Source organism: Gopherus evgoodei, chromosome 22, assembly GCF_007399415.2.
Source record: "Gopherus evgoodei ecotype Sinaloan lineage chromosome 22, rGopEvg1_v1.p, whole genome shotgun sequence".
Classification (NCBI taxonomy): Eukaryota; Metazoa; Chordata; order Testudines; family Testudinidae; genus Gopherus; species Gopherus evgoodei.
In genome coordinates, this window is record NC_044343.1 from 1 (window position 1) to 144179 (window position 144179).

The 144179-nt window shown below is 42.5% G+C and overlaps 5 protein-coding genes and 1 long non-coding RNA gene across 22 annotated transcripts in view; 4 read left to right on the forward strand and 2 right to left on the reverse strand.

The window, feature by feature from the left end:
• Positions 1-6: 6 nt before the first annotated feature.
• Positions 7-64844, reverse strand: LOC115638495. Of its 14 annotated transcripts, none has more exons than XR_003997461.1 (12): positions 64595-64844; positions 61691-61842; positions 60646-60693; positions 12964-13094; positions 11814-12663; positions 10140-10987; positions 5481-5622; positions 4309-5183; positions 3652-3943; positions 3140-3282; positions 890-2840; positions 7-413 (listed from the first exon to the last, which is right to left on the reverse strand). It is a non-coding gene; the product is annotated as an uncharacterized LOC115638495 (long non-coding RNA). The 14 variants fall into 14 exon arrangements; XR_003997460.1 differs by having other exon boundaries at positions 890-1720; positions 2471-2840; positions 3140-3943; positions 64595-64843; XR_003997462.1 differs by having other exon boundaries at positions 3140-3943; positions 4309-4444; positions 4821-5183; positions 64595-64842.
• Positions 26571-61684, forward strand: TPM4 (tropomyosin 4). Of its 3 annotated transcripts, XR_003997450.1 has the most exons (10): positions 26571-28062; positions 37685-37810; positions 42822-42955; positions 46543-46660; positions 47658-47728; positions 48527-48602; positions 50634-50696; positions 50788-50857; positions 60777-61093; positions 61386-61684. XR_003997450.1 is itself a non-coding variant. In XM_030540082.1 (9 exons), exons 1-9 carry the CDS (start codon positions 27949-27951, stop codon positions 60806-60808), a joined length of 804 nt encoding a protein of 267 aa, XP_030395942.1. In that variant the 5' UTR covers positions 26571-27948; the 3' UTR covers positions 60809-61684. The 3 variants fall into 3 exon arrangements, 2 of the variants coding, with proteins under 2 accessions (XP_030395942.1, XP_030395941.1); XM_030540082.1 differs by having other exon boundaries at positions 60777-61684; XM_030540081.1 differs by lacking the exons at positions 60777-61093; positions 61386-61684 and adding an exon at positions 54515-56987.
• A 95-nt stretch (positions 64845-64939) lies between the features above and the next one.
• RAB8A (RAB8A, member RAS oncogene family) lies at positions 64940-86927 on the forward strand. Of its 2 annotated transcripts, none has more exons than XM_030540089.1 (8): positions 64940-65109; positions 66395-66468; positions 69648-69708; positions 76395-76472; positions 78133-78222; positions 80485-80550; positions 81282-81332; positions 82602-84545. In XM_030540089.1, exons 1-8 carry the CDS (start codon positions 65077-65079, stop codon positions 82692-82694), a joined length of 546 nt encoding a protein of 181 aa, XP_030395949.1. In that variant the 5' UTR covers positions 64940-65076; the 3' UTR covers positions 82695-84545. The 2 variants fall into 2 exon arrangements, with proteins under 2 accessions (XP_030395949.1, XP_030395948.1); XM_030540088.1 differs by having other exon boundaries at positions 64941-65109; positions 66408-66468; positions 82602-86927.
• Positions 86928-100137: 13210 nt separating this feature from the next.
• On the reverse strand, positions 100138-107025 carry CIB3 (calcium and integrin binding family member 3). Its single transcript, XM_030540090.1, has 4 exons — positions 106869-107025; positions 104950-105097; positions 101361-101556; positions 100138-100603 (listed from the first exon to the last, which is right to left on the reverse strand). The coding sequence occupies exons 1-4, from the start codon at positions 106881-106883 to the stop codon at positions 100582-100584; spliced, it is 381 nt and encodes a 126-aa protein (XP_030395950.1). The 5' UTR covers positions 106884-107025; the 3' UTR covers positions 100138-100581.
• An 8461-nt stretch (positions 107026-115486) lies between these two features.
• Positions 115487-118764, forward strand: FAM32A (family with sequence similarity 32 member A). The gene is made up of 4 exons (XM_030540092.1): positions 115487-115616; positions 115702-115843; positions 116085-116138; positions 118303-118764. Exons 1-4 carry the CDS (start codon positions 115540-115542, stop codon positions 118369-118371), a joined length of 342 nt encoding a protein of 113 aa, XP_030395952.1. The 5' UTR covers positions 115487-115539; the 3' UTR covers positions 118372-118764.
• Positions 118765-118866: 102 nt separating this feature from the next.
• AP1M1 (adaptor related protein complex 1 subunit mu 1) overlaps positions 118867-144179 on the forward strand; it is a 26364-nt gene continuing 1051 nt past the window's right edge. Inside the window, 19 exon segments of the mRNA XM_030540094.1 lie at positions 118867-120161; positions 121235-121391; positions 124200-124267; positions 127482-127612; positions 128773-128845; positions 128847-128882; positions 128885-128923; positions 134700-134826; positions 136313-136350; positions 136352-136398; positions 136400-136454; positions 137880-137942; positions 139674-139710; positions 139713-139780; positions 139782-139824; positions 139827-139840; positions 140258-140383; positions 141665-141740; positions 142609-144179. The exon segment at positions 142609-144179 is cut by the window's right edge and continues 1051 nt beyond it. Coding sequence (XP_030395954.1) covers positions 119592-120161; positions 121235-121391; positions 124200-124267; positions 127482-127612; positions 128773-128845; positions 128847-128882; positions 128885-128923; positions 134700-134826; positions 136313-136350; positions 136352-136398; positions 136400-136454; positions 137880-137942; positions 139674-139710; positions 139713-139780; positions 139782-139824; positions 139827-139840; positions 140258-140383; positions 141665-141740; positions 142609-142631 — 1791 coding nt within the window. The 5' untranslated portion in view covers positions 118867-119591 and the 3' untranslated portion in view covers positions 142632-144179.

Consider the following 144179-nt stretch of genomic DNA (forward strand, 5'->3'; position numbering starts at 1 on the left):
GGGCGCCCCTACCAGGAGCGAGGTGGTCCGTGAGCAGAGGAACCACCAAACCAGACACTTATCTCACTGACAGTGACGGCTGTTCCACTCTCTGATGCCGCGCAAAAGCCGTCCATCTACAATCCTCATGGTCTCAGCACTCTTGCTCCCCTTCCATCGCACGAGGACAGTGGACTCTGATGCGTGACTTCTTTTCCTTTGCAACTAAACCCACCACAAGGGGAAAAAGAAATACCCTACCCTCTCAGGAGGCAATGTCTTGTAGGCTTTTCTTTTCACCTCCCCGACACGGTAGGCCTCCGCCCTCAACCATCTTTCCAGTACATCTTTAGGACTAAAAGTAGAAAACGCCTCTTGCAATGACACCTTAAATACTCACTCTGCATAGCAGACTCTGGTCAGAAATACCAAACCTGCAGAAAAATATGCAGAAATTGGTCATGTTTTTGGCCTAACTGGCTTGCAAGTTGCTTGTTGGCTAGTTTTTGGCTTGTAGGTTGTTGTTTGCTGTAGTTTCTGACTGCTTTTTTTTTTTTGTTCGGCTCCCAGCAATTGGGGGCAAGCAGGGGCAAAGAGAGGAGAGAGTCAGGGGTGTACAGGGGGCCCACCACAGTCTCTGATGACTTGCAATGGGAGATTTAGTCACACAGAGTGTTGGGGTTCCAAGGGATTGGCTTGCTTTGGAATTGTTTTGAAATGGGATTAGCTTGATTTTTGTCTTATTATGAAAGTTGAGGTGCTTATTTACCTAGTGAAAGTTGGCAACTGAGACTCTGGTCCCTTCCCCAGCTTTAATCCCACACAGCACCACATTCAATGAGGATGTTCAGAACCTCAGCACAAAACTGGAGCGAGAACAGATGAGGAATTCCAAGCACTGACCACTTACTCACAGCCAGTTATGTGGAAGGCAGAAAGCTGAGGACTGTTCATCTCTGTTTACAAGGATGTCCAGGCTGCTCAGGTTCATTTCTTCCAGTTTCTCCTCTGGCTGCAGCTCCTGGACGATCCCTCTGCAAAGACATGTAACCCAAGCAGGAGCCATCACTGCCCCAAGTTCTATTGGTGTCTGAGATGCCGCCCTCCCTCTCCCATCCACTGTACATTAGCCCCACTTGATGAACAGAGTCAGAGTCAACTCCCACAGTCACCCCATACCACTACCAATGGAGGATCTAATACCCATCATGCTTCTCTTCCTCCTCCCAATGCTCCAGTGGGATACAGACTCTCCAGACCAAGCCAGAAAGCATGAACCATTGCCCAAGTTCTATGCAAGGAGACAGTACAAGGAGAGGCAGACACACACAGAGCATGTTGGCCAACATATGAGAGCAGAGATACACACACAGGAAGGAGGTAAACTCAGCACATGTAGTCACCTTCCTGGCTCTCCACAAAGGGTTACTGCATTTCAGGAAGACTCCATAGCACCTGACAACCCCTTGACAGGGCACAAAGGATTCCCCTAAACTTATTGTGTCCCCATGAGATGCAGAGGCCTTTCCTCAGGGGCCTTCCCCATATTTACAAATTCTCTCCACTGAGATGAGTGTTTGCAGCCCTCCCTCAATACTGAACTTCAGAAAATTTCCATTTGCTCTTACTCTGCAGATTACTGTCCGGCTTCCATCCCTAGGGATGGGCTCAGGGTGGCCACTACTTTTTTGGTCAGATGAGAGACTGGCCAACCTGTGGCAGAGACCAATCTCAGTAGGAACTGAAAAGAGAAAGAGAGAACACTTGTAAGCTAGGCCAGCACTGGGGCATGGAAGAAAAATGGACACACACACATCACTGGCTGCTGCTCATTGGGGCTCCCTTCTCTATTCCTCTCCAGCCCACCCAGGGCCTAAAATGCTCATCACTCCTAAGAAGCTACAGCACTCCAGGAAAGGGACAATCCCAGACCACTACCAGCCACAGGCAGAGCTGGACCTTCCCCAGGACCCATTCCAGGGATAGGAGAAGCATCTCTCTGCTCTCCACGAGTCATCTCACTCTGCAGATACTGGATAGAGAAATATCATTTCACAAAAACATTACAAGATCGCTCCTCGGCTCCACTGCAAAGCAAAACAGCTAGATTGGGTACGTTTGCTTCCTCCAGATGCTCCTACTCTGTTTGGGGCTGCTCTGCTGGCCTGGAGCAGCCCTCTGCAAGAACAGCTAACCACCTATGGAAGAGCCATCACAGACAAAAACAGTCTAGGTTCACAACATCTTCCAGTACCTGCCTCCACTCTCGCACCCACTATCCTGCATGATTTTCATCCTCTCCTACTTGTTCATAGCTTTTGAGACCTAGCCTGTAGGGATGCACCCATAGCGCAGCTGCCTGTGTCCTATGAAGGGAGAAGGCACAAGGAAAGCAAGGACAGAGACAGAGAGAGAAAGAGAGAGCGTTGGCCAACACACTAGAGAAGAGACAGACAGCAAGAGAAACATGGGAGGAAAGCAAGAAACTCACCAGCTGGAGCCATCTCTCCCTGGATCCAACCTTCTGCTGCGGAGGACACACTGCTTGTGAATAGAGAAATGACCAGCCCCGAGAATGGGGACCTTGTCTCCCTTGTAACTACTGCTGTTCAGGAACCTTTTTTTTTTTTTTAAACACAAACCCAGGCCCAGCTAACGGGGCGTCCCTATCTGGAGCCAGGTGGGCCTTGAGAAGAACCCTCAGCAAAACAAACACTTATCTCAGAGACAGTGGCATCTGTTCCACTCCCAGATGGATGGCTTTTTCATGCCATCAAATAATTCTCAAGGTCCCATCACTCTTCATCACTGTCCATTGCATGAGAGCAGTAGATTGACGTGTGTCTTCTTTTTCCTTGGTACTAAACCCAGCAGAAGGGGGGAAAAAAACAAGTTACCACCTCCTTCTGCAAGGTCACATAGTCTTTTCATTTCACAGCTCCCGTATCTCATGGTTCTGCCCTCAACCCATCTCCTATTGGTACTTTACACCTGCAACTAGAAGGGACCCATTGTAACTGCACCCAAAATAGTCAATTTGCTCAGGAGACTCTTACCCCTTCCCCAGCCTTAATATCACATTGCCCAGTACCCAGCGAGGAAGCACAGGGCCTGTAAAGAGAACTACAGCAAGAACAGATAAGGTATTGAAAGCACTGACCTCTGACTCACAGCCAGTTATTCAGAATTCAGAAAGCTGAGGATTGTTCATGTCTACTTAGAAGGATGTCCAAGCTGCTCAGATCCATTTCTGCCAGTCTCTCCTCTGGCTGGGGCTCCTGGACAATTCCTCTGCAGGAACAGCTGCAAAAGCCAAGCATGAGCCATCATGACACAAAGCTCTACTGGTGTGTGAAATCTTGCCCTCAATCCTGCCTCCCTCTTCCATCCCATCTACATTGGCGCCACTCGAACAGAGAACGAGTTAACACCAACAGTCACTGCTCCACTTTAGCACCCACTGCCTGACATGGTTTTCGTCCCCTTCTACTCCTCCAGGGCTCCCAAGACCTAACCTGTGGGGATGCACACCTAGAACTCCTGCTTGTGTCCTAAGAAGGGAGATGGCAGAAGGAAAGGTAAGGATAGAGATAGGGTGTGTGTTGGCCAACTTACTAAAGAACAGAGAGAGACAGAGTGAAAAACATGGGTGGAAGGCAAGCAACTCATCACCTGCAGTCATCCTCCTGGATCCAACCTTCTGCTGCAGAGGACACACTGCTACTGGCCAGAGAACTGAGCAGTCCCTGAAAATGGGGACCTTGTCTCCCTCATAACTACAGCTACTCAAAAACAGAGCAATCATCAAAGCAGACACTTATCTCATTGAGAGTGGTGGTTGTTCCACTCCCAGTTGAACGGCTTTTTCATGGCAGCAATAATTTCCTGCAGTCCCATCGCTCTCGCTCGATTTCCATTGCATGACGGCAGTAGACTCTCATGCAAGATTTCTTTTCCTCTGGTACTAAATCCAGCCAAAGGGGAAAAAAACAAACAAGTTACCATCTCAGTGGGCAATGTTGGGGAGGCTCTTCTTTCTGCCTCTCCCACACAGTGGTGCTCTGCCCTGAACCCCCCTCCCATCACACCTTTAGGACTACAAGTAGAAAGCACCTCTTGCAACAACACCTGAAATAGTCACTCTGCACAGCAGACTTTGGTCAGACATGACAAACCTGCAAAGAAACTGCAGAAATTGGGCTTATTTTTGGCTTAATTGCTTTCTGAGTTTCCTATTGCACAGTTTTTGGCTTGCAGATTGTTAGGCTTCTAGCCTGTAAGAAAACTACAGCGAGCACAGATGTGGAATTCAAAGCATTGATCGCTTACCCACAGCAAGTTAAGTGGGATTCAGAAAGGAGAGGACTGTTCATGTCTGCTTAGAAGGATGCTCAGGCTGATCAGATCCACTTCTGCCAACTTCTCCTCAGCCTGGGGCTCCTGGACACTTCCTCTGCAAGTGCACCTGCAAAACCCATGCATGAGCCATCAGTACAACAAGTTCTATTCGTGCATGAAATCTTGCCCTCATTCCTCCCTTCCTCTCCCATGCCATCCACCTGAGCCCAACTCAATGAACAGAGATGAGTAAACAGTCACTGTTCCACTTCAGCACCCACTGCCCCTCATGATTTTTCTCTGCTCTTCCTTCTCCATGGCTCCCAAGACCTAGCCTGTGGGGATGCACATTGAGCACCCTGTCCGTGTCCTATGAAGGGAGATGGCACAAGGAAAGGTGAGAGAGACAGACAGACAGATAGAGAGAGGGTGTGTGTTGGCCAACATGCTAGAGAACAGAAAGACACAGAGAGAAAAACACGGGTGGAAGGCAAGCAACTCACCACCTGCAGTCATCCTCCTGGATCCAACCTTCTGCTGCAGAGGACTCGCCGCTCATGGCCAGAGAACTGAGCAGCCCCTGAAAATGAGGGCTTCACAACTACAACTAGTTGTCCTTCACAACTACAACTAGTCAAGAACATTTTCTTACAAACCCAGCCCCAGCTAATGTGGCGTCTCTACCAGGAGCAGGGAGGGCCGGGAGCAGAGCAATCACCAAAACAGACACTTATCTCATTGAAAGTGGCAGCTGTTCCGCTCCCAGTTGGACAGCTTTTGCGTGGCATTGACAATACTCGCAGTCTCATTGCTTTCCGTCGCATGAGGGCAGTAGATTCTGGCGCATGACTTATTTTCCCTTGGTACTAAACCCAGCACAAGGGAGGAAAACACATCAGTTACCACCTTACTCAACGACGTCTTCTAGGCTCTTCCCTTCACCTCTCGCGCATGGCAGGGCTCAGCCCTCAACCCTCTTCTCGTTACACCTTTGGTATTAAACCAAAATCACCCCTTGCAACAGCACCCAACATAGTCACTCTGCACAGCAGACTCTGGCCCCTCCCCAGCCTTAATACCACAAAGTCCTGTACCCAAAGACAAAGCACATGGCCTGTGAACAATACTACAGCAAGTACAGATGAGGATTTCAAAGCACTGACCTCTTACTCACAGCCAGTTAAGCTGGGGCAGGAAGCTGAGGACTGTTCAGGTTTCCTTAAAACAATGTCCAAGCTGCTCAGGTCCACGTCTGCCTCTTCCTCTTCCAGCTAGGGCTCTTGGACAATCCCTCTGCACGAGTAGCTGCAAAAGCCAAGCATGAGCTGTGACTACACACAGCTCTATTGGTGCTTGAAATCTTGGCCTCATCCTTGTCTCTCTCTCCCATCCCATCTACATCAGCCCCACTCGATGAACAGTGACTGAGTAAACAGTGACAGTCTCCACTCTATGCTAGCGCCCACTGCCCGGAACGATTTTTGTGCCCTCCTACTTGTATGTATCTGCCAAGACCTAGTCTGTGGGGAAGCACACCTAGCACTCCTGCCCGTGTACCATGAAGGAAGACAGCACAAAGAGAGGCAAGGACAGAGACAGGGAGAGAAAGAGTGCTGGCCAACACACTAGAGAAGCAAGACAGAGAGGGAGGGAGAGAGAGACACACACACAAGAGAAAGGCAAGAAATTTACCAGCTGGAGTAATCCCCCTGGATCCAACTATCTGCTGTGGAGGACACACTGCTTGTGGACAGAGAACTGACCAGCCCCTGAAAATGGGGACCTTGTCTACCTCATAAACGCATCTAGTCAAGAATCTTTTCCTACAAAGCGAGCGTCACCTAACGAATAGTCCCAGCCTGTAGGCAGGTGGGCCATTACCAGAGTCCTCACCAAACCAGACACTTATCTGACTGATAGCTATGGCTGCTCCACTCCCAGCTCGACGGCATCTGCATAGCGTGGCATCAATAATGCTCATTTTCTCATGGCTTTTGCATGCTTTCCATCTCACAACGGGGGTGGGCTCTTACCCTTGACTTCTTTCCCCCTTCCCAAAGCACAACACAAGAGGGAAAACCAAAAGTCATCATTGGATTCTCAATGTTTTCTTTCATCTTCGTCTCTCATCTCCCATTACACCGTTTTAGATACATTTAAAAAGCACACAATGCACACTCAACCTGTGGAATTCCTGCCCAGAGAATGCTGTGAAAGCCAAGACTATAACAGGATTAAAAAAATAACTAGGTAAATTCATGGAGGACGGGCCCATAAATGGCTATTGCTCAGCATGGGCACTGAGCAGAGCCCTCACCTAACGTGACACTTATCTCACTGATGGTGACAGTTGCTCTGCTCCCAGCTGGATGGCTCTTGCCTGGCATCAACAATGCTCGGAGTATCCCTGCTCTCCCTCCCTCTCCATCGCATGAGGGAGTGGACTCTGACCTTCCACTTCTTTTCCCTTGGTAGTGAACCCAGCACAAAGGGGGAAAACAAACAAGTTAGCATCTCAGTCAGCAACATCGCATTCTCCATCTACCGCACCCCAGACCCCCGCCCTTCATGCTTCTTCTGCTACACCTTCAGGAGCACAACTAGAAAGAAGCCTCTTGGACCTACAGCCAAAATAGTCACTCTGTACAGAAGACTTGTGCCTTTCCCTCATCTGAATCCCACAGAGCCACGTACCCAATGAAGTTCACAGCCTCTGACCAAAACTAGAGCGAGAACAGATGAGCAATTCCAAGCACTGACCGCTTACTCACAGCCAGTTATGCAGAAGGCAGAAAGCTGAAGACTGTTAATCTCTGCTTAGGAGGATGTCTAGGTGGCCCAGGTCCACTTCTGCCAGCTTTTCCTTCAGCTACTGCTCCTGAACAATTCCTCTGCAAATGCAACAAGTAACCCAAGCAAAAGCCATCACTACACAAAGCTCTGTTGGTGTTTGAAATCTTGCCCTTATCCCTGCCTTCCTCTCCCATCCCATCTACATCGGTGCCATTCGATGAATAGAGACGAAGTTAATACCAACAGTCACTGCTCCACTCTCGCACCCACTGCCCCGCGTGATTTTTGTCCTCTCCTGCTTCTTCCTAGCTCCCAAGACACAGCCTGTGGGGATGCAAACGTAGCATGCCTACCTGTGTCCTATGAAGGGAGACGGCACGAGGAGAGGAGAGGAGAGACACAGAGAGTAGGCCAACACACTAGAGTACAGAGAAAGAGAAAAACCATGGGAGTAAGGCAAGAAACTCATCAGCTGGAGAAATCCCCCTGGATCCAACGTTCTGCTGCAGAGGACACACACTCCTAGCCACAGAAATAACCAGCTCCTGAAAATCTTGTCTCCCTAGTCAGGACTCTTTTCCAATAAACCGAGCCCCAGCTAACATTAATTCCCAGCCTGGAGGCACATAGGCAGTTACCAGAGTCCTCCCCAAACCAGACACTTATCTCACTTATGGCAACAGTTGCTCCACTCCCAGCTCGATGTCATCTGCATAGCCTAGCATCAACAACGTTCACTGTCTCATGGCTCTTGCGCCTTTCCATCTGTCAAGGTTTTTTCCCCCACATTGAACTTTAGGGTACAAATGTGGGGACCTGCATGGACACTTCTAAGCTTAATTACTAGCTTAGATCTGGTAACTCAGCCACCATCCAGAAATTTCAGTGTCTGGATCACTTCTTGTCCCCCCTAAAACCTTCCCCTCCCTGGGCAGCCTTGAGAGGCTTCACCAATTCCCTGGTGAACACAGATCCAAACCCCTTGGCTCTTAAAACAAGGAGAAATTAACCATCCCCCCTTGTGACGTTATTGATATAAACTGGGACCATATAGAACATGGGTTGCAACCAAGGTCCTGTAGTGGCACCAAATCCTAGGTAAAGGGAGTCATATAAGGTGTCTAAGACCAGGTTACGGATTACTGGTTATGATTATGCCGTCTGTATGTCTGTAGCATTTTGGTTGTTGAAGTTATGAATATTGGCTGTATGCTGTCTGTATTTCAAACTTGTGTTGTGTTACTGGGAAAGATCCCAGACAAGTTGGTGTCAGCTCTGTTTAGCCTGCTTGATGGCCCATTAAGGACCATCACCTACACAATTGTCCCATCGAGAGAAGGCAGTTACGCCCTGTGACTCAGCAGGGTGTGCAGAAACTGGCCCACGTGACTGCAAACTCCATTTTGCTGTAACTTTCCACAGTAAGAACCAAGAAGTGTTCCTACACCTGGAAAAGCCTATATAAGGCGGAGGCCTCATCTCCATTTGGTCTTCAATCCTGCTTCTTACCTCTGGAGGGACTTTGCTACAAACTGAAGCATCCATACTGATAATGGCTTCTGCATTCCAGAGGACATGCTTCTGCTTGATAATTGTTCACTCACAGCCAGTCATTCAGCCAGTCATGGAGAAGAGAGAATGTAAGAATGGCCACACTGGGTCAGACCAAAGGTCCATCCAGCCCAGTATTGTATCTACTGACAGTGACCAATGCCAGGTGCCCCAGAGGGAATTAACCTAACAGGTAATGATCAAGTGATCTATCTCCTGCCATCCATCTCCATCCTCTAACAAACAAAGGCTAGGGACACCATTCCATACTTATCCTGGCTAATGGACTTAACCTCCATGAATTTATCCAGTTCTCTTTGAAACCCTGCTATAGTCCTAGCCTTCACAACCTCCTCAGGCAAGAAGTTCCCCAGGTTGACTGTGCAGTGTGAAGAACTTCCTTGTATTTATTTTAAACCAGTTGCCCATTAAATTTCATTTAGTGGCCCCTAGTTCTCGTATTATGGGAACAAATAAATACATTTTTCCTAATTCACTTTCTCCACACCACTTGTCATTTTATATACCTTTATCATATCCCCCCTTAATCTCCTCTGTTCCAAGATGAAAAGTCCTAGCCTCTTTAATCTCTCCTCATATGGGCAATGTTCCAAACCCTTAATCATTTTAGTTGTCCATCTCTGAACCTTTCTAGTGCCAGTATATCTTTTTTTAGATGAGGAGACCACATCTGTACGCAGTAGTCAAGATGTGGGCGTTCCAGGGATTTATATAAGGGCAATAAGATATTCACTGCCTTATTCTCTATCCCCTTTTTAATGATTCCTAACATCCTGTTTGCTTTTTTGACCGCCTCTGCACACTGCGTGGACGTCTTCAGAAAACTCTCCATGTTGACTCCAATATGTCTTTCCTGATTAGCTGTAGCTAAATTAGCCCCATCATATTGTAAGTATAGTTGGGGATATTTTTTCCAATATGAATTACTTTACATTTATCCCCATTAAATTTCATTTGCCATTTTGTTGACCAATCACTTAGTTAAACCCAAAGAAGACTGTGAAGAACTTCAAAAACCTCTCACAAACTATCTTGACCACTTTAGTATCATCTGCAAATGTTGCCACCTCACCTTTCTCCAGATTATTTATGAATAAATTGAATAGGAGTGGTCCTAGGATTGACCTTTGGGGAACACAACTAGTTACTCCATTCCATTCTGAAAATTTACCATTTATTCCTACCTTTTGTTCCCTGTCTTTTATCTAGTTCTTAATCCATGAAAAGATCTTCCCTCTTTTCCAATGACTATTTTATTTACATAAGGTCCTTCACCAAAGGCTCTTATCAAAGGCTTTCTGGAAATCTAAGTACACTATGTCCCAAAATAGTCACTTTATTCAGGAGACTCTTGTCCCTTCCCCAGCCTTAATCCCAGAGCCTCGTACCAAGTGAGGAAGCACACGGCCTGTGAAGAAAACTACACCGAGTACAGGTGAGGAATTGAAAGCACTCACCTCTTACTCACAGCCAGTTATGCAGAAGGAAGAAATCTAAGGACTATTCATGTCTCTTTAGAAGGATGTCCAGGCTGCTAAGGTCCAGTTCTGCATATTCTCATCCGGCGAGGGCTCCTGGATGATTGTTCTGCAAACTAATAAAGGCAAGCAAGTACCGTCACTACACAGAGATCTATCGGAGCGTTTAATCTTGCCCTCATTCCCACCTCCCTCTCTCATTCCATCTACATCAGCCCCACAAGGGCAGAGATTCAATCAATACCCACAGTCACCCCTGCACTGTAGTGCCCACTGCCCAGTAATATTTCGGTCCCCTATTTCTTCACAGCTCACAAGACCTGGCCTGTGGGGATGCATACCTACCACACCTGCCCATGTCCTACGAAGGGAGACAGCACAAGGCGAGGCAAGGACAGAGAGAGAGAGAGTGTTGGCCAACACTTTACAGGAGAGATAGATAAAATGGTGGGATGGAATCAAGAAACTCACCAACTGGAGTCATCCTCCTGGATCTACTATGCTGAGGAGGACACACCAGTCCTGGCTAAAGACATGAGCAGCCCCTGAAAATGCAAACCTTGTCTCCCTCAAAACCACAGCTAGTCAGGAACCTTTTCTTACAAACCCAGCCCCCGCTGACGGTGTGTCTCTACCTGGAGTCAGATGGAGCATGAGCAGAACCCTCAACAAAACAGAAACTTATCTCAGTGTCGGTGGCATCGGCTTGGCTCCCAGATGGATGGCTCTTGCCTGGCATGAACAATGCTCACAGGCTCGCTGCTCTCACTCACTTTCCATCGCATGAGGGCAATAGAATCTGACGTGTGACTTCATTTCTCTTGGCACTAAACGCAGCAGAGGGGAGAAGAACAAAGTAAATTAGCATCTCTGTCAGCAATGTTGAGTAGTCTTTTCATTTCACAGCTCCTGTGTCCCATAGCTCTGCCCTCAACTATTTCACACCTGCAACTAGAAGGGACCCATGGTAACTGCACCCAAAATAGTCACTTTGCTCAGTAGACTCTTGTCCCTTCCTCAGCCTTAATCCCAAAGAGCCTCGTACCCAACTGTGACCAAGTGGGAATGTTCGCAATGTTTCCTCTGAATACTGTGTGAGTGCCTCAATTTCCCCATGCCTTTCTTTAACATCTAGGTGCAGGGCATCAGGGTGTATGATTTTTGCAGAGCCTTAGAGGGCCCCTGTGATACTGTCTGCATAGACAATTGCCGGGACTCTCTCCTGGCAACTAATGGCTTCGGCCACTCCTCTGCAAAGGTGCCAACTGAAGGTGTCAGAGAACAAAGAGATCAGGTGATCTCCTGGCCCGGGAAAGAGACAAAGGCCAGAGAGGAGGGGCTGGATAATTGCAGATTGGAGCTGACTAGGAAAATGGAGGGGAGCCCAGACGGAGCTCTGGTCTCCCTGTGGCCCCCCAAGATGGACCTAACTGAGGGGGTCCTTTGATCTGTACTTGCAAGACCTGTCTTGGACTGTGTTCCTGTCATCTAAATAAGTCGTCTGCTTTACTGGCTGGCTGACAGTCATCGTGAATGGCAGGAAGCCGGGGGTGCAGGGCCTTGTCTCCTCCAAACTCCGTGACACCAACAAGGAAGTACATGGCCTGTGAAGAAAACTACAGCGAGTACAGATAAGGAATTGAAAGCACTGACCTCTTACTCACAGCCAGTAAAGCAGGAGGCAGAAAGCTGAGGACTGTTCATGTCTGCTTAGAAGGATGTTCAGGCTGAGCAGGTCCACCTCTGCCAGCTTCTCCTCCGGCGAGGGCTTCTGGACAATTCCTCTGCAAGAGCACCTGCAAAAGCCATGCATGAGCCATCACTACAGACATCTCTATTGGTGCTTGAAATCTTGCCCTCATCCCCGCCTCCCTCTTCCCTCCCATCTACATCAGCCCCACTCGATGAACAGAGACCGAGTTAACACCGACAGTCACCGCTCCGCTTTCGTGCCCATTAATCTGCATTATTTTCATCCCTTTCTACTTTTTCATGGCTCCTGATACATAGGCCGTGGGTATGCGCTCCGAGCACGCCTGCCTGTGTGCTACAAAGGAAGACAGCACAAGGAGAGGCAAGGACAGACAGACAGAGAGGGAGAATGTTGGCCAACACAGTAGAGAAGAAAGAGAGAAACATGGGAGGATGGCAAGCAACTTTCCACCTGCAGTCATTCTCACGGATCTAACCTTCCGCTGCAGAGGACACACTGCTACCGGCCAGAGAACTGACCAGCCCCTGAAAATGGGGACCTTGTCTCCCTCATAACCACATCTACTCAGGAACCTTTTCTTACAAACCCAGCCCCAGCTAACAAGGTGTCCCTACCTGGAGGAGCAGAACTCTCAGCAAAAGAGATACTTATCTCAGTGATAGTAGCGGCTGTTCTGCTCCCAGATGGACGGCTGCTGCCTGGCACCAACAACGCTCGCAGTCTCGTCACTCTCACTCATTTTCCATCACGAGGGCTATAGACTCACACGTGATGTCTTTTTCCTTGGTACTAAAACCAGGAGATAAAACAAGTAAGTTACCAGCTCAGTCGGCAACATCTCGTAGGCTCTTCTTTTTGCCTCTCCTGCACAGCGGGGCTCCGCCCTCAACCCTCTTCCCATTACACCTTTAGGACGAAAAGTAGAAAGCACACCTCGCAACTACACCCGACAGAGTTGCTCTGCACAGCAGACTCTGGCCCCTCCCCAGCCTTAATCCCACAGAGCCCCGTACCCAACGAGGAACCACATGGTCTGTGAAGAAAACTACAGTGAGTACAGAAGAGGAATTGAAAGCACTGACCACTTACTCACAGCCATTTAAGCGGGAGGCAGAAAGCTGAGGACTATTCATGTCTCCTTATAAGGATGTCGAGGCTGCTCAGGTCCATTTCTGCCATATTTTTCCCCGGCGAGGGTTCCTGGATGATTCCTCTGCAAACTAATAAAGCCAAGCAAGAACTATCACTACACAGAGCTCTATTGCTGCATTTAATCTTGCCCTCATCCCTGCCTCCCTCTCCAGTCCCATCTACATCCGCCAGACTCAATGAGCAGAGACTGAGTCAACACTGACAGTCACTGCTCCACTCCACTATCCGCTACCTTGCAGAATTTTTGTCCCGTCCTACTTCTTCATGGCTCCCGAGACCTAACCTGTGGGGATCACACCTAGCACGCCTGCCCGTGTCCTAGGAAGGGAGACAGCACTCCATGGGGCTGATCAATGGACATGTTCAGTAGGCAATTTGGGGTCCGTGCATCAAGTGGCTTAGTCGTATGATATCTGGGGGTGGAGACTGCACTGTGAGGTAGACGGGTGTAATGTTCCCAAGGTGTACTGAGGGAATGTGGGATTCAGAAGCCTTGGAAAGTAAGGGCAGGTTGGAGAGGGGTTGAAAGGCCCCAGTGTGGCTGGGAAGGGGAACAGGAATTAGAGAGGGAAACCTGGCTGGCTGTGGGTAGTGTGGGGAAGTGCAGTGCTGGGAAAGTGGGGCCCAGCAATGGAGAAATAGGTTGGAGCCAATTGGGGTTGGGGTGTAGGGAAGGGGTACCATGGAGGATGTTGGGGTGCCCTGAGATGGGGAACAGATGGGGTAGATTGGAGGGCCACATGCAGGGGGCAGATTGGGGTGGGGTAAGCGGAGTGCTGGCAAGTCTGGGGACGCCGGAGCAGGTTGGAGGATGTTGAATGGGTCCCAGTGGGGGTCAGGCTGGAATGCCCTGAAGGAGATGCTGGGTGCATTACCTCGAGTGGCCACCTGGCGTCACTAAGTATTTTCCTCCCGGAGCAAGATTAAAACCGGGTGGCCAATCCAGCCAGTGCACAACCGGGCCGCCCAGGGGGGGGGCAAGAGGGCCAATTTGCCCCAGGCCCCGCAGGGGCCCCCACGAGAGTTTTTCGGGGCTCCTGAAGAGGGGTCCTTCACTCGCTCGGGGGCCCCAGAGCTTCTTCTGCTCCCGGTCTTCGCTGGTGGGGGAGTCCTTCCGCTCCGGGGCGAAAGGACCCCCCGCCATAGCATTACCGCCCAAGCGGGACCTGCCGCCGAAGTGCAACCCGCTCTTCGGCGGTAATTCAGCAGCGGGGGGCCCTTCCGTTCCGGGACCCGCCGCCGAAGTGCCCCGAAGACCCGCGGCGAGGGCCCCCCGCCGCCGAATTACCGCCGAAGAGCGGGCTGCACTTCGGCGGCAGGTCCTGCGTCGGCGGTAATTCGCCGGCGGGGGGGGCACCACCGTGGGTCTTCGGGGCACTTCGGCGGCGGGTCCCGGAACGGAAGAGCTCCCCGTCGCCGAACAGGGCCGGCTCTAGACATTTCGCCGGGCGGGGGGCCCCCTGCCGCTTGCCGGTCCCGCGGCTCCGGTGGACCTCCCGCAGGCGTGCCTGCGGATGCTCCACCGGAGCCGCCTGCCGCCGATGGCCCCACGCCCCCGGAATCCTCTGGGCGGCCCTGGTGCACAAATCATTTCCCCTCATCAAGGGACAGTGACAACGAGGGGCCAGTCAGGGTTAATGCACAAAGTATTTCCCTCATGGAGCAGCAGTGTCAGTAAGTGGCCTCTTGGCAGAATGCACAGAGCATTTATCTCATGGAGCAAGAGAGACACTGGGTGGGCACTCTAACTACTGCACAAAGCATTTCCTTCATGGAGCAACTGTGCATTTCCCTGGGTGACCACCCAGTGTCACTGTTGCTCCATGCAGGAAATGCTGTGTGCATTACCCTGTGTGGCCACACGGTGTCAGTAGTTATTTCCCTCATGGAGCAACAGAGACACTAGGTCAGGGGTCGGCCACCACGTGCCAAAGACGTCACGGGAGCTGATCTTTAATGGCACGCGGCTGCCTGCCGGGACTCCAGGGTGGCATTAAAAATCCTGCCAGCACAGCAAGCGCAGGGTCCGCACTCCCGGGCTGCAGCACCGGGCCGAGCGCAGCAAGCCGCCAGCCCCTCCCTCTCCTGGATCCCTGCCGCCGCGCGCAGAGCTGTGGGGCCAGGGCTGTGCGCTCCCGCCGGGCAGCGTTTGGCTCTGCGGGGAGGGAAAGACGCTCCCCGCTGTCCGGAGCCCGGCCGCCGCGCGCAGCGTTCTGAGGGGCGGGGCTGTGCGCTCCCGCGGGGCAGCATAGGCTGGCTCTGCTTGGAGGCTCATGCTAAGGGGTCTAGGGGTGGGGGCAGTCAGGGGACAGGGAGCAGGGTAGGGGGTGGGATCCCGGGGGGTGGCTAGGGGTTGGGGTCTCTTGAAGGCAGCAGAGAGCAGGGGGGTGGATGGGGCATGGAAAATCGGGGGTCTGTCGGGGTGGGTGCTGGATAGGGGACAGGGAGCAAGGAGGGTCTTGTGGGGGCCGTTAGGGTGCAGGTGATCTCTAGAGGGGGTGGTCAGGGGACAAGGAGCTGGGGGGGTTGGATGAGTCAGGAGTTTTGGGGGGGCAGTCAGGAGGCAGGGGTGTAGAGAGGGGTTGCAGCAGGCAGGGGGAGGGTTGTATGGGTCAGGATTTCTGGGGGTCTTGTTGGGGTGGGGGGTGGATAAGGGTTGAGGCAGTCAGGAGACAGGTAGGGGGTAGGCTCCTAGGGGGGCAGTCAGGGGACAAGAACAGGGAGGCTTAGATAGGGGATAGGGTCCTGGGGGGCAGTTAGGGGCAGGGGTCCCAGGAGGGGGTAGTCAGGGGACAAGGAGCAGGGGCATTCTGAGGGGGGCAGTCACCCAGGCCCCAGCTCTGGGCTCTGTACCTCCCTCATACACACCCAGCCCTCTGTTGATTCCTTCACCCAACCACGACCCCAGCCCTGACTCTGTCACCCCCACACATACCCAGTCCCCCCTGCCCTGATACCTGCACCCCCCTCAATGCCCCCAGTTCTCTGCCCTGACTCTTGCACCCCCCCACATCCCATGCATCCGGCACATCCGCACCCCCACCCTGAGCACCAAACAGGAGCTCCTGCACCCCCCCCACATTCCCGCCTGCACCCCTCACATGCCCCCAGTCCTCTGCCCTGACTCTTGCACCCCCCCACATCCCTTGCACCCGGCACATCCGCACCCCCACCCTGAGCACCAAACAGAAGCTCCTGCACCCCCCCTCCACATTCCCACCTGCACCCCTCACTCCAAATGGGAGCTGCCCAGGTAAGTGCCCCCACGCCCAGACCTCCTGCCCCAACCCTGAGCCCCTTCCCTCATGCTAGCTCCTGGCCAGACCTTACACCCCCAGCCCTGTGCTCAGTCCACTCCCACCCTCAGCTCAGTGCAGAGAGAGAAAGAGAATGGGCCAGAACCAGGGAGAAAGTAGGTACCCGCTGTATGTGGGCAGGGCCAGGACCCCAGTCCGGCAGCCGGGATCCCGGCTAGCAAGAGCCGGCGGATGGAACCCCTCAGCAGCAGTGGGCTGAGCGGCTCAGCCCACTGCTGGGCTGAGGTCCTGGTCGCCGGCCTAGTGGAACAGAACCCCTGACCCAACCCTAAATCCTAACCCAAACACTAAACCCCTAACCTAACCGTAAACCCTCACCCCAGCTGCAACCCTCACCCTGACCCTAACCCCAAGGGCCCTACTCTTAGGAACCCTAACTCTAGGGCGAGGAGCCCAACCCATAGGAACCCTAACCCTAGCTCCAAGTGCCCTACTCTTAGTAACTCTAGCTCCAAGTGCCTTGCTCTCAGGAACCCTAATCCTAGGGCAGGAAGCCCCACGCATAAGAAACATAACCCTAGCTCTAAGTGCCTTATCCTTAGGAACCCTAACCATAGGGCGGAAAGGCTCACCAATAAGGAACCCTAATCCTAGTTCAAAGTGCCTACCCATAGGAACCCTAACCCTACCTCCAAGGGCCTAAACCATAGGAACCGTAACCATAGGGTGGGGCGCCCTACCCATAGGAACCCTAACCCTATCTCTAAGAGCCCTACCCTTAGGAACCCTAACCCTAGGGTGGGAAGCCCTACCCATAGGAGCCCTAACCCTAGATCCAAGTGCCCTACCCATAGGAACCCTAACCCTAGGGTGGGGCGCCATATCCATAGGACCCATAACCCTAGCTCCAAGTTCCCTACCGTTAGGAACCCTAACTGTAGGGTGGGGCGCCTTACGCACACGAACGCTAACCATAGCTCCAGGTGACCTACTCTTAGGAGCACTAACCCTAGGGTGGGGCGCCCAACCCACAGGAATCCTAACCCTAGCTCCAAGTGCCCTACCCATGGGAACCCTAACCTTAGGGTGAGGTGCCCTACCCATAGGAACCCTAACCCTAGGGCAGGAAGCCCTATCCATAGGAACCCTAACCCATAGAAACCCTAACCCTAGCTCCAAATTCCCTACCCATCGGAACCCTAACCCCCGACCCTAACACCCAACCCTAACCCCCACTCCTGACCCTGACCTTAACCCTCACCCTCTAACCCTCACCCCCTAACCCTAAACCCTAACCTACCCTAACCCTGACCGTAACCCCCACCCTCACCCCAAGCCTCACCCTCACACCACCTCAACCCTCACCCTTAACACCAACACCAACCCCTCACCCTGACCCCTCACCCTAAACCCTACCCCTAATCCCTCACCCTGACCCTAAGGCCCTAACCATAACCCAATCCCTCACCCTGACCCCCAACCCTAACCCCAAACCTCTAACCCTCACCCTAACCTACCCTGCCCTCACCCTCACCTCTAAACCTTAAACCCCTAAACCCTCACCCTCATCCTAAACCCCACCCCCACCCTAACCCTAAACCCTGACCCTCACCTCTCACCCTAACCCTAAACCCAACCCTAACCCCAAACCTACCCTAACCCCAACCCTAAACTCTGACCCGGACGCAAAACCCTAACCCCGACCCTTAACCGACCCTAAACCCTGACCCTCACCCTGACCCCGACCCCAAACTCTAACCCCAATCCTCACCCTCAACCTAACCCTTCCCCTCACCCCAGCCCCAGCCCTAACCCTCACCAACCCCTAACCCCTACCCTCACCCTACCCCAGACCTGAACCTAACCCTCACCCTACCCCTCACCCTCGCCCCTAACCCTAACCCCCCAACCCTCACCCTAACCCAACCCTACCCGACAGTAACCCTAACCCTACCCCTGACCATAACCCTAGCCCTCGCCCTCACCCCTAACCCAACCCTGACCCTAACCCTAAACCCCAACCCCATCCCAAACCCTAACAACCCTAAACCCTGACCCTCACCCCCAACCCTAACCATACCCCTAACCTCTACCCTCACCCCTAAACCCTCACCCTCATCCTAAACTCCACCCCCACCCTAACCCTAAACCCTGACCCTCACCTCTCACCCTAACCCTAAACCCAACCCTAACCCCTCACCCTGACCCCTCACCCTAAACCCTACCCCTAATCCCTCACCCTGACCCTAAGGCCCTAACCATAACCCAAACCCTCACCCTAACCCCAAACCTCTAACCCTCACCCCAACCATAACCCCAACCCTAACCCCTCACCCTAAACCCAACCCCTAACTCTGACCCTAACCCAAACCAACACCCTTGCCCTAACCCTAACCCCAACCCCTAACCTACCCCTACCTCTGACCGTAACCCCCACCTCACCCCAACCCTCACCCCCATGCCACCCCCCACCCTAATCCTAACCCAACCCTCACCCCCAACCCCCATCCTCACCCTGACCCTAAACCCTAAACTCTCGCCCTCAGCCCTAACCTCTAAACCCTAACCCTCCGCCTAACCATAATCCTACCCCTAAACCCACCCCTACCCCCAACCCGAACCCTAACACTGGCCCCTAACCCCTAGCCCTGACCCTGACCATGTAACCCTGACGCTCACCCTAACCCTGACCCTAAACCCTCACCCCTAACCCCAACCCTACCCTAACCCGACCCTGACCTTAACCCCTACCCTTCCCCTCACCCTAAACCCTCCCCCTCCTGCTAATCCCAACTGCAATCCCAACCCCAACCCTAGCTCCAAATGCCCTACCCATAGGAACCCTAACACTAGGGTGGGAAGCCCTTCCCACAGGAACCCTAATCCTAGTTCCAAGTGCCCTATCCTTAAGAACCCTAACCCTAGGGCAGGAAGTCCTACCCTTAGGAACCCTACACTAGCTCCAAGTGCCCTATCCATAGGAACCCTAACCCTAGGGCGGGAAGCCCTACCCATAGGAACCCTAACCCTAGCTCCAAGTGCCCTACATGTAGGAATCCTAACTCTAGCTACAATTGCCCTACCCTTAGGATCCCTAATCCTAGGGCGGGAAGCCCTACCCGTAGGAACCCTAACCCTCGCTCCAAGTGCCATACCCGTAGGAACCCTAACCCTAGCTCCAAGTACCGTACCCATAGGAACCCTAACCCTTGCTCCATGTGCCCTACCCTTAGGATCCCTAACCCTAGGGCAGGAAGCCCTACCCATAGGAATTCTAACCCTAGGGCAGGGTGTCCTACACATAGGAACCCTAATCCTAGCTCCAAGTGCCCCACCCTTAGGAACCCTAACCCTAGGGCCGGAAGCCCTACCCATAGGAACCCTAACCCTAGGGCGGGAAGCTCTACTCATAGGAACCCTAACCCTAGCTCCAAATGCCCTACCCTTAGGAACCCTAACCCTAGGGCGGGATGCCCTACCCTTAGGAACCCTAGCCCTTGCTCTAGCCCTAACCCAACCCTACCTCTAATCCTGACCCCCTAACTCTACCTACCCTGACCATAACCTACTCTACCCCTAACCCCAACCCATCCCTAACCCCTACCCCAAAACCCACCCCAATCCTAAATCCTGCCCCTAACCCAACCCTACCCCCTAACCCTAGTCCTAACCCTACCTAACCTAACCCCAACCCCTAACACTAAACCCAACCCTAACCCTACCTACCCTCCCCCTAACCCTACCCTAAACTCACCCCCTCACCCTAACCCCACACCTAACCCCTAACCCACCCTCACCTGGACCCTGACGCCTAACCCCACCCCTCAACCCTACCCCCTAACCCTACTCCTAATCCCCACCCCCTAACCATAACCACCTACCCCACCACGCCCCTAAATGCTACCCCCTAACCGTCACCACCTACTCCTCCCCTAAACTCTAACCCCTAACCCCCAACCAACTCCTAACCCCTATCCTCACCTAACCCAACCCCTAAACCCTCCAATAACCCTCACCCCAACCCTTACCCCTAATCCCTAGCCTCCCCCTCCCCTTATCCTAACCCTCACCCCAACCCTTAACCCTTGATACCGAACCCTAACCCTAATCCCTAACCTACCCTCTCCCCCTCCCCTAACCCACCCCCAACCCTAACCCTCGCCCTAACTCCTACCCTCACCCCCCAACCCCTAACGCTCTCCTTAACCTTAACCCTTCCCCTAACCCTTCCCCTGAATCCTCACCCTCCCCACTAACCCCTTACCCTAACCATAAACCCTAAACCCTCACTTCTAACGCCAACCCCCTAACCCTTACCCTAAAACCTGACCCTAACCCAACCCAACCCTAAACCCTCACCCTACCCTAACCCTCTAACCCTCACCCCAACCCTACCCCTAACCCACACCCTGACCCTAACCTTCACCCCCACCCTAAGCCCACCCCTACCCTGACCCTAACCCTAACCCCTAACCCTAATGCAATCTCTTCATTATGAAAGTTTAACTTACACATATAGAATTATTTACAAAAATACTGCATTCAAAAATAAAACAATGTAAAATTTTAGAGCTTGCAAGTCTGCTCAGTCCTACTTCTTGTTCAGCCACTCGCTCAAACAAGGTAGTTTACATTTTCAGGAGATAAGGCTGCCTGCTTCTTGTTTACAATTGTCATGGTATAAACCCCCACTCTGAACCTTAGCGTCCAAAAGATGGGGTACCAGCATGAATTCTTCTAAGCTCAATTACCAGCTTAGTATTTGTAGCGCTGCCACCAACCAGGAATTCCAGTGCCTGGTACACTCTGGTCCCCCCAAAACCTTGCCCAGGGACCCCCAAGACCCAGTCCCTCTGGATCTTAACACAAGGAAAGTAAACCCTTTCCCTCACTGTTGCCTCTCCCAGGCTTCCCCTCCCTGGGTTACCCGGAAGATCACTGTGATTCAAACTCCTTGAATCTTAAAACAGAGAGGAAAATCCACCTTCCCCCCTCCTTCCCTCTCCCCCTCCCAGACTGTCCCTGAGAGAGAAAGTAATTCTAACACAGAGAAATTAACCTCTCTCTCCCCCTTCCCTCCTTTCTCCCCACCAATTCCCTGGTGGATCCAGACCCAGTCCCCTGGGGTCTCACCAGAATGAAAAAAAACAATCAGGTTCTTAAACAAGAAAAGCTTTTAATTAAAGAAAGAAAAAACAGTAAAAATTATCTTTGTAAAATTTAAGATGGAATATGTTACAGGGTCTTTCAGCTATAGACACTGGGAATACCCTCCCAGCCTAAGTATACAAGTACAAATTAAAATCCTTTCAGCAAAATACAAATTTGAACTCCTTCCAGCCAAATACACATTTGCACATAAAGAAAACAAACATAAGCTTAACTCGCTTTATCTATCTAGTACTTACTATTCTGGACACATAAAAGACTGTATCAGAGATTGGAAAGAAACCTGGTTGCACGTCTAGTCACTCTCAGAACCCAGAGAGAACCACCACCAAAAACTAACAGCACACACAAAAACTTCCCTTCCTCAAGATTTGAAAGTATCCTGTCTCCTGATTGGTCCTCTGGTCAGATGATAGCCAGGCTCATTGAACTTGTTAATCCTTTACAGGCAAAAGAGACATGAAGTATTCCTGTTTTATTAACCCTTAACTATCTGTTTATGACAACGTCACCTGAAAGTGAGAACACGCGTTCCCATGGCACTGTTGTAGCCAGGTTTGCAAAATATTTATATGCCAGATGCGCATGCTAAAACTACCATTCCAGGGGACGTGTGTCCATGCTGATGACGTGTTCTGCTCGAAAACCATCCAAAGCGGTGCAGACTGACGCATGTTCGTTTTCATCATCATGAGTCAGATGCCACCAGCAGAAGGTTGATTTTCTTTTTCGATGGTTCGGGTTCTGTAGTTTCTGCATTGGAGTGTTGCTCTTCTAAGACATCTGAAAGCATGCTTCCTACTTTGTTCCTCTCAGATTTTGAAAGGCACTTCAGATTCTTAAATCTTGGGTTGAGTGCTGCTGCTATCTTTACAAATCTCACATTAGTACCTTCTTTGTGTTTTGTCAAATCTGCGTTCTTAAAATGAACAACATATGCAGGGTCATCATCCGAAACTGCCCTAACATGAAATATATGGCAGAATGCGGGTAAAACAGAGCAGGCAATCTACAATTTTCCCCCAAGGAGTTCGGTCACAAATTTAATTAATGCATTATTTTTTTAATGGGTGTCATCAAAATGAAAGCATGTCCTCTGGAATGGTGGCCAAAGCATGAATATTTAGCATATCTGGCACGTAAATAGCTTGCAATGCTGGCTACTAAAGTGACATACAAATGTCTGTTCTCACTTTCTGGTGACACTGTAAAGAAGAAGAGGGCAGCATTATCTTCTGTAAATGTAAACAAAACTTGTTTGCCTGAGTGATTGGCTGAACAAGAAGCAGGATGAGTGGACTTAGTTTTGTTTTTGAGTGCAATTACGTAACAAAAAAATCTACATTTATAAATTGCACTTTCAGGACAAAGATTGCACTACAGTACTTGTATGAGGTGAATTGAAAAATACTATTTCTTCTCTTTATCATTTTTATAATGAAAATATTTGTAATCAAAATATACACGGATTTCAACTGCAACACGGAATACAAGATATATATGAAAATGCAGAAAACTTCCAAAATATTTAATAAATTTCAGTTGGTAGTTGGCAATTAAAACTGCGATTAATCACAATTAATGTTTTTAATTGTGATTAATTTTTGAGTTAACCGCATGAGTTAACTGTGATTAATCAACTGCCCTAAGAAATACATAATCTATGAACAATTTCAGACTGGGTCAGAGTATTTCACTAGCTTCAAAAATACTTCAGACTCAAAATAATTTTGCATAATTTATTATCATAACTTTGCTCATATATATTTTTCATGTTTATCTTGTCCATAGCATTAAGAGATGAAAATATAAAAAATAATTTAAACATTGAGAGATTCTACAGAGCAATAAACACACTTCCACAATCCATACTGTTCTTGTTGTACTCTCCAATTCAATACAAGTTAGTTAAGAGTTTCCATGTGGTAGCTTCCAGCTCCTATGGTTATATTTTAGGTTCGCTGCTTTGGGATCCAGTTTTATCTGACATAATTCCCTTGATGTTAGTACTGCATTGGGCCAGTTTTTACTGTACAAGGCTTTGGATCAGGATATTGCCTTTTCCTGTGGGATAGATCCAATTTCCAATCTGTGAGAAGTGCTGACTCTGCTTCCCATGTTGCTTCTCTATGTCTGTTTCATGTCATCCAATTAGTCACCATCTCTTAAAATTATTAGAGCTGTATAATAGCAGGACAGCATCTGGTACGGGGGCAGAATGTAATCAAATGTGCATAGAATGGAGAATTTTCTTTTAATTTTAACAAAAAATTATAATTTAGTCACTGCAGAGATGTCAAAAATGTACAACAATCATTATTTGCAACAAGTTATGCAACCAGTTCTACATTTAGTGATAACAAGAAGTGAAAGGTCTCAGGAACTCTTCAAGAACTATTTTGGAGTTTGATAGTAATAGCAGCTCATTTTTCTATCAGATTTATCTAAATGCTCCCCCAATTAATATATTTACACCTCACTAGGACATACTGCTTACTTTGTTTTACCCCTTACTGTACCTTAGTTACTGTGTAGTGAATGAGGTAGATCTTATTAATATAGTTGTAATATATGGGCTAAAGGGTTTAAAAAAACCAGCTTCCGTGCAACATTAAACAACGTTAAAAAGCTCCAGGATTTGCTATATAGAGACCTCAGACTCCTTAATACCATGACAAATATACTATAAAACTCAGAACAAAACTTAGAAATGTATTATTTGAAACACACAAAAGGAAAGAAGCAAAATGAGATAAAGAACAAATAAAAACCTATCAAAGTCTTTTCTAGAGACATGAATATTGGTTAACATCTCTTATTCAGTCAAATGGCCCTTGGTGTTCTATTATTCAATTCTGAATTTAGAATGATAGTCACTTTCCTGCATTAGACAAAACAGACACAGGAGAGAGAAGAACTAGGATAATAAAGATGGGGAAAATACAGCTTAGGGTACAGGGTGGCTGGTCAGTCATGGGACATATGCTTTGGTCTTGCAGGTCAGCCATGAAAGCTATTGCTCTGGACGCTGGCTCTTCTCCCCAGACAGGGACATTATCTAGTTGGTATGGTGAGGTCTCTCTCCTTCATTTGTCCTTCTCAGGGTGAGCAGAGCTGGATGGAACATCTCATCTCATTGTACTGGTGCTATGCAATACAGCTGATTTCAGGATCCAGTGAAAAGCTGAGAGTGAGAGGACAGAAGGAAGATGGGAGGAGGCAGAAAGGAATGCACAAGGGAAGGGAAGACAAAGGAGGACCTCAGATGTATCAGATTGGGGGCTTCCCTGGTGCAGCGATAATGATCAATGACCCCACTATAGTACCATGGTCTGGTATCATGATAACAATCCTTCCACTACAGCTGCGGTGATGGCAAAAAGCACTCCACTGTGTTTTCACCAAGTCTCTTTTTAAGGACCGCAAAAGGGAGCAATAAACTAAGCAGCCCACCCTCCCATTATTTTGTCCGCCAATTAGGCCTAATTCCTAACAAATCAATTTTTGGTTATCTGATTTCTGACTTTCTGCTCCTCTTGTTCACCATTCATAATACATAGTCTTTGACTGATATCAGTAAACCCTTTTTATTTAGGGTGACCAGATAGCAACTGTGAAAAAATGGGGCAGGGCAATAGGCGCCTATATAAGAAAAACTCCCCCAAAACAAGACACCTGGTCACTCTATTTTTATTTATATCTTTGTCTTTGTCTCCTTTGCTCCACATCTTTTCTAAAACAGTTTTATATAACTGATCATTTTAACAATTTGTGAACCTTTATCCACTTTTCAGCAGTTAAGCTTACAATTCAGATAAATGTATTTTATTATTATGCAAATGTATGTTATTACAATATGTCTCACTCACTGCTTTCATCCTAGTATGTGCTTTACTCAGGTAAATCTGTCACACAGTCCTTACCCACAGCTTACCATACCCTGCAGCACTGGTGGATCACTGTTTAACATATTACTATTATTTTAAAATGTTATGTATATACAGTGTGTGATTTTCTAAGCTCATGACTCAGTCAAACTAGAATCCATTTTTCTCCAGAGCACTGAAGTGTCTATTCAGTGAGGATTATTTCTCTACCAAATTACAATTTAATTCTGTTTAACAAAACTAGAATTCCTTTAGTGAACATCTAAATTAAAAGAAAATAAAATCTAATTTTTTTTAGTACATGAGCTCACTGTAGTGGGGACAAACTTGTGTGACTTAAATGGTTGAACAAGGATTCCCAAACTGTCTCACAAAGGGTTTACTTGTGATCTGCAGCATGTTGGCTGGTCACATAGCACTGGCTCCTTGGTTCTGACTGCCACGTAACATTAAAGACCCATTAAATACTTTAATAATATTTTTTTTGAATAGCAGGGGCCATATTCAATATTTTCATCAATTACTTGGATAATTAAGAGGAGAGTATGCTGATAAAATTTGCAAATAAACCCAGGCTGGAAGGGGTTGCAAGCACTTTGGTGGACAGGCTTCAAATTCAAAACAACCTTGACGAATAAGAGAATTGTGCTGAATTCAACAAGATGAAATTTAATAAAAACAAGTGCAAAATACTTCACTTAGGAAAAATCAAATGTACAGCTACAAAATGAGGAATAACTGGTTAGGCAGCAGTACCTCTGAAAAAGCTCTGGGGGTCATAATGGATCTCAAATTAAATATGAATCAATGTGATGTAGTGGCTAAAAAGGCTAATATTCCAGGTTATATTAGTGTGAATGTTGTATGTAAGGCACAGGAGGTAATTGTCCCGATCTACTTAGCCTGGGAAACCTCAGCTGGAGCACTGTTTTCAATTCTAGGTACTGCACTTTAAGAAATATGTGTACAAATTGGAAAGAGTCCAGAGGAGAGCATTAAAAATGATAAAAGGTTAAACTAGGTATTTTTAGTTTTGAGAAGAGACGACTGAGGTGGGACCTGATAACAGCCCTTAACATATTTGAAGAGTTATCAAGTGGATGGTGATCTGCTGCGCTCTATGTCCACTAAAAGTGGGACAAGTAGTAATGGGCTTAATCTGCAGGAAGAGAGATTTAGGTTAAATATTAGGGAAAACTTTCTAACTATGAGGGTAGTTAAGCTCTGGAACAAGATTCCAAAGGAGGTTGTGGAATCCCCTTCAGTGGAGGTTTTTATGAACAAGTTGGACAAACACCTGCCAGGAACGTTCTGGTTTACTTGGGACAACCTCAGTGCAAACTGGGGGTTCGACTTGATGGCCTCTCAATGTCCGTTCCAGCCTTTCATTTCTGTGATAGTCCAGATGGTCATGAAAACAAAGAGCATGAGATAATTTATTTAGACGTAGTCCCTGCCTGTGGGAGAGTTTAAGAACCCCTCCTGTATGACAAAAATGGACCCAAACATGCTTTTATCTCCTGAACATTAGATGTTGCCATTGGGCCAAAAGCATCTCTGTAAAACACACTTTATTAATATACCTAAAATGTAAAAACTAAAACAAACTTTCCCTCAAACATATTAAAAGATAATAGTTTATGAATGGAATCAGATTAATTGACAAAATACTTGTGACATTTCAACTTTATAGCATTATCTCCCAAATGAATTAGAAAATATATATTATTCCCCCAAACATTTAGGGGGAGAATTTTCAAAGACCAAAATGGCAGGTAGGTGCAAAATGAAAGCCTCTGAACATCCTACCCATCTTGGGTACCAAATCTGCCTTCTGTTACATATATGAAACGTCTATTGAAAGATTATTTATAGGAATTGTACCAGGCTAACTGAAAGCAAAATTTGAGACTCTAAGGGTTTATGATTTTTATACCTATAATTTTGTTATGCATTTCACAACATATCAAACATAGGATGTCTGTTTCCCATAAGATACATGTTTTTACTAGTTTCTCTTGTATGTGCAGTCATTGTCTCAAGTTTTCTGCGCATGAACATTTCAGTTTCTAAATCTATAAGGATCCTTCCACTTCCTCCAGATGTTATTCTGCTTGCTTGCTATGTATGGGAAGCCAGACCATTTTCCATAACCCTGTGGACTGTTTAAGTGTTCTACAAACGAGAGCTGCTAATGAGCTTTGTTTCAAGCATATGTGTTCATATGTCAACACTTTTGCATATGTCAGAAGGTTAAAAATGGAAACATTTTTTTCCTTTAAGAAAACAGACACCCAAATAAGGAGATGACTGAGCACTTAAGATTCCCCTAGTGAATCGCTTCCAGCTTGTTCCTTAGAAAGGCTTCACGTGAAAGGTCGGGGGGGGGGGGGGCGCACCAGGGATTTGGGCTGCATCCAAAATATTGAGTAAGGGTCTTTGAGACTTTAAAGCTCACTACAACCATTCAAGGGTTCACTGCGCTGCACACCTAAAGCAGTGCTCTACTACTTTCTCTACCTATTTTTAAGACTGTTTACTACAAGTTTGTTCTTGCAAAGCTTTTCTTCTCTTGTGTGTGAGACACACAACCCCATCCTCCAGCAAAAATGGAAGCCATCAAGAAAAAGATGCAGATGCTGAAGCTAGATAAGGAGAATGCAATTGATAGAGCTGAACAGGCTGAAGCAGACAAAAAAGCAGCTGAGGACAAGTGCAAACAGGTGAGTAGGAATAAAAACAGTTGTATATCTACACTGTAGAGAAAATTGTAACAACATTAAAAGGTAAGTAGCATATTTTTGTGATGGTGAGAAAACAGAATAATATTGTTAGGTCTCCTATTTTTCTGCATACCCTCCGTTGAAGTATTTTGCATTTTGGTAATATATTTCATGCATGCAGATGGAACAATCTGTTAACTTTTCCTATTTGCTCATCCATTTTGATTTGGGACTCAGTGAAGTCAGCACCATTCCTAGACTACTCAGTGTACTTCAGAGAGTTCTTTTTTTGAATCCTACATGATTCCTCATTTAATTTCCTTGAAGAGACTAGAGCTTTATATCTTAAACAAGGATGACACACAGTGGTAGAGCTGTAAGATTTTTCCTAGGCAATGCCTGACCATGAATTAAAGCTAACCTTGAGGCAAAATTAATGCAGATCACCTCAGTGTGAGAAATGTCCCTCATTTGAGAGCCAACTGACAGTGACCACGTACTCCGGATAGTATGGTAGGATTTCTATTACTGGGAATAATCAGAAATATTGAATCCTGAAATTGAGGTAATGGACTAAGTTATTTGTGTGAACTGATCTTATGTAGAAGTCCAGGAATGCATTGCTAATGCTGTATTAGGGATTTTTAAATTGGCAGAGTACACAGATCAAACCACCACTGTCTAATGCAGTAGGATTTAGATCTAACTCAAACATTTTGAGTTACTTGGGTGTCTTTTCTTACAAACCACTCCTCTCTAGTGATTAAATATCTCAAAACAAAAAGAGATCATCATAGCACAAAACATTATAGCAAAGACTAAGAGGTTTAGACGCATTAAAATATTTTCCACAAACATGCAGTCATCGCTAAATGTGATTGGAAGAGGAGTATAATATGTTTATTTGTAGCCTGATGCACCAATGAGTAGTGTTGGAGTGCAGGCACTGTACCAATACTAACAGGGATTTTATATTGACCTTCAGATTAAGGTCAAATACAGCAGTTCCTGAAGAGCTTCTGAACATAAGAATGGCTATACTGGGTCAGACCAAAGATCCATCCAGCCCAGTATCCTGTCTACCAACAGTGGCCAATGCCAGGTGCACCAGAGGGAGTGAACCTAACAGATAATGATCAAGTGATCTCTCTCCTGCCATCCACCTCCACCCTCTGACAAACAGAGGCTAGGGACACCATTCCTTACCATTAATGAACTTAACCTCCATGAATTTATCCAGTTCTCTTTTAAATCCTGTTATAGTCCGAGCCTTCACAACCTCCTCAGGCAAGGAGTTCCACAGATTGACTATGCACTGTGTGAAGAAGGACTTGCTTTTATTGGTTTTAAACCTGCTGCCTATTAATTTAATTTGGTGGCTCCTAGTTCTTATATTATGGGAACAAGTAAATAACTTTTCTTTATTCACTTTCTCCACACCACTCATGATTTTATATACCTCTATCATATCTCCCCTTAGTCTCCTCTTTTCAAAGCTGAAAAGTCCTAGACTCTTTAATCTCTCCTCATATGGGACCTGTTCCAAACCCCTAATCATTTTAGTTGCCCTTCTCGGAAGGAACCTTTTCTAATGCCCGTATATCTTTTTTGAGATGAGATTTATATAAGGGCAATAAGATAGTCTCCATCTTATTTAATCTTTTTTAATGATTCCTAACATCCTGTTTGCTTTTGACTGCCGCTGTACACTGTGTGGACATCTTCAGAGAACTATCCACGATGACTCCAAGATCTTTCTTGATTAGTTGTAGCTAAATTAGCCCGCATCATATTGTATGTATAGTTGGGGTTATTTTTTCCAATGTGCATTACTTTACATTTATCCACATTAAACTTCATTTGCCATTTTGTTGCCCAGTCACTTAGTTTTGTGAGATCTTTTTGAAGTTCTTCACAGTCTGCTTTGGTCTTAACTATCTTAAGTAGTTTAGTATCATCTGCAAACTTTGCCACCTCACTTTTGACCCCTTCAAAGAACTCTAATAGATTAGTAAGACATGATTTCCCTTTACAGAAACCATGCTGACTTTTGCTCAACAATTTATATTCTTCTATGTGTCTGACAATTTTATTCTTTACTATTGTTTCAACTAATTTGCCCGGTACTGACGTTAGACATACTGGTCTGTAATTGCCGGGATCACCTCTAGAGCCCTTTTTAAATATTGGCATTACATTAGCTATCTTCCAGTCACTGGGTACAGAAGCTGATTTAAGGAACAGGTTACAAACCATAGTTAATAGTTCTGCAATTTCACATTGAGTTCTTTTAGAACTCTTGGATGAATGCCATCTGGTCCCAGTGACTTGTTACTGTTAATTAATTCCAAAACCTCTTCTAGCGACACTTCAATCTGTGACAATTCCTCAGATTTGTCACCTATAAAGGACGGCTCAGGTTTGGGAATCTCCCTAACATCCTCAGCCATGAAGACTGAAGCAAAGAATTCATTTAGTTTCTCCATAATGACTTTATCGTCTTTAAGTGCTCCTTTTGTATCTTGATCGTCCAGGGGCCCCACTGGTTGTTTAGCAGGCTTCCTGCTTCTGATGTACTTAAAAAACATTTTGCTATTACCTTCTGAATTTTTGGCTAGCTGTTCTTCAAACTCCTTTTTGGCTTTATTATTACATTTTTACACTTAATTTGGCACTGTTTATGCTCCTTTCTATTTACCTCACTAGGATCTGACTTCAACTTTTTAAAAGATGCTTTTTTATGTTATTCCTTTTTATATTCCAGACTATAATTTCTACATAAGACAAGTTTAGAGGGTCAGTACTACTTAAGGCCCACCAGTTTCACCCAAAGACCGGGCATAAAAGAATGCAATTCTGAATAAACACAGAATGTTGAACAATAATTGTAGCTGAAATGCTTCACAAAATCAGTGTTTTTGAACAAGTTTTGATGGAGGAGAGGAAAGGCACCCTATATCTGAAAATGACAAGGAAGGCTGCGCAATCCCAGTTGTCTATACAAGATTGCTTAAAGGAGGGATTTAGTTTTAAAAAAACAGATAGTGGATACTGAAGCTTCCACATTTCTGAAGACTTTCTTGCTCGATAGTTTTACAAAATAGCAGAGCTAAAGGAAAAGGAAAAAGCTACATCCAAGTGAAAAAAATTAACTGATTTTTAATTGAAGTTATATTTAAGTTTACATTATTTGCTTTAAAAATAATTTTTACCATCTCAGTCGATGCTCCATCAACCTAAAACCAATCGTGCATGTAGAGATCTGGTGGGAACAGAATTTAAAAATATAAAGAATCCACTATGATCTCTGCTTTTAAAGTGGTGAAAAAAAATTCCAATTATTCCTTATTTATAGTATTAGTGATATAACAGGAATACTCAAAAACATTCTAAACACTGTATAACAACCCTTATGCATGCACATTATGATCAAGTAATTAGACTGCATCATGTACTATTTTTTTCCACACAATCGTACTTCATTCAGTGCACAAGATGTATGGTGCTTAGTGAATGGATAGTTATTCACTATTTTCTTTTATCTTCATCATTAAGTGTACCCAATACCTGCAGTGAATACAAAATCATTAACATCCTCACGAGCTTTTCTATGGTGCTTTCCCGCAGTAGCCAGACTACACATGCTCCATTCCAACACAATGCACAGGTCTGCTCACACATAAGAATGCTGAGGCGATGAAATTCCCTCAGTTTCTCTGTGGGGATGATGCACATGCAGTCTGATCAGCAGTAGGAGCTGTGAGAGGCTTGAGCATGCTCAATGATGATGGAATCTTTGGAGCTTTTTAGCTGCTAAAACCAGACTCTGAGCATGTGCGTACTGTGATTTTTTTCAAAGACATAATGTCATCAAATTTGGGTAGATTTTCAATGTGCCCGCAAAAGATACATCCCTGACATAAAGGCCACCTACCCTACCAAATTTCAAGTTCTTATTCCAAAGCATGGGGCACTAGAGCTGCTCAAATAAAAGGTTTGTCAGCATTTTTAACGGGCAAAATGATGTATTTTTCCATATTCTCATTTTTGGAAGCAGCTGAACTGTTTTGGCTGAATGTTCCCAAAAAATTCAACCTGCAGCAGACACATGGCATGCAAAATTTCATCCCAAACCGTTAAAATTTGGCAAAGTGATAAGCAACAAAACCAGTTTTATAATGGAACGTTTTTTGTAGCTGAAAATGAAAAAGAAGCTAAGAAATATAAAAAAAAAAGCCTGCCCAATAGTGGCACAATGTGGAAAATATGAGAACAGGACTCAGATCTAAGCCCCCACTCTGATGTCAGCAGAGTCTGACAGCATGGCTTGAGATAGCAAAAATTCTCTTCTCAATTACACCAGTATTAATCCAGAATAACTACCTCTACTTCTGTAGTTACTTTTGAATTACACTGGTCTAGTCTAAGACAGCTAAATGTATGCCCAGCATGCACAGCACAAAGACGAAATTACCATTGTGTCACTCTAAAGTGACTTATCAAGTGTACTCAGGGAAAAATAATAACAAGCTTCTGATGGAACATTGTCCAGTGTCCCCTTCTGCTAGAAAAAAAAGATACATTATGGGCCTTTGTGCTCAGAAGATCTGAAGGGGAGGAAACAAAACAGCTGAATGGATGAAACCTCCAAAGGAAAATAATCTTTATACTAGGGTTGTCAATTAATCGCAGTTAACTCACATGTTTAACTGAAAAAAATTAATCATAATTTAAAAAATTAATCGTGATCACTTCCCATTTTAATTGCACTGTTAAATAATAGAATATCAATTGAAATTTATTAATTTTTTGGATGTTTTTCTACATTTTCAAATATATTGATTTCAATTACAATACAGAATATAAACTGTACAGTACTCATTTTATATTATTTTTATTACAAATATCTGCACTGTAAAATGATAAACAAAATAGTATTTTTCAATTCACCTCATACAAGTATCATAGTGCAATCTCTATCACGAAAGTGCAACTTACAAATGTAGTTTTGTTTTTTTACATAACTGCACTCAAAAAACAAAACAGTTTCTAAAAGTTTAGAAACTACAAGTCCACTCAGTCCAACTTCTTGTTCAGCCAATCGCTAAGATAAACAAGGTTTGTTTACATTACGTCACCTGAAAGTGAGAACAGAGGTTCACATGGCAATTTTGCAGTTGGCATTGCAAGGTATTTACATGCTAGATCTGCTAAACATTCATATGCCCCTTCATGCTTCGGCCACCATTCCAGAGAACATGCTTCCATGCTGATGACGCTTGTTATAAAAATGTGTTAATTAAATTTGTTACTTAACTCCTTGGGGGAGATTTGTATGTCTCCTGCTCTCTGTTTTACCCGCATTCTGCCATATATTTCATGTTCTAGCAGTCTCAGATGATGACCCAGCATGTTGTTTGTTTTAAGAACGCTTTCACTCCAGATTTGACAAAACACAAAGAAGGTACCAGTGTGAGTTTTGTAAAGATAGCTACAGCACTCGACCCAAGATTTAAGAATCTGAAGTGGCTTCCAAAATCTGATCGGGATGGGGTGTTGAGCATGCTTTCAGAAGTCTTAAAAGAGCACACTCCAGTGCAGAAACTAAAGAACCTGACCCACCAAAAAAGACAATCAATCTTTTACTGGTGGCATCTGACTCAGATGATGAAAATGAATATGCGTTGGTCTGCACTGCTTTGGACTGTTATCGAGCAGAACCCATCACTAGCATAGACGCATGTCCTCTGGAATGAGGATTGAACAGACATGAATTTTTAGCACATCTGGCATGTTAATGTCTTGCAACGCTGGCTATAACAGTGCCATGAGAACGCCTGTTCTCACTTTTAGGTGACATTGTAAACAAGAAGTGGGCAGCATTATCTCTTCCAAATGAAACAAACTTGTTTGGCTGAATGATTAGCTGAACAAGAAACAGGACTGAGTGGACTTGTAGGCTCTAAAGTTTTACATTGTTTTATTTTTGAATGCAGTTATTTTTGTACATAATTCTGCAGTAGGTTCAACTTTCATGATAAAGAGATTGCACTCCAGTACTTGTATTAAGTGAACTGAAAAATAAAATTTCTTTTATTTTTACAGCGCAAATATTTATAATAAAAAAAATATAAAGTGAGCATTGTTCACTTTGTATTCTATGTTGTAACAAACCAATATATTTGAAAATATGGAAAATATCAAAATATTTATATAAATAGTATTATATTATTAACAGCATGATTAATTGCAATTAATTTGTTTAATCATGCGATTAATCGTGATAATTTTTTTATTCGCTTGACCACCCTACTTTATACACAATAATACACATATAATCTTTTGGTTATGATTTTTGGGGATTCTTACATGCCCCCCAATCACTATAGTATCTGAGTGCCTAGTTAAGTTGTCTTCAATGTATTGGGAACTGAGGATCAGAGAAATTCAATGACTTAGAAGGGTGGTAACTATGGTGTTCATGGAAGGAATTTTTATTTGCTTTGCTTTGTCACCTTTATTAGGGTGTTAGGTCAAATTGTTGGATTTGGAATTTTTAAAATTGTAGTTTTTAGTATTTTCCAAGGGCATTTAGATTATAACAGAGTATAATGGCACTAAGGGAGTATTATGGTCACCTAGTCTGACCTCATAAAAACCTCAAGATTCTAGTATTTCATGCTGTCATCCTGCATCTAACCCAATAAATTGAAGTCAACTAGTGTATCATTTAAAAAAGTATCCAGTTTTGATTTAAAGATTACCTGTGATGGAGAGTTCACCACACCCCTCATTTGTTTCAATTGTTAATTACTTTCACTGCTAAAAATTTGTATCTCATTTCTAGCTTGAACTTTGCTGACTTCAATTTACAGCCGCTGGATCATGCTATACTTTTTTCTGCTATTTTAAGAAGCCCTCTAGCAGCAAATATCTCCTCCTTACATAGGTACTTATAGACCATGATTAATCATTGGTTAACATTTTCTTTGATAAACTAAATATCTTGCACTTCTTTAGGGCTCAACTTAGTATAAACCACAAACATTTGTGAACTGTCCAGACTAGTCTTTATAAAGGCATTAACTATGATGAGTCAACTGGCAATAAAAAGGTTTAAAAATGCTAACAAAGAGAGCCCTTAGTCTCTCATTGTAAGGTTCATTTTCCAGACCACAAATCATTGTTGATGCTGTTCTCTGAAAACTCTCAAATTTTGCAACTTTCTGTTTAAAAAGTGTGGAGACAGTATTCCAGTTGTAGTCTCACCGATGCCATATACAGAGGTAATATAACCTTACTCCTGCTCAATATTCCCATTAATATAGCCTACTATCATATTAGCCCTTTTTTCCACAGCATCAGGCTACTCTGAGCATAAGTACAGAAATGTATAACAATGTACATACACAACATGCTAATCAAAATCATAAAGATATCCTCCAGGGCACAAACAACAAAGTAAAAGAACTGCACTAAAAAGTAACACACATAAAGGTGGTTTAAATTAATTGTTTTAATAAACTTAATGTATTCAAGGAATGAGTTAAACCATCATTCTTCCCAATGAATTAACTATTCCCAGGATAGAACAGAACAAAGGTGGTATTATGAGTTCAATCACAGATCAGACAGTCTGCAGGCACACCAGTTATGTTATCAGCAAGAAGTCTCATGATAATAGAAATTCTCCAGGGTGCAGGGGGCAATTTGTCATCTGGCAGTCTCCCAGCAGGATATAAATAGCACCTTTTTAGAATACATTATGGATTTATATGGTATGGTCAAGTGATAATGAGATAAAATGGAACATACCTTGGATGACCTATATGTCCCTCCTTCCATTGGAGAACCATATATGGTTTAAAGTTCTGAATCTTTAGGGAAATAATATTATGACCATCAAATCTAACAAAATAACTATCTCAGTGAGTGGATGGTACCTCTGTATTTCAGATAACACATTTGCACTGATCATATTCAACATATTTCAAGCAATGCCTCAATTTACCAAGTGAAGTGTAGCAGTGCTTGCTAAGGGAGACTAGGTAAAACAAAGTAAGGGACTCTAAACTCTACTCTACTTAATACCTGTACTTCTGTGAGTCATTCTCTATCCTCACGCATATGTTAAGGAGACAATAGATCCAGTGTTATATTTACGTATGGACCAAGTGGGCCACAGCCTATAAACAAAGGGCAATACAGTCCAAAGAGTAAAAGACATACACCAAATTTATTTTTCATATCATTTCAAATTTAGGTTTCATTAAGAGTCTCCCTGAACTCAGGGATACTGGGTATAATGCATTTTTCCTATATACATGACGTTTTCTTTATTATCAGGATTCAATGACAGTACTGTAGGTAGAATGCCAGTGATGGGGACAAGCTTGTCCCTGCCTTCCCTGAGGAGGAGCACACTATGCTAGCATAATTTTTTATTTCAGACCAGGGCAACATAGACAGTTACTCTATCTATGGATGTATGGGGTCGGATTCTCAACTTGTGTACTTTGTCACAGCTAAATTGAAGTAAGTGGAGTTATGCCTACTTACAACAGCTGAGTTATAGAATCATAGAAATGTAGCACTGGCAAGGACCTCAAGAAGTCGGGTAGTTCAGCCCTCTATGCTGAAGCAGGACCAAGTATACCTAGACCATCCCTGACAGGTGTTTGTCTACCTTTTCTTAAAAGCCTCTAATGACAGGGATTCCTCAACCTTCCTTGAAAGCCTATTCCAGTGCTTAACTATCCTTATAGTTAGAAAGTTTTTCCTATCTAACCTAAATCTCCCTTCCTGCAGATTAAGCCCATTACTTCTTTTAGCAGACATAGAGAACAGCAGATTACCATCCTTTTTATAACAGCCCTTAACATATTTGAAGACTGTTATCAGGTCCCCACTCAGTCTTTTCTAATATTTTAAAAAATTTTCCTCATAGGTGAGGTTTGCTAAATCAGTTTAGAAACATGGATATAGCATGGTTTCAGAATAGGCAGCAGGTTTTAAACAAATAAAAGGAAGTGTTTCTTCATACAACACACAGGCAACCTGTGGAACTCCTTGCCAGAGGATGTTGTGAAAGTCAAGGCCATAATAGGGTTCAAAAAAGAAATAGAGGAATTCATGGAGGATAGGTCCATCAATGGCTATTAGCCAGGATGGGCAGAAATGGTGTTCCTAGCCTTTGTTTGCCAGAAGCTGGGAATGAGCGATGGGATGGTTCACTTGATGATTACCTGTTCTGTTCATTCCCTCTGGGGCACCTGGCACTGGCCACTGTCAGAAGACACGATACTGGGCTAGATGGACCTTTGGTTTGACCTACTAGGGCCATTCTTATGTTCATTATGTGAATACCAAACAGCCTGCTCAGCTGCCATGTTAGATTTATTAGCATGGTGTAAAACTGTGCAGGCTACTTGGCATCTAAACAACTGAATTTACACAGCAACTTTGAAAAATCCACAATTAGATATCTCTCCATAGCATCATTTTAAAAACATCTTAACATAATTTAAAACAAATAGTAGGGAGAAGTCTTTGGCTATCCTTATCTATAAGCAGAGCAACCAATGTGTCAGAATGTTCACAACTTATTTTTCTTTCTCAAAAGGTAGAGGATGAGCTGGTTGCACTGCAGAAGAAGTTAAAAGGAACTGAAGATGAACTGGATAAATACTCAGAAGCTCTCAAAGATGCTCAGGAAAAACTGGAACAGACTGATAAGAAGGCAACAGATGTATGTACCTGCACAGAATGCAGATGTGTAACTAACTAGAAATGGTATATTTTACAACACACAGTATATCGGTTGTATATTTGATTTAGTGTTAATTTATTGCAATAGTTTGCCCACAGGAAAAAGGCAGAGACAATTATGTCATGGTTGAGGTATGTAACTCCCACTGCCACAAAAAAATGATATTGGTTGTCTAGGGTTACATCTGTTGCTGCATTAGGAAGCTTCCTGCTGATTCACCAGCACAAGAGTATCCTAAAACCCGCTTACTTATACCCAAGAGATGCTCCCATGTAGGACCATCAGATATTTTAGAGCCATTTCCTATACAGTTACCTCTCCCTGTTATTGGCAGAAGGAACATGGTGGGGTTATTTTTTCCAGTGTGCATTACTTTACATTTATCCATATTAAATTTCATTTGCCATTTTGTTGCCATTTAGTTTTGTGAGATCGTTTTGAAGTTCTTCACAGTCTGCTTTGGTCTTAACTATCTTGAGCAGTTTAATATCATCTGCAAACTTTGCCACCTCACTGTTCACCCCTTTCTCTAGATCATTTAGGAATAAGTTGAATAGGATTGGTCCTAGGACTGACCCTTGGGGAACACCACTAGTTATCCATCTCCATTCTGAGAATTTACCATTCCTACCCTTTTTTGCCTGTCTTTTAACCAGTTCTCAATCCATAAAAGGACCTTCCCTCTTATCCCAGCAGTCTGGTTCCACTTTGGTTTAGGTGGAGCCCATCCTTCCTGTACAGGCTCCCCTATCTCAAAAGTTTCCCCAATTCCTAATGAATCTAAACCTCTCCTCTCCTAAACTATTGTCTCTTCCATGCATTGAGACTCTGAAGCTCTGCCTGCCTACCTGGTCCTGTGCGTGGAACTGGGAGCATTTCTGAGAATGCCACCATAAAGGTCCTGAATTTCAGTCTCTTCCCAAGCAGCCTAAATTTGGCCTCCAGGATGTCTCTCCTACTCAGCCCTATGTCATTAGTACCTACACGTACCACGACCACTGGCTCCTCCTTAGCACTACACGTAAGTCTATCCAGATGCCTCGAGAGATCCGCAACCTTCGCACCAGGCAGGCAGGTGACCACACAGTTCTCCTGGTCATCACAAACCCAGCTATCTATGTTTCTAATGATCAAATTTCCCATTACTAACACCTGCCTTTTCCTAGTGAGTGGAGTTCCCTCCCCCGGAGAGGTAACCTCAGTGCAAGAGGATACCCTAACACCATCTGGAAGGAGGGTCCAACTATGGGAAGGTTTCCCTCTGCTCCCGATGACTGCTCTGCTTCCCTGGGCCTTTCATCCTTCTCAGCACAGGGGCTGTCTGACCAGAGGTGGGACAATTCTACAGTGTCCCAGAAAGCCTCATCAACATACCTCTCTGCCTCCCTTAGCTCCTCCAGTTCCGCCACCCTGGCCTCCAAAGCCTGTATGCAGTCTCTGAGGGCCAGGAGCTCCTTGCACCAAATGCAAACATACAGCACCCGCCCACAGGGCAGGTAATCATACATGCTGCACTCAGCGCAATAAACTGGATAGCCCCCACTCTACTGCTGGGCTTCTGCCTGCATGGTCTTCTAGTTAATGAAAGGGTTTTGTTTAAATCAAGAAGTTTTGAATGTAGTTTAGTTTATAGTTTTAAAAAACAGCAAGGGACCCTTGCCCCCTTCCCACTCCCCTTCCAAACTCCCTGCGAAACTCCCTGTTAGCAGCCCCTGTTCGTAGCCACATATCCGTTTTTAGGTATGGTTGCCAACCCTCCCGGTTTTGCCGGGAGTCTCCCAGAATCGGGCTCTATCTCACGGAGGCTACTGAAGCCAAACTTGGAGATTTTAGGTGCTAAAAGTTTGGCGGGGCAGTGGGGTGAAGGCAGGTAAGCACCTCCTGGCAGAAGCCTGCACCTCACACCCCTACCCCAACCCCCTGCCCAGAGCCTGCCCTGCACCCAAACTTCCTCCCAGAGCCCACACCCCTCATCCCCTCTCACATCCCAATCCCCTGCCTCAGCCCTGAGCCCCCTCCAGCACCCAAACTCTCTCCCACAGCTTGCACCCCACACCCCCCTCCTGCACTCCAACTCTCTGTCCCAGGCTCAGCCTGGAGCCCCCTCCCACACTCCAAACCTTCAGCCCCAGACAAGATCCTGCACCCCAATCTCCTGCCCCAGCCTGGTGACAGTGAGTGAGGGTGGGGAACAGCAAGCGACAGAGGAAGGGGGATGGAGTGAACGGGGCAAGGCCTTGGAGAAAGAGCGAGGCTTTGGAGCAGGGCAAGGCTGTTTGGGTTTGTGTGATTAGACAGTTGGCAACCCTATCTTTGGGGGAAGCTTGTTACAGGTTGGAATCCTGTTTCATTAACACTGCATCTTAAAATGAAAGCATCTGGTGAAGGAGGTTACCAGTGCTGGATTGCTAGAGATGTCTTTTCTAAGATATCAGTGGCTTTTGTATGCAATCTGCACATTCAATAAATAGTACTTAAGAAGAGAACAAATGAAATGCTGACTGACTTGAAATCTGAAAAATCGAATGACCAAACTGCACTAGGAAAATAGGAGTCACCCTAGCGCCTGTCATACAAAAATCCACCAGCCAATAGTTATTATTTGCTTTTCTCCAAACATTTTGTGTTTTAATATAATATGGTTCCTGTTACTCAGTATATATAGGAGGGATTAATTTGATCATCTGTTCTTGATGTATGCATTGCGAGATTGCTGTCTACAACATTTCTTCAGTGCCTTGTTTAGTCTAGTTGTGAATTATTCCAATAATGGGGCTTTAACTAATTCTCAGACTATTCAACAGTCTTTAAACAGACCTAATTGTTAGGAAGTATTTCCTGATATTTTATTGCTCAATTTCAAACCATGTCTGCTAGGTAAACTCTCCCTTGCCTCCTGTTTTCACCTTCAGAGCCCCTTAATTATTGTTCGGCCCAGGCTACCCATATTTGGCGTGAGGAAAGATTTTAGGTACTAAAATACTCAACCCCGTAATATTTAATTTACCTTTCTCTGAAACCACTCTACATTAATGAGATGTCTCCAGTATGGGACAAGTTGCCATCCTGAGAAGTTGGAGATTTAAATTCTAGAACTGCTTCTCTCTGATGGCAATATTGATATACCGCCTAGACCGGGGTCCCCAATGCGGTGCCCGCAGGCGCCATGACACCCGTGGGGGCATCTAAATGCCCCCGCGTCCTGACCGGCGGTGGAGCACATTTCAGCACCAATGACAAGTGACGTTATTGAGAGGCGTCACTGCTGAAATGCCGCAGAAATTCAGTGGCATTTTGGTGGATGCTCCACCGCCGCCACGGTCCTTTGAATGGTGCCTGCCAGACAAAAAGGTTGGGGACCACTGGCCTAGACCATAGGGGGATGGGGAGGGAGCGCCACCCAGCTTCACTTCTGGCTTTAGCTGCCATCCCCGTCCCCAGGGCCCTGGCTGCCAGCCCCAGCCTTGGCCACCTTACCCCATCTGTGTCCCCCTCCCCTCCCAGAGCCATGGCCTCACTCCCAGCCTATGGAGAGGCACAGACAGGGTAAAGAGGGATGCAAGGTAAGAAGTTTGGGGACTACTGTCCTAGACCAACAAGACATATACATATTTAATTAAATATAGTATTTTCCTTCCAGATTATTAAAAAAGTGATTTAGAAAAACCTATCCATATAGCAGGAAGTGTACATGCTTTTTGATAAAACACTTCTAGATTATGGTAAAAATTTTATTGTCTGACTTTATAGCAAAACTTTGGGTTAACTTTTTCTTCCAAGACCACTATACTGTCCAGTATTTTTCACCAAACCTAAAAAGAGGATGGATTAAAGAGCACTAATTCAAACTGTTTCACATTTAAAGAATACATTTGCACTGTTCTTCATAGACAAAGTGGAATTTCAGAATGTCAGTTTTGGATTCAATGGCCAAACAAACTGTAAATTTGACTTTCCACGTCTCAATTTAATCAAAGCTAAACCACATTAATCTGCCTTGAATTTCACCAGTGCAACTTTATGCCATTGGAGAATCCTTCTGAAAGATTCTGGCAAGTCACAAGAGGCATCTGGGAGATGTGAGGACTCAGAATTAGTGATCTGTCCCTTTGAAAATTCTTGCAGGATTGGGCTATCTTAAATAACTCAGTACTGCAAGATGCCTACTACATTTTTTCACTGTGATGGGAATTCCATATTTAAAAAAATAATAATAATGATAATAATAATAAAAGTCAAGAATTGCCTACATGATAAGAGTCCTAACAACAAGAAGAGTTCATCAGACCAGCCTCCACAGTTTCCACCATGGATCCCAGATTGTCTCCCTATTTCCTGTTTTCCCCCCTTTCCACTCAGTCTTAGAGGGCTATATAGAAGTGGTAGAAAACAAAGTGGAATTATTTTTTGAAAGTTTCTTGCTGTGCCGCATGCACGCAGATGAGTAATTTTCCCCTGGTGGCTCCCAGACCATCCCCTGGCCAACCACATTTATGAACTATGGGAGATTTATAGACAGTGGAGATCCTAATGTACACAGAAGTTGATTTAACTAAATTCCATTAGTAAGCCATCCAACGCTAGGGTTAGGATCTTTGACAAGACCGACAAAATAAGCCAAATGTGGAATTTCTGGACGGAGCTATCTGGGAGTTAGAAGATTAAGAAAAAAGTTTCAACCAGATTTCTATATGTAGAACCTTCCATCTCCACAGTACAATTAGCTGAAAATGTTTTTCTTGTTAAACAGATTTTTAATGGTTAATTCTGTCTGATGAGGAAGAGAAGGTGTGGGTGTATTTTTAATAAAAACACTCTATATTTTGAAATTCCTATAGTTATATAGCTAAAAAACTAGAAAGCATCTCTTCCTAGAGATCCGTGCATATAAATAGTGAAAATGAAGTAATCAGAGATGATCATTTTTGAATTATTGGTGTCTAGCTAGTTGGGTTTTATTTAACCACTGCTGTTTGATTGTTTTGCATAGGCAGAAGGTGAAGTGGCAGCTTTGAATAGGCGTATCCAGCTGGTGGAAGAGGAGCTGGATCGTGCCCAAGAACGTCTGGCAACAGCCCTGCAGAAACTGGAGGAGGCAGAGAAGGCAGCAGATGAAAGTGAGAGGTAGGCATCCAAAAGGAACGATGCAGAGAAGTGTCTTAAATCAGAAGATCCCAGTAGTAGGCTACTTTAACAGTCTTTGAAGGTTTTAAAGACTCAGTGCACTTAAGTTCCATTTCCCACTCACTCTTTTAGTTGCTACTTCTAGTATTGTGAGGAATAAAGGGCCACAATCATAAAAGTGATACTGCTCTGACTCTGTAACTGGTTAATGAGCTTTTCCCATTGTCTAGACATTTCCCTTTTCATCCAAAAAATGACAAAAAACTTGCAGTATATCAATACACATCCCAGCTGCCCTTTTGGGGAAGCTAAACTTCCCAAGGGCTGTATTTTTTCTTGTCCTGTTCCTCTCCAGCTGTCTAACCTATTTCTTTCCCACCATGATCTATTGTAATTTGTGTCCCATTTTGCTTTATCAAAGCCTGTTATCTCCACTGGGGAAAACTGTATCTTTATTTGCCTCTTGAGCACTATGCACACTCCTATGATACTATAATAAAAATTAATCATAAAACTGCATGAAGTTACAACTAAGGTTGCTGAGTGCAATTCAAGAGAATACATACCATTGAATGCATCACTAACCCTCATGGAAATCTCAAGCTAAGGCTGCAAAGAATTCTGATGCAGCTCTTAACACACAGTTTATACAGTCAAATAATTAAAATAGAAGAATTCTCAATTGTTAGCCCCAAACATTATTTAACTTTGCCTCTCGATTTATTTTATAGTTCGATTCAACTTCCATTGAAGTCAATGATTGACTTCAGTGGGAGTTGAACTGAGCCCTTAGCCGTTTTAATACTGCTTGTTACTGCTCCACCTATAATATATACTTATTCAATGTCTTAATTACATAAATCTTTCTATTAGAACTTTGTTTTCAGTTGCCTATAACTTGGACAATTGCTTAGAATTTGGACTGAAAGCTTCCAGGTTGGTCCTTGCCTCAGATTGAAAGTCTGGGGGCTGGTCTACACTACGGGGGAAAATCGATCTCAGATACACAACTTCAGCTACGTGAATAATGTAGCTGAAGTCGAAGTATCTAAGATCGAATTACTCACCGTCCTCACGGCGCGGGATCGATGTCCGCGGCTCCCCATGTCGACTCCGCAACTCCGTTCGGGTGGGTGGAGTTCCAGAATCAATATAAGCGCATTCGGGGATCGATATATCACATCTAGATGAGACGCAATATATCGATCCCCGAGCAATCTATTGCTACCTGCCAATACGGCGGATAGTGAAGACGTAGCCTGAGAAAAAATGACTCAAGCATTTCCAAGAATGAGGACAGTCAGAACAAAATCATATTAAGTATCAGTTCTGATGGTTTTAACACTCATGTCTCTCTAAAGTAAAAACTTTAAAGTTGGCAGCGGAGTAGTACTGAGATTGGAGAGGTGTTTTGTCATCTCCATGAAATATATTGAAATTTGGCAGCTACAAATATAGAAAAATCATAATTTGCATATACACAATATAACTTGTTATATACTTGCTCTTAATTTTCCAAACATTCCAGCTGCACAGGCTCCCAGACCTTGCTGAACTTTCTGTATCATATGCATACAATATGCACAGCATTTGAGCCGGCTCCTATTTGGAGCTCTGCTTTCCCCCCTTAAAATACTTGATCTAAGGAGAAGGGCATTGGACAGGGAGTCAAGAGACCACACATTCTAGTCTCACCTCTTCCATTGATCAATGATTCCATGTATTTACAGTCTTATTATTGAGCTACTCCTCAAAAACATACCTTTTGAAGTAGATACATATCAACCACCCTATTTTGCAGAAGAGGTAAGTGAAGATCTGTGATGTTGCACCAAGTCACTGCTGGCAGCTTTGGTAACAGAACTTAATTTTCATGCACTTAGACACAATGCGTTTTATAATTAATATGCCAAATCTGTGTTTGACTATGTAGTTTGTAAAAATATTTGTAACATATTTTTGCCTATCCACTCAAGTGAAATAGCATCTAATCAGAGTCCTGACTCTGCACCTTGCTCTAACTACCAACCCATATTTCCCTCCTAGAGAAATAAAATCCTAGATTATACTGCTGTCTAGTAAATAGCTGTGCATCCCATTGTCAAAGGATGTTATGTACTCCCTTCTAGTAGTTGTATGTAGTGTGGACATTCCACCATTTGGGCCTATAATCTGTTGTGACTCCACATCTATCCTAAGATGCTAAAGGCCTCCCCCATCAATAGACCACAGAAGAGACTTCCAATGCCTATGGGCCTTGTTGATTAAATTTATGGCAGAGGGTGCGCTGATCAGATATATATCCTTTACCCAAGCATCTCAGGCAGTGGGTATGGGAGTTTGAGACCAGAACACTTACTTCAGAAGAAGGGCTTTTCTTCAACCTGGTGTTTTTGGCTAGATCTGCTATCTGTAAAGGTATTCCAGTTTCTAGAACCAAAGCTGTGCTCTGAATTCTATATGTTTATGAGCCATGGTGGCAGTAGCGTTGGAACAGTTTTTATGATGGGGGTGCTGAAAGCCACTGAGCAAAACTGTAAGCCTTATAGATTCATAGACTCTAGGACTGGAAGGGACCTCGAGAGGTCATCGAGTCCAGTCCCCTGCCCTCATGGCAGGACCAAATATTGTCTAGACCATCCCTAATAGACATTTATCTAACCTACTCTTAAATATCTCCAGAGATGGAGATTCCACAACTTCCCTAGGCAATCTATTCCAGTGTTTAACTACCCTGACAGTTAGGAACTTTTTCCTAATGTCCAACCTAAATCTCCCTTGCTGCAGTTTAAGCCCATTGCTTCTTGTTCTATCATTGGAGGCTAAGGTGAACAAGTTTTCTCCCTCCTTCTGATGGAAACCACTTCAAGCTACGGGGTGCTGCCACACACCCCAGTCCCTGTAGTTCCAGCACCCTGGCTCTGCAGGCTAGAGTCCAGAAACTTTATTACTTGCCGTGAGTTAGGAGGGGAAATGTTGGACCCAACCAATTTTACATTGGCCTTTGATATTATTTTACTCTAATAGTCTACAAACTGCTCCAGGTTTGAGCTCTAAGAAAAAATTTCTCAGCATTTAAACAAAAACCTGGCCTCAATAGTTTGTCTTGAATGAACTAATATTTGTCCCGAGTAAAGCCACAGAGAAAAGTATTTAGCTATTTTGTTTTTAGCTATTTCCTCTTTACCTAATTATTCTAGGGACTACAAACTTGAGTAAGATTTTAAAAAGAAAAGTTCCCGCTGGTATCTCTCAAATATGTTTTAATGATACAAGCAAATAAATGTAATTTACTTAAAGTATATTGAGATCTTGCTAAATGGAAGAAGCACAATAAGCTAAGGAAGAATCCTGCATCATTCTATAGCTGCAAGCACTGTTAAGTTCAGACCATCTGATAAGTAGAGACTCATTCCAACTAGTATTATCACCAACTTTCTTAGCCAGTAAGAACATGATAGATTGGTTTGGGTTCAAGTCACAGTAGTTCAATATTAAGTTCACAACAGGGCCTGTTAGGCTAAATGTGCTGACTGGCTTGTAGTAACCCCATCTCTCTGAACAATCCACTTTGTTTCCTTCTACAGAGGTATGAAGGTTATTGAAAACAGAGCAATGAAGGATGAAGAAAAAATGGAAATTCAGGAGATGCAGCTGAAAGAGGCTAAGCATATTGCTGAGGAGGCTGATCGCAAATATGAAGAGGTAAAAATGGCGCTGCAAGGAAGTAGCAGGTGCTGTTTGCTTTGGTGAGAAAGTGATAAAGAAAGTATCTGGAAGAACTTCAAACAGTTTTATAGTCGGTTTAATACTGCACCTCTACCCCGATATAACGTGGTCCTCAGGAGCCAAAAAATCTCACCGCCTTATAGGTGAGAGCGCATTATATCACGTTCGGTCCGGTCTGGTGTACCAGCAAGAGCCAGTATGCCATGCTGGACTGCACTGGTTTCCCCGGCAGTGATTTAAAGAGCCCGGTGCTCCAGCTGTTGCAGGGAGCCCCGGGCCCTTTAAATCATCACCAGAGCTCCAGCACCGGGACACGGGCGGGGATTTAAAGGGCCTGGGGCTCCCCACAGCGGCTGGAGCCTCTGGCCCTTTAAATCACCACCCAAGCCTGGCTGCTGAAGCCCCAGGGCTCCGGCAGCCGGGCTTGGGCGGTGATTTAAAGGGCCTGGGGCTCCACACAGATTCGGATATAATACGGTATAGCAGCGGGGCTCGGATGGTGCTTTAAAGGGCCCGGGGCCCCCCACTGCTTTACTGCGTTATATCCAAATTTGTGTTATATTGGGTCGCGTTCTATCAGGGTAGAGGTGTATTTGTATACGTTCAAGTATACGTAAAGTAGTAGTTCAAGTTTGGAATATATTTTTGTGCACAGCAAGGCCACACAGATGCAGTTCCTAACAGCCTTAGAATTAACATGAAATGAGCTTGTTACATCTTACGCTGCCTAATGCTAGGAACACTGAAAGTCTCTCTGCTTTTGGGGAAGGGATCCTGCATTGAGCTCACTCTCCCTAGCAGCTGATTATAGGGTGTCAAGAGAGCATGGGCCAAATCTCTGTAATGTGTTGTCTATATGTTGCATATCTCCAGACTGGGTCTTGCTTCTAGCCTTTATCTGAGAAGAAACCTGCAGAGACGTGGACCTTTGTGGAAAACAAATAGGGAAAAAATAATTCTCCTCTCTCTGCAGGTTGCGCGTAAACTGGTCATTTTGGAGGGTGAACTAGAGAGAGCCGAGGAACGTGCTGAGGTGTCAGAACTGTGAGTGGCTGTTCAACGGTTCTGCACATACATAAATCATTTTGAAATATCAGACTAGAGATGGAAAGACTTTTTTTTTTTAAATGGAGATATACCTATCTCCTAGAACTGGAAGGGCCCTTGAAAGGTCATTGAGTTCAGCCCCCTGCCTTCACTAGCAGGACCAAATGCTGATTTTTGCCCCAGATCCCGAAGTGGCCCCCTGAAGGACTGAACTCACAACCCTGGATTTAGCAGGTCAATGCTCAAACCACTGAGCTATCCCTCCCCCTGCCCTGAGCCCCCATTGCACCCCGCATGCCTCCTGCATGCCAACCCCTTGCCCTGAGCCCCTTCCTGCACACTGCACCCCCTCCCACAGCCCACACTCCCTCCCACACCTCAACCCCCTGCCCCAGCCCTACATTCATGGCCCTGCATACAATTTCCCCACCCAGATGTGGCGCCTGAGTCAAAAGTTTACCCACACTTGGGCTAGACAGACCATTGAGCTGACCCAGTACTGCCATTCTTATGTTCTAATTAAATTCTTGGTACAATTAACAGAAGATACCTGTTCACAGAGGACAGCATGGAGCTCTAATATTCACGAAAGGCTTATTTGTTCTGCCTGAATTCCTAAAAAGCTATATTTTGCTACAAAAATCTATTAAATACAGTCTGCATAGTATATTTTGGGAAACTGTAAATGCCATGTGTATCTAACAAGTTGGCTCACATTTTACTCATTTAGCCCATTTGAAAACCAAACAGCATAATATTTGAAGAACTTATCTGATCACCTTTGTCTTTGTGTAGAAAATGCAGCGACCTTGAAGAAGAACTAAAAAATGTCACTAACAACCTAAAGTCCCTGGAGGCTCAGTCTGAGAAGGTTGGTTCTTCCTGATTAAGAACACAGAATGTTTAAGGTTCGGCAAGGAGAATGAAGAGTTGGTGATACAAGTTTACAGCAATCACAAAAAATAGAGGAATCTGAAAACTTGTCATGCTTTTTGTATTGATTAACTGAGGAATTATTGGAGGAATTGGTGTGTAAGGTGAATTTGATGCCAAAAAGTCTTCTGTAGAAAACCAATACATTTGTTTCTGGTAGGGGTCCTAGGACAATCTGACTGGAGATCCAATTGTGTGGAATTAGTCCCTTGTGCTATCAACATATTAGACCCATGGTATGTTACAAGACATACCAATTTACGTAATACTGTGAGGCTATGTTAACTGATACTGAATGATTTCACAAAGTTGTATGGCTGGGGGAGCAGGGGTCAAGCAACTGAAGAGGGAATGAAGCACGGTATTGTATGGGAAGTGTCATCTTACTCATAGACTCTAGGACTGGAAGGGACCTCGAGAGGTCATCGAGTCCAGTCCCTGCCCTCATGGCAGGACCAAATACTGTCTAGACCATCCCTAATAGACATTTATCTAACCTACTCTTAAATATCTCCAGAGATGGAGATTCCACAACTTCCCTAGGCAATCTATTCCAGTGTTTAACTCCCTGACAGTTAGGAACTTTTTCCTAATGTCCAACCTAAATCTCCCTTGCTGCAGTTTAAGCCCATTGCTTCTTGTTCTATCATTGGAGGCTAAGGTGAACAAGTTTTCTCCCTCCTCCTGATGACACCCTTTTAGATACCTGAAAACTGCTATCATGTCCCCTCTCAGTCTTCTCTTTTCCAAACTAAACAAACCCAATTGTTTCAGCCTTCCTTCATAGGTCATGTTCTCAAGACCTTTAATCATTCTTGTTGCTCTTCTCTGGACCCTCTCCAATTTCTCCTGTGCATTGCCCATTTTTCTACTATTTATAGTTGGGAGCGGGGACTTTTGGGGAGGGAGGCTGATGTATTTTGGTGTATGGGTGTATTTATTAACAGTTAACACCCTAGTAAGGGGGTTTTGGAGTGAACTTTGCATTTCTGGGCTATCCAATACTTGAGTTTTGGGGAATGAAACACTTTCAGGGAAGTCACATGTAGTACAGGGCATTGTTGTGCTAATACTGTCTTAACTCCAAATTACCCACACTTTTTACTTTTGAATCTGTTTGCTGGCATCACCTACAAAGTTCTTCTAGCACAGAAGACTAACGGGCTAGGAATATATCTCACTCATTACTGAACCTTTTAGAAGTTGTATTATATATAGCTGGATAGGTATACATGTAACTGTACAGAAATCCACATGATCCCTGCCCTGAGGAGCTCACAAGAGTAGTTCAGACATAACTTGTCAAATGATGAGCCATGGTGGATGAAGTATAGAGGAAAAGCAAAGGCAATACAGCTGGTAGGCTGTTTTACAAGAATAACAAAACTGGGGGATGGTAACCAACTTTACATACGCTTCTTGTGTCGTCTGACAATTTAATTCAAGTATCTGGGTACCAGAATGGGCGCAGACACTGAGTAGAGACTAAAGATAGAATTTTAGTCCAAATAACTGACTTTTGATGAGGGGTTTGAAAATAAGTCACTCAGTGAAGAATAGCCTGTTCCAGGGGGATGAGATGGTTTGAATTACTTCAAGGACATGAGTTTCTTGAGGAGTGTGTGTGTGTGCGCACACACACACACACACACACACACACACACTCCATTTTTTATTATATGTAAGTGGAGCCATAGTCCAAGGCAAATAATATATCCCCTAAGCAAAAGACAAGGCATACAGAATTTTATTCAGACAGTGGGCAAACAAGAAACCTCAGAAAATATAGCGACATGGTTGCATCTGGAAAATGAGATGATAATTAAGGAAAAGCATTTTAGAATGACAGTAGGCTACCACCTGTTATTAGTCAATGGCTCCTTAACAGTAGCCTAACAAAAAAGTTAAACTGTCTGATGTTTAGTTTTCCTACCAATTTCTTAATAGATTGTTCACCCTGTTTTCACAGTACTCTGAAAAAGAGGATAAATATGAAGAAGAAATCAAGCTTCTCTCTGACAAACTCAAGGAGGTGAGACAATCCATCCCAATGAATTTGCATTTCAGCAGAGATTGTTTCTCATCCAGTATCTAAGATTTTTTTCTGCATAATCTTTTTCCAGGCTGAAACACGTGCTGAGTTTGCAGAAAGAACAGTTGCTAAACTGGAAAAGACTATTGATGATCTGGAAGGTATGAAATTACTTTTGAAATTTACACTGTTTTTACAAGTCCCATCAATTTCAAACTGAGAAACAATAAATTCTAGCACTATGTATTCTCTGTAGATTATGGGGAAAATCTTTATATTACTATAATTACCTGTAACTAGACCATTAAACACAGTTATGCTATAATATTTACTTTTTTCCCCCTCAGTATTTTCCCCTAAAAATTCATCCATTTGGTAGTACTGTAGAATCCTCTGAATCTGTGGATGGCCTATTCTCTTGATTAAGAAATGAACACTTAAAATATATCTGAATTCTTAATAGGACAGAATGCTCTACTGAACTTAAGTATAGAATATATAATAGAGTGTTATTAAACACCATTTAATCCCTTGGCATCGAGTGAATGTGTCCCCTGCCTCTATGTAGCTGAATTTATGTTAATTTTGTCCTGATTAAGCCAGTCAGTTGGACTATCATTAGACTAAATCAGTTTTCTCGGAAGAGTTCCAAATAAGTTGTCCCTTATAAACTGAAAGCTATGCATATGAGATTCATACATGTAGACATATTGTTCATTAATGTGCTTTGTTCCTGTAAATTGCTTGAAGAACATAAGAGCATAAGAACGGCCATACTGTGTCAGACCAAAGGTCCAGCTTTCCCACTATCCTGTTTTCCAACAGTGGCCAATGCTAGGTACCCCAGAGGCTAGGGACACCATCCTGGCTATTAGTCATTGATGGACCTACATTCTTCAAAACTTAGCTCTCTACAGATAAATAGTGATAGTTAATCTGGAGGTGTGCGGGCCACACACTAGTCTGCAGACAGATGGTTGGGTCCAAAAGAAAACTAGATCCAAAACTTCAGGATGACTGAGATTGTATTCCAATAAAAAGGACAGGGTATCAATCCCAGAAGCTGTGCTAGCATCTCTTCTGAATGGAATAGCCACCACTCCTTCCCAGAGATCACATGCAACAAGTAATAGCAAAGCAATGTAAGCAGCAGAAACCATGACTATAGGTGAAAATTAGTGCGGTCAAGCGATTAAAAATAATCACGATTAAACACGCTGTTAAATAATAATAGAATACTATTTATATAAATATTATTGATGTTTTCCACATTTTCAAATATATGGATTTCAATTACAACACAGAATATAAAGTGAACAGTGCTCATTTTATATTTTTTTATTATAAAAAATTCACACTGTAAAAATCAAAAATAGTATTTTTCAATTCACTTAATACAAGTACTGTAGTGCAATCTTCTTATAATGGAAGTTGAACTTGCAAATGTAGAATTATGTACAAAAATAACTGCATTCAAAGATAAAACAATGTAAAACTTTAGCACATACAAGTCCACTCAGTCCTACTTCTTGTTCAACCAATCGCTCAGACAAACAAGTTTGTTTACATTTGCAGGAGATAATATTGCCCACTTCTTGTTTACAATGTCACCTGAAAGTGAGAACACGCATTCTCGTGGCACTGTTGTAGCCAGCATCACAAGATATTTACGTGCCACATGCGCTAAAGATACACGTGTCCTTCATCTTCAACCACCATTCCAGAGGACATGCATCCATACTGATAATGGCTTCTGCTTGATAATAATCCAAAGCAGTGCAGATCAACGCACATTCATTTTCATCATCTGAGTCAGATGCCAGCAGCAGAAGGCTGATTTTCTTTTTTGGTGGTTCGGGTTCTGTAGTTTCTGCATCAGAGTGTTGCTCTTTTAAGACTTCTGAAAGCATGCTCAACACCCCATCCCGATCAGATTTTGGAAGGCACTTCAGATTCTTAAATCTTGGGTTGAGTGTTGTAGCTATCTTTAGAAATCTCACACTGGTACCTTCTTTGTGTTTTGTCAAATTTGCAGTGAAAGTGTTCTTAAAATGAACAACATGCTGGGTCATCATCTGAGACTGCTAGAATATGAAATATATGGCAGAATGTGGGTAAAACAGAGCAGGAGACATACTGAACTCCTTTGGGGAGAACTGTAACAAATTTAATTAATGCATTATTTTTTTTAACAAGTTTCATCAGCATGGAAGCAAGTCCTCTGAATGTTGGCCAAAGCATGAAGGGGCATACGAATGTTTAGCAGATCTGGCATGTAAATACCTTGCAATCCTGGCTACAGAAGTGCCATGTGAATGTCTGTTCTCACTTTCAGGTGACATTATAAATAAGAAGCGGGCAGCATTATCCACCGTAAATGTAAACAACCTTATCTGTCTTCGCAATTGGCTGAACAAGAAGTAGGAATGAGTGGACTTGTAGGTTCTAAAGTTTTACATTGTTTTGAGTTACATAACAAAAAAATCTACATTTATAATTTACATTTCATGATAAAGAGATTGCACTATGGTACTTGTATGAGGTGAATTGAAAAGTACTATTTCTTTTGTTTATCATTTTTACAGTGCAAATATTTGTAATAAAAAGTATATAACGTGAGAACTATACACTTTGTATTCTGTGTTGTAATTGAAACCAATATATTTGAAAATGTAGAAAAATACATTCAAAAATATTTAACAAATTTCAACTAGTATTCTATTGTTTTACAGTGCGATTTAAACTGTGATTAACTGCAATTCATTTTTGAGTTAATCACATGACTTAACTGCGATTAATCGACAGCCTTAGTAAAAATACATATATGTATGGAATCTCATTTCTGAACAGGGTAATTTAACTAATAATCATTTACTCATATTACTTGCCTATCTATAGCTAGTCAGTAGCTTTGGTGATTACCTGGTGCGTCTTCATCAATATATCTGATTGCCCATTTCTATCAGTTCATTTGAACAACACATTTTCCTACCATTAGTCAGTCAAACTAATTACAAAACTCCCAGTGAAGAAATAAAATAAATAAAATCCTTGCTTGGTAATTCTGTGTGGATGATAAAGACAATTTCATAATTGAGAACAGAATGAGAACCAAAGTTCTCAGTTTAATTCTATATTTACATTTAAAAGTCCCCTGAAGGCAGGAGAGAACGTAACAGATAACCCTGTCTGAAAGGCAGATCGCTCAGATTTCCTGATTGCTTCACCGTTGTTCATTGGCTCTGATACGCTTAATATATGTCACATCTGGCAATGGGCAAAAATTAAAGCTAAAGTCATGCAGGTTAGAAGCAGCACCAAAAAAAACAGTTGAGCTGTCCAGAAAATGGGGAATGATGACATGACATTTAGTTGCCAAAGTTCTACTCACCCCTTCTCCTTCAAAAAAGAAGTGATGAAAACTAAAAGCTACTTTTTGCCAACTATTTGCATCCCTGTATACCAACTGTACCTAATCAAGGGGCCATTTTATTTATAGAAATAGAATTTATTTTAAGGTTTGTTATCTGACTCAGTTGTGACCAGTAGGAAGATCTGGCTTCTAAATCTTTTCTAAAACTCTACTGAAAATTTTTTTTTTTAAATAACAAATTGAAACTCCTGACATTTTGGTAGTTAGTACATGTATATAGCTTCTGCCTTATATTTTAATGTTTTCTTCTCATCTTTATTTTCCACCGTTTATCCTCACTTGCTGCATTCCAACCGTTCTCCATATTCTCTACCATGCATCTCTTGCTGTGGACTGTTACTACATTTCTTGTTGAACATCTTGCCTTGGGCCCTTGGACCTGTAGATGAGCTGTATGCTCAGAAGCTGAAGTACAAAGCTATCAGTGAGGAGCTTGACCACGCTCTCAATGATATGACCTCTTTGTAAATGCATTTCCTCTTTTGGCTTTGCCTTCGTGCACTAAGATTCTGCCTTTAATACTAGTCTCTGAGTAATTCCTAGTACTAGTCTTTCAGTCTTTTTCTGTAAAAACTGAATTAAATAAAAACAAGCTACCTTGATACCTGTACATTCTCTGCTTTTTTTCTTTTTCATGATTAATGACATAACTAATGTCCTTCTTTTAATTGGTTCTTTTATAACATGTCTAGTCAGATTTTAGCAAAGCCCTGTAATTCTCACCAGGATACTTTCAGGAGAATTAGTTTCATTGTACTCAGGTTGCTTCTTTAAAAACCAAAACCTATCCAGTTGTTAGTTAAAATGTAAGTGACAGGTCACATAACAAAACTGGAAGAAAGTTCAAATAAAGTGGCATGCAGGACAAAATAAAAAATTAATATAAATCCCACCTGTAGCACTCATATTACTTCAATGGTTATTTATTTCCTGGACAGCAGTGACTATAATGAACGTGCAAACAGGAACTGTGCAAAGACCCAACTTGAGGCAGCAAAAACAGATCCAGAGATACACTTGCTATGCTGTTGATGCCCCTTTGTGTGCTGCATCAAAATAAAACCACTCACAACATGTAAACTGATGAATGCTGTCATAACTAGTATCTTAAATCAATCAACTACTCCTTGAACAGAAGGATTTTAGCTAATTTGTTCCTGTCCAAGCAAATTTGAATCTGATTACAACTTTGAGAGACATTAAATCAAAAGCTTAATTACAATCTGAATATAACACCTATTGTCTGATATTCATTTAATAGTGTCCAGTCATTTATAGATATTTCTATTGATACTTGCATGTTGATTAAGGACAATGTTATGTGGATTGTAAACTGTCTGGAGGATCCCTAAATAACTATTATAAATAACAGTGTCCTGTGTAAAACTACAGGGATCTGTTAGGTCTGGTCTTATTCATTGCATTCATAGGAGTTTCATACACCAGTGAAAAGGGAGAAGTAATCCAAAGGAATTTAAAGAAATACCTGTTAACAGCAAGCTAATGCCTCTAATCAGAAAAATCCAAATACTCTTCAGTTTTCAGCTGTGTGCATATGACACCATGGGAGATAAGGTAACAATCCTTCTGCATACAACACCTGGAATATTTTGTTTAGTTCTGAACACTTCATTAAATTGACAAATGGGAGGGACCTCAGCAAGGAAGCTCAGAAAAGATAACTAGAATGGCCAGGAGGTTGTAAAGTAAACTATAAAGAAGTTGAACTATGCATAGTTAGAGCTCTAAATCTAAATGACAACAATGGCCATAGTAGAAGATGGAGATAAGTCTACAGAGTGCGTGAATGTAAAAAAAGGGGATGGAGTGTGAAAATGGGATGAAGAACTCTTTAGCAAACTAAAAAGGGATTAAATTGAGAAATTGAAATTGAGAAGGGTTTTATCTTGAGTAAGGAACTGTGCCAAATTAAATCTAGTAACTCTAAAAATTCAGCATATTAGAACACCCTTGTTAAGACTTTAAATGTGCATATCTTGGATTTCTGTTTCAAGAAAAGAAACAAACATTCAGCATATATGTATGACCTTGAATCTGACTCTGCTGGTTTGGCCAAATGCATAGTTCCCATTTTAGATTTGAAGCTAAAAATAAACAACAGTGCTTTTCTGTAAGACAACTAGCATATTTGAACTATTAAGGTATTTTGTGCTATAGTTGAAAAATAATTATAACTTCTACTCTGTTTTCCTGCATGAAGTCTTTATGCCTGATGTCAACAAATAGAGGAAGAAAGAATTATTCAAATAATATATTAGGAAACTATCATGAATAAATAAAAAGTAATGCAATATTGTAGTTGAGTTTTGAAAGGCACAATAGTCAGGAAAGCCTTAGAGTTCCTGATGCAAATATAACTCAACCCCCTCACACTTTGTAGATGCTTAAATTTCACACATTGAAATGAGCAACCTGGCCCTAACTTGAACTGCAGACCATCCCTGGTCATCCAGTCCCAGCTTCTGGCAGTCAGTCAACCTGATTGGCAGAAGCTGGGATTGGATGACCAGGGATGGATCATTCAACAATTGCCCTGGTCTGTTCTCTCCCTCTGAAGCATCTGGCAGTGGCCATCATCAGAGAAAGGATACAGGGCTAAGTGAACTATTGATCTAACCCAGTATGGCCATTCTTATTTCTAACCCATACTTCAAACTAAAAGCAACAGAAGTTGTAGATATATCAAATATATACCTTGGACTGACATTGAGATGGAATAGGAGAGACTTGTGGAAAGTTTCTAGGCGATGATAAAAGGGGTAAAAAAACAAGGGTGATGTCATGATAGGGGTCAACTACAGACCATCTAATCAGGAACAAGAGATGGAGGAGGCTTTTTTTTTTTAAAAACAACTAACAAAATCATCCAAAGCACAGGACTTGGTGGTTATGGGGGACTTCAACTATCCAGACATCTGCTGGGAAAAGAACACAGCAGGGCAAAGATTATCCAACAAGTTCCTGGAATGCACTGGAGACAATTTTTTATTTCAGAAGGTGGAAAAAAGTACTAGGGGAGAGGCTGCTCTAGATTTTATTTTGCAAAATAGGAAGGAACTAGTTAAGAATATAAAAGTGGAAGGCAGCTTGGGTGAAAGTGATCATGAAATGATAGAGTTCAAGATTCTAAGAAATGGTAGGAGGGAAATCAGCACAATAAAGATAATGGATTTCAAAAAGGCAGACTTTAGCAAACTCAGGGAGTTGATAGGTAAGTTCCTATGGGAAGCAAGGCTAAGAGAAAAAAATATTTCAAGAGAGTTGGCAGTTTTTCCAAGAGACATTCTTAAGGGCACAAGAGCAAACTATTTCAATGCATAGGAAAGATAGGAAGTATAACAACACACACATACACACACCCTGGCTTAACCAAGAGATCTTCAATAATCTGAAACAAAAAAGAATCCTACAAAAAGTGGAAATTAGGTCAAATTACAAAGGATGAATATAAACAAATAACACAAGTATGTAGAGAAAAAATTAGAAAGGCCGAGGCACAAAATGAGATTAAATTAGCTAGAGACGAAAACATTCTACAAATATATTAAAAGCAAGAGGAAGACCAAGGACAGGGTAGTCTTGTTATGTGGTATATCTTGAATTTAGTAATGCTTCTGATACTGTCTTGCATGACTTTCTCATAAACAAACTAGGGAAGTACAACCTAGATGGAGCTACTATAAGGTGGGTGCATAATTGATTGGAAAACCATTCCCAAAGAGTAGTTATCAGTGGTTCACGGTCAAGCTGGAAGGGCATATTAAATGGGGGCCCTCAGGGATCAATTCTGGATCTGGTTCTGTTTAATATTTTCATCAATGATTTAGATAATAGCATAGAGTACAATGATTTAGATAATGGCATAAAGTTTTCAGACGATATCAAGCTAGGACGGGTTGCAAGTGCTTTGGAGAACAGGATTAAATTAAAAATGATCTGGACAAACTAGAGAAATGGTCTGAAGTAAATAGGATGAAATTCAATAAGGACAAATGCAAAGTATTCCATTTAGGAAGCAACATTCAGTTGCACACATACCAAATGGGAAACGACTGCCTAGGAAAGAATACTGTGAAAAGAGATATAGGGGTCATAGTGGAACACAAGCTAAATACCAGTCAACAGTGTAACACTGTTGCACACACACACAAAAAAGCAAATATGTATTAGCAGGTGTGTTGTAAGCAAGACATAAGAAGTAATTCTTCTGCTCTACTCTGCGCTGATTAAGCATCAACTGAAATATTGTGTCCCATTCTGGGGACCACATTTCAGGAAACATGTGGACAAACTGGAGAAAGTCCAGAGAAGAACAAAAATTATTAAAATTCTAGAAAACATGACCCATGAGGGAACTAAACAAAACCAATGTTTTCAGTCTGCAGAAGAGAAGACTGAGTGGGAACACAAGTACATAAAAGGCTGTTACAATGAAGAGGGAGGAAAATTGTTCTCATTAACCTCTGAAAATAGGACAAAAAGCAATGGGCTTAAATTAAAGCAAAGGCGGTTTAGGTTGGACATTAGAAAAGCTTCTTAACTGTCACAGTAGTTAAGCACTGGAATAAATTACCTAAGGAGGCTGTAGAATCTCTGTCATTGGAGATTTTTAAGAGTAGGCTAGACAACCACCTGTCAGGGATGGTCTAGATAATACTTAGTCCTGCCTTGAGTGCAGGGGACTGGACTAGAAGACCTCTCGAGGTCCCTTCCAGTCCTCCGATTCTATGTCTAGTGCACTTCTGAAAATTAGGCCCTCTGCTTCTCAGTGTCTAGTTGTAACTGCCTGCTCTGGAACCTTTAGAACCCAATCAGAACTGTGAAGGAACTGTTTTATAAATAAATAATAAATTAGAAAGGGAATCTCTAGCATTATATATGTGTGATCCATACTCCATTTTTCTTTTGCTGTCCTTTTGTAATTGGTGCAATCAAATCCATCAATGCTTGGGATGGCTCTCCCACTAGTACCAATCCCATGAGTGATATTGGTAAATACATGTCAATGGAAGCAGTTGCGATTTTTGTCAGTTCTACATCTAGTGCTAACAATACCTCTAAGGAGTGGTCTACATGGGGGACAATCAGGAAAGGTGAATCAACTAAAGTCATGCAGTCAATGTGTATAACTTAGTATGTTTACCTCCATCTCCAGGTAGATGTTTTAATTCAAGAGCAATGTAACCTTAGGAGGACTAAGTTACAGGAAATGTAGACCGCTTTAGTCCTGAATGAAAGCATCCACAGGGATTAAATGTACATTATGTGCAGTGACTTCACACCTTTAGTTGACTTGTTTCTACCAGGCCATTTATCAAAATTAAGGCATGTAATTTAGTGTTTAGGAGGAGGAAGGATGTTTCACACTAACTTATGGTTTTTTAGTTAAAATGCCTATTGTCCACATGATACAATTCTTCTTTCTATTTAAATGTCCAGTTTTTTACTAAGAGGATAATCCATTTTGAAGGTGGATTAAGTTAACTAAGGAATGAGTTAGTGCAAAATAAGATTTGTGTGGATGCATCTATTTCACATTGACTTGGCAGTCATCCCACTGTTATCTCATACTGTACTGCATGATGTCAGGCCTGATCTGTCTGTTTACCTGTGCATTTTCTACTGTTATTGCATCTTGATCAGATTTTTGCTGTGAGGCCACCACCAAATCTCATTTGTCATGTGTCTTCACTGTCATCCCTTTTGGCACTGTCCAATGTTGACCAGGACTCTAGGTAGGAGAAGGAAGGAATCTCCTCTGAAAGCCAAGATCTCTTCCTCACACAAAAGTCTGAGGCAGAGTCAAATGAACATGCAGCTCCTGAAAGCCAGGTGGACGTCCAGTCTGATAGACCTGGGGAGGGGACTTCTGCGAGTAAATCTGGTGCTATATTAACTAACTGTATAGAAGGGTTGAATAATTTTTTGTTGTGGATGCCTGCTAGATGCTGCCATTGTGGGCAGATGTGATCTAGGAGCCTCTCTGAGCCTGCTAGCTTGGAAATACCCCCCGGAGTTTTAAACAGCATCTGCACTGGGGAAGCTTAGTTCCATGAGTGTTTGCTGCCCATATCTATTAATAGCCCATTGGGCTGCCCCCCTTCCCTATACCAAGAGGGTCTCCTTTCCCATTCCAGATTCCTCAGTCACTATGCCCTAGCCCTCCCCCTAGTCAAGTAGGATTTAAATAAAGGAACACTATAATGTAACCATGTTCACTGAAACAGTAGATGCAGTAAAAATAAGGCAATAAAAACAAAAAAAAGACACAGTTTTACCATATGTGCAATGCCCTGAGATTTCAGCTGTCTTAGCATTTTATGAGATACATTTCCCCAAAGTGGGACAGAACAGAGATAAGGCAAGTCAGCCTTCCAGCCATGTTGACCCTGTAAGTTCTGAACAACTACTGCAGAACTCTTCATTTTGCAGTGCATTTGGTGCATGTTGGAGATGCAATAAAGCTGAATTGAATGCAAACGAAAAACATCTTACCATCTTCAGAGTCACTCCAGACTGGCAAAAGACTACGGAAATGGCATTCTAAAACAAAGGAAAAAGCAACATTTTATCATTGGTGACATGAAAACTGGAATTAGTACAATAACTACTTGTTCTGTTTTCAGTTCCCCTAGCTCTTGCACCTGAAGCCATGTGACTCTAACAGACTGGACTATTATCTACTGTGGATCACGTGACCAATCTCCAGGGCAAGAAAAGAAATATAAAGCAGGAAATGTGGGGTGAGCTGCAGCCAGAGTCCAGAACAAGACCAAGAAGACAGAGGACAGGAGAGGAGTTTTCATTGCAGAGAAGGAGGCCAGAGAAATCACTAGAAGACCATTGAAACGATGAGGCAAACTCTAGGAAACCTCTAGGATTGCAAAACCAGCTCCTTGAACTGATGGCAAAGCAGTTTTGCTGGAGACCCTTAGAGTGTCATGTTCCTACCCAACACTACAGTCACATCCCAGACATATCCTGCAGTCTGTGGACAAAACTGCTTCCTGAGAGCAGCACCTGCACGTCCCAGAATTCCATCAGCACTTTCCTCCACACACCACATCCCAGAAGAGTGAAAACACTGAATTTTGGGAACCCACCTTCATCCCCACAACTATAAACAATGGCTTCTGCTCTCACCATTCCACATATGAAGGGAAAGAGCACCCAGAAATCCTGTACAATCATGTTTATTCTGCACTTACATGCAGGCTGTCCATGTATCTGCAGAGTTTAAAAATGAGCATTTTTTCAAAACTTAACATATTTTATTGAGCTTAAATTTGCACTGTATTATTGTTTGTTACCAGGGTTACAAATTGGGACAGACTTATTAAATTTCTTTTTTTTTCATTATTTCATGTTTGCTAATGTTTTGCTTGACAAAAGCTCAAAGTTTAATAAAATTTTTCAAATCTCAAACACAAAATCAACTTTTAGCAAACTGTCACACGATGCAACTACAAAAGACCAAATCCACACTCTCAAAACAATGAACCCTGGCCGCATAGTATGATTAAAATATTTCAGTTCCTACCTTCAATTTAGAAGCACAAAGCACCCTTAACCCTGTGGCCCTGGCGACTGGCTGCAGTTTGAAGAGGGAAAGCCTCTCTGGCTGTTCGCTTTGCTTTGACAGTCTTTGCACCTCTGACTCCCCCTACATCACTGAAGCTATCTCCCTTCTTTCTGAAAAATACAGGATGCAGTTATTACATGAAGCAGATATTGCTCTGCAGCCTCCATCTTAATTATTAGACAGCACCAACTTTATTTCAGCCTTCCAAACATATACTCCACTGTCATTCTGCAAGTACTCAGGTATAGTTTAACAGGTTCTTTCTCCTGCCCAGGTGCCTAATAAAAGCCTTTATAAACCAGGTAAGCTGGGCTTCTCAGAATGAGAGGGGGAAAATCACAAAACCATCATTATCCATAGTGGTCTTGGAAGCAAAAGTTCAATTTTCATAAAGGAAAAGAGGCATGAGTTTCTAAAGATTCTAGCACCAGGAACCTTTCCAGATCACACCACATTAATACTGGTGAACCAACCACTATGATCAATGAAACCTTGGAATACCCTGGAGAAATAGCCCTTTCTATTTATAAATACAGAGGCCTTGTGGAGAGGTTAGGGAATAAACACATAGATCCCATCAACAGCCCCAATACAATTCAGGCACCTTAAGTGTGCAAACTGATAAAATGCACATGGCCAAATATTATTGCTCAGTGCTTCAATACCTTCTTCACAGAAGCACATGCCTGCATGACAACAGCCCAACAGTCGACCTGACCTACCAACACCAAATTGCTTAGCTACTCATGAGGAGCAATCAGAGTTGGTGAGCTTCCAGGTGGCAATAACCACGCTTCTCCATGGGGAGAGAAGCTTTCATGTTGCTGTGCAGATCTCTAGGCAGATGGCCTGAACTTCTTTTGCAGATGCTTGTCACCCCAGGCCTGCATCACTATCCTTTCCCACCAGTCACTATTAGTCTTTACAGATCAGATATGGCACTGCACTGAGCTGCTGCAGGAAGAGTTCATTCACAAGTAGCTACTCAGTTTCCTCTTCCTTCACCCAAACTGGCTCAGCAGTATGGTGGCTTGCCTACAAAGCAAAAGACATCCAGCAGTGTGATCTCAAACACATGCACAACAGCCTCTGTGACTGTCAGGCCTACAGCATGCAGCACAGATCCCTAGCCCAGTCTGAAAATGGAACAGGCTCACAAAAGCCAGATTAATCATGAGATAAACAAGGGGATGAATCATGGGAATTTGCAAGTTTGAGCCAAATTCCCAGAATTCCAGTGGCTTCCTATAGATATCCCACATTCCCACCGTGACCCATGAGAAAAGTCTCACACTGCACAGAACCTAACAAAGCACCATAGGATACTTGTCTAGAATAACTGAGCACTTAATCTGAAAAGTCAGTAAGGCTGTACTCATTTGGAGGGAAATAGGTGACAGCTGGCTACGTGGACACGATTCTTTTGGAACAGTTATTCTACAAGATTAGTGCACATAAACATCATTTACAAAAACCTCCCAGTACAAACATGACCTTAGAATCAGTAAGATGCCAAGACAACGCATTTTAAAGAACAAAATCTCTATTACTTTCCCAGCAAAAGCGAGAATGAAAAGGACTTGCTGCACATAGAAACAGAAAACTAAAGCTTTAGCTGTAATCATAGGCGGCAAGTTATATGGGCTCAAGGTGCCCAGGCTCCAGGAATATTTGGAGCTGGGTCTCTCCCCCGGCCCCGCCTGGATCGGGCCCCGGCCCCCCGCTGATCTCCTCCCACCACCCCGCCGTGTCCCTGCCTGGAGTAAGTCCCGGCCTCCGCCTTCCACCCCTCCCCACTGCTGTCTGCTGCCCCAGGGTCCTAGCACCTGCCATCCGCTAATAGCAAGGCAGACTGCCCTTACCCTGCTCTTCTGCCCTAGCCCTGAGCCTCTCCAACGCCCCAAACCCTCATCCTCAGCCCCAACCCTAATCCTCTGCCCCAACCAGAGCCCTCATCCCCCTGCACCCTAATCCTCTACTCCAGCCAGAGCCCTCATCCCCCTGCACCCTGAGCCTCTGCCCCAGCTCTGAGCACCCCCCGCATCATGAACCCCTCATTCTCAGCCCCAACCCTCATTCCCCTGCAGCCTGATCCTCTGCCCCAGCGTGCACCACCTCCCCCTTACTATACCTCCCCAGCCGAGCCTGCACCCAAACTCCGTCCCAAAGCCTGCAGTCCTCACCCCCTCCTGCACACCCATCCCCTGCCCTAGCCCAGAGCCTGCACCCAGCACCCAAACTCCCTCCCAGAGCCTGCACCCCTCACCCTATCCTACACCCCCATCACCAGCCCAAAGCCTGCAGCCCTCACCCCCTCCTGCACACCCACTCCGTGTCCCAGCCCGGAGCCTGCACCCAGCACCCAAACTCCTTCCCAAAGCTTGCACTCCTCCTGCACCTTAATCCCCTGCCCAGGACCTGCACCCCAGACCTCCCCCCTGAAACCCCTCCCAGAGCCTTAGGCAGGTGGAGGCGGAGTTTAAGGGGGCGGAGTTGGGGGGCAGGTTCTGGGCACCATCAAAATTTCTACAAACTTGCCTCCAGTGGCAGTAATGTCAGGCCATTTTCAGTCTGCGATCTCATCGAGTTGGGATTGGTCCTGCTTTGAGCAGGGGGCTGGACTCGATACCTCCTGAGGCCCCTTCCAACCCTGGTATTCTATGATCCCTCATCCTGAAGGCTTGGCAGCGGCTGCCAATGTGAAAAGCCAATTTTCTAGACACAGCCCGTGGCCCTGCCTGTCCCCGAGACGCGCGGGCGCTAACAGCGCAAGGACTCAGGAATCGGTTAACCGCAGTCGTGCGTTTCTTTCAACGTGACCAACGAGACTCGATTAAACCCGTTTCGCTGCGAAACTCCTACCGGGGCCGCCGCTCTCCTCACGGGGAGCCCTGGGTTGTAAAAACCTGGGCTCAGCTCACCCGGCCCCGGGGAGGGGGGTTACATGAGCCCAACACCATATGAAGCTCGCCCTACTACCGATACCGCCAGCGAAGGACCCCGGGAACAGCAACCCGCAGCACAGCAGCCAACCAATCAGGGAGCAGATTACACACTCGGCAAGGCGCCCTACCAATGGGGCTTTGGCTTTGTGCTCTTCCTGCTCGGGAGCTGGCAGGGCAGGATGTGAGGTGACGCATACCTCAGATAGCCAATAAGAGCATGAATCGGGTGTGAGGGGCAGTTGTCTCATCCTGTGAGGCTGCGCGAGAGGCGGATGCTTCCTGAGGGGCGGGGCCCAGCCCGGTGGAACATGGCGAAGACTTACGATTATCTCTTCAAGCTGCTGCTGATCGGGGACTCGGGCGTGGGCAAGACCTGTGCGCTCTTCCGCTTCTCCGAGGATGCGTTCAATGCCACCTTCATCTCCACCATCGGTGAGCGCTGCCCCCTCGGCCGTGCCGGGCGAGCGAGACGCGGGGGGCGGGGGTGTTGCTAGGGGCAGGGCGGCCCGTGTGGCTGCGGGATAAGGGGGGCAGGGGTGCTGGTGTTCGGGTCTGGTGAGAGCAGCCTATCTGCCAACTCCAACCCGGTCTACACTACACTACGCACTTTTGCTGGTGTTGGTTAAGGACATGCGGTTTGTTTGCAACATTTACACTACCAAAAATCCCTACTGTAGGCCAATATATACCAGGATAAAAGTGCTTTTTCCAATATAGCTTATTTTGGTTGGAGGCCTGGTATAAACTACACCAGTAAAAGTATTTTCCTGTCAATATAAGCTGTGTCTGCAGTAGGAGGGTTTGCTGGCATAGGTGTACCAGTAAATTTATTCTAACGTAGACTATGCCTTCGTTATTTCAGTTCCAGTTTGTGTGCAGACAGGTATTTAACTAGATAGTGTACTTTTGTACTTGTATTTTCTTTTTGCATAGCAGTTGAGGTTTCATACACTAGTAAATGGGGTTGGGGAATAATGTTACATCTGTAGAATTACATATGGAATTAACAAACAGTGTTGCCCTGAAATCTGACTTATTTTTAATCATACTAAAATAAGACTATTTTAAAGTGTTAATTTTTATTATTATAGATGCCAGTTTTTGACATGTTGCCTTAGTAAGAAAAGACTATGCCACTGTTAAAACAAATTCTCTCCAATAGTCTATTAGAATTGAGAAAAGAGAAGTCTAATAGATTGTAATTAGACAAAACTTCCAGCAACCCTGTGTGCCATAATGTTCTGTTGACCTTGGTACAGCTTTTCTGAAGTTATATTGAACTGTACATTCTGGTTCAGCTGTAGCTACAGTAGGTTAGGCTTTGGATGTGACTGTACTTAAAGGGTTTTTATTTATTTGGTGTAACAATGTTACAGTTTCCCTGCTGGTTTACAACAGGTCTGCTTTCAACAGATGCCTTGTGAATGTCTTTGTTCAGAATGAGCTAAATGTTGTTAAGAACTGTATGTATATATATCTCCTCGCTATATGTTCCATTCTATGTGTCCGATGAAGTGGGCTGTAGCCCACGAAAGCTTATATTCAAATAAATTTGTTAGTCTCTAAGGTGCCACAAGTACTTTTGTTCTTTTTATGGACATTCAGAATTCACTTTGCACCTAATCTATTAACTAAATGGAATGGGTGCCTTTGTTTTGTAAAATTAAAGGGGAAAAAGTGTTAACTTAGTCTTTACTGGAAATCTTAATTAATGTAGGTTTTTTCCCCAGGTATTGACTTTAAGATTAGAACCATAGAGCTAGATGGCAAGAGAATTAAACTGCAGATATGGTAAGCATTTTTTTTAAAGCTATATGAATTAAGATGAAATGTTTAGCTCATGCCAAGTATCTCTCTTTGCTTCACAATTTGCGTACTGAGTGGTGATATTATGAATAGGATTTTTGCCCTAATTCTGCTCTTGGGGAGATTATAGTAGCCGAGTTTATTGAAGATGGGGTTTATGGAAAAGAAATCCTGTCAAACTAAGTTGATATCTTTTTCTATGAGATTACAAGTTTGGTAGATGAAGGTAATAAAGTTGATTTAATAGACATCTGTAAAGCTGTTTTGATTTAGTACCACATGAGATTTTAATTTAAAAAAAAATCAAACTAGAACAATATGAAATTTAACATGGCATCCATTAAATGGATTTAAAAACTAGCTAAGTGATAGGTCTTGAAAATGTAATTGTAAATGGGTAAATCATTGAGCGAGTATGTTTCCACTGGAAACAGTGGAGTCTTGCATGGATAACACTAGAACTAGGGGTCAGCAAATGAAATTAATAGGCAGCAGGTTTAAAACAAACAAATGGAAGTATTTCTTCACACTACGCAGTCAATCTGTGGAACTGTTTGCCAGAGAATGTTGTGAAGACCAGGATTAACAGGGTTCAAAAAAGAACTAGATAAGTTCATAGAGGATAAGTGCATCAGTGGCTGTTAGCCAGAATGGGCAGGGATGCAAAACCGTGCGCTGAAGTGTCGCAAGCTTCTGTTTGCCAGAAGCTGGGAATGGGCAACAGAGGGTGGATCACTTGATAATTACCTGTTCTGTTCATTCTCTTGGAAGCACCTGGCATTGGCCACTGTTAGGACAAGATACGGGGTTAGATGGACCATTGATCTGACCCAGCATGGCTGTTCTTATGGATCAATTCTTGGCCCTATGCTATTTAACATTTTTCATTAGTGACCCAAAGAAAAACATAAACACTGAAAGATTTTAGGTGACCCAGAAAGTGGGGGAGTGATAAATAATAATTCAGAGATGCATATTATTTGCTTGCATTCAGTTTACCAGGCATTTTAATATGGCTACATGTAAATATGTACATCTAGGAACAAAAAATATAGGCCAGACTCTATCCAGGGAAGCATTGACTCTGAAAAAGTTTCGGGGGTTTTGGTGAATAATCATCTGAACACTAGGCGCTTGTGTGATGCTGTGGCCAAAAGAGTTAATGCGATCTTGGGATGGATATGCAGAGGAATCATAGAGATCAGAAGGGACCACAAGGGTCATCTAGTCCAACCCCCTGCCAAGATGCATGATTTGTTGGGTCTAAATCATCCAAGACAGAAGGCTATCCAGCCTCCTTTGGAAAACCTTCCGTGAAGAAGCTTCCACAACCTCCTGAAGCAGTTTGTTCCATTGTCTTACTGTTCTTACAGTTAGGAAGTTTTTCGTGCAATTTAATCTAAATCTATTATGCCAGTGGTCCCCACGCTTTCTGTTGCAATAGCATATTCATGTTCCCAGAAGAGTGTGGATGACCAGCTGCCAAGAATCAGCGTCATCGAGAAGCATCGCCACTGAAAGCCATGCCAAGAAGCAGTGGCATTTTGACAGTGATGCTTCTTGGCGTTGCCGCCTCTCGGTGGCATTTCGGCAGCTGGTTGTCCGACGGCTGCACTCCTTGGCGGCAGGTTGTCCAGCAGAAACGCTCCCTTGTCAATAGGCGGGTGCCATGGCACCTGCGGGCACCACATTGGGGACCACTGTGCTATGCTGGGATTTGAACCCATTGCCTCTTGTCCTGGCCTCTGTGATAAAAGAGAACAATTTTTCCATCCTTTTATGACAGCCTTTCAGGTATCTGAAGACAGCTATCAGATCCCCCACCTTAATCTCTTCCAAACTAAACATACCCAGGTCATTCAGTCTTTGCTCATATGGCCTGCATTTCATCCCTTTAATCAACTTTGTTGCTTGCCTCTGGATGCTTTCCAGTTTCTCTACCTCCTTTCTATACATTGATGACCAAAATTGGACACAGTACTCAAGGTGAGACCTAACCAATATCAAGTAGAGCGGTACTATCACCTCCTGTGACTTGTACGCTACGCCTCTGTTACTGCAACCTAAAATTGTATTTGCTTTTTCTGCAGTAGCGTCACATTGCTGACTCACATTGAGGTTGTGATCCATCACAACTCCCAGATCCTTCGCAGCCGTGCTGCAGTCAAGCCAGTTTCCCCCCATTCTGTATTTGTTTTTTTTTTCTTCCCGAAGTGTAGCACCTTGCATTTGTTTTTTTAATTTCATTTTATTGTCTATAACCCAGTTCCCCAATTTATTAAGATCCCTCTAAATTTTTGCTCTATCCTCCAAAGTATTGCCAACTCCCCCTAGCTTTGTGTCATCCACAAACTTGATCAGTATGCTCTCTGTCCCTACATTAAGGTCATTAATAAAGATGTTAAACAGCATCAGACCCCGAAGAGATCCTTGTGGAACCCCACTTGAGACCTTTCTCCAATCCAAGATCATTTAATTAATCCAGGAATCTCAAGTAGGAGTATAGAGGTTATATTATCTCTGTCTTTGGCACTGGTGCAACTGCTGCTGGAATACTGTGGTCAGTTCTGGTGCCAACAATTCAAGAAGGATGTTAATAAATTGAGAGTTCAGAAACCAGCTATGAGAGTGATTAAAAGATTAGAAAACTTGCCTTTTTAGTGATCGGTCTATTTAGCTTAACAAAAAGAAGGTTAAGAGGTGACTTGATTACAGTCTAAAAGTATCTACATGGGGAAAAAATGTTTAATAATTGGCTCTTCAATATTGCAGAGAAAGATATAACACAATCCAGTGGCTGGAAGCTGAAACTAGACAAAATCAGACTGGAAATAAGCTATACATTAATTAATTAACCATTGAAACAATTTACCAACATTGTAGTGGAGTCTCCATCACTGATAATTTTTAAATCAAGATTGGATATTTTTCCAAAAGATGTGCTCAAGGAATTATTTTGTGAAAGTTTCCTGGCCTGTATTATTCAGGAGGTCAGACTAGATCATAATGGTTCCTGCTGGTCTTGGAATCTGTGAAGATAAAGCTGTAGATTTGGTGTTTTTAAAGAATGTCCCTGTAAAGTTTACTTTCTCTCTAGTGACCTTAATTTCAGAATGTGTTCAAGTGGTTTGCATGTGCTAATTGGATTTGCTTAATTATTTTAGGGACACAGCTGGGCAGGAACGGTTTAGAACAATCACAACGGCATATTACAGAGGAGCGATGGTAGGCATGATGTAGCTGAATTTTTTTTCTTTTAAATCTATTTATAATTTGCAGAAAGTGAAACCATTCAAGTTTTACTATGAAGCATAAGCATTTATAACTGTAATGAGCTTCAGAACTTGAACTCCGCTTGGTGAAGTATTTGATAAGACCAGTGCTCCCATCTCTATGTTCAAATTATGCTGCAGCAGCAACCACTGTTGTGGGAGTCCCACAAAGTCACACTTCCGGTGTAGGGTGACCAGATGGCAAGTGTGAAAAATTGGGACGGGGGTGGGGAGTAATAGGAGCCTATATAAGAAAAAGACCCCAAAATCAGGACTGTCCCTATAAAATCGGGACATGTGGTCAGCCTATTCCAGTGTGACCTGCATGTGCACGTTGGTGGCAGATAAATAACGTGTGGCTTGCTAGGACATAGGTTGCAGTACATCTCAAAGATTCTTGTACTCTAATGATATGTAATAAATTTAACCCAAGCCATGTAATAGAAATATGTTTGGTTTTTTGTTTCCTTTCAGCAGTTGCTTCTCTATGCAAGTGTGTGTGTTGTGACAGACCCAGGCCAGTGGGGTACAGGAGTCTGGTAGAGGGCAAATATACTGGTCACTGGGTGAGTAGTTTTCTGTTCCCTGAGTGACCAGAGCAAGGGCTGCACTAGAGTAATGTTACCAAAATATCGGGTCTGCCTAGCTGAGAGCCAATTAACAGCCTGACAGGGATAAGGAAAAATGCTTTATTCTGCAGAAAAAGGAGAGCCTGTACCTTGGTACAAAAGATTCTGTCTTACACAAATTTCACAAACCTTCTATACACATTCAGACAAATACCCTTGCATGTTAATACTTGATTGGTAAGTGTAAAATCTCATGTTCCCCTTATCTGGGTAGTACTGACTGGTTTGGAGCAGGATCTTCCTGCTTTGAGGCAGAGGAAAAGAGGTAGTGAAAAAGTTCAGGCTACTGTGTCCATGAGCAGTTCTCACCCCTCCCACCTACTGGCCGCTTGTAATCTATTAAGGGGGGTCAGCCTGCATTCACAATCCCCCCTTCGGACCTGGCAAGCCCAGATTGCCAGGCCCGTTACGTAATTTACAATCAAGCTGAAGAGACAGGTACTGAGTTGTCTTACGGACACCAGAACCTTTGGTTACAGCATTATACAGACATTTTGCGCATTGTATTACTATTCAAACAATACATGGGAAGAACAGACAGAAAATAATCCATTTAACAATTGTACGGAAATGGCTAGTAAACCGTGACCCAAGGTCTGGGAGAAGGTCCTTAAAATTAAAGGTGTGATCAAGAGATACAGCATGAAAAATAACAGCAGCGTTCTTAATAGCCTATAAATCCTATTCAATTAAGCCAGAATGATTAATATAAAAACAGCATTTTTTCCCAATGCAAGCACAAGCCCCCTCTATTTCAGCATTTATAGCATCTAGCACACGTCTATTTTGCAAAGCCACTTTTGCTACTTCATCAATCTCTTTTTGTAACTTTTGAAAAGCGTCTATTAATGCATTAGCTGCTTTCTTAAGCCCTGCAGAACTATTTACAACTGCTCTCTCTAGTTCAGCTACCCCCAATTCAGGAATGATTGCATGGACAAAAGAATGGAATCCTGTTTATCTGACAACTAAGGGATTGGGGCACTGACTATAAATCAGTTAGGTATACCAGGTGGTCTAATTTCCCAGATGTCTTGGTGAATAATCCAGTCCCACATGCATCCTCTCCATGGACCCGTCAGGATTCGGTATGTGGAAGCGCACACCCCCTTAACTGGTCCAAGTGCTTGGAAGGAGCACTGTGAATGTCCACACTTCCACTCAGAAAGTGTCCAAATATGTCTCCATGACCACAGATCAGATGGTACTCCTGATGTGTCTGTAAGGGCAGTGGGCCAAGTCTGGTGCTCAAGATCACTCCGAATGGCCATCAGCTGGTCATTCAGGAAATCCTGAATTTCTAAACATACTAGATTCCACTGCAATGCCTTCCCAGCCTCAGTGATATTCAATACCATCTCTGTTAGTAACTTCTGGGTCATAGAACTAAGGGTGGAAATAACATGTAACTCACCAACTCTAGCCTGTACTTGGGTTAGCTGAGCTCCAGAAATAAGGCTAGTGGCCTTTTCTAGTTGGCCCGATTTCTTATCATGTTCTTGGCTTTTAATAATATTCCAAATGGCTGCTGCGCTATTGGCCCCATCCCAAAGGGATCCGGTCAGGTCCCTCTTCTTCCAGAGGAAATAACCCAGGCCCTCTGTTGTGCTAATCTAATGGCAGCCCCTAGTGTTGTATTAATCAGAGTCCATTGATATCCTAATACATATCTTTTTGGTGTAGTACTATATTACATCTGTTGGTTGTATACCTTTAACTAATCTCAGGTACTTTCAAGAGGCATTGACATTAGTAGCCTAGGAGGGGGTGTATTACAGAGTAACAGGGGAGATGGCAGGGGCAACAAGGTGCCTGTGGTACCTGTCATTTTTAATCCAATTAGGGAGAGCAATACATACTGAAGGATTTATCCAGAACACAGGGCGCAGCCTGTAGAACAAACCCCAAAATCCAATTAACATCACAATCCCAAGCATGGGTCCCACAGATTTTTTTCTGCCAGTGTATAATTCTTTGTTTCTTCACCAGGGTCAGTTTTTAATGTCCTTTCTAGTCAGGAATCCCTGGACTTTGGCAATTTTAGTGGAGTGTTTCTTCTTCTTCCCTGAAACAGTCGTGGTTCAGCATCCTACAGGGAAGCGGTTACCAGCACATTACGCTGCAATGGTTTTGATTCTTCTAGAAAAATTTAAAGGCACAGTAGATCTGTCAATGGACAAGGGAGAGGTTACTAGCACTTCACCTTGTACTTTTTCCCTGCTGTCCAGAAGGCACAGTGGAGCTAGAAGGAGAAATAGGCTAATCATCAGTAGGAGAATTCTCCCAATGTGGAGGGGTCTTTTTGCAGTGGGAATCATGGGTCCAAGCAGTCAGTCTTTGGCACTTCACAATGGTGTTGGTAGTTAGCAGGACTTTCCAGCGTGGAGCCAGAGCAGTCTTTCGTTGGTGGACCTTTACATTGATCCAGTCTCCTGATTCCAAGGAGTGGCAGGGCTGCTAGGGTCTTTGGGTAGCGCTTCTTTACCTGTGAGAAAAGAAACCTGACACATTTCATTAGTGCCTGGCAGTGTTTTGCAGATCTCATAGCTGCTTGGGCACATTCAAGCCCCGTCCCCCCCTTTTCTTGGTTATTAGCCAAGTCTTAGCTGTGAGCAGTGTCCTTGAATGGAGCCAGTGTCTTATCTTCAGTCTGCTAGCTATTAATTTTTTTCTTTCCAGTTAACTCATTCTGTTCTTTTTTCCTTCTCCCTTTTTGGCTTCTTTTAACCTACAAAGGAAACTTTCACTCTTCACTCATACACCTTTTCCCAACAACGAACACATAAACATTGCCATTATACAGTACATTAGTCTTATTATTTAATGTATGCCACATATACCCTTCCACTAAAATAACTTTATTACAGAGCTTTGGAGCAACAAGCCAGGACAAGCACACCCACTTTGAGGAGTTCATTCAGTACAAGCTATAGTCCAATAGCTTCCCACCATCCCCAGCCCTCTGGCTAGAAATCTGAGGTAGCCAGAAGGATCCCATGTACAATATGGGGAGTGGGTTAACCTTTCATGTCCTTGCTCCCAAAAACTGTTGGTATGCAAATTTTAATAATTTTTAATTAAAAGATTTGGCCAATGAAGTTTTTTTTTGTTTACTTAAGCAAATGTGTTAGACTTTAGTATATCACATTTTCCTGATTTATCCAAACACTTTGTATTCCAAATTGAATAAAACAAGTATCTGCATTCCAATCCAACCCCTCTGCCTGATTTCAAACCAGACCATCCCATGAAAACACTAAACACAACAATTCCAGCCACGAGACAAACACCACAAGACAGAACATAGAACACAAAACATAATTTCTATTGTGCCAGTAAATGCATGATATGTTGAATGCTGTTCAGCTGGCATCAGTTTTCTCTGATTATCTGAAAGACAAAACAGAGGTCTACCCCTTCTGGGCAGTCAATCATTACTTAAATATACAAATACCCTTGTTGATTTCAGGCAAAACAGAGGAATTACCCCATATTTTCTTGTATTAGTTTCATAGGCAGCCCAGGTTTCAGTGGCTTCTACCTTATCAGTTAGATAATTCGCATTAATACAGATGCTTTCTGGCTCGCTTTAGGATCCAAAGCTATCCACAGCTTAAAGATTCTTACCTTAAAAGGGACACAATTAACTTTACCAGAATTTTGATTGCTTTTTACTTTTAACTCCTGCTTTCAAACACTGAAAGAAAACATCACTACTTATAGTGCCCCTTAGAGCCTAATAAAATTTCAATTACATAGCACTGTATATATTTCTTTAGCTAATTCAGCTAAATTGTTCATAGCCAAATGATTGCAATCTAATAATTTCTTTGCTTGAATTTATTTACAAACATTTCAAAGACACCAAGAACTTTCCTCTTTAGCATTTTACAAAGTTCAACTGCTGTTCCCTCCAGCAACTACAGAGTTAACTTCTCACTCTTCCTTAAATCACTTGCTTGTCTCCCAACAGCCACTTTTATCAACTCAAATCACCATTTCAAGATATTGTCCTGGGTATTTGAAATCCCCATGCTTACACTTACTTACTCCTTCCTTCCACTATACCCTCAGAATTTCCAATCTGTTTTCCAATCTCTCTGTCTGTTGCCTGCCCGCCTAGGCCCGATCCTGCTTTTCTCGCTGAACCGCCCCTTCCATGGGCACCAACTTGTTCCACTACCAGTTTAGCTAGGAGGATGGGCTTCTCAACTAGCCCCCACCCTTCCTGGTCTCTTCCCTTAAACATTCTTACTCACAAGACTACCAGAGTCCTCCCTCGTGAGGCTTGCCACCTGGGCAAAAATGCATAGTCCATTGGCGTTTAACTATTCAATTTCCTCTTGACATTCCTTTCTGAACACCAGGTAAAGGCCATTTACTTAACATATAATCCAAACCCCTTTAGAGGGTTTACCCAGAGACCCACCAATCTGTCTGCTGACACTCAAACAGAAAAGAGAATTACACAGAGAACAGAGGGAATTACAGTCTAATCCAGGTTTTTCTACTTCTATTACACTGACCGCTACAGGGGACGGGACAGAAGGATCTCAATTCAACCTCAGAGCTTCCTCGCACGCATGGCTTCCACTCCAAGGAATTATGAACGAGAGGTTCAGTTCTGCCCACACTCCTAACGCCCAAATGTATACAGAGCAGAAAAACAACAGTAACCGGTTAAACAGAACAGAACCAGAACCAGATAACAGGCCCACCTCTAACCAGAAGCAGATAGTATTTCCTTATCCTGTTAGGGCTCACCTTATCGGATCACGAACCCCAGGGGCTGCGGAGAAGTGAGGAAGAGGGGTTAAGCACCCCAGTGGCGCCGCTCCTAGTTCGCCGCAGCCGTCCGGAGTCCAATGTCCGAGCTAGGAGAGTCCCATCTGGGTCGCCAGAAACTGTTACCGAAATATCGGGTCTGCCTAGCTGAGAGCCAATTAACAGCCTGACAGGGATAAGGAAAAATGCTTTATTCTGCAGAAAAAGGAGAGCCTGTAGCTTGGTACAAAAGACTCTCTTACACAAATTTCACAAACCTTTTATACACATTCAGACAAAGACCCTTGCGTGTTAATACTTGATTGGTAAGTGTAAAATCTCATGTTCCCCTTATCTGGGTAGTACTGACTGGTTTGGAGCAGGCTCTTCCTGCTTTGAGGCAGAGGACAAGAGAGAGTGAAAAAGTTCAGACTACTGTGCCCATGAGCAGTACTCACCCCTCCCATCTACTGGCTGCTTGTAATTTATTAAGGAGGGTCAGCCAGCTTTCACAGTAATCAGGAACCTGCTAGGACCAATTAAGGCAGACAGACTGATTAGATCACCTGCAGCCAATCAAGGCAGGCTAATCAGGGCACCTGGGTTTAAAAAAGAGCTCACTCCAGTCAGGCGAGGGGGAGCCAGAGGAGAGGAAGCGCGTGTGAGGAGCTGGGAGCAAGAGGCACAAGGAGCTGACAGTCAGAGGCTGTGCTGCTGGAGGACTAAGGAGTACAAGCGCTATCAGACACCAGGAGGAAGGTCCTGTGGTGAGGATAAAGAAGGTGTTTGGAGGAGGCCATGGGGAAGTAGCCCCGGGAGTTGTAGCTGTCATGCAGCTGTTACAGGAGGCACTATAGACAGCTGAAATCCACAAGGCCCTGGGCTGGAACCCGGAGTAGAGGGTGGGCCCAGGTTCCCCCTCAAACCTCCCAACTCCTGATCAGACACAGGAGGAGTTGACCCAGACTGTGGGGAAGATCACTGAGGTGAGCAAATCTGACAATACGCGCAGGACCCACCAAGGCAGAGGAGGAACTTTGTCACAGTGTGTCTATTTGTTTGTTTTGGGTGGGGGGGGAGGCAGGGGCTTGTTGGTATATATATATTTTTTAATTCTAGCCTTTCTGAATTTATTTTTCTTTTTGTCTTGGACATGTCTGTAATCTTTACAGAAACAATTGTTAGTTGAAATTAAGTTGCCATGTCTTTTTTTTTGTTTTTTTGTTTGGGTTTTTTTAATCTTCAGGGCATCATGTTGGTATATGACATAACCAATGAGAAATCTTTTGAAAACATTCGGAATTGGGTCAGGAATATTGAAGAGGTAACTTCCCATTTTATTTACAGAAATCTGTCATATTAAATATACTGTCACTATGTAAACTTTAGAAAAGTAGTTAAAATCAAAATGGTTCAGAGCTGTGAAATTTATCACTAAGTTGTGTGTGTTAAAATATTTTTATTTATTTATTGTGGAGTGATTTGGAGAGAGGGTGTTCATCTGAAGCTCCAAATTGATGATATCTTCTGGAATTTATTAGTCAGTAGTAATTCAATATGCCCGCATATAAGAGCAGACTACATGAACTGGAGTCTTTCCTGCAATTAAGAAATCCAACAGTTGACTCATTCTACCCTGACAGCATTCTAATTATTTCTAAACAGAGCACTTTCTGGGCATTGAGTGGCACCAGTATATTGCAGGCATGAGGTATTGTCCTAGCTGGAGCTGTAAATTCCTGGAAAATGTTCAGCATCGAAGTTGTCAATGCTTTCAGCACAACACCTAGTTCATCTTGTTGGTGGCATTTTGCATTTATTGAGTACTGCTAGAGTTAACTCAGTACTTAGTCAGAATTCAGAAATTATTTGTTAATCTTACTATGTGCGGTTATGAAGCTTTTCTCTAGGATCACCCAAAGCTATGTAAAATAACAAAATCCTAGGTCTCTGACAGGGCTTTGGAGCTGTGCTCCGGCCCCACATCAGCTCCAGGCAAAAACCTGCAGCTCCACTGCTCCAGAGCTGCTCCGCTCTCCAGCTCTGGTCTCCACTCCAAAGCCCTGGTCTCTCAACTTTATGGACCTAGAAAAAACACAGAAGGATAGAGAGAAGTGATTGTGATAGAGACTTAAATGTGTGTATTTCATGATGTGAAGTAAAAAATGTTGTATAACTTGTACAGCTCAGTTATCACATTACTTTGTCCTACAATTACCATTAAACCTGTCTTCACTTGACTCCCATTGTCATAAAAAAGAAAAGTTTCCTAGTCAGCTGAGCTGCTTCCTTTATTTTTTTCCTTCACTGGGAGCATGCCTAGAAAGGGTGAGGTGGCATGGCCTCTTGGGCCAAAAGCGATTTGTTAACCCCTGCATTGCCAGTGTGGGGTTGATACACCCTGTCATATAGGTACACAAGACAAGATATAGAAAGCACCATAATTACTTCAGATGAGTGTGAAGCAATAGTCTGGATAACTTTCTCTAAGACTAACGGTGAACTGAAAGTTATGTATCTTACCTGCTTCTAACTAAAAAGCCAATTTCCTTTTTTTGGAAGGGGGGGGAGGATAGGTATAAGTGGCACTCTGGGCATCTGACGTGCAGTGACATTTTTGCTGTTCATCAAATGCATCGTACCAGTTCTTTACATACGTGTGTGTGTGGAGAGGGAGTGCACATATTAATAAACATTGCAGTTCAGAAATGGCAGCAGTGGATTTTATGGTATGAGAAACTAACTTTTCCTGTAATTATTGTGAAGTCACTGCCTTAGTTACACTATCAGTCTGTAGCTTTTGGGGGGTGAAGTGAAGTGAAGAGTATGAGGTAAGTTGTATGTTCCTGGCATGCTGTCAGAACTCAGTGCAGAGTATAATGGTCTCTTGTAAGAGAGAATACGTATTAAAAGGAAACATCTCGAACACAAAGCCAACAAATCTTCTGCAAATAATTTTTTCTTTGTGCCCATTTTCATCTTAGCACGCATCCCCAGATGTCGAAAAGATGATTCTTGGAAACAAATGTGATGTGAATGATAAAAGACAAGTTTCTAGAGAGCAAGGGGAGAAGGTGAGTGCCCCAATTCCGCTCTGTGGATAGACACTAGTCTGTTGTGATTGAATCCCATGTTCTTCTAAACCTCTTTGGCATGGACAATGACCAGTTCTGAGCTCTGGCTCTCTCAGGCACAGTCTCAGTTGGAGACCTAGTGTCTGACATCCTTCTTGGGCAGTGAGAGCCACAGTCGGGCCACCTTAGATGCTGGAACTGGTGCTACAGACTTCCTCAGCCCCCAGTTGTTTATATATATTCCTCCCAGAGTTCACCTCCCTGTGGGAGCTCTGGTTTCTTGAGTCCTTCAGAGAGAACATGGCAGTAAAGCAAGGAACATAGATTTAGCACAGGAGTTTCTTAATCACAAGCACTTACACATGAGTTACAGATCTATGGAAAACAACAAACTCCTGAATGCAATCCCCCTAGTCTGACCTCACTTCCCCTGTGAGTTTTGGGTTTGGTATTAGTCCTTAAACCAGGCAGCATGTCCAGCCTTCTTGGCCTAGTCATCTTGTAACTGGCAGTGTAATGGAGTCTCCTGTTTAGAAGGACCCATTTTAAAACAGGCTTGGGGTATGTCTCCGTTACAATCACTGGGTGTGATTGCAATTCAGAAAGACATACCTGAACTAACTTTAATCTCACTAGCTCAGATCTCAAAACCGAAATGCTGTGGCTATACAAACATGAGTGCAGACTATAGAAACCCACCTGAAATCTTAGCCTGCTCTGAAGCTTGTGCTGCCCCACAGCTTGACTGTTCGAGGACCCAAGCTAGCTAGCTTGGTTCCATGTCTGCTCAAGCTGCAGTTACACCCAGCAATTACAGTCTACACATACTCTAAGTCCCTCTTGTTGCCCATGTGTTTCCTCTGGGGAAATTCCAAGGTCCAAAGTCACTTGCCCTCTTAGTAGAAAACCCATTCCAGGGGGCAAGAGTCATTCAATGTTGAAGGCCTTTGATTGCTCTGTCACAGGTTTTCAGACAGTTTGTCCACTCCCTGTCCAGCCTCTGCTATGAAATGGGTACTCTAATCCACTGTTTACAATGCTAAATGACATTCAGAAAACTGAATTCATTAATTTGATATAGACATATCCCCCAAATTCTCAGTGAGAACAGCATTGTATTGTGTATCATTGATCTTTATTGCAAGAGTTAACATTTTAACAATTCTGGAATTCTTCAGGAAACTTATCAGCTGGTGTGTGTTTCATTTAGGAGTACAGGTAGTAAATGTGAACATAGAATAATTCTGTCAACGTGTGCAGCATTGCATGTAGATTGAAAATTAGTCATTTTTTTCCTCAAAAGCAAGAGTTGTCATCCTTTCTCTAAAATGTTCCCAATGTGGCACATTAGGCTGTGTATCCTAAAAGTCTTAGTGCTTAAATTCATTTATTTTTAATTAGACTTTTAAATACGAAAATGCACCTAGCCATGTTTTCTAGACACCTTTTTGACCCACTTAATGTATTTTTAAATTATACTATAAGAACATAACACAAATTCTCTTCCTTTTTGAAATTCCCCTCCACCCTTCCATATTTTCAAATATATGAGAGGGAGGAGATAATCCTATATAATGAAGTCTTATTCCCCAACCATTGGGACAAAAGTTTTTAGCTGTGTAATGACAAACTTTTTGAACAAAAGGAGGAAAATTTACATACTCTGGAAGTCCTGCTTTTCCCTGAAGGTGAGTGGAATGGGGCACATTGACACCTAAAGCTGGAAGAGACAATCCTGCTAATTCCTCATAAATGGCAGTAGAGGTCCATAAAGGAGCCACCAGAGCAGAACAGCTTGCAGGCACTTAGTTTTATAATGTGTAAGAAAATTTATTCTCATCATCACCTATCTTTGCTGGTTTTTTGTTCTACTTTGTGTTTCTTATGCAAAAATATCAAATCTCACCTGTCGTCTTTGTGTAGGTATCTTGTCGGGATTGTCATGAGTGCTTTGAAAAAATATGCATATTTCTACCTTTTAAATACAATGCTTTTAACTTTCTTTTTAAACAAGACTGCAAGTTAGATCAGTGTAATATAACTAGGATACTAAACAAAACAATTTGGGTAAAGATAAATAAATAAATAAATAAGTTTGTTTGTTTGTTTGTTTTTACTTTTAAAAGATTCTGTAGTATCTGAATTTCAATTTAATGCTGCCACTTTGCAAAGTTCTCTGTTCAGTACCATGGCAGGTCCTGCACAGTGAGAATGAATTCATATTCAGGGCTTATATCTAATATAAGAATTTTTTTTTTCCAGCTAGCTATTGGTTTTGGAATTAAATTCATGGAGACCAGTGCAAAAGCGAATATTAACATAGAGAATGTGAGTATTGAAATTTTTTTTGTCCTAGTGCAGGCTATTTTATTTAGATTTGTACATAAAAGCAATAGGAGCATCTATCTATTTTGACTACATGCTGTTAAATCCTATCGGTTATTGGCAATAGGTTTTTAGCTAACTTAGAGGGTCTCATGGAAGTATTTTGCAAAGAGCACGTTCCACTATGTAAATTAAGTTAAAATAATTTTGTACAATTTTATCTGTATTTACTATGATTCTCAGCTTATTAAGAACATTTCTTCTGTCCATCCTGATGAGTGGTTTTGGTATGAACCCCTCTGTGCTGGGCCAGTGTGATTGTGTGTGAAATCTCTCACTGCCCTCCAAAGGTGCTATGATTGGGTGTCTCTGGCATCCTGCTGCAGATTCTTCAGCTACTGATGGATTGACTTGAGCTGGTATATTCTTTCATGTAGTAATCTGCACTAAGTCAGTTTGTAGTAACTTTCAGTGACTCTTGCACATCAAAACAAAGGTCTGTGGATCAATATCGGTGGTCCTGGAGAGAGAGACTTTCTCTCTGAAATTAAGACTTCATTTTTAAACTGTTAAAGGTTTCCAAATGGTAGGTCACAAAAATATTCCTGACTGAAAGGTTGACATGCACCAGTACTTCTTGGTTTTGGAGTTAAGAAAGCAGCTTTTATTAAACAAACTTCCACATGTAAAGGTAGCTAATAAAACACAAGTTTTAAATATGCTTTTTTCTTTAGGCATTTTTCACCCTTGCGAGAGATATCAAAGCAAAAATGGACAAGAAATTGGTGAGTAACTGTTACTGAGTCCAAGCTGCTTGTAGTGTATTGTTGTTTTTTGGTTTTGGTTTATTTTTAATCCCACTACAGTATTAAATTGACTAGAATATTTGTTTTTTTGTGGCCTATTCCACTTAGGCACATTGGGGATGGCAGACATTTTCTGTCAGTCCTCCAATCAAATCTCTGGGTGCTTTTTGAATACAAACAGATGGCTAATTCCTATAACATAAAGTCATAACTGAGAGAGGTTTTTAAATAGAGATGCTCTAAAGTTGCTAATAAATCCTATATTGCTTTACTGAAATTGTGGCGGGAGCTATCGCAAAGAAATTAATCAATGAAATTCCTCGCACTGCGGCCTTGTTTACACTGTGGGGGGAGATCGATCTAAGTTATGCAACTTCAGCTACGTAAATAACGTAGCTGAAGTTGACATACGTAGATCTACTTACCGTGGGGTCCACACTATGCTATGTCGACGGAAGACGCTCTCCTGTCGACTCACCTTGTGCTTCTCAGGTGGAGTACAGGAGTTGACAGGAGAGTGATCTGCAGTCAATATAGCAGGTCTCCACTCGACCCACTAAATCAACTGCCGATGCATCGATTGCCACATGTTGATCCCCTGGTAAGTGTAGACAAATCCTTACATTCTGATTGAATCATAGAAATTAGAAATGGGTGGAGGCTGATCCAGTTGTTCTATACTGGACCCAGTGTTCTCTAAAATATTATCATGTAACCAGTTCTAGTTATGGGACTAGTTTCTGGGATTTTTATCACCAAATCATGTTTTACCTGGTGCATTTCTAAAAATTTCCTTCACACAGCAGATGAGACTGCATGAATTTTGGTCCTATTTATTAAACAAGCTTAACAAAGAAGCACTGTTTGACTTTTACTGAAGCAAATTCCTATATAGGTTTGGGTTTTTTATAACAACCACCATGTGACATAGAAGTGGGTGCAGATGTAACCGTTGTATCTGGGTCTTGCTGATGACTCAGATATCTTAATGAGACCGATATAAAAGTTGTGGATGCTTTCACCTCAATAGGCATTTGAATCCAGTAGGTGCATAAAGAATATGCACAGTCCATGTTTGGCTGAACCCGGTTTAGCAGAATTCATTTTTTGATTTTGAGGGAAGTGCTGGGTGTTTTTGTTTTTTGACCTGCTATAGAGCATTTTGAATCCAGCTCAAACATAAAGTAAACTTGCAGTCACGCTAGTTAAATATAAATAAATAATATTTTAAATTCTTCGCATCTTTAGGAAGGCAATAGCCCACAAGACAGCAACCAGGGAGTCAAAATCACACCAGACCAGCAAAAGAAAAGCAGCTTTTTCCGATGTGCCCTTTTGTGAGGGACACTGCCTTAACCTGAGCATCTGCTCAATCAAACTGGACTGTGCCTGTTCTGAGTGAGATTTCCTCTGTGTGTGGATTTAACACTTTCAATATGTTGTGTCACACTGTGGCCATCAGAATAAGATTAAGAAATTGTTTATTTTAATAACTGTCTGACTCTTCAATTTTGGAGATGAAATTTTTTAAATATTTTTCTGTCACACCTTCTGCTTGGCATATGCATTGTCTAAAGAAGGGATACAGATCAAAAGTTACCTCCAATAGCACCTTTACTGACAAGCTTCACTCTCTGGGTGGGGGTTTATATCTAATGTGTCTAAAGTAGAAAAATTAAGTTTAAATGACTTTACACTGAAATGCCAACATTAATAAACTAATGGTATGTGTAGATGATACACGCATCTAAGTGTCTATAGATACATAGAGCACAATCACTTCAAAACAACAAAATGCACTTATTTTAAACAGTTACTTATAGCTTTCAAATGGTGGGTAGAAGCTTTCTGCATATCTATCCTTTTGGCTATCACAGGAAAAAATCACTTTTTTGTCTGCACGTCGCTAGTTCAGTTCCACCGTTCTAGACAACCAACCAGTAAAAATGAAATGAAACACAATGCCTCATCAGAAAGAAAATATCTATTTTTTTTTTTTTAGAGAACCAAAGTGTGCTGTAAATATAATAAATCCTTGATATGAAAAGTTTTGGAGGAAGAAACTTTTTATTTTCCACGTTAGGGAGGACCATCCATAATATATTTGTCAATTATCAAGGCATCTTTTAAATTGTGTCGGAGATAATTTTATTCTATACTCTTGTGCAAATGATCTGTGTTTCTAATCTGTTATCTATTGTTATAGGCCATGGTTCAAATTATATAGACCACGTTAGTCAAAAGTAATGACGTAACTGAATAACACTATGATGGGCCGCATAAGTTTTTTATTTCATAGTTGAGAATGACTTCAAACAAACCTTTCATGACTTAGTGGTTATTTCTAACTTGTGAAAACAAAAATGTATTGCATTGCTCCTGTATGAAAATGCACACTCCATATATTGACACTTTCTGAAAACTGGCTTTCTTTTTTTTGGCTGAGATTTCTCTTGCTCCCATGCCATGATTGCTTAAGATTTAAAGTGGCAGTGAACTGTTTTAACTGTGTATGGCAGTGCAAATGATGAGGTACAGGAAAATTGTGGTGACCTTTAAAGAAAATATACTTCTGTGTATGTACACTTTATACACAAAGGCACAACACATTCCAATATATAAAACTTAACAGCCAAGCAATTTTAAGCTCTTTTTATGCAGCTTTCAGGTTAATGGTTGTAAAGCTGATTTTAGTTAACTAGATTTGAAAAGAAACCAACAAGTGTAAGCTACTTAGAAGCTGCTCTTTCTGTCTGGTAACTGGCATAATGGTACAAGAGCATATTTGAAGAGAATGAACGTATCAGCAATGTTCTGCAACTCACTGGAATTGTTAACATGTTTTGTTTACATTGACAACTGCACTTAAGGGAAAAATAAATTAAAGCTCATTTTAAAATTGAGTTTTTACTCCCTACCTCTGTTTCCTTGAAATCTGCGTGAATATGTTCCAACCTCTTTTCTTGCCGTAGCTTTCACTACTGTCACTAGAGTTAAAGGTCAAATACATTATTATAAAGTACTTTAGTAACTAATTCTCCTGCAGGCAAATATGAGCTCAGTCTTTTGGCTCAAACTGAATACTAAATGGAAACTAAAGCTTTACTCTCTTGCACACTTACCATGTTACTTTTTTAAATAGCTTTTTTTCTATGCCTTTGTCCAGTGTTGAATTGTGAAACTGAGCTAATTTTGTTCATTAAGCCATCTGCATGTAATATGCATTTTCCAACAAGAATCAAGTAAGGATTTTATAGTATGAGGACTTGACAAGCATGCTGAATGATAGACTTCTCTAGAGTAAAGTAATTCAGTTAATCATGGCTACCTACGCAAACTAAAAGGATCCTTTGTATTTTTGCGTACAGATAATACAGAGGTTTAGGATGGACATGCAATGGTAGGATAAAGAAGCATTTTTAAAACGTTCTAGGTAGTCATGAGCAGTTGGGTGGTTTAAGGGTGAGATGGTGGAACAGTGTTGACCAACAAGATTCTCTAACACACATTTAAATATGTTAAAATGTTTAGTTTCCGTTTTAAAGCAGCGAATGAGGAATGTTCAACCTCCATCCTTATACTCTGTGGTAGCTGGGTGTTGCAGTCCATATTATCCTTTGGTTCGTGACTGTAAAATAGTGGGCAGTTTGATACACTGTGCGGTCTACAATTACATGGCATCCCATGCTACAGAGTTATCAGGCTTGATTTGGGAGGGAGGAAAGGAGTATTTACTTCCAAACAGAGCTTGAAGGATGGAGTTGTGATCTTCACTTTTCATTTTTCTAGATCTTAATGATTAGTACATTAGTTCTTTTTAATGTAAGTTAACTTTTTTTGTATGTGAATGTCCCATGTTTATGCAGATGGTTGCACCTACTTATGTACCTACCTTTATAGCATCATGATTTTTCTTTAAAATGATTCTATTTTACTTAATTAACAATTATATTTTTGCTCAAACTCAGGAAGCTTCATGCAGTTAACTGTGACTTGCTGTCATCACTGTACATCTAGGATATATAGTCTTGACATAAAAGTTAAATCAATTTTAAGCAATATGAAGGCTGACATTCTAATGTAGCAAATATATATATATAATAGTGAATTAATGTTTACGGTTGGATACATGCTTTCCCTCAGTGCCACTAAACACTGACAATGCTATATACAACTTGTAGCACTTTCACAGATCTTGGATAAATTCAGCATATAGCTGGACACTTTCACTAGCACTTTCATAATTAAATTAGTATTCTAGAAAAAAGATTTTTATATCAACATGGCCAGAAGAAGCAACAAAAGAACAATAGCATAGTCATTCATCGCATATGTTCAGTAGCCTAGTTTTGTTTATACATGGAGGGCAAATCTAAATTTTTGGTGTATCAAGTTTTGTAAAATTTTGAAGAACTCATTAGTTACTCGAACGTATTTAACACACATGCTGCAAAGCTTTAGGTGTTTTTAAAAACAACTAAAAATACAGCAGTTACTCTAACAATTGACACGTGGCTTGCACAGAAATAAACCTACTTCTTGAGCACAAATTCAAAGACATTATCTCAATTGCCTTCATTTAATGACATCACAAGATCTTGTGGTTGACTTGATCTTTGAGGGTGGTTGGAATATTTTCAGATTGGCCCACCCAAACAGAGGTCTCAGACTTTCCATACCCTATCTTTCAGTAATGAGTGAGGGTGCTTTTTAACATGTCACCTGGATGTGCACTAAATGTGGTCACCTGGATGTGCACTAAATGTTTAGCAACATCAGAGCCTTATGCCAGCACCAGGCTTTCAGCCTCAGATTTATGTATCCTATGGATTATTTTAGTCTCCTTACCGCTGCTGAGAAACATTTGGTCCCTCCCTTTAGGTGGGATGTTATTAACAACTTCTGTTTGCTGTTAGGGTGTTCTTTCCTCTTTCTCTGGCTGATACTGTGCCCAGAGGCCACCATGATTTAAAGGTTTTCTGTGGGACTTGAAACGGTTGGTACACTGAATAAGAGATTGGCAAAAAGCTGCTTGAAATATGATCTTCATCTGTACAGGATGTTTATAGGGGGATATGGAAGAAGTGACCAAGGCATGCACACATTTGTGATCATTCCTAGACATTGCAGACTCATCCAAATGAATGCTGTTGGGTACTGTGCAGTCTGATTACTGCAGGGTGACTTGCTCCATGACTAATTTTTTCAGATGATCATGGTGGGTGGGTGTGTGAATAAGGTAGATTGGCAAGCTGGTCTCTCTCCAGCCCTTGCTGCAAGAATTATATACTCCCAATAGAGTGTCCTTCAGGGGTTTAGTGAGACTTGATCACTAAGGAAAATCTAACCTCATTCATAGCAACTTTTTAAAAATCTGTAAACATTTTTTCTTTCAGTGTTTTTTAGAATGACCACTGTTGGCTGCTCCCTCTGTGACAATGCCTTTCTTAAAATGCACTCATTGGTTTTCATGTTTGTATTTTTAAAAGCTGTCATGTTTATTATGTGGTATTTGTGTTTACTCTGTTGTACAGGACCCTGAACGTTGCATAAATAAATTTCTTATGAAAAGAGCAGAACTTTTTTCTTTGGTCTTCTGCCAGTTCTGTTCATCTTTCATGTGTATATAGCTTCCTAAGTACAAAATAGGCTATTTTCTTCCATTAGCGAGAAGGGGCAAGAACTTGGTAAGCTCTGGTTTGGTCTCAACTCTTTAATTTCCAGTCCTGTTTTCAATTTTCCAGTTGAAAAAACACCCCTTGTTGCTCTTCTGAGATAACAGTATCTAGCATAAAGACGCTTAGCAACAGGGCTCATTTTACTGCAGAACTGAGTTAACTACTTTCAATTTTATTGGCCCAACATCTGTTAGTGGAAGGTTACAAATTTTCAAGTTACTCTGAGCTTTTCTTCAAGACTGTGTAGCTTGAAAGCTTGTACTTACCACCAACAGAATTTGGTCTAATAAAAGATACTATCTCACCTACCTTGTCTCTCTCTCTCATGTCTTGGGGACCCACAAGACTACAACAACACGACAATTCAATTTTATTTTTCTGTGTATTCCCCTACTGCCATAAGTGGTGATTATTTAATTTTGCTGAAACTGCCACATCATTAAAGTCACATTATTTCACAGACTGATGTGGGGATTGAACCTATGAATCTTGGAGTGTAAGGGATTTCAGTGTTAAATGTATCTGTAGCAAAATTAATCATTTTTATTATATACAAATTCTTAACATAAGTCTCATCTATAAACTGTAGGATTGTAGACCTAAGGCCAGTTATGTACGAAACATAGGTTTAGAAAATTGCTGCAGTAATGTGTGGAAACTGGTCACTGGTGTAGGAGATGGACCATTGTAAGCGTATACAAAAAGTAGCAGTGATAAATTGGATTATTTTATATAAGCACACATAGAGCTTTCCTCCAACTTCCTTATCTAACTACATGTATGAATTTAACTAGGGTAAGAGGAATGCAATAAATGCCAATATTGCTGTTTCCAAACTTCATACACTTAATTCATTAGTTTTATTGTCAAGTATTGGGGTCGCATCTGAAGAAGTGACGTTTTTTACCCACGAAAGCTTATGCCCAAATAAATCTGTTAAGGTGCCACCAGACTCCTTGTTAGTTTTTATTGTGTATTGTGAGTAATGGATCAGGTGAAATGGTTCCAGCATCCCCATCTTAGGGCACTTTCTTTTTACACAACCAGTTCTGGATTTATTGTGGTGTTCCTTCCAGCTCCTACTTCTTCCCTCTGGTTAGCATGCTTATCCCCTGTCACATTGCTAGCAAACAGCTGCAACTGCTCTCATACATGATTTAATTTCCAAAATTGTTGATACTGTACTTTATGCAATGAAGGAGTTGTGTGCCTTCAGTTTTCTGACGTACCATTAAGTATCCCACTGGTGCCTGTGTGGTAGCTTAGCAAGCTTACAACCTAATCAGTTAAACTTACTGTGATATAACTTGCATATCATATTAAAATCAATGAAAATATACTCCATTGTCACTTCATAGACAATTTATAACACATAACAGCTGCTAGTGAAATCCAGATTCTAGTAACCAAAAATTAACAAATGTGGTTGGGTATATTAGTAAAATGCACTTCTATTCTGCAATATACATAATAGATGACAAATTCTGAAGTGTGTTCATGTGATGTGTATGTTCTACTTTCTTGTACAGCTGCCTATTCCCAGTATTGGCTGATTGCTCATAAAGGTAACAACTATTGTCTTTTTTACTTGAAATTGTTTGTCAGGTTTGCTAGCAGCAATTTTATCTTATTTGGATATTTTTAACCCACCACTTGACTGTAGCCAATTAGTAGCTTGCTTCTGAACCTGATAACAAACTTCACCTTTTTTCTTCCTCTACACCCCTCACGCATACCCTTGGGATGTTATTGCCTTCCAAAAGGCAATTCATCGCCTTCTAATGAAGACCATGGAAAAGCTCATAACTACAACAAGCCAAATCATGAGCATTAAATACAGTTTCCCTAGTCATCTGGAAGTTGGGCAGTGACAGCAGCATGTTACCAAGGCAGCTGGGGCCCTTGATTCAAGGTTGACCCCTTGAGTAAAACTTTATAGGCCCAGAATCTCTCAGATGCACCAGGGTTGATTTCTAAAGGGGGATGCTAACTGCTTATATGGCATTGTACCAATGGCCTAAGTGAGTTGCACATTTCTATTGCAGTACAAGGTGCTAGTGGAGAGGTGTGAGGAAATGTCCAATTAACTCTAATACAAAGGGACCACTCCACTGGCTGCTGAATTAGATATACGTCTGCTGTGTATCCATGTCAGCTGTACTTAACTGTCAGCACTCTCGGTGAATGGTGTAGTTGTGTCAGTCCCAGGATATTAGAGAAGCAAGGTGGGAGAAGTAATAATATCTTTTATTGGACCAACTCATGTTTGGTGATGAAGACAAGTTTTCAAGCCACATGGAGCTCTTCTTGAGCTCTGGGAAAGATACCTCAAGCATCACATAAATGCCAGGTGGAACAGATTGTTTAACATAGCACATTCTGAGAGACCATTCAAGCACTTATTAGCTAACTACTTATGCTAAACAATCTGTTCTACCTTGCATTTAGCTGTGACACTTGGAGTATCTTTCCTAGACTTGAAGAACAACTCTGTGTGGTTCAAAATCTTGTCTCTGTCTCCAACAGAAGTTGGTCCCAGAAAAGATAATTCCTCCCCCACCTTCTCTTTCTAGCACTCATGGTGAGCTTTTGTTAACACCTGCAAGTATAAAATAGAACCTGCTAATACCAAAGTCTGATTCACTGAACCTCAGTTGATTATCATGTTCCTTTATGTCATGAATCCTCATGCTGCTCAGTGTCCTGAATTAAATATTCTGATTCAACAGGAGCATTTGAAGGTGAGAAGCATTGTGTGCTTTCCCATATTAGTTAGAAACACCTTTTTAATTCTCTTTCAGATAGGCTATACAATCAGTTAACAGTTATAATCAACCTCATGAATGCCTTAACCATGAAATAACTTCAGCCCAAAGTCACTTGAGTTAATAATATTTAACTGGTGGATGTTTGGTTAATGTAGACCAGCACCTGAATAAGGAACTCCATCTACCTTTTGCCCTATCCAAAGCTTGCATTTCATGTCTTTATTTGTTGATATAATAAAACATACCATGTCTTTTGTCTACTGGACTTTATAACGTTGAGATTACCCTATTGTATTCTGGTTTGTTTCCTGGGATACAAAACAAGCAGCACAACTACTTTTTATTCAAATTTACTTCCTTTAGTATTCAGAAATCTACTTCCTGGAATTCTTAAACAAATATTTCACCAAGGAAACTCACTGATGTAAGGCCTTACCCATCTGAGACATGCTGTCAGGGTTCCCTCCCCACTCTGGGGTACAGATGTGGGAACCTGCATGAAAGACCCCCCTCAAGCTTATTTCTACCAGCTTAGGTTAAAAACTACCCTGTTCCTTGGATTAAGTAACACTGCCACCACCAATTGATTTGAACTAACATTTAGGGAGGGCCACTTGGAACCCTACCTTCCCCAAATATCTCCCCAAACCCCTATACCCCTTTTCCTGGGCAGGCTTGAGAATAATCCCCCAAGCACCTACACCACCTTTCCTGGGGAGGCTTGAGAATAATATCTTCGCAACTTGGTACAGGTGAACACAGACCCAAACCCTCGGATCTTAAAACGATGAAAAATCAATCACGTTCTTAAAAGAAGAATTTTAATTAAAGAAAAGGTAAAAGAATCACCTCTGTAAAATTGGGATGGTAAGTACTTTACAGAATAACAAAAGACTCAAGAACATATAGGATCTCCCCTCTAGCCAAAACCTTAAAGTTACAAATCCAGGGATAAACCTCCCTCTAAACAAGGAAAATCACAAGCCAAAATAAAAGTAATCTCATGCATTTCTTCGCTAGTACTTACTAATGGAGTTAGATAGCTTGCTTTCTTAATCTGTCTCCAGCAAACGCACAGAACAGACAGACAAAACAAAGCCTTTTCCCGCTTCCCAGATTTGAAAGTATCTTGTCCCCTTATTGGTCCTTTTGATCAGGTGCCAGCTAGGTTACCTGAGCTTCTTAACCCTTTACAGGTAAAAAGGATTTTGTGCCTCTGGCCAGGAGGGATTTTATAGTACTGTATATAGAAAGGTGGTTACCCTTCCCTTTATGACACAAGCCAACACTGAACTGAAAGCTAAACACGACTGGAAAGAGGCAGAATGTGTAGATTAACAATACTGCAGCATTTGAAGTAAGGTACCTTGATGTTTTACATTATGAATGTGCTATGATGTGTGAATTATCATAGTAAATTCAAATGCTGCAGTTTACCAATTTTTTTCTGAGATCAGTATTTGTTTGACACTTAGGGGTTGGGGCCCAGCTAAGGCTTTTTCATTTGTAGAAATAATTTGTACCTGAATACAATGGCTGCTACATGATTTGCACCTGCAAACAACTACCTGAGAGAGAGACCATCTCTGTGAATTAATGAAACATTCAAGTTGATGTTTCCCTAGTTTAAAAGAGAGGTGGCAGCTACCTGGCCATTTTTAGTGAGAGGCCCTTTACCCTGGAACTTGCAGCCCTGTTGGTCTCTTGTTACTGGATTCTATGAAGCTGCTCTGCTCTTCCATCCCTCTTGAGGAGGGATGTGACAGAAAAGGTTTAACCAGAACTATGGTGGTGTGTGATTTTTAAGGCTGTTTTTTTTTTTTAATGGGTGAGGGGGAAGGAGGAGTTAATTATTTAAGTAGTAAGAGTTGTAAATGGTTTTATATTCTTGTTATAGTTATGCTAAGAAAATTGGGTGGATGCAATTAAAACCATGAATAAAATTAAAAATAAATACATTTGTGAAACACTCCTGTCTTCAGTGGGCTTTGGATCATGACACAAGGACAGATCTGTATGCTCTTTGCTTGGCCTTGAGAAATGTAATGGCCAAATCCGTTTCATTAAACCAATCTTAATATTTTTAAAAGGGTCTCAACCTGTTCATATAAAACTTAAGTAAACATTTGTCAAATGAATACAAAACTGTTTGCCAATACATAAAACACCTAAAACTTGGTACCTCTGTCATATATGTGAGCACTAACCATCTTAATGGGTCTCCTACTGGATTTCCAAGTTTTTATTTTTACAGGGCATATAAATATGCTTTGAAAGATTTAGTTTCAAAATTTAGAAAACTGTTAGATTAGTTTAGTTGTCACCCACACACACTAATTCTACAAATGTCCACTCCCTTGCATCTGTACACACACCCAAGGCATTCAAACATCATTCTTAGTTCCAATTATAAGTATTAGAGTATGTAATGCAGCATGATCTGGTAGAAAATGGAAGAGCAAAAACAAAACAAAAAATTTTTTAAATCTAATGTTGTTAAAAGAATATGATCTTTGCTACCGCCACAGGGCTGACCTGTGTAGGAAATCCAGGGCATCTCTTGAATAAAATTAAGAACTTAACCTTAATTTTTTGCAAGGTTATGTTTGAGACTTTGTATGGACATTCTAACACATAAAAAGTAATTTATTTTATTCATAAACCAAAAATTAGAGTCCCTTTTCCTCACATTCTTGGTTGAAGAAGCAAAACCTGCAGTAAAGTAATTTTTTTCCCTCTGCATGCACTTAAACCTTGGTTTGAGATGAAAAGCAGGCTTTATCTGGATTCAGTAGGCAGCTCTTATATACAGTGATTTTGGCTAATATTATTATACTTCATATACATTGTTTTTAGCATAGTCAAGAACAGTAAGGTGCCTCAATTTTTATCTTTCATACAAAAGATTAATGGAAATTTTTGCTTTTAATCTCTAGTTACACAAAGCCCACGTGGGTGTCTTTTACACACAGAAGAAGCATACTAATCCTACTTTAAACTATATTTACTAATTAATATTCTATGACTTATCTCCACCAAACAGCAGACTCTCTCAACACCATCTATTTCTTGCTGCCATATGAAGTGCACAGGGGAAAATTTTAAAATATATTTAAATTCCCCAACAAGCGCCTGCATATCTCAGAATTACCAACACCTACTCAGCTCTAATACAGACCCATTGTAGAACCAGTTAAGGAACATAGGTCTAGATTTGTAAAATTATTTGGGTGCTCTTCTGCTCAGTGTTACAATGTGCAAGTCCTGAAGCCTGTGTCACTTTTTAAAATGAGACTTGGGCTCCTAAGTCAGGTAGGTATTACAGTGCTGAGCAGAGCAACATTTAAATATCTCTTTAAAATCTGAGTTTTCTGTTTTGATTAACAAGATTTTTTTTTCCTGCCAGGAAGAAATGAAGGTGCCGGAGTCATCCTATACCTTAAAATGGCTTATGGAAACTCAGGCAGATTGGTTTGTAGACCATGGTGTGCCCTCATGGTTCCTCGGAGTCATCCCCAGAAAGTGAGAATTGTTGAACTAGGATATTTCAGCATAACAGTAGAAGAATAATCAGTATTCCTATTATGAAACCTGCTTCTCAGTTGTTAAAAATTGGACCAAGATTGTTTGAACAAAACTGCCAGGAAGGTTTTTAACTAATTATTCAAATTAACAATAATTGCTTGCTTTGGTCAGTTTTAAATGCTGGGAGGTTAAAAAGAAATCCCATATATACTCTATCATAAGACAGTTCGTTTATAAGTGGACCCCCACAAGATGGATAAGTAAAAATGGAAATATTTTATGACTCATTCATAAGTCAACCCTATCATTCAGGGGTCAGCAAACTGGTTCCCAGGCCATCAGGATAAGCTGCTGGCGGGCCAGGATGGTTTGTTTACCTTGCTGCAGGCACGGAGGTAAACCTAAGTAAACAAAGTGTCTCGGCCTGTCAGAGGTTTACCCTGACAGGCCATGACAGCAACTGGTGGGGAATTTTTCTGGGGGGGAAAAGCTAGGGGTCAGGGGAGTAACCCCTGTGACCACCCCCCACATGACCCCACCCCTAGCCTGGGGCCCCCACACTCTCCCCTTCCCACCTTATCTGGGGCAGGCCAGGGGAGGATGTCTCGGGCCTGGCCAGAGCTGCTCCAGCAGGCTGTGCTGGATGGCGTGGCTGCAGCCTGCCAGCCCTGGAGCATATGCTAAAATGTTCTTCTGATTCAGGGATTTAGTGGTGCCTCAGTGTAAACCAGAAGAGCTATAGGAAACCTGGGATACCCATATATTAAGAGATCAGATGTATTGGGGAATAATTAATTCCCTGGTTTCCTCGGTGCTCATGAGCAGCCATGGAATTGGTAGCAGAATGGACTAGATTGAGCTTTTAGACTCAATTCCTGCATAAGAGGTTGTGCACTCCTGGACTATTCTGGAGAAGTTTGGATGCAGCACCTTATTGCAGCTCTTATGTAGTCAAACTTACAGGGCCGTCTCCAGGGTTTTTGCCGCCCCAAGTGACGGGGGAAAAAAAAAGCTGCAATCATGATCGACGGCAGCTCCACCGCGCTGCTTTCTTCTTCGATGGCAATTCGGCAGCAGGTCCTTCCCTCTGAGAGGGACTGCGGGACCCGCCACCGAATTGCCGAAGAGCCCGACATGCCACCCCTTCCCCTTGGCCCCTCAAGCACCTGCTTGCTGAGCTGGTGCCTGGAGCCGGCCCTGCAAACTTACTTCCCTTCCTGCACTGGCTCAACATTGCTAGCTGGTGCATGTGTGGGGAAGGGCAAAGCCAAGCATTTACCCACTCTTTTGCCTCTCTCCATGCCCACTTGCTTGCAGGGAGCACCAGACACCAGGGTCCATGCCATGATGTGGGAACACTAATATCATACAGGAGAACTGGGGGAGAGGAGGTGTATGAAAAGAGAGAGAGGTCTTACTACTACTTACTCCCTAATATGGCTATGCAAGACTGGGTCACAGTCTGACCCTGTATTAAAATGGCTGTAAGTCTCGCACTGTTAAACACATCACCATGATCATTGTCCATCAAGTAATCTATCTCAATATCTATATTATACCATGGTAATCCACAGCTGCTAAGCAGATGAAATCCTGGCTCCACAGAAGTCAGTGTGAGTTCTGTCTGCTGTCTTTGCCCTTTGTTGTACAGAAAGTTCTCAACTCAATACTGAAATAACTAATTTAACTGACTAGTAAAAACCAAGAAGATACCTGGAGAGTCACAGTACAGTAATGTGCACTGACTCAGGATAGCTCACTCTTAAGTTTCAGAGTAGCAGCCATGTTAGTATGTATCCGCAAAAAGAACAGGAGTACTTGTGGCACCTTAGAGACTAACATTTATTTCAGCATAAGCTTTTGTGCATCCGAAGAAGTGGGCTGTAGCCCACAAAATCTTATGCTGAAATAAATTTGTTAATCTCTAAGGTGCCACAAGTACTCCTGTTCTTATAAGTTTGTTACATCTGATTCCTTACATTACTTCAGAGAACTATTGTGAAGTCAAAACTCAAACTGCAAATTTGAACCAAATTCAAAAGTTTGCTGTTTACAAAACTCATTCCTAATTCAACTACCTCTGTGAATGAAACCTTGAAATGCTTCATAAGCATTCAAAACATGTCAGACAAAGAACTAATGCAAGTCCTGTCTTCTTTTACAGTCTGAGTAATTTAAAATGGTCAAGCTGAAATATGTTCCAATCTTTTAATATTTCATTATAGGGCTGCTGAGGATTTACTGCAGGATAAACCTCTGGGATGTTTCCTCATATGAGTTAGTGAAAGTCATATTGGTCATAGTCCCTCATAAAAATAAGAAGCCAATATTTTATTGAAATAATTACAGATAGCTGAGACTGATTAGCAAAAGCCTGGATCCCCAAGAATATTTTGTCATATATTGCTTTTGCAGTGTCTCGCAGTAACCTTTTTAGCACGTCTTAAACTGTCAAGATCTGTTGTCTCTGATGGCATCTTACAGATATTCTCCATCCAACTTGTTGCCAGTGTCTCTCTCACTAGTTGCGAGGTGGTTGTAGTTCTGACTACACTGTCAATTTTAATAAATACGATTTCTGCTCCTAACAGACCGGCACCTTAGCTGCTGGCGGGAGAAGAGGCCCAGAAGCAGATTTACAGGCTATCTTTCAGGCATTCAGATCTCGTAGTGAAGGGTGTGGTATAAGAACCTGAATAGAATAGGATTCCAATTCTTTTTTGTCTGAGCCTAAAAACCTGTTGATTTAGCATAACATATGTTTTTTTTAATACAATTTTTACTGTCTGCTCAGCTACTATTTTTCATATTTAAATATTTTGGTTGTTTTAGAAAAAGGTTTACAGTGACCTGCAACGGGAAATCATATATTTGGGACCTTCCTTCCTTTGTGACATATAAAGTAGATCTGAAAGGTTTTATTTAAATTTCAATTTTTTTTCCTTTTTTAAAATTTTGTTAACATTAGAAATATCAGGTCTCTTCTTCCCTGTTCTGCTGGAAGAGTATATGCAACAGGGAGGAACCAATGCAAATATAATAGCACAAGAGTATGAAAATATAACAGTTGAGTAGGGAAGGGATTTTTAGTCAGTTTTGAACACCCATTTAATTCAAACTTGATACATGCTTGGGGTAAAAAGCTGAAGCTTCAGTCACCCTCACCCCTTCAATTGAGGCTGAAAAAAGAACTGGAACAGGAGTTTAATTTATCAAGAGTCCTCTGGTTTAAAATGTTGCAGACAACATTTGATGTTCTGTAAGGGAAAAAAACAAACAGAAAAAACCTTTTCATATCTCTTTGTCATCTCTGTTGTATGAACACTTCATAAGTATTAATGGACTTATCCTCACATCACTGGAGTGAGCTGGGGAAGTATTATCACCATTTTACAAATGAGGAACTGAGGTACAGGAATGGAAAAATTTGCCCAAGACAACCCAAGAAATCTATGGTAGAGCCAGGAATGGAAGCAGATCCCATGAGTCTCAGTCTAGCACCTTAACCACAAGACCATCCGTCTTCAGTCCTGCTTTGTATGGCTTCTGTTTTCAATAATTGTTGTACAGCCCTAGAGACTGGGAAATAGGTACTTAGATATTTGTTGCTCTAAATATTTTACAAATCACCGTAAAACAGTAAAAGGCCCAAGCACAATTTTTCTTCTGCTGCTTACCTTCTAAAAATTACACAGACAAGATAATGACTTTAAGAGCTATTGACAGCACAACAAAATCATTTGAGGACATTTTTTATGTATAAGAAGTAGTTTAATAATGTGCATAACAGACACTGTAGAGTAACAGCCTGTTACAATTTGTTTTCCAACTTGTTTAGAACTCAAAAGAGGCAGTTGACTTCACAAACTCAATGTAGTGCAGAGTGGCCAGGGGATTCAGCTGTAAAAATCAGGACTTTTTGTGGGAAAAATGGGACCACGATTACAATGAAAAGTTCTTTAATAAAATTAAATCCATTCTCCTGGGCTCTAATGCACCAAATCAAAAACTCTATTCGTGATGATAGTATCTTTATCCATTTTCTTCTAGTGCCCTGTCCACACTTCCTCACTGAGGAGTTAAATAATGGATGGTTCATTATTTCAGAAAAGATTACAAAATATAAGACATTGGAAGACTTGGTGAACTTTCATAAACATAGTTCTATCAGACCTTACAATGAACTGTTAATCCAACTATGTGGATAGGTAAGTCAAATGGGAATGTGCCTCATCTTTTGTTTTTGCCCTAGAGTAGAGTACTGTAACTGTATTTTACTTATGGTGCAGAAACAATATAAACTGCTCCTGGGTCTATGAACATAAGGAAGAAATGATATTGTTGCAGCTTTCAGTAATCATACAGTGCCACAGGTGGTGCGACTAATGTGTGGTTGATGCTTATTAAAATCCTAGATAACTTTGTTCTGAGTCAGCCTCTCTGGAAACTGTTAAGTGATATACAGGAGGGCTGTTGAGTGCTGAGAAACCACAGACCTGCAATAGCAAAGGCTGGATACAGAAATAGAGCTTGAGAAGAGATGCAGGACCAGGAATTCCCCTCCCCTGATCCCTCAGACAGGCTTTTAAAATTTGTTTTATTCATGAGAAAATGAGCTAGTATGTGGTGCTCGGCTTTCCAGGCTGCATCCCTGCTTTCATTTTCTAATGTTAACTTGAGCCATTATTTATATTCAGGGTCCCCAGTATTCAGTGATGCTGTAGCAATGGAATTTGCCATGGAATTGTGCTCCAGAATCACATTTTTTTAATTAAAAAAAATGAGAAGCAATTGTTATAAATGAAGTGATGTCTGCCTTCATCTACAGACAGGCTGAACCAATAGCTCTAAGGGGGATGTGAACTGCCCCATTCATCTCAACAATGTTTATCAAAACATAACTATAATTTGTCAATTTTAAAAAATATTTAATTGGCCACTCTAACAGAAACATGCAGCAAATGTGCTTATCTCACAGCCCTAAACAACCTTCCATAATTCCCCAGCTGTCCCCTAACCAGCTCCCAAAACCCCCACCTTCACTCCTGACAATTTCTGCAAAGCAACTAAGCATTTTCAATACAAAATTTTGCAGCACATCAAAAATTTACCCTGTCCTTGCATTTTTAAATGAATGAAATTTAATACCAAATTAAACAACACAAGAAGTTTGTTCCAATTGAATTACTCATTTTCACATATGATTCAGTAAAAAAAAAAAAAAATCCAATTTTACATATATCTGAAGCAAAGACCAAATTTTCAGTCTGCTGCACTAGAACACCGCAGATTCCAGGCTCAGGTTCCTTGACATATTCTGCAGGTCACAGAGCACGTAGAGTCTTGTTCATAGTTTTATTCACTGTTGTCTATTTTTTTTCTTTTCAGGAGAGTGATTAAAATACTGATTATGAAGAATTGTTTTCTCACATGGTTATTTTAAATAATGATATGAGTTGTGCAAATCTCTTAGTGGCTTTGCTCCCTGAGAATCTGACTGAAACCAGCGGCTGCATTTCAGGATTCACGCTAGCACAGCAAAACTATTCCAGGAAACAGAACAACAATGCAACTTAATCTTCCATCAGATCAGGAAGCTCCCCCACTCCCACCCAGGACAGTGGCATCCAAATGATCCTTCAACATTAGTGACAAAGAACCTTCTTCAACACAAACTGATTGTCCTAGCTGCAGTTTGAATGGACTTCATGCTCCAGTTACAGAAAAAATGAAGTCTGAGTCAAATATATCTAGTAAGATAGATTTAATATGTGTAATTAGACTATCAAATTTCAAGTTCTCGTTTAAAGCTTTTTGTATTTACAACATGCAAACACAACAAACTATTGATAGAACAATCTGAATTGAGCTATAAATGGAGAAAACATCAAAACTGATGGAAAACAATCTATAATAGATTAGGAAGAATATACTAGGATATTTAAGGAGGATCATGGATTAAGATTGAATTTACCTTTAGATACAATAAAAGATGCAAATTCGTGTCCTCTATATATTTTTTGTAACATCTTAAAGCATTAACCTTCAGCAGCATCTGTGGAGTAATTCCACTTAATCTTGGAGGATTTCTCTAGCACTAGAAAAAACTAGGGATGGCTTTTAAAGTGGAATAGTCAGATAAAGACTTGATAGTAGTGTACCAGGTAGGATATTGTATTTGCCTAACACATTGCTGGAAAGTTATACACCTCTACCCTGATATAACGTGACCCAATATAACACAGGTTTGCAAACAACGCGGTAAAGCAGCGGATCAGCGCATCAGCTCTTAGCCACAGCGCTCTGCTTCTCGCCACCAGTGAGTGTGGGGAGGTTGGGGAAAGGACACACCTGCAGTGGGAAGCGGAGCGCACGGCTGGGAGCTGATGGAGTGGAGCGGGCTGGGGATGGGCTCCTCCGCTTCCTCCGCTGCCGGTGAGTGATGGACCTTCCCCCCACCCCAGTGACATGGCTGGGGACGGCCGCAGCACTCTGCTTCCCGCCGCAGGTGAGTATGTGGGGGGGCATCCTTTCCCCAACCTCCCTGCATTCACCAGCAGGAAGCACAGCACCGTGGCCAGGAGCTTGCAGAGTGGAGCGGGTTGGGGCCTAGCTGCTCCGCTTCCCGCCGCTGCTGCTGAGTACCTGTCAGGTGGAGGAGGGTGTGAATAGGGGTCAGGGAAGTCAGGGGACAGGGAGCAGGAGGGTTGGGTGGGGGTGGAGTCCTGGGAGTGATTAGGGATGGGGGTCTTTGGAGGGGGAGGTCAGGGGACAAGGAGCAGAGGGTCCAAAGTAAGTTCAATATAACGCGGTCTCACCTATAGCACGATAAGATTTTTTGGTTCCGGAGAACTGCGTTATATCGGGGTAGAGGTGTATATTTTTTGTACGTTCTTTTTAGGGCCTGGCTCACTCTGAACTACAAAAAATAGTTTATTCTGAAAATGACAGCATGTGGTGCTACATATATTCTCCATTACAGATCAGATCTGCTCAGGCTGTAACTCAAAACAAGACTTTTTTAAAAGATATTTTATTGGCCAAAAAAAAACTTCTGCTAAATTACAAAGGGAAATCTTGATGAATTGTATCTTCTAAAGATTTAAACAAGACTTTTCCGCCTTGCTCTTCAGTGTCTGAAAATCCTTATTTGGTCCTCTTTATTTATCTCTTTCATATGAGCAGTAACCTCAAGCAAAAGGTAACGACGACGTATTGCAGACTCAAGATGCAGTTCTCATCTCTCTTTCACCAGATTCAGATTCGAATGTGAAATGTACTATTTACAAAAAAAATAAATAAATAACTTGTGTGGCTTTTCATGTGTAGATCTAAAAACACTTCACTAAGGCTGAATAAACTAACAGCTGAAAGCCAAATGCTAGGACTGTGTTACAAGTCGATGATTGTTTCATAGACACATTTTTTTGGTATCTGGTATTCTTATGTAACTGAAACACTTCATAAGATAAGACAGAAGTCAGAAACTGAGTCTGGAGAGAAAAGTATAATTGAGTGTATGCTGAACAGTAATCTTTATGAACGGTAATTCAATGTATTGTGTGACAGAGATCCAGTCATCCTTAACTTGGGCACACTTTATTTTATTTTCTGGTTTGGGGCTAAGAATTTAAAATGCTGAAGTTTGAAGAATCTTATGATATAATTAAAAATTCTTTAGTTTTAAGACTGTTTCCATTGGATTGTTGCCAACTCTTCCAAATCTATCATGAGTCTCTCAGTATTTTGCAAATCTCATCTCCTGGAGTCATGGGCTAATCTCAGTCTCTCTCTCATATATATATATATATATATATATAAATAATTTTTTTTAAGCAAGTTACTAGCACTTCTGGGTGTGGAGAAAAGTTGTAAAACATGGTCTGTGGTTCAACAAACAAAAGGCAAATAAAAACCCAAAGCATTTTTTAATCTTGTTAATATGGGGAGATGGGGATTATTGACTCATGTTTTTTGAATGGTTAAGGTTGGGAATGGTGGAACTGAATGTCAGACAGGGAAGTTTTTACTGTTACCTGAGGAAATCAGGAGCTCGTGCTATCATGTGCTGAAAATCTTCCACAGAGAGTCTGCCATCATTGTCTTGATCAGCTTCATCAATCACCTTATCACAAACAAGACAAACCTCCTCTAGGGTAAGTTCATTTCGGGTCAGTTTGTTAACAGTTTTCTCCAAGTCTGATTTGCATATGTAATCATCATTATTAAAATCTGTCAAAGGAAACAGAATTAATAAATTCAACATTACAAGAGCTGTCCTCTACATGTCTCCCAGCCAGCCCCACGGTGAAAAGCTGTGTGTGTGATTCATTATGAAATCCCAATACCTCTGAATAATGGGACTCCCAAATAGAATTTTAGAATTGTACACTCATCACAATTTTTAATTTGCATTTATAAAATTACTTAAAAGGCACTGTAATGGGGCTCCTGCCACGCACTGGCCTTGAGAGGGTTAAAACCAGCCTAGGGAGGCTGAGGGGCAGGCAGCCAATTAGGGTGAGGGCTGTAGATAATTAGGGTGGTAGCTGGACCAGCCAATGAGGGCTCAGCCAGCCCATATAAAAGGAAGCTACAGACCAGAGCTAGTAAGCTTGCTGCAGGGGGCTCCTGATGGGCTGTCAGGACTTACAGTGCCCCCCCCCCCCCATCTCTCTCTCATCCACATGCTCACCCGCTCCTGAAGGAGTGGCCCAGCTGTGGGCTGCCAAGCCACTGTGAGGAGTGGCTGGATTCTTGTTGGAGAGAAGAAGAGAGGGAAAACAGATGGTGACACAACCAGAGGGCTGTGCCATGAAGCAGATGGTGAGAGAAGGAAGCCGTAATGCGCCTGCAGGTGGAGGCAAGGGTGGGAACTACCACCAACCAAGGGTGCAGCCGCTGGGACAGAGCTAATTCCCAAAAGACCCAGCAGGAGGTGCCAGTGTGTGAGTGACCCTGTGATAGGCACCCATCCACAAGCTCTGCATACTCAATCATAGGTTAATCCGGCCCTGAGCTTCACACCCTAACAAAATCCCCCCATAAATAGACAAGCAAACTAATATTAATGAACTAAATGCATAATAAAGAACAATTAAAGGAACTGTTTGATTTCCTTCCCCCTCCTCCCCATGCTGAGTAACTTCTGCTTAAGTGTGCAAAAACAGAACTTGCTGTTCTGTTTGTATTGCATAATAGATTGCTTGGCTTTTGTTGAAATCGAAAGAAAATTCAACTGAAAACAATATTACAAGAAAAACTAAACAACTCCAGTTCTTAAAATTGCCCTATGAGAAACTCTGATAAGGCAAGGCTTTTCAAAGGACCCCATTGGCATTGAGGCAGGCAGAACTTTTCCAAGCAGCCTAATAGTTTTTTTTCCTAAATGCTGCTTCCTCCAGTCATGAGGATTGGAGATGAAATAACTGCTCTGGATGAAGCACCAGGAATTCTCCAGCAGATGTCAGACTCTGATCAGTTGCATCCTCCAATCCCAGTAAAACCAGATCTAAGCCATTCAAGTGCTTAATTAAAGAACATTTTAAAAGGGGAAGGGGAAATACCAAGAGAATCTAACAAGCAAGGATTAGATGGCAAGACAAAACTAATTAAAAATGTGTATGTGCCAGAGGATGTAGGACCTGCCAACTTGTTTTATGGTAAGAAAAATTTAAAAGTCACAACCTAGCTATCTGCATCCAGCAGAGATGGAAACTCAGAATATGCAGCAGAATGAGAGCCAGCTACTATAGAAAGGAACCATGGAAAAGATCAAAACTTGATCATTGTATTTAATTTAAAGAGAGAAATCCTTGGGGTTTTTGACATACCAGCATTGGAAACATTCTTGGTGGATGGGAACTCCCAGAGGTAAGTAGGAAATGAGTCACGTTGTCTTCCACTCTCCTCCCTAGCTCCCCACCCTCTCAATGGGCTTTCTGGTCAAAGACACCACTGTTAAATGTCATGGAAATCTTACATGGATGGGCTAAAGTACTCTACCATGTGAGATGCATGGATGGCCAGGAAGTGCATATTTGAACATGCCAGTTAAGCCAGTCAGGGACCCAGAAGTCCTGGACATAGCAAAGTAGTTGGTAGTGGATAGCAAGTACTGATGACAGGTTGACCAGAATAGTCAAAGGACAGAATTGTTTTCATAATATGTAGCTTTCTCTGTAACTAAGCTAAAAAGGCCATATATAGTTTAGCTTATGAGAAGTGTAAATCTTCATATGTTAAGCAAACTGCTTCTTTTAATTCCATTTCCTCTGTTTTTAATCAATCTTGATTTTGGTCATGATTACTGGTCACGAATGATTACTGGTGATCGCTCATGATTACTGGGTAATGTCACACACTCCATAGAGAAAAGAAAACCTTGTAACTGCTAAGGCGAGGTGCTGCTGGTTGAAGAATTTATAGAACCTACATATCCTTCTCAGGCTTGGGCTACAGTTAAATTTTTACCAGTATAACTCTTTCAATTAGGGGTGTGTTTGTTTCCAGACACTCTTATACAGTTAAATAGTAAAAGCCTTAGGTTATGCGTATGCTGTCCCGCAGTTCAGCCTACGGGGATGAGCACAACCTTGCACACCAAAGTCCTGCACTGTAACTCCCCTGTGTGGACATTGTGGGCGCAAACAATAAGTTTCCTAGTAGCACTGTTTGAAGAGGATTATGTTAATGTGAACTAGGAACATTTTAGTTCATGCCTGCAGCAGCCACACAGGGGAATTACAGCACAGAACTTTGATGCATACTGCTGTTCACATGCCTGTAGTCCAAACTGTGAGGTAGTATACACAAGCAACTAATATGGACAGACTTATACTGGTACAAAGCTGACTTATACCATTATGGCTGTTCCCCTTCTTTTATGGGAACAAGTTATGCTGCTATAAGCACTTTTATATTGCTATCACTGTGTCTCTGGAGAGACCAGGGGTTGGGGGACGGAATAAGTTTTCACTACACTAGTATAGGTTTCCAAAAGGGCCTATATGGGATAAGTACTATGTGTATTCAAACAAATTCTTGAAATGGAGGTTATGCATTACCACCATGATCAGTTCTCAAAGTTTCAGGCCTTAGCAAATTCTTTAGGTTCTGTTATGAACCCTCCAGTAACTGAGGGCAGCTCGACAGAAGTTTGAGGCTTGGTCTACACTAGGAACGTACGTCAGTATAACTATGTTGCTCAGCCATATGGAAAATCCACACTCCTGAACTACATAGTTTTACCAACACCCACTCATCCCCCTGCTGTAGACAGCATTGCATCAATGGGAAGGCTTCTCCTGCTGACATAGCTACCGCCTCTTGGGGAAGTAGAGTACCTACACCAACATGAGACGCTCACCCATTGGTGCAGGTAGCGTCTTCACTGAAGTCTTCACTCTGCATAGAGTTGTACATGTAGACCTGCCTTAAGAGAGAGGACCTCCTTGGCTGTGATGATGAGGGCCATCTAAGTACCAAAGTACATACACAGTCACAGACCCAACTGAGATGGCAGTTTGCAGTGCACATCTTAAGTGCTCTTGCATCAAAGACCCTTGAGTCAAATACAGCACAGGATTACCTCCAAACTTTACTATCTATGCCTGTTTCACTCACCATAAATTTTAAAGGCATAATAAGCTTTGAGGTCTCTGGGAGCCATTTCACTCAGCACTGAAAACATGTCCAAAAAGTCATCTAAAGTCATGTTGCCCTCTCCATCCTCTGAGAAAACTTCTGCTATCCGTTGACGGAATGGATTGTCCTGTGGAACAAGGATGCAAGATAAAATGGGTCAATCTTTACTATCATTTATCAAGGGTTCTCAGACTTTTGTACTAGGGACCCCTTTCACATAGCAAGCCTCTGAGTGCGACCCCCACCTTATACATTAAAAACACTTTTTAATATATTTAACACTATTATAAATGCTGGAGGCACAGCAGAGTTTGGGGTGGAGCCTGACAGCTCACAACCCCCCATGTAATCTCATGACCCCCTGAGGAGTCCCAACCCCCAGTTGGAGAACCCCTGTGTGATGGGTTTGGTCACAGAAACCTCCCGGGAGCTGCCAACTGGCGTGCCAAGACTACCTCTGCTCCTGTTTTCACAGCTCAGGACTCCAGCACCCTATCTTGCTGAGCCAGACACTCCCGTCTGCTCCAACACAGACCCAGGGTCTGAATTACTTGCCCCAAAGCTGCAGGTTTACCTGAAAACAGCTCACAGAAGTGTGCTTGTCTGTAGCACTCAGATGCCCAACTCCCAATGGGGTCTAAACCCAAATAAATCTGTTTTACCCTGTATAAAGCTTATGCAGGGTAAACTCATAAATTGTTCACCCGCTATAGCGCTGATAGAGAGATATGCACAGTTGTTTGCTCCCTCAGGTATTAATACATACTCTGAATTAATTAATAAGTAAAAAGTGATTTTATTAAATACAGAAAGTAGGATTTAAGTGGTTCCAAGTAGTAACAGACAGAACAAAGTCAGTCACCAAGCAAAATAAAATAAAATGTGCAAATCTATGTTTAATCAAACTGAATACAGATAATCTCACCCTCAGAAATGCTTCAGTAAGTTTTTTCCCCAGACCGGACACCTTCCAGGCCTGGGCACAATTCTTTCCCCTGGTACAGCTCTTGTTTCAGCTCAGATGGTAGCTAAGGGATTCTTCATGATGGCTCCTCCCCATTTGTTCTGTTTCACCCCTTTATATATCTTTTGCATAAGGCGGAAATCCTTTGTCTCTCTCTGGGTTTCCACCCCCCCTCACTGAAAAAGCATCAGGTTAAAGATGGATTCCAGTTCATGTGACATGATCAAGCCTTCATTCCTCCCAGCCTGACTCACAGGAAGGTTTGCTTGCAAACAGAGCCCCAGTCAATTATCCTGGTTGATGGGAGCCATTAAGATTCCAAACCACCATTAATGGCCCACACTTTGCATAATTACAATAGGCCCTCAGAGTTGTATTTCATATTTCTAGTCCCAGATACAAGAGTGGTATGTTTATACAGTTAGGATGATCACTCTCAGTAGATTATAAGCTTTGTAATGATACTTTACAAGAGACCTTTTGCATGAAGCATATTCCAGTTACATTATATTCACTTATTACCATATTTTTATAAAACCATATAGACTGCACAATGTCACACCCTGATTTATGTCAAGGCATCTGATGGACTCAGTAGTAGCCCAGCTCCAGTTTTGCCCCCTCTTTATTTTAACCCAGGTGTGGCAGACAAACACCCCCTTGCTCTGCTACTCTTTTGTGTTCCAAGGCTGACTCAGAGACCAGCAGGCCCAGCATCAGCCTTCTCTACTCTACCTGGTGCTTCAACATGTTTTCAAAGACAACTACTGGAAGCTTCCAGAAGGATGTTGGAATTAAAGAGCTATTTGCCAGGGAGCCAGGATTCAGATATCTTTCAGCCTCCTGGTAATTAGCACAGTATGAATTATTTAGCAGAAGAGGCGGAAAGTGAAATGTGGTTCCTCATCTAGCATCTGTGTTCCATGGACTGTACCTTCAGCTCTGCCATGCTGCCAATGAGTTCATAGGGAAGCTTCACATCTGGTTTATCTATGTAGCTGAGTGGGACCAGCTGTGGGGCCAGGTCTCGGTATCTGTAAAACAATCTGGAAAGGGAAGGAAAGGCTCATTTAGGGCTCAATATACTCCTGGCTCTAATAACGTTTGTCTTTTCAATATTGCTCTTTATACTTCACATCATTTAGCAGGGTGGTTATATTTAAATGTCATGTAGTATGCTTGATGAAGGGAGAAACATAGTATTAAATATACTTCTTATATTATATATTAACCAGAAAAGTTATTTTCAGTGTTACATTAAAATGGGGGTGAAAAACTCTGTTCAAGAACTAGGCAGCTGTACTATGGGGAACAGAATGACAGAAGCAGTTTTGTAACGTTATTTAGTAATTTACTACTGCCTCAGTTATGCTTCCATCTCACTTCTGCTAGTCTGACATCGCTCTATCAGCAGCCGTTTTTACATGATTGTATTACTGAGAGGAACAGCCTTCAAAGTTCTCAGTGCTCTAAGACTAATCCAGCTAAAATTCCACTCTGGAGAAAATAAAATAACATAAAACAGTATTTCTAACTATCTGGATTATTACTTCTAAGACAGCAGCCTACAATTTTCCATCCCTCATTCCCCACACCCACCCCCAATATCCACCACAGGCACCTTAGCCCTTTGCTGACACTCACTGTGGACTTTCGTCTTGAGAGACCAGAGCGTGCTCCCTCACACTCTCATGCACCTTCCTTGGCCTGCCTATCTTAATCCCCAAACCCTAATCTTTCTAGCCAGCTAGTCCTTTTTACTCTATGATCCAGGTTCTCCCTTTTGCCTCCAGCCCCTTGCCTCCTTCCTAATTATTTATTATTTGTATTACCAAAGCAGCTAGGTTCCTCAGTCATGGACCAGGATACAATTGTGATAGGTGCTGTACAAACAGCACAAAAAGACACTCTGCCCCAGTTTACAGTCTATTGGCTGCCACCCAGGGCCGGCTCCAGGCACCAGCCTAGCAAGCAGGTCTTTGGGGCGGCCATGGGGAAGGGACAGCACATCCAGCTCTTTGGCTGCAATTCGGCAGTGGGTCCCTCACTCCCTCTCGAAGCGAAGGACCTGCCACCGAATTGTCACCGAAGACTGAAGCAGCAGCGGTAGAGCTCCCACAGACTTTTTTTTTTTTTTTCCTGCTTGAGGTGGCAAAAACCCTGGAGCTGGCCCTGCTGCCACCTGTCATGCAGCTGGCTCATGAATGTTTTAGAGGCTGATAAAGAAATTGGCCAGAATGGCAGGAATCACCAAGAACTGAAAATTGTCGATGTTGCAGCTAACTGCCCTGACAGCAGCTTAGGATTCCAGACACTGATCTGCAAACATATTTGCAACGCATTGAAATTTCAGCTGTTTCTTCAGGAGTCCCATGCAATGTGGTAAGAGGACACTTAGCTCAAGCAAACTAGGAACATGGTACCTTTGTGTCTCTTATTAAACTAATTCAGTTGTCAGCCTTAGTAAGTGATAGAATGGCCATTCACATACAGCAAATCCTGATCTTCCTAACCTCTAAAGTTGGTGTGACCTCCAGCGCACCTGATGCAATTCAGCTGACTGGGGAAGGCAGGCTAGAGGCTGGAATCCCCTCAGAGGATACACAGCCCCTTCATACTAGGAGCCTCCTTCTGGTGAGGTGCCAGTTGGGGGAGCAGGAGGTGGCTCTGCTACTGCACTATTCTTCCTGTCTTTCCTGGAGAGAGAGAATCTAACTAGGATAGAAACTACAGCACTGCAATCTTTAGATGGCTGTAAAAGCTGCAGAATGGCTCTCCTGCTGCTCTGAAGCCTCTGGGAAAGGATTCCTCCAGCCCCATCCCTATACAATTCCCCCGGTCAAGTCCCTGTGCTTGAAATGGGGTTTGCCCCCATATTGCAGCAATATAACAGGCTCAGTGCCTTGTCAGATTGAAAAGATTTCTATTTTTCATGAGTCAGAGAAGGGCAAATTAAGCCAAACGCTGTCTCAGTTCAACAGCTCTATCTGACTAAACCTAGGAACAAAACTAGGTCAGATCTCTGGGCTCTAGTCTGCTTCCACTCTGCTTTTCTCAGATGGATTCTAAGGGAAAGGGAAGCTTGTAGGTGTTCTGCACAATTTTTTCCTCTGTGCCTGCAGTGGCACCTCAATCTGTGTTTTAGTTTCTTGAACAATCCTTGTTTTCTGCAGGTCCTTATTCCCTGGATAGAGAAAGTTAATAAAGGCAAGAGATGGCCAAGTTCTTTTTACTAAAAACAAAAGAAAAAATAACAAAACAACCCCGCCACACACACACACTTTTTGTCTTTTAAGTCCTTCTCAAGATATTAGTCACCAGTAGCCTTTTCTATGTACCTCTGCTTCCCAGCCAGCCATCCAGGCATTAGTACCCCCGCTTGAAGGCTGCCTTACTTGGCAAGTGTATCTCCAGTTTATGGCCAAAAGAGCTGCCTCATATCAACGTGCATAATCCATACTGGGATGTATGTGAGCAAATGCTGCTCATGGCTCTGTGAGACCATGAATTCTGGGAGAAGCCCTTCTTAGTGATCCCCTCCTAGTGAACAAGGTGATGCAGAAGAGAGAGGGAAGAGTTGCTGGGTTAGAAAAGAGCTGTAAAGCACTGCACGGCGTTTTACAAACTAATTTTACAGACAATCTTCTCAGTAATAGTTCATTCCAGCTCCCATTGAAGTCAAGGCCTCTTATTGTGGTTTTAAATATGGATTTAGGTGCCTAAATGAAGGCACACAACTTTAAACATTTTGGGTATAATAATGACACAGATTTTTAAGGTCAGAAGGGACCACTGTGATGCAAATAAGTGATCTTCAAAAGATCTCAAGAGAATTAAGAATGGGGTGCAATAATGGAAATATTTTATGCCTACCTTGCCTTTGAAATTAGCAGACCTTTTCCCCCGCAAAAACAAACAAGAAAACCCACAGGTACTAGGAATACAGAACACCTCCAGGACCATTTGGTCCACCCAGTGGTAGGAGTGTCCTCTACCCTAATCTCTTAGGTTTTCCTTAGATATCTTCTAAAATTTCCCTTCCTTTTTTCTCAGCTTTAAGGTTTAAAAAAATGGGCCTGTTGTAACCTTCAAATGTGGGACTTCATCCTGCATTCTGTTGCGCACCCAAACCTCCCACTGATTTTGTTAGGATTCAGAGCTAAGAAAGGGAGATCTATAAAATTACCTCAAAAAGTGTTTATTTTTCTCAGTGCTATTTACTTCCATTCTTGCACTAGACTGAGACGACCATTCACAGTTGTCACCAATGAAAATGGTATCAAACAATGGGACAGAATTTTCTAAAGGGTTTCCTATCAATAATAAATACCTTATTCATGATATAATTATGGTCTTGGCCTCTATTCAATACACAAAAACACAAACAGCTTAGGTTTAATTTATTACAGATGTTCACTTCATTTGCATTTTGTGCTGCATAGCACTCATAAACAGAGACCAGGGTGGGCAGAAATAGGAGATCACAGTCTGCTGTAGAAGGGAACTCTACTTTCCAAAGGAATTGGCACATTGATGTTGTGCAGTGACATCCTAAGAAAGAGACAGGTGCTGGAAGTGTTTCTGCTGATTAATTTGCTGCATGATAAATGAGAACCAAAAGCTGATTTCCCCATGCAAAGGGTTGTCCACCACATCAGCAGAATACACTACTATTGTGTGCCGGAACCTGAAAAGTACACTGTGGTACCACTAGGAGATAGGGTGACCAGGTGTCCCAATTTTATAGGGACAGTCCCAATATTTGGGGCTGCTTCTTATATAGGCTCCTATTAACCCTGTCATAAACAGATAAGTAAGAGTTAATAGAACAGAAGTACTTCATATCTCTTTTGCCTGTAAAGGGTTAACAAGATCAGTGAGCCTGGCTGTTACCTGACCAGAGGACCAATCGGGGGACAGGATACTTTCAAATCTTGAGGGAGGGAAGTTTTTGTGTGTGCTGTTAGAATTTGGCTGTTCTCTCTGGGTTCTGAGAGTGACCAGATGTGCAACCCGGTTTCTCTCCAATCTCTTTGATACAGTCTCTTATATGTCCAGAATAGTGAGTACTAGGTAGATAAGGCGAGTTAGGCTTATGTTTGTTTTCGTTATTTGCAAATGTGTATTTGGCAGGAAGGAGTTCAAATTTGTATTTTGCTGAAAGGATTTTAATTTGTACTTGTATACTTAGGCTGGGAGGGTATTCCCAGTATCTATAGCTGAAAGACCCTGTAACATATTCCATCTTAAATTTACAAAGATAATTTTTACTGTTTTTTCTTTTTTTAATTAAAAGCTTTTCTTGTTTAAGAACCGGATTGTTTTTTTTTATTCTGGTGAGACCCCAGGGGACTGGGTCTGGATTCACCAGGGAATTGGTGGGGAGAAAGAAGGGAAGGGGGAGAGAAAGGTTAATTTTCTCTCTGTGTTAGGATTACTTTCTCTCTCAGGGACAGTCTGGGAGGGGGAGAGAGAAGGAGGGGGGAAGGTGAATTTTCCTCTCTGTTTTAAGATTCAAGGAGTTTGAATCACAGTGATCTTCCAGGGTAACCCAGGGAGAGGAAGCCTGGGAGAGGCAACGGTGAGGGAAAGGGTTTACTTTCCTTGTGTTAAGATCCAGAGGTTCTAGGTCTTGGGGGTCCCGGGGCAAGATTTTGGGGGGACCAGAGTGTACCAGGCACTGGAATTCCTGGTTGGTGGCAGCATTACAAGTACGAAGCTGGTAATTGATCTTAGAGGAATTCATGCTGGTACCCCATCTTTTGGACACTAATGTTCAGAGTGGGGAATTATACCATGACAAACCCCCACTCCCTGTCCCGATTTTTCACACTTGCTGTCTGGTCACCCTACTAGGAGACCAGGTTCAGGTTGCCAGTTAGGATTCTTGATCTCTCAGTCAATGAGGCATATAATGGATTACAAAAATCACTAAGCCCTTCCTCCTCACCCCCTTGTGCCCAGTTGATTAAAGATCAAATGAATTGGCCAATATGTACCACTTACTGGGAAGATGTCCTAAAATTTCTGGTAATGAGCGATTCGGGCTAACCCAGACCTTGTGCTCCAATGAGGCACCAGGCTTCAAAATATAACCACAGCTTTTCACATATAAAGACCCAGTGGGTGGCATCATGTTGTCTCAGCAAAAGCTTTTAGTCTACTTTGATGCTGGCATGATTACTGTGGAATCATTTTTCTGAAATAATGTAATTCCTAATCTTGTTTCATGGGACTTGGGGCTTGCAAAAAAGTCTCAGGAAAATATCATAAATGCAGCTGTGAAAAGTGACAGAAAACAATAGATGCTTTGGAGACAGCACTGCATTGTCAGGACAAAATTAAAAGCTTTCACTTTAGCTTTTGCTCTATTTTAAAGACAAAATGAGCCAACAAAAGTCATGGAAAAGAGAATGTTACAGGGTCAAAGCAGAATGATTTCAAAGCTAGAACAATCCTGCATTTGTAGAGAGATTAAACAGAGGCTCTAATTACATTTTTATACCTCAAATTTCTATAAATCTAAGAAATTATAGTTACCATTAAAAAAACTAAATCTGCATGGCACTAAAATATTTCTTAGGTTACACTATAAAGACAGTAGAACAAGATCATGAACTACTGGGAAAACATTTAATCAAATAGATGGCATATGCCCAGGGTAGCAATATTCTGTGTATCACTTGTTATAAAACAAGGTAGTAGGGCATGAGGCCCTCTGGCAGAGTATTTAGTGAAATACTTAGATGTAACTTGTTATAGTGTTTTGGGTGGAAGTGGTTGGCATATTAATTGAATTATAGATTTTTGTCTTAACTAAAGACATTGAACATGATTTTTGTGCATGTATGTGTATACTCTGCTATCTATCACAATGACACTGTATTAAATCCTACTTAAAACATATTAAAAAGATTACTAAACTCACTAGATGAGTGGCCTGACTTTATTATAATCTTACAGTTTTACAGACAAAAAATGTAGACGCACCTCAGAATTTCTTTCCTTGTAAAGAATGTGCAGTCCTGTAAAATATGGAAAGATATGAAATGTGGTGGCGAATTATTTTTGTTTGTTTGTTTTGTTTTTAAACATACACTGGCTCAAAATCTTTCCTGTTGTAAACACACTGATTTCACTGGATTTATATTAATGATGAAGCTGGCCCAAGCTTTATAAACTTTCTGTTTACAATTATAGAGTATTGTTTGACAGTTTCTTCTCACATTAAAAAAGGTAAAGGGGTATTAAACAGCCATAAACCATTTACTCGAAAGACTTCGGACACCATTTGATAGTCCTAATTAGTGCCATATAACTAAGTGCTGGAGACTGCTTTAAAACAACCTGCCATTATCCTACCTAGTGTCTAATTTGTCTTTTGTTTGTTCTTACCTGATATGCATCCAGCTGCTCTGGAGTGAAAATGGTTTGTTTATTGCCCATTTCTGTTTCTGAATCCTGATTCTTGTCCCATTGCTCTTTCCCCTTAAGTTACCTTCATAGGAAGGCTGAATATTGAGATATGAAAAGCTGTAACAATGAGGTTCAGACAGGGAGGAGGATCAGGTAACCACCTTCCCTGCTTCATGGATTTCAGAATCATAATAGAAGCATTTAATCAAATCTTTAGTCTGAATACATAAGACTCTCATACAGCATTATTCACCTGCTCCCTGTGGGCTCTGCAGAGACTCATATTACAGCATTTAACAAACAACTAACACAATTTCTATCCCTTGTCTCTGAACTAGATAGGGAACTGTGTGGATTTTAGTTTTATGTTTCTAGCAAGTCAATTCACATACCTAATGACTGCTAGGAACTCTCTTTCTTCCTTCAACATTCAGCAACTCACTCTAAAAAAGAATCACAGTGAGTATGGTCCTGAGTCCTTTTCCTGATGTTTATTATAATACACATTCTGCATCATACGCTAATATTAAACTGTATTTTTGACTGTGTACAGCAGCAATACCATACTCAATCTCTCTCTCTTTTTTTTTTTAACATCCATCCCATGCCAATTTGGCACACAATGCAGAAACCATTCCTCTGAAATTTACTGCTGCTTCCTTCCATTTGCTCTATGATATTGACATTGACTATTCTGCCCTCACTGCTAAGGTTGCTTCTTAAGATTTCTCTTATTCCTCATTTTTCACACCAGTTGGTTTCCACTTGACACTTTCATGTGTGAGTTTGTGTTGACATCTGGATTACATGACCCAAAAATGTCCAGTGCCCACTTCTTATTCTAGTGGAAATGACTGGCATCTCTACATAATTAGTGTCTTTCAGCTGAGGTATTGCCAACCTCAAGCATTCAACAGTCATGAGTCAGATCCTCAAAATCATGAGATTTTGAAAAAAAAGAAACGTTTGGCAGGGACACTGAAACAATGTGTATAGTGGGGGCACTGAGAGCCATTGAACTGAACTGTAAACCCTGCATATAAAGGAAACCACTTCAAGTCAGGGTGTGCTGCAACACACCCTGCACTCCTAGTTTCAGCACTTATGAAGTTTGGGGGGGTTCTTATTTGCCTTTGGTTTCTGAGTCTTTAGGGTTCGTTTGCTTCATGTTTTCAAGCTTTTTTTTCCTGCAACCATCAGGGCTAGAAACTTACTTAAAAAAATTAAAGCTGAGATTTTCATGTTACCTCCTGATTCCAACAACTGGGGAGTTAAGAAAAACACCAAATATTATGTATCAGAGGGGTAGCAGTGTTAGTCTGGATCTGAAAAAAGCGACAAAGGGTTGGTCCTGTGGCACCTTATAGACTAACAGACATGTTGGAGCATAAGCTTTCATGGGTATTGTTAAGTCAGTTAGCCTATAAGGTGCCACAGGACTCCTTGTCGCTTTTTACTAAGTATTATTAAACTTGAAATAAAATTGTAAGAGGTGACAACTGCCAGGACAAAATGAAAGGATGGCACTTCAGTTTCTGCTTGGCTCTAACAGACAAAGTGAGGACAAGGCATGATTTCAGTGCTAGAACAGCCCTGCGTTGGTAAGGAGACAAAAGTGATTTCAAAGCAGAAGAAACTGATCCTCTCCCCCAGCCGCCTAGCTCTTAACCCTCCCTCCCGCGCTATGCTGTTGTGTGGGCGCCAGCCGGGGGGCTCGCGGAGTCCGAGAGCCTTCGCCACTGCCCAGCTGGGCTCAGTGAGGGGACGCCAGGGAGGTGCTGGTTTCTCCTCCCTTGTGCACTACAGAAAGCTCCGTTTGGTTTGGGGTGGTTTTTCCCGGGGCGAGTTGTGGTTGTGACGGTCACGGTGCTCAGAGTGGAAAAGCCACCCGCGCACTACACTACACAACACTCCTGTGTCATCCCGGGGAGAGGCCCCGTCCCTCCCCCGGGGTGGTGGCTGCTGACAGCAAAACAAGAGCCCTCATGGCCGGCTCCCTGGGGGTCACCGCCAGCCGTTGCAGCGACGGAAGAGGCAGGGCTGGGCACTGTGCGGCTCCCGCGCGGGAGACCTAGCTCCACCCCCTAGATGTTGCCCCGCCCTGTGTCAGGAAGCCCCGCCCCTCCTCCCCCGTGCCGTAGTGCGTAACCCGGAAGCGCTCGTGCGCCTGGCCTAGGCCCCGGCGCGGGATGGCGGAATATGAGAGTGTCCAGCGCGCACCGCTGCGACTGAAGGGGAGTGGTGCGGCCCCGGCGCTTGGGAAGCGGTGAGCTGCCCGGGTTTGTCAGTGGGGCTCCCGGGGGGGGTTCCTTGGCCTCTCCTCTGAAGCTGCCTGGTCTGTTTTGCTCCAGGAAGAAGAAGAAGGCGGCTAAGGACAAAAGCAAAATCCTGGAGCAGATCGTGAGCAGTAAGAAGCAAGAGGAGGAGAAGAAGCGGGCTCTGGACAAGCGGACCCCTGCACAGCTTGCCTATGAGAAGATGCAAGAGAAAAGGGTATGGGGCCAGCTCCTTCTGAGCAGTGCTGGGGGTCTGGCAGGGGTGGTAGAGTAATGGCTGAGGTGTGTTTGGCCCAAGTGCAACTTGCTTTTACTTTAAACTTGCCTAAAGTATATTTTTGTAGCTTGCCCCAAAGCGAAGGTCAAATCTAAGTTGTGAAATGCAGACTCAGTGTGTTATGTTCACACATGCAAAACATAAAGTATCACAGCACTGTGCATCTATGTTCAATTTTTAGCAAATGGAAAGAATACTGAAGAAAGCCTCCAAAACTCATAAACAAAGAGTTGAGGTAAGCAATGTTTCCTCTGACTTTTTACACTCATGTGTGGAATTAATTTTGTTATGTGCACCAATATGGAGGTGATGTGTGGCAGGGGTGGGGCCAAGGGATTCAGAGTGTGGGAGGGGGCTGTGGGCTCTGGGGTGGGGCTGGAGATGAGGGGTTTTGGGTGCAGAGGGGGCTGAGGGCTCTGGCTGGGGGTGAAGGCTTTGGGGTGGGGCCAGGGATGATGGGTTTGGGGTGCAGGCTGCCCTGGAGCTGTGGTGGGGACAGAGGACTTCCCCTGGCCCTCTCTTGCTGAAGCAGGGCTGGGCTAGGGGAGACGTGCCTCTCCCTGGCTGTGGCAGCTCCTCATCTTTGGCTTAAAGATTACTACTGTTATTTTCAGATATGGACTTTATTTAGTTTCCTGAAGATTTGACTACTGCAGTGTCCTCTATACAGGCCTGCACATTACATTGATCCAGAAACTTAAACTGGTACAAAATACAGCAGCCTGCTTAGTAAACAGAACCCCTAGCTTGGGAGCACAGTGAGATGGTAAAACTTGAAGATGATACGGTGTTTTAGGTTCTTCAAATCTACAGAAGACTGAAGAATTTCATAATGACCTAATAAACTAGGTGAATGGGCAGTACAATGGGCTATGGAATTCAATATTGACAAATGCAAGGTGTAATGCATATGGTACCCATTGCTGGGTTCTAAATTAACTATTAAGTAGGGGAAAAGTAATCTGCATTGGTATAAAGTGAAGGATTGAAAATATAGAAACTAGTGGCACATCTTCACCTGAAATACTATGTTCCGTTCTTGTCACCCTGTCATCTTATCTCAAAATACGTAGCAGATGTAGAGGAGGCTCCAGAGCAGGGGTGGGCAAACTTTTTGGTCTGAGGGCCACATCTGGGTATGGAAATTATATGGTGGGCCATGAATGCTCACAAAATTAACAATTCAGAGATATTCAAATAAACTTTATTTAATAAAGATACATTTTAGTGGAAATAAACATAAAATCGTACTTACTATTATAAATATACCATCATAACAATGTATTCTGATAATTAAACCAAATTTACCTCCTTTCCATGCCCTTTCTCTCTTGCCTGAATTTGTCAGGCATCAGCTTCCAGTCATTGGAACTCATTGAGATTCACCAGCCTCCTGCTCTCAGAAATCTCCTCCTACATAGGTCCCAACAGCCCGCAGCTTTGGAAATCACCACTGAGCACTCACCTAAGCCAACAAGTAACAGGCACATGGGCTTGCACGTTCTAGGCTCTGACGGCGCATGAGGCGCGTTTGGGTTGTGCAGCCAGAGTAACATGTGTGCCCTCACACCTGTCAGACAGGTCCCGAACACGTGGGAGCGCTGTGTGAGCAGAACGGGGCAAGCCTCCACTCCCCAGCTGGAGTGGGGCAATGGAGCCCAAGGGCCAGATTAAAAGATTTTGCAGGCTGGACGTGGGCTGCAGTTTTCCCACTTCTGCTCTAGAGACAAGCAGCAGAAGTAGAAGCATTAAGAGACTTGTATATGAAGAGAAAAATGGAGGATTAGGGCTGTCATTGTTTTGGAGAGAAGACCAGGATATTAGTGAGGTATATAAAATAGGTGATATAGAAAGATAAGTGTTGTTTCTATGTAATCTCTTTAAATACAGGAGAAGTGGAATAGTGAATGAAATTGAAAGGCAACAGATTTACAACTGATAAAAGAAAATCTGTGTAGCTCACAACCACAACTTACTGAAGGCAAGGGTTTTTACCAGGATCAATAAAGGATTAGCCACCTATAAGGATTTCTTAAATGATACAAGGTCAAAAGCCAACCACTGGATGGGAAATTAGGTAGAAACTGTCTTTCTGGGCATTCTGTTCCATAACTGTCTATTGTGGGGTTTCTTGCCCCTTTCTCTGAAGCATCTCTTCATTCCCTCTAAAGCACCTGGCATTGGCCACTGTTGGAAGACAGAATACTGGGCTAGATGCACCATTGGTCTGACCCAGTATGGCTGCTCTTATGTTCTTATTTGGTACTGGCAGACAGTATACTATACCAGTTGTGCTAATGGTTTGATCTGGAATTGCCAAATATAAACGTGGTGGAGGAAATAGCAAGGTCAGGTATGTCAGTAATATACATCTTAAAATACCTTTTTTTTCCTCCTAGGATTTCAACAGACACTTGGATGCTCTGACTGAACATTATGACATTCCCAAAGTTAGCTGGACTAAGTGAATGTCTTCTCTTCCACAGTTTTGGATTCTAAGTAGACTTTTTATTCAAAGGAAATGACCATGCAAATGTCTGCTCTCCAAGTTGGATATTTTATTAATGTTATATAAACATGTGCATTCTGGCACTTTTTCATTGTTCATTTGAAACTATGTTCACAGCACAGCCATCTTCTTGGACTACTAGTAAAGGCCCTGAGCCTCCACTCAGGTGCAAGGATATGGATCCTTTGCAGAGCTCTCTGCAGGATCAGGGCTAAAGGTAGTTCATGCTTATTGGAGAAATTTATCTAGTGTATTGTTCTAATATTACCTGGTAGAGACTACTTCTCTTTTTTTCCTTTGAAAGGAGAACTTTGACAGTGTCCTACATAATAAACTTCATTTATGAATTCAAGGGATTGTTGTTTGTCTACATCTAGAATTATTCTTAAATATTTCCTTGTTGCATCCTAAAACCCTTCTTAAGCTGCTTGTAGTTCTTCAAAATAACTACAGACCTAGAACTACAAATGAGAAATGCTTTTTTCTGTGACTGGATTACATATGCAAGGGGGAATTATGACACCTAGATGGTACAGTGGCAGTTATCAGCCTCACCCTGCTGAACTGATCTATATTTACAGTTCTTTAGCCCCTTATTCTGTTTTGGATGAACACTAAGTGCCATTCTTGGCTAAAATCTTAACATTTAATTATGAAAACAATTAAAATATTGCGCAATTAATATTAATCGTGGGAGTTAGAACATAAGAATGGCCATACTAGGTCAAACCAAAGGTCCATCTAGCCCAGACTCCTGTCTACTGGCAGTGGCCAATGCCAGATGCCCCAGGGGGAGTGAACCTAACTATGCTTTGAACTTTCAACTTGTTATACACTCACCTTATAGTAATTTAATCTAAAGAGCATTTCCCTAGTTTGCTTATGACAATGTCATGTGGGACGGTGGCAAAAATCTTGCTAAAATCAAGAAATACCATATCTGCTGCTTCCTCACATTAACTAGGCCAGTAACCCTGTCAAAGAAAGGAGAACTCACTAATTGATACAGACAGGACAAAAGGGGGAAGGTTAGAGAGGGTAAAAAGAAAAAGTAGGTAAGAGCACTCTGGTGAACAGTGGTGAACAAAAGCAGAGCTGACCTAGGTTCATCTGTGGGCCGGTGTCTGGCACTCAAACACGGGGTGGCAGGAACACCTGCTTCCTCCCCTAAAACGGCTTATGCTACAGTGGGGGAAGTGCAGGTCCAGGCCTAGGGCGCTGCGTCCCTCCAGTGAGCCTGTTACTGGTGCGAGGCCCCGCCCACCACAGCGCTGTCCCGCGAGTCTCTGCCATCAGCTCTCTGGTTCCGGTCAGGCTGACGCTCGTTCCACCCTTACTCACTTTCCTCTCTCTGGTTACCGGAACTACAGACAAGCGAGGGCCAGAAGGGCTCGGATGAGTCTGACCCCTCAATCGCTTCCGCTGCTCGGAATGTTTCTATTAGAAGGGCTCAGACAAGTGCTTCCGCCCTCTCTAGCGTCAGCTTCACAGCGCTGTCATTCGTCCGACGTGCCCCGCTCCGCCATATCCTTCCGCCCACGCAGTGACTGCGAGCCGGCCTCGAGCTTTGCAGCTTTCCCAGCCGGCGGTGGGGGGAAGGGAGGGTTGAGAGCGGAAGCAGTCGCGGCTGCGTTTCCGGCCGGAAGTGCGAGCTGGCCCGGGTTCTGGGAGCGCTGTGCCGGAAGGCGCCGAGCACCTGGGGGCGCGATGTCTGCCAGTGCCGTGTACGTGCTGGACCTGAAGGGCAAGGTGAGGAGTCCGAGGGACGGGGCCTTGGGCTAAAGGCCTCCTGAGAGAGGCGTCGGGCGGGTGGCTCCCGGGGAACCCGGCTTGAGCCTATGGAGCGGCCCCGGTCTGGGAGTGGGCTCAGCTTCCCCATAGTCGGAGGAAACATGGGAGTAGAATAGAGGGGCCCGAACGGTTCTGGGGCAGGAGGGGATCTCTCTGATCTCTCCCCAGCCTTCCTCTGTTTCCTCGCCTCAGAGCTGCCGGAGGGTAATAATCCCTCGCTAGCCTGCTCTGTGTGCCCCGCTGTCTGTCCTGGGGCTTTAGGCTGAGGATTCCCCCTCTTCCCCCAATTTCCTCTAGCCTGCCGTGGGGCCTCAGGTTGTGGTTACATCGTCCCGATAATGCTGCCTTGGGTTAAACTGGGAACTTTATTTTGGGCTAAACCTTGTCGGTGCTTGGATGGATGACCAGTGACCGTCCAGCTGCAATGTTGCAGGAAATGCTGATTTTAGTAGAGTGCTCTCTTCCTCCTCCACTTTCCCCTTCTGGACACTTGTCTCCTAGTCTTTAGTGAATGAAAGCTCATGCAATTTAAGGGGGCACTCAGCTGTTGAAGGGTCTGATTTTTGGGTAAGTGAAATGAAGATATCATCTGCTTATGGCAGTTAAAAGATACCAAGACACTTTAACTAATACCAAGCATGCAAACCCTGGTTTCTTGACCATATTCCATTTTGGAGTAATTACATTCTGTATATCCAAATTCCTTCTCTGATTTTGTTCTGTAAGCAATATATTTTCTGTCTCTAATGTTGGTATGTGCTATTTAACAGCTGCTGTCATTCTAAAAGCTGTATTTGAGTTGTTAATGAAAGAGTCCCATGTACAGTTAAGCACTTTGGGATTCCACTGCATAAGTGTAAAGTACTGAACTGTTAAAATGTAAGTAAAATTCTACTTTATGTTGAAATTTGTCTTGTATGTTTTAATGTAACTTAAAAGTACTTCCCAGGGATCATACGTGTTGTTTTCAGATGGTAACTTGAGCATTTGTTTTTAAAACCTATTCAGATTTCTTTGCATGTATATTGCAGGTCCTCATCTGCCGGAATTACCGCGGAGATGTAGATATGTCTGAGGTGGAGCATTTCATGCCAATTCTTATGGAAAAGGAAGAAGAGGGAATGCTTTCTCCCATTCTAGCTCATGGAGGAGTTCGTTTTATGTGGATTAAACACAATAATTTATATCGTATCCTTTAAAGCAGTGGTCTCCAACCTTTTAATGCCCAAAATCACTTTTTGAATTTAAGGGCAACCCAGGATCTATCTCGCCCCTTCCCTAAAGCCCTGCCCCACTCACACCATCCACACACACCCCCCCCCGGTCGCTCGTGTTCTCCCACCCTCCCCCACTTTCACTGGGCTAGGGTAGGGGGTTGGGGTTTGTGATGGGGTGTGGACTCTGGGCTGGAGCCCAGGGGATTCTGGGGGGGGGCCTCTGGGCTCAGACTGGGGCAGGAGATTGGGGGGGCAGGAGGGGTGCAGGCTCTGGGAAGGAGTTTGGGGGCAGAAGGGGGCTCCAGGCTGGGGCACTGTGTTGGGGTGCAGGAAGGGGTATGGGGTGCTAGCTCCGGGAGGGGACTCAGGGCTGGGGGTGGGTGTGCAGCCTCCCGCTGGGCAGCCCTTACCTCCAGCAGCTCCTGGTTGGTGGCTGCCGCTAAGGCAGGCTCCCTGTCTACCCTGGCCCCATGCTGCTCCCGGAAGGGGCCAACACACCCCCATGCACCCCTGGGGGGTGGTGGGGCACATGGTTCTGTGCACTTCCCCTCTCTGCAAACACTGCCCCTGCAACTCCCATTGGCCACAGGTCCCTGTTCCCGGCCAGTGGGAGCTGCAGGGACGGTGCTTGCAGGCAGGAGCAGAATTGAGAGGGAGACCCTTGCCTGCGGGGCTGCACTGGCCACTTCCAGGAGCAGCATGGGATCAGGGCAGGCAGGGAGCCTGCCTTAGTGGCAGCCCTACTGCACCACTGGAGATCACGATCAACCGGGAGATCCTCTAGGATCGACTGGTTGGTGACAACTGCTTTAAAGTGTAAACCTGTTAATATAGTGAAACTGATGAGCACTTTGGTGGATTTTTCACAATTCGGGCTTGAATGGAATAGGGATGTAACTAACATGTAAAAACAGTAACCATGTAACTGATTTAAATTCTATCAGTTACATGGTCAAACATTTAACCGGGAAACTGGCGGTGCAGGGGGTGCTTCAGCACCCCCACGTTTTACGTGGGGACCCCCCCGCAGCCAGTTCCATGGCCAGGATCCCTGCAAGACTGGGGTCCTGGCACCCGGGACCCTGAGTGTGGGGCCAGCCACCAGGAGCCTAGCAGAGTTTAATCATTAACAAAAACTGATGAGCATCAAGTTTATCAGTTAACTAGTTGAACTTTTACATCCCTAGAACGGAAGTGACATGAAAACATAGGGCAATAAGCAATATAAGCTCACGAGAATTATTTTACTGATTGAGATTTACAAAGACGCCAAAAAAAAGTATATAAATAAAAAAGGAGCTATTCTTTTCATGTCAGACCCTGTGCTAATAATGTGTATGAGCGTGTTTAAGTGGCAATTTAATATAAGCATTTCCTGAATCTTTATTTTTGGTCTTTACCTGCAGTGACAGGTTCGGTCACAGAAACCCCCTTGAGACTACCTCTAAGCCTGTTTTCCCTGGCAGCTTGGAACTTCAGTGCCCTGTCTTGTTGAGCCAGACACACTAGCCAGCTGCAAACACAGACTCACGTCTGAACCACGTCTCCCAAAAGCTGCCGGCTTAACTGAAAACAGCTTAAGAAGTGCTCCTGTCTCTAGCACCCAGAAACCCAGTTCCCAATGGAATGCAAACCCCAAATAAATCAGTTTTACTCTGTATAAAGCTTATACAGGGTAAACTCATAAATTGTTTGCCTTTTATAACACTGATAGAGATGCAGAGCTGTTTGCTCCCCCAGAATTAATTATTTGCTCTGGGTTAATAAGTAAAAAGTGATTTTTATTAAATATAAAAAGTAGGATTTAAGTGGTTCCAAGTAATAACAGACAGAACAAAGTAAATTACCAAGTAAAATAAACAAAAACATGCAAGTCTAAACCTAATATAGTAGGAAACTAAATGCAGGTAAATCTCACCCTTAGAGATGTTCCAATAAACTGCTTTGACAGACTAGACTCCTTCCTAGGCTGGGTCCAGTAATCACTCTCACCCCCGTAGTTACTGTCATTTGTTCCAGTTTCTTTCAGGCATCTCTTTGGGGTGGAGAGGCTATCCCTTGAGCCAGCTGAAGACAAAATGGAGGGGTTTCCAGGGCCTTATATAGTCTTTCTCTTGTGGATGGAAACCCCTTTCTTCTCCTGTGTAAAATCCCCTCAACAAGATGGAGTTTGCAGTCACCTGGGCAAGTCACATGTCCATGAACGATTCAGCTTTTTGCCGGCCAACGTCATTGTTTACGTGTTAGTTTGAACGTTCCCAGGACAGCTCAGATATGGATCAGCATCTCTCAAAGTCCATTGTAGTTAAGTGTTTCTTTATTGGGCACTTACTGAGAATAGTCCTTTCTCAAGAATGCTTCACTGAGGCTACTTAGAATCAAACAAGTACATAGCCAATATTCATAACTTCGAATACAAAAATGATACACACATACAGCATAATCATAACCAGCAAACTACAGCCTTCCCATGGACAATCCACTTGGCCTCCTCTGTACAAGACCTGGTGCAGCCATAGGACCCTGGTTGCAACAATGATCCATACAGTCTCAGTTGTCAATAACATCACACCTCCAATAGTTAAACAATCAGAAATGACAAAACAAACCCAAGGATTCTCAGTACTGAATGACTCTGGAAAGAGGAATGTTGTTGCTGCTACTTTAATGTTTGGGCCAGCTGTAATAACTTAGTAAAAAGGTTTTGAAAACGTATTTAATGATACATATTTTTTAAAATGGTAACTTTAAACACCGGTTCCTGAACATACTTTTTCAGTTGTTGCTACTTCTAAGAAGAATGCTTGCGTGTCTCTGGTGTTTTCGTTTCTTTACAAGGTGGTTCAGGTGAGTATGAAATTGGTCAAGTAATCTTTGTTCAGATAACTGAACATATCTTTTATATAGAGGTAGAAATCTTCTAATTTTATAGTGCTGTGTAGAAATGGCATATCTAGTTTATATATGGTTCTGTTAAGATCTTTCCATGTTAGCTACTAATATTTATTTTGTGTTGTACAGGACAAGGATACTGACAGAATCTTACAATATAAGAGAGAGACAGAAAATGAGATACAATGTGAAAGTCAGAGAAGAGGCCACTTCACTTTTTGTGTGCTTTGTGGGCATTGTGGAAGAAACAAATTTTTAGGAGGTATTTGAGTAATATGGTGACTTGATGAGCTAGACTAGGGAGCCTATGCTGCAGTTAAGAGTCAGGAAAATAAAAAAGAAACAAACAGGCTTGGTATTCTAGAGTGCAGGGAGCCAAAGTTCAGCAGACAAGACAATGTCTGAAGTGTTGTCTGTAGGTAGCTGTGTGTAAGGCCACGAGATTGGGGATGAGAATTTTAAACGCAGTGCAGCATGCAGATAAATGCCAGTGGGGAGACTCAAAGATCCAAGTGTTGTGCTCAGGTTGACAGGCAAGGTATTCTCCAAAGCACTGGTTTTCAACCGGGGTATGTGTACCCTTGGGGATATGCAGAGCTTTTCCAGGGATTACATCAATTCATGTAGATATTTGCCTTATTTTACAACAAGCCACATGAAAAGCACTAGCAAAGGCTATATATAATTATATGGTAAAAATGACAGAGCCATTTTTCAGTAGTAGTGTTTTTTTTATTTTTATGTCTGATTTTGTAAGCAAGTAGTTTTTAATGAGGTGAAATTTGGGGGTACGCAAGACAAATATGACTCCTGAAAGGGGTATGGTAGTCTGGAAAGGTTGAGAGCCACGGCTCCGAAGCATATATTTGGGAAGAAAACTGTTTCCTTTTCTTTAGTAATGTTCTTAGTATGTGACTTCTGGAAGGGACTACTCTTCTAGGATAAGGCAGATCTTGGATGTGCTTAATGGATGCTACATAGTACATTACAACCTCTGTGCTTAGTAGTTTTTTTTTCCCCATAACCAGGGTGACAGGTGTGCTTCCTGGGTGGAATATTTATAGGCAGGCATATTCCGCATACACTGTAGTTTGTTTTAATTTTCAGGGGCCACAACCCTAATCTGCCATATAAAATACTGACTCTGTTGATGTGTTTTTGTTAGTAACGTGTATAAAGCTCCAGCTAGTTTAAAAAAAAAAGGAGGGGGGGTGTCTATTAAATGGACATTGGAGGAAAGCACTTCTGCTTGGTGGCCAGATTTTAAAAATAGGTATTTGGGGCCCAGTCCGCTCTGAGCTGGGGCAATGTGTTTTAGCCAAAGATTACAGATATGTATAAATGTAAGGAACTGCTTGAAAGAAGAGAGGCTGAGACTGAGTTAGTTTAGATTTCAAGTTCATAGGTATGAGGCTAAGCCCAGTGTTTATTTCAATAACTGTTATATCCCCACACAAAAAAGGTTAAAATAGTACTGCAAAAGGGGTGTGTGTGTGTGTCGCACACTTCATAGCTTTTGTAGGTTGAGTATATTGCATACACCAACGGCTCCTTGCAATCCTCCATTCCCCTCACAAGATCTCTGGGTGCCACCCTCCCATCCCCCTCTTTTTCAGGGGCTCCCTGCAATTCCAGCCAGTCTCTTCCCTGCCAGGGTCTCGATATGGCCCTCTTCTCTCTCCTCTCATACCAGGGTTCCCCCCATACCATCAGGTCTGTGCACACCCCCATTCACATTCCCCCTATTCCCCTCTATGGCCTGGGCTCTGTGTGATCCATTCCCCCATTCTCCCCCCTGTGCCAGGGGCTCTGTGCACCCATGTTCCTCCTCCTCCCCCATACCAGGATCCTCCAATCTCCCTCCCCTCCCCCATACACATGCACACCAGGTGTTCAGTGTGCCCCATTCCTCCCTCCATGCATTTTAACATCCCTCATTTTCCTCCATTACAGGTGTTCTATGCTCTCTTCCCCATAGTAGGATCCCCCTTTCTCCCCCATAGCAGGGGGCTCTGTGTGAACACTCATTACTATCTCCCCTCCCTATCCAAGGGCTTTGTAAGCCTGCCTTTATCCTTCCCTGTCTTCATACGAGGCAGGGTCCCTCAATCTCCTCCCCCCATACTGAAGGTTCTGTGTGCCACATTCCCCTCTCCCCATTCCCCTTATGCCTCCCATTCTCCTTTCTCATGCCACTATTTTTTTTGTGAGATGTAGAGAGAGAAGCCATTCAACATGTTAAGCTATTGGGAGTATACAGTTTTGTAGCTGTGCTGGTCCCAGGATATTAGAAAGACCAGGTGAGTGAGGTAATATCTTTTATTGGACAAATTATTGCTGGTGAGAGAGACACCTTTAAGCTTAAAGAGAGCTCTTCTAACCAACAGAAGTTGGTCTTAGGGATGTAAAATGTTCACTGGTTAACCGATAAGCATTAATCTTACTGGTTAACCCAACTTAACTGTTAACCCCACAGCCAGAGCGGCCCCAGCAGCCCTGCGCCACCCAGCCAGAGTGGCCCCAGTGGCCTGCGTTTAAATAATTCAACTTGAATCATTTAAACAGTTAACTTTTTAAACGATATTTACATCCATAGTTGGTCCAATTAAAAAAAATCTCACCCACTTTGTGTATCTACTGGGAGTATAAGCAGAGGTGAGTAAGAGTACCTATGTGTGTGAAGGTGTTAATGGTGCCATCAATGGATTCTTTAAACTACAGACAATTGCAGAGGTGCTAAAGAGCTGATGGGGCTGTATTTGTCCCCCATTTTCCTTTTTTGGTTTTTCTGATTTGCCCTGAAATCAATAGGGTTCTGACCATTGGTACTGAGAACATTCCCTGAAAGTTTGAAATTGATTGGATGTGGTAGTCAAAAGTTGTTACATACAGAAATGCCATTGAATTGAGTATAAGTCCTTTGCAAGCTTGGTCAATTATGGTTGTTAAATAAAGAAACTTGTTTTAATTTGTAGTTTGAAAAAAATGAAACGCTTGAAAGGCAGGAAACTTGGATGTTAAGGTTCAACAAATTAATTCTCTGCTATAGCTCACCAAAATCCTTTTGGTTTTTTTTTTGTATTTTCAGAAATGGAGGGTTGGAAGTAATATGAACTAAATTTAGTTTAATTTGAGACTTCAGTGTTGTGTTCTAATGTTAACATTTCAGGTATTTTCAGAATATTTCAAAGAGTTGGAAGAAGAGAGCATTCGAGATAACTTTGTTATAATTTATGAATTGCTTGATGAGCTCATGGATTTTGGCTATCCTCAAACCACCGACAGTAAAATTTTACAAGAGTAAGTATCAGTGTACTGGCTCTTACATAAGAATGGCCATACTGGGCCAAACCAAAGGTCCATCCAGCCCAGTATCCTGTCTGCCGACAGTGGCCAATGCCAGGTGTCCCAGAGTGAGTGAACCTAACAGGTAATGATCAAGTGATCTCTCATCTGCCATCCATCTCCACCCTCTGACAAACAGAGACTAGGGACTCCATTCCTTACCCATCCTGGCTAATAGCCATTAATGGATTTAACCTCCATGATTTTATCTAGTTCTCTTTTAAACCCTGTTATAGTCCTAGTTTTCACAACCTCCTCAAGCAAGGAGTTCCACAGGTTGACTGTGCACTGTGTGAAGAAGAACTTCCTTTTATTTGTTTTAAACCTGCTGCCCATTAATTTCATTTGGTGGCTCCTAGTTCTTATATTATGGGAACAAGTAAATAACTTTTCCTTATTCACTTTCTCACACCACTCATGATTTTATATACCTCTATCATATCCCCCCTTAGTCTCCTCTTTTCCAAGCTGAAAAGTCCTAACCTCTTTAATCTCTCCTCATGTGGGACCCTTTCCAAACTCCTAATCATTTTAGTTACCCTTCTCTGAACCTTTTCTAATGCCAGTATATCTTTTTTGAGATGAGGAGACCACATCTGTATGCAGTATTCAAGATGTGGGCGTATCATGGATTTATATAAGGGCAATAACATATTCTGTCTTATTCTCTGTCTCCCCCCCACACACACTCTATTTTTTTTTTTTTTTTTTTTTCTTAAATACCAGGTAATAGATGCCTTGGGAATATTTATGAGCATAAAGATGTTAACTTGTATAACTTAAGTTTTACTAAAGTTATTACAATATGGGGTCAATTTGTAGGTTTTCCTTTCTTCTATCAGCCTGAAAAAAAAATCAATAGGACACTTCTGTCAAAAATCTGTTAACCTTTTACTATATTTGTTGATGGACTGATACAGTTTCCTATCAGGTACATAAACACATGATCTGACTTGACCTGGCATGAAAAGATTAGTTAATATTTTCTAGGATTTAATTTGAATTATCAGACTTCCTTTGTTTGCTGCTTACAACAGTAATATTTGTGACACTAAACAATTGCTAAGCCTACAAAATGTAACTTTATATTTTAAAAAACTTATGTGGTTCTGAAGGTATATTACTCAAGAAGGCCACAAACTGGAAACTGGAGCTCCACGCCCACCTGCCACTGTTACCAATGCTGTTTTCCTGGAGGTCAGAAGGGATAAAGTATAGGAAAAAATGAAGTGTTTCTGGGACGTTATAGAATCTGTTAACCTCTTGGTGGGTTTATATTTACTTGAACTTTTATCTTTCTTTCTTTTTAATGAGAACTGTAATAATCTGTAAAATATGCAAACACAAAATGAAAGCAGAAAGTCAGTGTATGAATAGTCTTAATTAGTCTATCAAATTATAGTATTACATTTGAAACAATTTACATGTCACCAGATTGAGTGATTGATAATGGTAGTAACTTAAGCTGTTGTAAGTAATACTCATGTACCTGCATTTTTATTAAGCTTCTTAATAGATTTTTTTCAGCCCTCAGGGAGCTTTTCTTCCATGCTAAACTTGAAAAAACAAAGGGACTCCTTATATTCCTGCCTAATCCCCTCACTCTGAATGAAACAAACTCTGTGCTACTCCCAAGGATGTATGCAGTGTTGTTATAGCCCTGTTGGTCCCATGATATTAGAGTTACAAGTTGGGGGTTGAGGTAATATCTTTTATTGGACCAACTTTTGTTGGTGAGAGAGACAAGCTTTTGAGCTACATAAGTTTTTTCAGTTCCAGGAAAGGTACTCTGAGTGTCACAGCTTGTCTTTTGAAAGTGTTGTGCATGTTTCCTTTGAGGATGAGGACTGATAAAACAGATATAGAGTAATCGCTTTGTGAAAAGTGTACACCCACAAGAGATAGGGTGTTTTTGGTTTTTATCATTTTACTGTGGGAGTTTATTTGAGAGCATAGTGATTGTCTGGTTCACCCAGATAGTTGTTCTTGGAAACATTTAGCACGCTGGATGAGGCATACCACATGGTTCTAGGCATGCGTAGGATCCATGGATCTTGAAAGGTGTGTTGTAAGAGGTATTGTTTATATCTCCACTGCTACAATGATCTACAGGTTTTGCACCTGGTGTTCTGGCAGGGTCTGGTGCCACTTTGAGTAGGTGTGTCCTGGTCTCTGGGGAGCTTGACTCTGACAATGACGTTGGAGAGGTTAGGGGGTTGTTTAGAGTGATCTGACATTCCTTTTTTAAAGGGACAGGCCCATAGTTAAGCCCTCCTGCAGATGTCCTGACTTTTTCTTAAAAACTGGCAAATTGTCTGTATTTTCTGTTTTCTGTCTCCACTCCTCCACCCCTCCCCAATCAGTACTGGTGTTTCCTGCTGCTGGCCAGATCCCTGCTCGCCAGCCGCCTGCTTACCAGCGGTGAGTGGGGTGTGGGGGGATGTCCAATAGTGGGTGTGCAAGACTGATGGCAGGGCAAAGCTGCAGAGCGCAAGGCCAGCTGTTCTCCCTGTTGGTCTATCAGCACAGCCCCCTATGCGTGTTGGCTCTCAGCCAGCAGGACCCCATCCTGTTTCCGAACGGCACTGACTGCACGCTGCAGTGGCTGGTGAGTCCAGGCAGGCACCATGCGGCGGCCAGTTACATGTTGCCTCTGTTGCCCACCCATCGGCCCTTTACATGCTCCCGCTGTCCTTTCCCTGCTCTGCCCCTTCACCCTCTCTCCCCTCCCCCTCTCCTCCATATCTCCCCTTGTGGGACACATCCCGCTCCCAGCGCTGTGCAGAGAACCAGCCCCTGGTCGGAGCATTCAGTTCACCAACAGCCTGGCCAGCAAGCTCCTTCCTTCCCCCATTGTGTCTGGCTGGGTTGATGCCCCAGGAAAGTGCAAGGCCCTCCAGCCTAGGGCACTAGCCCGAAGGAACCGAGTCCTACATGTGCCAAAGCCTCACATAGCGCTGGCACTGGGCAGCCTTTCCACCCCCAGCTAAGCTCTGGAGTGGCAGTAGGGGAGGAAAGAGCGATTTCCAGCTTGTTCCCGGGCAGGGGCTTAGCAACCTCTTCATTTCCCCCTCCCCACCGTATCTTGCCCCTAGGGAGCCTGGGGCTTCTCTGTCCCCTAGGCACCCTTCCCTGCTGAGCCATCTCTCTGGCCCAGTTTGCTGAAGGCCCCTGCAGTCAGGTTCTCTGGGCCCTGATGCACAGTGCATCTGTAGGCTTAACACCTTCCTGCCTGTGCTGTAGCCAGGGAACAGGAGGCAGCTGGGTTATGTCGGTGGCCAGCAGTAACCTGGAGGTGTTAGCTGTCTTTTGACACTGTGAGGGCAGGAAGGGACAGGCTGCTGCCAGCCATAGGGGAGCGGGCAGGGTATTGGGGGAGGAAAAAGATGAGCTCCTCAAAGACACAGGCCAGGTCATCCCTCTACCCCTGCGGCTGGAAGCAGCTCCCGTCCCTTCCTTTCTGCACAGTGCTGGAAGGCTGCTGCTAGCCACATTATGGTGTGAACCCTGGCAGAAAACTGGGGATGGGGGGCATGTGACCCTGTGTTTTTTACACACACACTCTCTCTCCTCTCGTTCTCTTTTACCTCGGGAAGATGCGGCGCCAGGTACCAGGAGAGGTGCAGAGAGCGCCGACCAGGGAGGGTTAGGGATGTTTGAAGGCCAAAAGAGGGGGTTCAAGAACAGTCTGTTTCAGGATGGAGTACCTATCAAGTATGGGTTGTATTGTTTCATGATACCCTATATGGCTTCCAATTAATGGTAGGTGACAACTTGAGCTGTGGAGTCAAAGGGGGTTTTACTTCTGTATTGAAGCAGATTCTCCTGGTATTTGGGAGGCCCTTTCTATGATGCGATCTACATCTCTGATGGAGTGTCCTTGTTTGGTGAATGCAGTTTTGAGTGTGTTAAAGTGTATATCCCGGACTCTCTCTTTAGATATTCTGTGGTATCTGAAGGCCTGGCTGAAGATAACAGATTTCTTGGGGTGTTTTGAAGTGGTTACTGGATCTACCACACCTACCTTCATAGATCCAGCAATACTTAAAGAAACAATTTCTCAATTGGTGTCTTCCTTGTAAGGTGGTTGAACTTAAATGCTATAATTTCAAAATTAGGACTGTCGATTAATCGCAGTTAACTTGCATGATCAATGCAAAAAAAGTATTTGCGATTAATTTTTTTAATTGCAGTCTTAATTGCACTGTTAAACAATAGAATAGCCATTGAATTTATTAAATATTTTGGATGTTTTCTGCATTTTCATAATATTATATTTTGTGTTGTACACCTCTACCCCGATGTAACGCAGTCCTCTGGGGCCAAAAATCTTACCGCGCTATGGGTGAGACTGTGTTATCACACTTGCTTTGCCCCCTGCGCCTTGTCCCCTGACCGCCCCCTCCAGAGACACCCGTCCCTAATCACCCCAGGACCCTGCCCCCGACCCAACTCTCCTGCTCCCTGTGCCCTGACTGCCCCTACCGCTATCCACACCCCCCACCCCCTGACAGGCACTCACCGGCAGCGGCGGGAAACAGAGCAGCCAGGCCCCAGCCTGCTCCACTCCGCCAGCTCCCAGCCACGGCACTTCACTTCCCACCGCCGGTGAGTGTGGGGAGACTGGGGAAAGGACGCTCCCGGTACTCACCTGTGGTGGGAAGCGAAGCACCGCAGCCCCAGCCCGCTCTGCGTTCCTTGCCCCATCCCCAGCCTTGTCGCTGGGGAAGGGGGGCGGGAAAGGTCCTGCATTCGCTGACAGTGGCGGAAGCAGTGCAGCCGGCCCCAGCCTGCTCCGCTCCGCTCCACCAGCTCCCAGCCATAGCACTGCGCTTCCCGCTGGTGAGTGCAGGGAGGTTGGGGAAAGGACACCCTCTGTACTCAGCTGCGGCAGGAAGCCGGGCTGCTCCACTTCCACCGCTGCCAGTGAACATGGGGATGTTGGGGAAAGAACACCCACCTCGCCCCATACACACATGTGGCGGGTAGCGGAGCGCCACGGCCCCAGCCCGCTCCACTTTCCTTGCCCCAGCCATGTCGGTGGCGGGAGGGGTGGGAGGTATTGGGGAAAGGTCCCGCACTCACTGGCGGTGGTGAAAGCGGAGCAGCCAGGCCCAGCCCACTCCACTCTGCCAGATCCCAGCACTTCTGCTTCCCGCCACAGTACCCTTGGTGTCCTTTCCCCAACCTCCCCACACTCACCGGCGGCAAAAAGCGGAGCGCCGTAGCTGGGAGCTGATGTGCTGATCGGCTGGAGCACTGCTTTCCTGCATTGTATGCGAACCCATGTTATATTGCGTCACGTTATATCGAGGTAGAGGTGTAATTGAAATCAAAGTGTACGTTTTTTATTATAAATATTTGCACTGTAAAAATGACAAAAGAAATAAGATTTTTCAGTTCATCTCATACAATTACTGTAGTGCAATCTCTTTGTTGTGGAAGTGCAACTTACAAATGTAGATTTGTTTTTGTGACATAACTGCACTCAAAACCAAAACAATGTAAAACTTCAGAGCCTACAAGTCCACTCATCCTACTTTTTGTTCAGCCAATCACTCAGACAAACAAGTTTGTTTACATTTACAGGAGGTAATGCTGCCCTCTTCTTTACAGTGTCACCAGAAAGTGAGAACAGGTATTTGCATGGCACTTTTGTAGCCAGCATTGCCAGCATACATGCCAGATATGCTAAACATTTGTATGCCCCTTAATGCTTCGGCCACCATTCCAGAGGACATGCTTCCATAATGATGATGCTCATTAAAAAAAAAAACAAGTGTTAATTAAATTTGTGACTGAACTCCTTGTGGGAGAGTTGTATGTCCCCTGCTCTGTTTTACCTGCATTCTGCCATATATTTCATGTCCCAGCAGTCTCGGACGATGACCCAGCATATGTTGTTCATTTAAAAAAAACTTTCACTGCAGATTTGACAAAAAAAGGTACCAATGTGAAATTTCTAAAGATAGCTACAGCACTCGACCCAAGGTTTAAGAATCTGAAGTGCCTTCCAAAATCTGAGAGGGATGAGGTGTGGCGCTTGCTTTCAGAAGTCTTAAAAGAGCAACACTCTGATGCAGAAACTACAGAACCCAAACCACCAAAAAAGAAAATCAGCCTTCTGCTGCTGGCATCTGACTCAGATAATTAAAATGAACATGCATCGGTCCGCACTGCTTTGAATTGTTATGAGCAGAATCCATCATCAGCATGGACGGATGTCCCTGGAATGGTGTTTGAAACATGAAGGGACATATGAATCTTTAGCACATCTGGCACGTAAATATCTTGCAACACTGGCTACAACAGTGCCATGAGAACGCCTGTTCTCAGTTTCAGGTGACATTGTAAACAAGAAATGGGCAACACTATCCCCTGCAAATGTAAACAAACTGTTTGTCTGAGCTGATTGGCTGAACAAGAAGTAGGACCGAGTGGACTTGCAGGCTCTAAAATTTTACATTGTTTTATTTTTTTAATGCAGTGGCTTTTTGTACATAAGTCTAGATTTGTAAGCTCAGCTTTCCTGATAGAGGTTGTCCTACAGTAACTTGTACTATAGAATTGAAAAACACTATGTTCTTTTTTTTTTACAGTGCAAATACTTACAATCAAAATAATATAAAATGAGCATGGTACACATCATATTGTGTCGTAATTTGATATCAGTATATTTGAAAATGTAGAATACAATCCAAAAATATTTAAATGGTATTCTGTTATTGTTTTAGAGTCTGATTAATCGCGATTAATGTTTTTAATAGCTTAACAGCCCTATTCAAGATGTATCCTAACAACCTATTTTTTGTTAGCAAACAAAACTCTACATGTCATCCTCAACACAATATATATTCTGTGCCAACACACAAGATCTTTCAGTCCAAATATACGAATTTGAATGAAAAATGTGTTTCCCAGGATTATGGTTATGTTTTCAATGTGATTTATTTTGGGGTTCCTAATCTTGTGAAAACAAATAATTGTGAAATCATTGCACATAGTTAGTTAGAGATTGACTCCATCTTCCTTTGCTCTTTAGGTTAGTGCCAATGGAAACGTATTGCGCAGTGAGATAGTTGGATCCATTAAAATGAGAGTCTTTCTCTCAGGAATGCCAGAGCTTCGCCTCGGTTTAAATGATAAAGTACTCTTTGATAATACAGGCCGTGAGTATGTATACAGCATTTCTAAAACCATACAGGGATATTCACTGGTTTCTTTGTCTTTGGGGCACTAAGGCAATGCAGCACGTCAGTTCAGATAACAGGATTAATTCTAGGATGGTGGGTCTTCTAATTTCCTAGTTGGGAAGGTTGTATCACTGTATAAGAGTAAAGAGTAATTTTAGTGTTAGCAACTCATTTAATGTTTTATCAGATGGGAAACACTCCTTATGGGGGCAGGAAGCGTAACATATTCATTTGCTATGAAGACCTGGGTTTGTTCAATTAAGAAATCGTCCATTTTCTAGCCTTGATGGCTACTTATAAAAACAATAGGAATACTTGTGGTCACCTTAGAGACTGACAAATTTATTTCAACATAAGCTTTCGTGAGCTACAGCTCACTTCTTCGGATGCATAGCATGGAACACACAGACAAGAGATATTTATACATACAGAGAACATGAAAAGGTGGAAGTATGCATACCAACAGGAAGAATCTAGTCTAGGATGAGCTATCAGCAGGAAAAAAAAAAAAACTTTTGAAGTGATAATTGAGAGAACCCATAGATGGTGTGAGGAGAACTAGCATAGGGAAATAGGTTCTATTTCCTACTCTATTTCCTAGTCTCTATGGTTCTCCTGTTCTTTTTGCGGATACAGACTAACACAGCTGCTACTCTAAAACTTTATAAAATGATTGATTTCATCATTCAGGCTCATATCTCTGTGAACTCATTTTAAGGAACCATCACTTGTTTTATCCCCAAAGTTACCTACATTACATGCAAATTGGTGTCCCCTCTTACTGTTGAAAATTATTTATAATTAAATTGTAATTAAAGAATAATTTTATAGAAGGAGCTAATCACCACTAAAGGAATTAATCCCGCATCTTAAGTTGCTGCATTAATACTTTTTAGTATTTCTCATTTTTGATCTTTGTTACAGAGTCTTAAATGTGGGCATTGGCAGATTGAGGTATATGGGAGGTGTGTATTCAAAGCATATGAACAAGAGAGGAGGTAGTGGGGAAGAGGGTTGAGGAGGAATTAAAATACAGTCCAGTCTATGTGTCAGGATAGATGCATTGGTTGCGAATGAGTGGCAACCTCATCCTCAGTTGTGCACTTGTGAAATGTCAGGGGGAAATACCTCTTCCTTAAATTCTCTGGGACGTGTAATGCTTTTCTTTCCCTTAAGACCAGAACACCAATTCCATATTTCCGGTGACTGTACTGAGCAAAAAGTGCAGAATACGTCATTTATGTTGGTCCACTTCAATGGGCTACTCCCAAGCTCTTTTCACTAAGATTCCTATATTCCTGAAGTTACTGTAATGAAGTTAGAAATAGCGTAGAAGTAGAATAGAACTAATGTGGGGAGTATGAGCAGCTGACTGCTCAGTTGCTATATAATCTGCTGTAATGGCCTAAGAGGTAGGCTTTTCACATGCTACACAAATTGGGGGTGTATGTTTTCCTGATAGGTGGCAAAAGCAAATCGGTGGAACTAGAAGATGTAAAGTTTTCACCAGTGTGTTCGTCTCTCTCGCTTTGAAAACGACAGGACAATTCTTTCATCCACCTGATGGAGAGTTTGAACTCATGTCATATCGTCTTAACACCCATGTAAGTCTGGCTACGTATTTTGATATAGACTAAAATGAATTTGTGCATGAAAACAATTTAAATTGCATGTAAAACTGTAAAAGGCCTTTCCACTTTCTCTGAAAAATTTTCTTTAAAAAGGTTTGAGTTTTAGATATTATCGAGCTAGCTGTAAATAGTGAAGTTCTATGTTTACCTGAAATAGGCTGTATAGACTACTTAATGGCACTGGGAAAAGGAGAAGCAATTACTACCTAAACGCTAGTCTACGCTGGCAACGCTACCGTGCCTTATGTGGTCGTGGTGCAGCGCTCTAAAAGAACCACCTCCATGAGGGGCGTGGCTCCCAGCACTGGTGCACTGTCTATAGTAGCGCTTTACAGCGCTGAAACTTTCTGCACTCAGGGATGTGTTTTTTCACACTCCTGAGCCAAAAAGTTGCAGCGCTGTAAATTGCCGGTGTAGACAAGCCCTAAGTCTAGTCACTGAGTTGCCTACTGAGAGAAGGATGAGAGAACAAACACATAACTGATGGGTAGTCACATTACTTAACATGCTATTGAAAGGTGCTTGGATATAATGGTGATGAGCGCATTATAAGAACTAATATAGAAGGGGGAAGGCCAAGGCAGTAAGATCTTTCTTTACTACAACCACCTGAAGAAGCTGTGCAACATACAGTGAGGTGAGAAAGACAATTTTACTGGTTAAAGCCTATAGGTACATTTGGGCGATTGACCCAGTTGGAGCAAAAACACGGGTAAAGGACCGCCTGCCCTCTTATAACTGAGTATACCTATGATGGAGGAGACTGGAAAACCTACTTCATTCAGTAAAGTAGCCCAAGAACTGTATTCATCTGCCTGTCTCTGTATATATCAAGGACCCATATTCAGCAAAACCCTGGCAAGAAACAGCAAACACCAGAAGAACCTTAAAAGCCTGTGGGACTCTGGGACTTTTATTATGGGACTACGGAATTTAAACAATACTTGTAAGCGCCAGAGTTATTGGTCTCTGGGTTTTAGGGCTAGAATTGTTTAAATAACTCAAATGCCCTGAGTTATTACATTTGTTGGGTAGAACGAGAATGTTTTTCCTGCTTTGGGGGTTAATTTCTCTCACAGAACAGGGGTTAAATTCAATTACACAAGTATCTAACTCTTAATTTATCTACTTTTTCATGATCTTAAATATTTGTCAAACTATACATATGAATAGTTTAAGGACTTTGTGACTAATGCTCAGGTCCACCTGATCATTATATTTGCATATTGCATTATTTGCATATTAAATTCTTTTCTGCCCAGTATCTTTGGAATTTGATCTAACTCTTGTCTTAAAGAGCACTATGGGCTTCTCTTATTGATTTTTTTGCTCTGTATGAAATGTATCAGTTTCCTGACAAAGTCAAAATAACACTTATAGTTGTTTGTTCTCCAACAGGTAAAACCACTCATCTGGATTGAGTCTGTGATTGAGAAACATTCCCACAGCCGCATAGAATATATATCAAGGTCAGAGATCTCAAAATGCCTAACTTAATTTCGTTGCCTTCTACAAGGCGACCATGTAAACCTTTTGTTATTTAAAGCATACATTTTATTTCTGGAAAAGCTGCTCCTGTGATGGGTTAGATCCTCCTTATGGAATGCCACTTGATGTACTGGGGTTTCACTGAGCCCCTTCTGCTCCACCAGCCTAGATTCCCTCTCCCTATTTTCCTGAGTTAGGCTCTCCAGCCTCTTGCAGTACACACACACAGGTAGGGCCACACCCAGCTGCAGACACAGAATGATGTCAGCTCTGTGTGAGAGGATTCACTCAGCACTCGCATGCCCACCTGTTTGGGGAAATAAACCAAAATAATACTGTTTGCACTGTATAGAAAGATCTGCACAGTGCAAGTTCATAAAAATTCACCATCTCCCTCAATGTTGAGAGAGATGCACAACTTCTTGCCCCACCCAGTTAGAAATTGCACAAACTGAGTTTAATAATAAACAAAACAAATTCATTAACTATAAAAGGCAGATTTTAAGTGATTATAAGGGATAGCAAACAGAACAAAGCAGATTACTGAGTAAATGAAACAAACACTCATACTAAGCTTAAGATCTTAGAGACTGGTTTCAAGAAGTAATTTCTCACCCTAAATATTGTTTTAGGCGAGTTGGAGATTTTTTATAGCTTAGAGTTCCCGGTTATTTCTTCTCACAGACTGACCCTCATCTCAGTCTGGACTCACCCCTGCCTTTTGCCCTCAGTTAGTTCCTTTGTCCCTTCAGATACTTTCAACAGTCCTCCTCCTTTGGTAGGCAACGGAGAAAAGCCTAGATTAACCCTCTCCCCAGCCTTAAAAAGGATTTTCCTAAAGCAGGAAACCTTTGTTTGATCCCCATCCACCTACAGAGGAAAAGTGCCAGCAGTGTCCAAGGTGGTATTTTGCAACAAGTGACATTATCACCAGACCTTGTAGTCTCAATGCAGCATCCCAGGAACTCCTCAGGAAGGGTGGGAGATTAGTATCTTCAGAGTTCTATTATCCTTAACTGGCTCATTCAGGATGGTTGCTTACTGTTTGGGGCGTTTCCCAAGTACACACCAGTTTTAATTGTTACATAGTCCAATAGTTCTAACTTCAGAACAGAAATGATACATGCATACAAATTGGATAATCACATTCAGTAAATCATAACCTTTCCATGATATCTTACACTTTACCCAGATGGTCGTTTATCTTAGTTATGCCATATTCTATCATAACCATATTTCTATGAGAACATGGTGTGTAATCTTCACAGCTCCTGCCATAAATTATTTATCTGTTTTTACTCAAATCAAAACCTAATCAGCTAGTGCAGAGGATGTTTCTGCCTGTAAGGCAGTATGACTTACAGGGTAGTGCAAGTTTTTTAATTTAAAACAGGATTCTTAACATTAGTGTTTGTAAAATCACTTTAAAGATAAAGTCTTAGACACTGCTAAATGTATTAATAGGATCATAATGGATTGATATTCTCTTTTGCATACTTTCCATTTAACAATCTAGTTCTGATCTCTGCATTACCTTTTGTGCATGGATCTTTCATAAGACTCCTGACAGAAAAAGGATGTTTTAAACGGTTCCCCAGTTCTCTGAACCTGATCAAAATAAGATTATGTTAAAACCTGCAAATTGTGGTGGTTTATTGGGAGGTGGGAAAATAAAAAAAAAAAATAAAAAAATGCATTGCTTACTTTCTCTAGCAAAAGAGTCAGTTCAAAAGGAGATCAACTGCAACAATGTGGAGATTCACAGTCCCAGTTCCAATGATGCAGACTCACCAAAATTTAAAACCACAGTGGGGTAGTGTCAAATGGGTTCCAGAAAAACGTGAAATTGTCTGGTCCTTAAATCATTTCCGGTAACTGTATTGGTGTAATGTTATCCCCGATTGCTGCTAGTGTGAGTTTTATTAAAAGTAATCTTCTGTTTATGGAATCTAGAATTTGACTAAATTTGCTCGTAGGCTCAGTTCTACTGTGCTGTTGGACTAGCTGGTACCATCTCTTCCCTCTCCCCTAATTGTAGGCTTGGCACTTGAGGCAACAGTACGTATCATTTTAAAACTGGAAAAGCAAACAGGAAATCTTACTGTTTTTTCTAGATCTTGTTTAGGTATTAGTAACTTAATGTTCAGTTTAAGCCTTTAGAAAAGGGCTAAATGACTCTGCATTTTCATAGTTTTGAGCTGGCATGAGACCTTTGCCACTCAGAAGCACTTTGGTTTTTAAAGGATATTTTCTGGTAGAATGATTTGTTTGCTTTCCTCTTTGGATAGGGGGGAAAGGAGTATTTGATGCGGGCTCACTTTGGGCTTCCAAGTGTTGAAGCTGAAGATAAAGAAGGCAAACCTCCCATCAGTGTCAAGTTTGAAATTCCATATTTCACCACATCAGGAATACAGGTGAATAAGACTAAAAATTTAATTTATATAAATGGAATTCGTTTTGTTCATCTAGCTGCTGGATAATGCTCTTTGTGTGTAACTGAACCAAAAGATGATGGTGTGATTATATTATGGTTTTATAATGGTACAGAATGGGGCTTGTCAATTTAAATTCAACTACAAAGAAGTATAAATCTGTTTGGACAATATGAATGATCTTTTCAGTCCAAGTTTAAAAAAAAAAAATTATAATAGTTGTTTGAAGCTAGTCCCAATTAACTTACTCATGACTTAAGGGTATGTACTCCATTTTTCTACAACTAAGCCAAAATAGATCTAAAATAGATTTAAAATGTTTAAAGGAGGCTACAACTAAAAGAGAGAGCTCAGTTTTTGGTTTTATTACCCCCAAAGCAAGCCAGAGCTTCTGAAAATGGAATATTTATTTAGTTAAATCATAGGATTAGGATTTGGCCTGTTGGTACATTAAATATTTTGATCCTCCAGAAACTGTGTGTAAGTTGAGGACTTAGTATCCTTGTTCGTAATTCTAAAATTTTGTGCAAAACTTCCTTCTTCTTTTGTAAAAACAGTAAAAGTCTTATTAGGAATATTGGAATTGTATTGCAAGATCAGTCTAATGATCCATCTAGTATAATACCATGTTTTTCTGATAGTGGCTATTCCCACATGCTTCAAGGAATGTGAAAGAAAATCCTTTATGAACTGAACCATGAGAATTTATATTTATTAATTTTTAAAATACATCCATGTAATGTAACTGGGTGCTTCTATTATCCTTACGCATGTTTAATCTTTTCTGAATCTTACCTAGCTTTTATATGTATTGCATAAAAAAACTTTTTTCCTGTTTACAAATTTCAAACAGATTTTTTTAGTTGAGTTTAATATCTCCCTTTCTCTTATGAAGTGTAAAAAGCACTTTGTGCTACTCCTTATTTTGTATACGTCTCTCATATCCCCCATCATTTTGTCTCACCTCTCGTCAATGTCTCATATGGAAGCATTCCATTCTTTTAATTTTGTCCCCTTGATTCTGGATACCTCCTATTTCTGCTATATCTTTTTGAGATGAGGTGATCAGAACTGTGCACATTATTCCAGGTGAGTTACCAATTATTTACATGATGGCATGATATTTTTTAACTCATCCCAGCATTCTACTCAGTCTGTTTTGGCCATGCTGCACATTGAACTGTTCAAGGCTTTTTGCCTAAAACATATCTTCTATTAAATGTTGCTAGGCTGAGGTTGAAAAGTAATTTAATGTGTTTTCAGGTCCGCTACTTAAAGATAATTGAGAAGAGTGGGTATCAGGCTTTGCCATGGGTTCGCTATATCACCCAAAATGGAGGTAAATAGGAAAGCTATAGATTGTAGACACTGAAGTTGCCCATGTAGTTTTCCCATTAACATTCTTTTCTCTTTGTTGTATGTTCCCAAGATAATTTACCTGTATGATTCCACTAGACTCCTCATTCTTTAATAATGTGCAGTATTGCTACATATTATATTCATAAATGTATTCCTCTCTCCATTTACCCTACTGTTATGGAAGTGCCACTGTTGTGACTTTATAGTTAGGCTTGGGTTGAGTATTTTGCACCTAACGCAGAGATTCAACCCCTTTGTCATATACATTTTAAGAGCAGCAAAGAATCCTGTGGCACCTTATAGACTAACAGACGTTTTGGAGCATGAGCTTTCGTGGGTGAATACCCCCTTCGTCGGATGCATGTACTCCGATGAAGTGGGTATGCACCCACGAAAGCTTATGCTCCAAAACGTCTATTAGTCTAAGGCGCCACAGGATTCTTTGCTGCTTTTACAGATCCAGACTAACACGGCTACCCCTCTGATACTTGATACATTTTAAGAAAATACACACCTCAAAGAAAAGACTGGCAGAGTGAGGCTTAGTCATGGAATCTGTTAAACAATTGGGAAGGTCCAGTTTGGTGAACAGAAATTCCTGTTCCTGGAATGTTTAACTCTAATGAGGCAAAATTTCCTTTAATTGCTTATTGAGCATGTAAACAGCTAGTGTTCTTCTAACATGATCCTTTATACAAATCTCATTGTTATTTGAGTAATCTTTGCTTTAATTTGGCATTGGCATATCATAAATATTTCTGCTCTGATATTGTTACTCTTTTTTTTGTATTAAAAAAATAAGATGAACTAATTTAACTAACTCTTCTGAATTTATTTTTCTCTTGCAGATTATCAGCTCCGAACACAATAGTACTCTTTCCAACCAGAACAGATGACAAATCTTCAGGTCTAGAATTTGTTTGTAGAAAACTTTGTGGTAGTGAAGGCTGTGAACGTTGTCTCCAGGGTATTATATCAGCAAACTTTAACTGAGGAGGAGAGAGAGCATTTTTTAAATTATGTTCAACACTAAGTGTTTGGACTATTAGTGCAGGTTGTATGGATGTCTAATTCTTAAAGCATGTTACTACTTCTGCTAAGTGCTGATCATATTAGGAGTAGCAGTTATTTTGAGAAGCCAGGATTGCCTTGCTAGTCATACTTCAATGTTCCATATTTTAAAAGTGTGTAAATACCATCTTTAAAACCAGTGGAAGCATTATTTAAAAACTAGAGAGGTCATGGTGCAACTGAAGTGGCTGCTAAGCATTCTTAGTTGTAAATAATCCTGGGCCTTTATTTCACACTGAAAACACCTGACAGTTTTGAGGCTTATTTCTTAGCTTGCAAAGGAATTATTAAAGGTACTGATGAGTCAAGAAAGGTAGGGTTCTAAATTCAAAATAAAAGTTGGTTTTATTGACAAAGTTCAGCCCATTTAATATCTGTCAAACCTTGAGATATTGGGGGTGGTGGTTGTAAGCATAAATTTGATTAAAAAAAATACAGGTGCATAAACTACTATAGTAACTTGAAGGGGAAGATACATCAAGAATAAATGCCCATAGTCTCTGTGGAGTATCGTGGTCAATGCTTGTTCAAATTATGGAGCCAAGATGCAAAGCTGAGAAGTCCAAACAAAGTAAGAAAACTCAGTATCAACTATCATATAAAACTTGCTTGGCTTTGATATTTCTAATTGCAAAAAATCTAAAAATTAAAGGTCTCAATTTGTAAATATGAAACTTCAGTTTAACCATATTGGCTTTTAAATGTTTAAAACAAAATTCAGCAGATGGAACATGTTTGTAAGTAGTAATAACTGATAGTACTTCAGGCACTTCCTGATAACTGATTGCTGTCATTAGAGGGGCTGGTAGATAAAAGAATAAGAAATTACATATTTGTCATCCAGGTTAGATTTAGGTAAATTCTTTTTTCTTCAATTTTCAAGAATTTTTTACATTTTCTTCAGCTTCTCCTGAAAGGCTACTTTCTTTGACAGTCTCTTCCACTTGTAAATGGTTTCCCAGTGCTTCATTATAAGCTTTCTGGCAGAAATCATCACAGTTCAAAATGTTACACTTTCAAGCTTTAGAACTTGTTTTTTATATTTTTCTTTTGAGGATGCTGCAAACTGCGTAGTTGCATCAATTTCAGAAAATGTTAAACAGTGGTTATATCAGTGTTTTCTTTAAAAAGGACTTAAAACCTTTATTTTTAATGTGAATTTATTGCTCCTGCCAGGTTTTAGCTTAACAACATTGAAGACTGAATATCGCTGTCCGCAATTGATGCAGCACAGATAATTGGGGTGCAAGCTTTACCACCCCTATTCTGCCATGCTAGAGTGCCTGAGCTATGCCCCAGAGGGGAGAGAGGATAGGTCACTGTGCCTGTTTTTGTTCCTTGTAGATAT

Bases quoted from the DNA above. Each gene is read 5' to 3' on its own strand.
- TPM4 (XM_030540081.1), top strand. From the start codon at position 27,949: ATGGAAGCCATCAAGAAAAAGATGCAGATGCTGAAGCTAGATAAGGAG. The intron at 42,956-46,542 runs GTAGGCATCCAA...TTCCTTCTACAG, and splicing joins GCAGCAGATGAAAGTGAGAG to AGGTATGAAGGTTATTGAAA. The intron at 50,858-54,514 runs GTATGAAATTAC...TTGGACCTGTAG, and splicing joins GACTATTGATGATCTGGAAG to ATGAGCTGTATGCTCAGAAG.
- RAB8A (XM_030540088.1), top strand. From the start codon at position 64,950: ATGCTTCCTGAGGGGCGGGGCCCAGCCCGGTGGAACATGGCGAAGACT. The intron at 66,469-69,647 runs GTAAGCATTTTT...TAATTATTTTAG, and splicing joins AGAATTAAACTGCAGATATG to GGACACAGCTGGGCAGGAAC. The intron at 81,333-82,601 runs GTGAGTAACTGT...TCGCATCTTTAG, and splicing joins CAAAAATGGACAAGAAATTG to GAAGGCAATAGCCCACAAGA.
- CIB3 (XM_030540090.1), bottom strand. The intron at 101,557-104,949 runs GTGAGTGAAACA...TTCCTTTGACAG, and splicing joins TTATGCCTTTAAAATTTATG to ATTTTAATAATGATGATTAC. The intron at 100,604-101,360 runs GTAACAGTAAAA...TTTTGTAAATAG, and splicing joins CGAGCTCCTGATTTCCTCAG to TACATTTCACATTCGAATCT.
- FAM32A (XM_030540092.1), top strand. From the start codon at position 115,540: ATGGCGGAATATGAGAGTGTCCAGCGCGCACCGCTGCGACTGAAGGGG. The intron at 115,844-116,084 runs GTATGGGGCCAG...TTCAATTTTTAG, and splicing joins AGAAGATGCAAGAGAAAAGG to CAAATGGAAAGAATACTGAA. The intron at 116,139-118,302 runs GTAAGCAATGTT...TTTTCCTCCTAG, and splicing joins CTCATAAACAAAGAGTTGAG to GATTTCAACAGACACTTGGA.